Source organism: Pezoporus flaviventris, unplaced genomic scaffold (genome assembly GCF_033815535.1).
Source record: "Pezoporus flaviventris isolate CSIRO_AGI_PZ_B2104156 unplaced genomic scaffold, CSIRO_AGI_Pfla_v1 ptg000013l, whole genome shotgun sequence".
NCBI classification, from domain to species: Eukaryota; Metazoa; Chordata; class Aves; order Psittaciformes; family Psittacidae; genus Pezoporus; species Pezoporus flaviventris.
The window spans coordinates 37303856-37448034 of record NW_026892561.1 but is presented as its reverse complement, the minus strand read 5'-3'; the positions used below and the strand labels follow the sequence as shown (position 1 = coordinate 37448034).

The following is a 144179-nucleotide window of genomic DNA, read 5'->3' as shown; positions in this document are numbered from 1 at the left end:
AAGAGTCAGAGAGTAAATTAAATAAATAGTGTGTGATCCAAGTGCTTTTGTCAATAGTGCATTGATTATAATGCCACATACTGTACTAAAAATCTAATAAATACAAAATATCAGCTGGATAGCTAGAACGTAAGTATGTTAATTTCTGACACTTGAGGCAAATATAAACAACCTTATTTGTGTTCTAGAAGTAAAGGATTTTCCCCTCAGGAAAAAAACATACACTATCACATATCCTACGTTTCAAAACAGGAAATAGGTGCTCAGAAAAGAAATGGAGAGATCTGCTACTTTAATTATGGACCGACAGACTAATATGGGGAAAAATAAATTCTGGTAGTAGAAGAGACAGATGATCAGAAATATGAACCAGAAATTATTTGTTCAGCCAAGACATATTATATACTTGAACCTGTTACATACTCAGACATATTATACACTTTGTGTCTCAAGAAGTATCTCTGCAAATGTGTGACATGCAGTTGTGATTACAACATTGCATGGGAAGCACTGAAGTAGCTCCCTGACTTAATGTGGCATGTCGCTGGGTTGCTAACAGACTATGGCTCTAGTTCCTTGCTTTGTGCTAAAATTAAGAATATTGTACACAGTTGTGTAAATACCAATGCACAGGCTTGCTTTCCTGGGACAGCAGCACCTTCTTGTCCATGAAATGCTTGCAGAGGTTTTCTGAGACTAATGGTGCAACCTGGAGGCTGATGTAACCTCTACAGCTCGTACCTGACCACAGAAGAACTCAGGCTCGGTAGACCTGGTGACACCAGCAGATAAGGATTTTTCCCTGCCTATGCAAATCAAAACTGCATAATTTTCTCAAAGTACTAATAGCTGGCACAGAGCTGTGAGCTAGCAAAGACAAAACAAGGTAAAAATATTAAGGGTGGCGGCTGGCAAATTTCAGTGCTGTAGGTCAGCTAGCTGACTTATTCTTGAAGAGACTGTAACTTTACACAGAAATTCCCCTAGCTGTTAGGCAGTGCCACCAGGTATATTAGAAGCTGCTGACATGTTTGTTTTTTTATTGGGCCTCCAAAATAACCTTCATAATATATATTTTCAAACTATGTCAGGATTTTAGGGCTCAGTTGATAATCATTTGTGACTAATATGATTTAGGAAAGGATGACATGCAATTAGGCTGATGATCAGCTTGCAGTTTGTGACAGCTAAGTCTCTACAAAGGTTGCATTCTCATTTTCATGACCTAATCACCCCCCAAAAGTCCAAGAAGCTGTGGGCCAAATTACTCACAAGAGCCTGATCCAGAAAAGTAAGCTTTTGAGAAAGTGTGAAATTTGAGTAGGTCTACAAACTTCAACCTACTCCTACGTTATGCTGGATCAGTCTCAGGCTAGAGCGAGATATCTGTGAGAATTTAATTGACAAGTACCCTGCATACACGCCTCCAGCTAGGCTGTGCATTGGTTTCTCTTCACCTGAATGCAATGAGTTGAGCATCTGTTTGGAAACTCGTGTATTAATGTAGAAGACTGGAATTTTCTCTTAATTAGATATATGTTGTAAATGTATGTTGGATGTTTCTAAAGATAAAGCATTATTCATTTACAGTATGTATGTTTACCCAGAAAAGATGCATTCCTGACATCTAGAATGAGAAATATTGCAGAGTTTGATGAATATGTCTCTTTGCACACCCAGACATGAATGTGTTTTATGTTTAAACTAAGTACATGTAAAGCACAGACCAAAAGCTGATTACTTGCAAGGATGGATAACACAGTATGTGGCTAAAGTTTAGGCAAGCACGTAATTTTGTAATGAAATCACTTAAACGCGCTGGGAAATTCATTTTCCTTTCACCCTCAGAAAAACTGATCCACAAAGGAAGAAGTGGAATTTTATAGTGAGGTTTTAACTCCTTTTCTCCCAGCCTTCTTGCATACTCTCCTGCCCTTTCTGCTGGATCTACAGCTTTTACATGTCTCTCTGTGACTCTCTTCCTTTTGTCTGCGTCCTCAATGGCTCCAGAGTCCTAAAGAAATGTTCAGCTTTGAAGACTGGCCTAAAAAAATGGTAATTTTCCAGACAAAGGACAGGTGTTGCTTCCAATTTATTCAGTATCTATCCCTATTATCCTGCAGGTCAGCTCCTGCCGAGCACGCTCCATGGGTGTTCTGGCTGTGGAAGGCCTATGAGATTTGCCCCGTGTGACTGAACTGCAGATGGCACTTCCATATCTCTTATTTTAGCAGCAGTCAATTTGCTAAATGTTCTTAATAGCAAGGTAGAAGGTGATTTCTGTGTCACAGCACCACAGCTTTCTCATGCCAACCAGTGAAAGAAATGTAGTGTCCATTGTGAGAAAACAGGGTTGGACATGTAAAGTCCAGATCCATGGACAGGGTGAACATTGGCATAGCTCTCAGCTGCCCAGGAAAAGAGCTGAAGTAGGCTGCGCCACTACAGAGGCATGGATTTTGTTTCATTATGCCTTTCCCTACTCACTTTGGAGAGAAAGAATATCGGTTCCCCTCAGAAGAACTTCAATAGGAGGAGACGTGGGCTAGACTTTGCAGAGTAGACTTCCCCAGGCACTCTACCTGCCTACCAGTGCTGCACAGCTTCTGGATCAGAGCACAGACAAAGAGCTTTGCAAGTGCTCACACAGGTCCTTTGTCACTTGCCAATATTCCTTAACTACTTTTGGAGGCACGATCATCTGTGTGGATACATCTTCCTAGGAAGGTCACCCATTTCAAGCAAACAATGAGTTTGGATCATTGTTCACTCTAAGGTCAGGTTATTTTTTCTCTACCTCCACAACCAGGTTTAGATAAAAAGGAAGAACAACTCACCCTTTACCAATGCACTGTATTCAAACCAAACTAACACATTTGGCTTCTGCAAGAAAACAAAGTCGAGTTTCAGTTTAAAAAATTACCACTTTTGGAGTCATCCAAACTGGAATTCTGCTTCTTTCCTGCATCATAATGGCTCCTCTCAGATGGAGAAAGGAATCATCTCAGATAACTATCTGCTAATCTCCAGTTAAATTCAAGTTTCTTTTACAGAACTGCTGAATGCTGCTGAAATTCCCAGAAGTTAGAAGTTGAGATGCCATTCAAAACCCTCCTTTTGAATTCTCCTTGCCCCAGATTCAGCCATTCATTTTTATGTGCATGGTGATAACTAGGAATTGATCCCCTTTACGTTTTATTGCTAGAAAACTTTGCATCAGCTTCAGTGATGGCTAGATGAGGCCCAGGATACTTTATGACAATTTCTCAATCAAATTAAATGTTGTCTTACACAGCAGATGAACTTAAACAACTATGTGATTATGTGACCAATAGAATACTTGAATTTGATGGCTTCATACTTCTTACCTGAAATTTCTAGAACAGGGTTAAAATACTGTGCTAGTAATTTCTTAATTTTAATGAGTTGATCTATTACCTCTTTTATATATTTTATATATTTTTTTTATGCACTGTTATGAAATAAACACAGTGAAACATGTATCATACTGTCTAAAAGCTGTGTAAAAGAAGAAGGAAAAAGAGAAAAAAAGACTTTTTTCCCAACAAGATTGGAAATCAGAAATAAATAATGCATTGTTCCAAGGCACACTAAACTGGCTATGTTATGGAAAGGATCAAGGCAATGCAGCAAAGGTGATGAAGTAAAATCAGTGGTAACGAGGACTCCGGTTACACAAACTCAGCAGACAGGGTGACTGTCACATTTGTGAGAGCAACTATGTATTCAGAGATTAAAGGAAGGGTAATGATTATGATTTAGCATAAGCCCCAATAAACCCACGCTCTGAATGTGAGACAGATGATTGCTATGCACTGCTTTGAATGCAGCTACTCACTGGTTTTGCTGAAGAGGGTGAGGATAGATGAGCAGCTGAGCCTAGGATGGCAAACCCACGTTCATCTCAGTTCAATGCAACACTTGGACTTTTGGACCTTTCAGCCTCTGTTCAGATTTCATTGCAGTCAGGGAAGCTAGCAGGTGCCTTTGCATGAAAGTGTTGAGCAGAACAGAAATGGACTTAAACATGGGCTTGGATGCTCTTCTGTGTTTCAGGCTGATAGCTCAAAATGATAGTGCTGAAAATGAAGGTGATGCAAGGCCTGTAGTTACAAGGTTTTGAACATCTAAACACTATTTCACTGTCCAGAGTGAGTTTTTATAGTTCAGCCATAAATCTTGTGGAGCAGGAATTTAACATGTCAGTGTTGACAGACTGTTAACTATAGCAGCAATGATAAAGCTTCTATAATATTAACCTTTCAAAAAATAAAACTGGAACAATGATATTGTTTCCATTAGACCTTTCAGATCACTTACAAATTATCTGGAACTCCTACTGTTTATTTGTTTTTACTTTAGATTGTTGCCCCAAGCACTTAAATAATTGTAATAAAATAATAATAGAATTAAGATTAGATAAATTAAGTGGAAATGAAACTGAATACATTTTCCATGACAGCTGGCAAGTCCCATTCTGTGACTGCTCAGAAACAAAACTGGAATTTTTATGACAGTAGACAATAAGGCGATCGTGTACAGGATGTAACCCAATGCTCAAGAGGAGCAGTGTGGAAGTGACACATCAACAAAAACAAACTTGTTTCATTTATGTGCTGTTAATTACCATAACTTACATAATCATGGACATCTGTTCTCCCTTTCTCATGCATGTACCTATACACAGATGATTACTATCTATTAGTCAGAAGAGCAAACAGCATTTCATAGAGATAGATGGGTTATAGCATATAATTGTATATATGTATATATATACAGATATGCCCAATTCTATCTTATTCATCCCTGTGTCACTCTTCAAGTAATTTTTTGATTTCTTAAGCTTCACATCCAAACCATAAGTAGCGGTCCTTGCATAGGTGGAGGGGCATTATACAGAAGAAAGAGCAAATTTTTTTAACTTATTGAAAATGAAGTCTGACAATATCAATGTAATATATTTTGTCATGATGGTTCTGAAACACTGTTTCTTTCTTTTTTCAGCCAGACTATAAAGGATCATCACCTTTAAAACAGCTGCATTGTTCCAAGAGAAATAGCTATTGTTTTTCTGCATTATTCATTTAGAAGAGAAAAGAAGCTGATGATAGGCAAATTATGACCCTTAGCAAATAGATTTTTATTTCTGTTGAGTCTTGAGTATTTAAGGGTGATATTTGTTCCGAGAAGTATTTTCTGATTGTCCATTCTCAATTACTGTATTCTTGGAACTTTATAAAAGAAGCCAAGAAAGTTAACTGATTTGCTTGAAATTCATGTCATTTTTGTACCTAAGGACTTACAGTCACATATCTTGTAAGTACAAATTAAGGGTTATTCAAGAGCATAGCTCTGTTTGAAGTAACATTTTTATCAGAAAAAAATGGAAATACTCATATACGTAAGGTTAATAACCACCCTTTATATTGACAGATATGTATTACTGTCAGATTGGTAAAAAGCAAAAAGTGCCGTTAAAATATATTTTTAAAAGCTTTGAGATCTTTGAAGTCTACTGATATTTCATTTTTTTCACTTACACCTACTGTTATAAACTTTGAAATGAATGTGAAGTTTAAATTTCATCTTACTTAATCAATAGGCCTAACTTTGTTTGCATTTCTGTTAATTACTGTTGGATAACAAATTAAAAAAAAAAAATCATCTTTTTATTTCTGTATGTGTCCTGGATAACATGTCCTGGGTTAAATAACCCTAAATTACAGGTACTGAACTACTGCTCCCACTTTTGAGAAGGATAATTCATTAGATCATTCTGCATGTGTCCTTGGTTAGACAAATTCCTGCATGTGACAGAAAACTGGTGTTCCATGTTCAGTCATTTCTGAAAGACTATCAATGATATGTTATTGAGATTTGGATATTTAGTTACTTACTCTATTCTCCCAGTCTCTACTCTTATGGTCAGTGTGCTAGGATTGTCCCACCAGCTGGGAGGAGCTGGGGAGACCAAAATGGTGAGCAAATCTTGCCTTACCAAAAGTAAAAGAAACTGTTTACATGCTGCCAAATGCTTACTGGGGAAAATGAGTATTATTTTCATGCTGTCATTCTTCCTTGTTATCATGATTCTGCTTTTTCCATTCCATGTGTTTGTATTTCCCTTTCATTCACAGGATCTTAACAGAAACATCAGGGGAGAATATGCTGCATTAAATTGCTAGATGAAATAGTGCATAAATGAGCTGTCCCACACAGAAGAAAACAAAAGTTTAACAACCATTCTGTTTGTATAAATAAGTCTGTATTCCGAGGCCTGAGGATTTAGATCATGCCCACTCTCTTTTGTGTTTTTCTTTTTTTATTTCTAATCTGTATCTGGTTTCAATCTCTAGTGGAATAATTCAGTTATATATTCATTAGAATACTGTGAAAATATTTACATACTGTACTTCTGTTGTATTTCTTTAAAGAGAAGAAAACTCAAAGGATCACCACTCAGAAAGTTATCAGTCCGTGATCCCACTGCACCCATGGAATTAAGGGAAAAATTCTCTGCTGTTGTACACTGGTCTGTGAGGAGGCTGATGAAATAAGGGAAGAAAGGAATTATTGGGAAATAATGACATACTATACCAGTTTAAGTTTCCTGAGGAAATGGTCCACTGATTTAAAACCGTAAATTGCTGCTCTGCTTTCACACCTTCACACCAGGAGTTTGATATACACTAGAAACAGATAGAAGACAATATTCAAGGTGATCTTGTGGTCTCTAAAAGCCAAAGGAGATCTAAACACATAGATATCTTAGATATATCTATATTTATGAATGAAATAGATATAGATATGCATGTACATATAAATTTTTTATTTGATGTTTCTGCTGAGTCAAGCAAAGACTGAACTTGATTCATGTCTCACAACTTGGAGGGGAGCAGAAGACTTCTTTGATTTTATTTCTCACTTGTCTTGCTCACTACTGTAAAGGAAAAAGAAAATTGAAGCTAATTTACCTAGCCATGAAGCCTCCCTTTTCCTTCCTCCTTTCTCTAACTAAAAGTGTGCTAAACCAAGGGCTGGTTGAACAAGGAAGAAAGATATGACTGGGTATGACTGGTATCTGTGAACTGGTTAAAATTAATGCTCTGATACATCCTGCATATTGCACACTTTACATCTATTAAAACCCAGATTTACTCCGTGGAAATCAATGTTCCTTTAAGGTGACTGAAGAAGAATTTTTTTTCCTAATAAAACTTGTGCCAAGTGATATTGGTACTAGATACTGTGTAAGCTCATTCCTTTTAAAATATAATGCCTCCTATGAACATTTTCCTGAATATAAATGTTTTATCTTTTCCTTAAAAATTTCTGTATCTGAAAGAATTATTTTTTTCCTAGCACCTGCTTAATCTTTTGTTCCATAGATAATTTCTCATTACCCAGGTGTCCTCTTATGGACCCACAGAAAGATTGGGCCTAGTTTAAGTGTGAAATAATCCTGTTGCTTCTATCTGTAAATGAATGAGCCCAGGATTAGATCAGATAAAACACACTTGAGATAAAGTGCACAAGGTGGATTATATGGGAAAAGAGGATTTAGTGAAGAACATATCCACAACTTTTTGTTAACATAGAGAATGGTAGCTTTTGTAAGCAACATTTATGGAAACTCAACTGGAGGTTTAAAAGCTATGTCTTTTGTTGTACATTTCTCTGCATACATTTGCTTTGTAGTTGGTAGCTTTAACTTTGGAAGCCATGCTGGGCTTTGACTCATGCTCATTTTGCTTAATGAAAAGCTAAGGATGTACTTTTACTCATAGATTCTTGTTTTGTTTTCTTTGAAGTTTATTAAGCTATCCAGTAAGATGGGAGGTTCATTAGGTTGTTATTATCACAGCCACAAATTAAGCATCAGTTCCCTGGGGAGTTATAAGCTTCAAGTGGATGTCAGAGCCATACTTATTACAATATTTACTTAATTACCAAGTTAAAACTTCTTGTCATATAAAATACAAACATGGAGTCTGCTGTCCATGTTAGAGACATACTCTCCACCTGCTGAATGTTTAAGATCCACTCATTCCATTTAAGCATTGTTTAAAATATGCACCAAATTTTTTGCTAAACAATCATTTAGAAAGGTAAACCAAGAGCAATCAAGCACACCAGTGAATTTAAGATATCATCAAGAATATTCAAAAATCATATTCTATCTGACATTTCCATTGATTTTGGTTTCACATCCCGGGACGCTGGTATCTCCCAATACCAACAAATGCATCAAAAAATTAACTAATCATGATTTGCCAAAGCACCTCAAAAGTCATCATGTAAAGGTGTTTTGTCAAGTCGTTGGTTGGAGATCACTGGAGTTGAGAGCTCTTCTCTGTAATAAAATCAGGCTTTTCTAGACTGGAGCACATATCTTTTATAAAAGCTCAGGGAATTTCTCATAAGAGGAAAATACGCCATCCCAAATTCTGAAAGTCACTCTTATCGCCATTTTGCTTTGTCTTTTTTCCTCCTCTTCAGTGCTTCAATTACCTAATGTTGTAAATTACAGAATTACTAGATCTTCCCCTGTCTAGTCTTCTAAAAATGTCAAGCTGTATAAAACTGAAAATGTTATTCGCTCTTCTCAGCCATGACTTGTGTGAACAGATATGACTGTTGGGAGGATGCCAACACCACAGAACAATGTTGCTATTTTTTGAAACTCACTGTTCATTTTTACTTCAGGCGTTGCATTTGAACTTTATAGGTTGTTATCTGTCAAACTCACCATTGGCATGTTATCTACTGTGTAACCAATACCTCACTGCAAAACTTTCTACTCTTTTGACCTTATACATATAACTCTCACTCTGATAGTAATACACTGTTTGACACGGTCCATTTTGGCAGCCTTTTTCCCTGTAAAGAAATCTTACAGCTATTTAATATTTGAGAAACCCTTCCATTGGATATGCTTTGGAGGTGCTTGTGTCTTCCCCAACTGTAGAAGGAACACAGGCTTCTAAATCCAGGTCCTCCATAATTTATAAAACTTCAAGTTAATAGAAGTATGCTACTTTAAAATACAGGTTTATGAAACCCCCAATTTTCAAAAAGTAATGGCTATATCTGCACCTTGAGCCTTTTCTGCTTCTTCCATCAGAATGAAAGGCCAGCTTAATGAAGTAGTCACCTATCAATGAACTTGCCTGCTGAAATAAAAAAATATTACTGGCTTGTAATGAAATAGTCAACATGAATCATTTTAGCTTAATAGGCCATTTTCTAGCTTGAAATCTTAAAGAAAACTCTCAGTTCTTTTGGGAGCTCTATATAAACCATTTTTATGTAAAATTCTGAGGTTTTGAAATCCAATACAAAAGAAGGATGTAAAACCTCTAGTGTCTCTCTTTCATAGGAAATATCATAGAAATAAGACTTCCTAGGAAACTATATATACTAAATACAAAATCTAATGCTGAAGTACTTGCTGTGCATTTGATAAGTTTAGATTAATTGGCAAATAAGTTTGATAACTTAAAAAGAGTGAAAAGTAATATAAATGTCTGAAAATATGAAGGTATTAATATTTTGGTGATCACTGAATCCCATCTATTATAGGTCAGTGGAAAATTCTAGCCGTTATTCAAAAAACCCTCAACAACCTAGCCTTTGATTTCTTAGTCTTGCTTGTGTGGGGTTTTTTTCACTTGAGCTTTTTAAAAACATACTCTTTATGAAAAGCACTTTTAGCCTGTTTATTCAGTTCTGCAAAACCAAGATTACAAAAGATTTACAAAATTACCTTATGAAGCATTAAAAATTCGTTAATAATTTCATTCTTTCTGCAAGGGTGAAATATTTAGAAAAGTTTAAATAAACTGATTAGATTTTGTGTTGTCATCTAACAATAATTAAAATGAGAAAAACCGACATCAGTCGTTTTAGCTATGAGGGACTCCACTATAATGTGGCATATGCCCAGGCATCAGTGACATTATTTACATTTATATAAATGACATCAGAATACGACTTTTACTCTGAAGTATCAATGCTTTCTCAAATTCACTCAAATACTGGGAAACAAAACATTTTACATAATCTATTTGTAATTATAGTAAATTATTCTCTAGTGAATTTTATTCTTCTACATTTTCTTAAAAAGAGGTTTGTGATTAAAAATAATACTCTGTAATTATAGCCACAGAGCTATTTAAGGTTTTTTATCACTGCTAATGAAAATATGGTCATGCCTTCTATGAAAAGTATATTTCTCAATATGATGTGCTGTAAACAACATGTCTTTAGGCTATTTTTGACCTTTAACCAATGGGAAAGGTCTGTCTAGTTGATCTTATCTAACTACGCAGCAGGTACAAGGAATTAAACCAATTTAGGTTGAGTCCTGGTACAATATCAAGTATCAGACAATGTTTTCCAGAAGGAAATACTTAACAAATTTGTAATCCACTGTTACATTTATCTAGTGAAAGAGGCTAATATAAAAAAATATAAATTGCAAGCTGTGTTCAACAGAGTGGAATCCCAAGTGAAAATCTATGATATCACATTGTTTGTAAAAATTGGCAAGAAATGTTCTCATGAACAAATGAAAATTAAACAAACTACCCTGGACCTACACTGTGATAGACTGCTTATAAAATCACACAAGAAAAGTAAAACATTAAATTGCTGGCTCCAGCAGGATTAAGATACTTGCCTGACTTTCAAACTGAACTGTGTTTTTCACTGGGAGAGCAGAGAACATAAAAGCTTAAGAATAATGAGTTTTTTTTTGTTAATAAAGTTGTTTTTTTACAGTAGTTAGGTCCTTAACAACACAAGCATAATCTAAGGGGACAACTTTATTTTTTTAATAACAGCACAGGCCCCTAACACAATTTGGGCTCTACCTCCTTGCTGAGATGGAGCCTGATGCCTTTCAGGGTGCTGCATCAAGAGCTGAGCTGCTTCATTGAGGGACTGGGAACATGGAGTACACAGTGCTTCCTTAGCAAGCAGCAAAACCAGCAAAATCTACTAGTAATATACTGGCTGATATGGTGCCATTACATGAGGAACTGGTGTTCAGAGATTTTGTGTGATTAAGCTGGTTATTTGCCCTAAATCCCTGCAAAGCCTATCCTGCTAAAAATTGTCAGACGCAAGGGGATAGTTCAGAGGGAATGGGATCAAAAGGGATCATTAACTTTCAGTGACCAAATCTAATCCACATATATTACTACTCATTAAAAAGATACAGGGCCAAATTTTCTAAAACGTGCAATTCAGGATGCAGTTTTGGCCTCCAAGATGGAAGTCTGCGGACACCTTAGATCTTCTGCTTGGTGTGATGTTGGATAACCGCTGACCCCCATACATACCCAGGTCTCGCCAAGCAGAGGCAAGATGATGCTGGTACAACATCTTTGGTGGTTACCTTTGGCTGTACATCTGGAATGGGGTGTGGACTGCAGTAATTCTGCTTTTGTTATAGTGATGTCCAAAGGACTAGAAATGAAATAGATCTTGAACTTTGCATACTTTCGGACAATTTTGCTCATCAAAAACGACTTCTGAAAATTTTCCCTCCTGTCTCTATTTCCTGCTTCTGAGATTTTTCTTGGATTGAAATGGCCTTAGGTGTCCTAAACATTTGTTTAAAACTTTTTTTTTCAAGGAGGCACTTAATAGTGTCATTATTTATTGTTGTACATCTTAAGAGAATATTCAGATGTTTAAAACTGGAAATCGAGCATAATGCAAGCCACTATAGAGCAGATGCTAAGCTTGAAGTACTCTTAGGAATACATATACCACATTTTAATTTCAGCTCCTATTATTATACTAACTAGTCACAAAATGGCTTCGTATTTATGCAATATGTTATCTGTAATGTCACTTAAATTGAATAGACGAGTGCCTTCTAATAATGTATGTTTACTTCATGAACTTGTGGGCAATTACATTGTAATTATGTCTTTTGTAGGTCTTTTTTGCTGACACATAGTGCACCAGTGCATTTTAAGTGTAATTGCAGTTCTCCCTACCATTTAGGAAAGCTGAACATTGTTAAAGGTTTGTAAATTACCTACACTTAGACCATAGGCAACTAGGCAAATTAAATGGCAGTGTCAGTACTATTACAATGTAAATTGGTGTCAAGCATAATCCAAGGTAGAAGCATTTTTACAGAAGAATAATCTTTACATAGCACCTTAAAAAATGCAACAGAAACACAGATACTCCCAAACTTGCAAAACTGCATATTTTTGATAACTGAAAAAACACATACAACATGTAGTGTATGGAAATATCAACTATTCGATGAAGCAAATATTTATACTTACACACCAGGCTGCACAATCTTCTTATAGAAAAGAAAGGCATGCCCAAATGCCAGTCTATCAGAATGTCATCCTTCCTGTTCCTCAGGAATAGTGCTTCATCAGAGAAGCAAGAAAATATATTCCCAGCAGCCTGTAATGTCTCAGGGGGAGGGAGATATACAGACCAACCTTGCAGCGAAAACTGGGTATTGCTTATTCCATCCTTGCAAGACCTTGTACTCACCATCATGAAGGAAGGAAGCAACTAACTCATTGATGATGCTTGTTCCTCCCTCTTTCCTTAGGATGAAGGTATAGCACTATGGTGACTTGCAGGACTATGATGCAGGAGGATAACTGTGTGTCATCATCATGATTTTAGCTTCGCAACATATCCATGGGGTATATCCCCAGGTAAAATCAAGTTTGAGTCTACAGTGATATTTGACCTGATCCATGCAGCAGGATGAACTTTTAAGCCTAGTGAAGAGAAAGAAATTCTTTATCCCTGCCCTTATTCCTGCTGAGCAGTGAGTTAAATCCCCCAGGTGATGTGAAAAGCACAGGAAGAATGAAGCCATCTCTTGTCACTAGCACAAGGCCTTATCTTCTACAGCTGGGATGCTGGGACTGTTGGATTAGGGCACAGAATACTAAAATTAGGTTAACATGTTTTCAGCGTGATGGTTTAAACCTATCCTCTGTGGGCTGCATCATTATCCACCTCAACATCTGGATCACAAGATTGCATTTCACTTTCATTTATTATCTACTTTGATGGTAAACCAAAAATTTCAAAGCAGATAATATTTTTATTTGCCCAACATTTGCAATGATTCATGAAGCACAGTCACAAAAATACAACTTTACTACAGACTTGATATATTTGTGCTTTCAAGAACCAAAACTCGGAGAGTTGATTGTGTTTTCACTATAGGAACTTGAACTATCATGTGCATGGACATGTCACTACAGAATTTTTTTAAAGTAGATTTATGTCTCCCTATGGGGCTTAGAGTATAGTGATTATTATACACTGAGAAATGTGCATTTAGCTTACAAAACCAATGTCCCACAGAGGTGACCACTCTAGAAAGACCAGAAACATCACTTAAGTAAATTAATTTTGAAGTACTGTCCCGTCACTTCATGCCTCTAGGCCAATCACTCACTGGTAGAGACATCCTAGTTTTGGATTAAACCAGCTCAACCATGCAAACTGTAGCACTGCATGGGAATGAGCATCTGGGATTGACAGCTCACAGATCTTGGCAATAGAGGCCACAAGCCCAATGACATAATTTTTATTTAAAGCAAAATCCTAATGGCATTTTGGTAGAATTCAATCTTCAGTAAATATTTACCAGAATAACATCCAGGAGGACGGATGCTGATTTCACTTGCCTTCCTTGCAACTTGGAAGTAGCAATGGAATTATACTGGTGCAAATCAGAATTCAATCCTACGGTTAAATGCAAAAATCAGTAAGATAAAATGGAAACAATCACATTTCCAGGCCCAGCAAGCACATGCACAGTAAGTTGTTGCTTGTTTTGTCCATTCTGAGTTGCCAGGGATTTTGAATTCCTCTTTCTATTGGTGTTTCTAACTAAAAGTGAGAAATGCAAAATATACAGGATGAAACCAAACCACTGAGTGGCTGGTAGCTGTTTCCCCATGATTAGCTTGGTCAGAAAAAGGCTTGCAGACCAGTGGCACAAAATGGAACACAAAGATTTTAATTGTGCCTGACTTTACAAGGGGCAGCATGGAAAAGACACAACACCCAGTCACCTTTAGCTATTCTTTTTGTTTTCAATCAGCATACAGGACATACTGCTTAAATTAAAAGCTCCTTACTACTGCTACTAGAGCCTTACTTGAAGCTTTTTGTGTAACTTGCTCAGATAGCTCATCCAGCTCCAGCACCATCTCTAGTAACTTCTGTTTGACTGGAATGCACCTATTCGGGCTATAATTTAAAGAAGTCAATTGAAGGTTGAAGTCTGATGATTTTCACAGGCACAACAATAGTCTCATGTTCACAGGCCTCCTCATACCTCTCACTACACCGCTTTGTTTTCACCTTTTTACACTAAACATGAAAAGGTTTTCAGTAAACATCAGTGTTAAGTGCTAGTCCATTTAAAAGGCCATAAATTATTCAACTACTGCAATTATTGCAAAAATGTAACTTTTAATTTGGGGAGAAAAAAACCTTAATTGCTACATTCAGTAACTATTCTTCCATACTCACAATGGACTTAGAAGAGAACAGCAAATAAGTGAGGAATCCCATTGCCAAACACATCCCCTAAATTACCAGTTTTTCTACAGAGCTTTCTACTTTAATGCACTTAAGAGGAATAGCTCATTACTAATGATCTGGAAATACAGATCACATATATCCTCAACTCAAAGTTGAACAGTAACCCAAGTTTTAAAAGCCATGTTGTATCTTCTTCCTCTAATATATATACAGATTCTTTAAAAAATAATATTAATAACACAAAAATACCATGCCAAGCGCAATGGTTTCCCTACAAACTCTATCACCTGTTTATCTCTCACCCTTAGTACTAACACTAAATTGGGCTTCATGAATTATTTATGAGGGACCCTTTAATGGGATCATTTTTCCTAGCTAGCACTGACACTAATGCTAAGAAAAATCTCTTGACATTAATCTTGGGTTGAGGAAAGCTCCAAATACCTAGTTTCCTTCTCAATGTTCCCTTTCTTCCTATTTAACACATTGCAAAAACCAGTCATTCTGCAGCTCTGTTATGCATGAGTGTGGGCATGGGAGGGGAGAAGGGAAGATATGAGGTCAGAGAGGGAATTTGTAGCATCAGGATGTTCACACTGGGAACTCTGAGGTCTGGTCCAGCTCACATTAAATTTAAATGAAAGTTTCCCATTGCCAGTCCTGGATAGCTGAATCAAGTCCCAAGCCCTGCTCTGTTTTTCACATATGTACAATCTCTCTGAAAGAAATGAGGATATCTGTTTGAAAAGACAAGCAAGCTATGAATTTCTAACAACATTATTTTAGTTAAACTGTCTAGAATTGATTAAATCTCCCTTTTTTCCCCATTAATTTGTAGCTATTCTGATGAAGTGGTTCAGGACGTTTTCCAGGGCTGATTAGAAGAGTAATGGGCTCTGGCCTTGTAATTGCAAATATGACCATTGATAGAGCATAAGGAGCCAAAAGTAGGTTTTGGCATAGCCAAACGACAGAGTTGTTTTTAATTTATGCACAAAGATGACTCCTGCAAAATATTATCCAAATTAAAATCCCTTCCCTAAAGAAAAATCTCTTTAAGATGTCCTGCTATAAAAAAGATGGCATCTTAGAGAACAGTAAATTTCAGTCTAAAACGTAGCTTGTTTGCTACTGCTGTGACAGCACCACCCCCCCCCCCCCCCCCCAACATACACACTTTTTTGGTCATAGTGATGAAACTACTGACTTTCCCCATTTTTCTAAAATAAAATACCTAAAAAGCAATGCATTTATTTTTTCAGTTGTAGCTTTTTGACATCTATAATGGTTTTGTGTCTAAATCTGACAACATTTGTAAAAAACTGAAGTGACTGTACCATTGGAATGTGTCCTGGAGGCTTTTTCTGTCAGAGGAGATGACAGTAACTTTTCCCATGCAGATTAAGCTGGTGTTTACAGATTTGCCCTGGGTGTGCATTTTTATCCAGCTGTGATCAAGTAACACTGCCTGATGAGTGCCAGACAGATCTCCTGATACGAAGGGCTTACGTGCCCATCACTTCTGCACAGAATATGGTTCCAATCTGGACACCACAGCAAAGATCAGTTAGTATTTTATTTTATTATACTAAGGCAGAGTACTCACATTAGAATACAAAAAACTTAATAATTTAAAAATCTCCTTGCCATTTTACAGAAAATTGAAGCACTGTGGATTTTAAAATATTTTTGTTCAGGCTTTCAGTTCCCTACACTGAGCCCTAAGGATTTTAAAGCAATAAGCAGTAGGATGGATAGTTTCACAATTTAGAATTTAAGATTTCTTTAATTCTTTTTTTCCCCTGCTGAATATCTTTACCTTGCATGCTGTAATAATCTGTGATATGGCAAAACATAGCTTCAGTAACATAAGCATTTCTTCCATCAATGAAAGTGTATAAGGTCAAGAGATTGTTAGCCTTTGTGGGACCTGAAGCTATAGGCATTATAGAGATATTCTAAAAGTAGCAGTGGTTGAATATTGCTTTCCCCGAACTCCTGGCTGTTCAAGCTGGGATGGAAAAAGTCTTGTTTCCTAATATCTGATTTCATGTTTGGAGCCTCTAATTCATGAAATCATACCATCCTTTGAATTTGAACATATAACATATTTCTAAGTACTAGCAATATGAACATTGCCTAAAGTACTAGTGACTTATTTCATATCTGCTGTGTGGCTTGAAGATGTTACTAAAAACACAGAGATGACCCGGGGAATTACAGACCAGTCAGTCTCACCTCTGTGCCTGGCAAAATCTTGGAGCAGATTCTCCTGGAAGGCATGCTAAGGCACATGAAAAACAATAAGGTGCTTGGTGACAGCCAGCATGGCTTCACTTAGGGGAAATCCTGCCTGACCAATTTGGTGGCCTTCTATGATGGGGCTACAGAACTGATGGACAGGGGTAGAGCAGTTGATGTCATCTGCCTGGACCTATGCAAAGCATTTGACACTGTCCCACATGACATCCTTGTCTCTAAACTGAAGAGACATCAATTTGATGGATGGACCACTCGGTGGGTAAAGAACTGGCTGGATGGCCGCACACAAAAAGTTGTGGTCAATGGCTCAGTGTCCAGCTGGAGACCAGTAACGAGTGGTGTCCCTCAGGGATCGGTGTTGGGATCGGTCTTGTTCAACATCTTTGTTGGTGACATGGACAGTGGGATTGAGTGCACCCTCAGCAAGGTTGCTGATGACACCAAGCTGTGTGGTTCGGTTGATATGCTGGAGGGAAGGAATGCCATCCAGAGGGACCTTGACACGCTTGTGAGGTGGGCTGATGCCAACCTCATGAAGTTTAACCATAACAAGTGCAAGGTCCTACACCTGGGTGGGAGCAATCCTAGGCACAGCTACAGGTTGGGCAAAGAAGAGATTCAGAGCAGCCCTGTGGAGAAGGACTTGGGGGTGTTGGTTGATGAGAAAATGAACATGAGCAGGCAGGGTGTGCTCGCAGCCCAGAAAGCCAACCGTATCCTGGGCTGCATCAAAAGGAGCATGACCAGCAGGTCGAAGGAGGTGATCCTGCCCCTCTACTCCGCTCTCGTGAGACCTCACCTGGAGTATTGTGTGCAGTTCTGGGGTCCTCAACATAAAAAGGACCTGGAACTATTGGAACAAGTCCAGAGGAGGGCCACGAGGATGTTCAGGGGACTGGAGCACCTCCCGTATGAAGACAGGCTGAGAAAGTTGGGGCTGTTCAGCCTGGAGAAGAGAAGGTTGCATGGAGACCTCATAGCAGCCTTCAAGTATCTGAAGGGGGCCAATAGGGATGCTGGGGAGGGACTCTTCGTTAGGGACTGTAGTGACAGAACAAGGGGTAACAGGTTAAAACTTAAAGAGGGGAAGTTTAGATTGGATATAAGGAGGAAATTCTTTACTGTGAGGGTGGTGAGGCACTGGAATGGGTTGCCCAGGGAGGTTGTGAATGCTCCATCCCTGGCAGTGTTCAAGGCCAGGTTGGACGAAGCCTTGGGTGAGATGGTTTAGTGTGAGGTGTCTCTGCCCATGGCAGGGGGTTTGGAACTCGGTGATCTTAAGGTCCTTTCCAACCCTATTCTATAATTCTATATGATTCTATATGCCAAAGTAATGTCTGTAAAAGGAGTGCTTAAACTAATGGCTTAGATTCTGCTTTTTATCAGCATTTTAATTGGTGTTGGAAACCAATTGATCAATATTTATACCAGTATTGTGAAAACAATACTTACAAACAGTTTCCTGTTTGCTTTAAAATGCCACAATTTGTAGACCTTTCCATCTCTCATTCCAGTTCCACTATAGGCAAGTATGAAGAAAGTGACCCTCTACCTTTTGCAACAGGCAGCTCTGTGTCACCTAATTATCCTAACAAGCAATAGCACAAGAGGTAATGGCCTCAAGCTGCACCAGGAGAGGTTTAGTTCAGATATCAGGAAAAATTTCTTCACAGAGAAGGTAATCAGGTATTGGAAAAGGCTTCCCAGGGCAGTGGTGGAATCACCATCCCTGGAAGTGTTCAAAAACCATGTAGATGAGGCCCTCAGTGATACGGTTTAGTGGTGGACTTGGCAGTGCTGGGGTAATGGTTAGACTTCATGATCTTACAGGGTTTTTCTAACCTAGGTGATCCTATGATTCCACCCCTACAAATTACAAGGCAGCTTTTTCCAAAAGCTAGCAGTGAGGAAGTACACGTTACAAAATATTAATATTATTAATAACAATCATCATAACAAAATCAATGTTTTCTATCAGTAGCTGGTGTAGTTCATTTCTATTGGCTATACAACTTATATTTGTGCTGACAGCATTTAGTTTGCAGAAAACAGAGTGGAAGAAATTATTGCAGAATCGCGGGCATGTAATCAGCATTGTCTGCAGAGGGTTTTTATTCTTTTCTGACTATATTCATCAAAGTGTGAACTGGTGAGGTACTGTTTTTTACAAAATCCTTGGAAGCATGTTAGCTCAGGGGACCAGTGAATTATAGAAAGCCTTTCACCTCTGTCTCAGTTGTTTAAATCTGGATAGGACTTTGGTGGCTGAAAGTCATAACCATGTGATGGTTGTCTGGTGACTTACTTACACAGAACGCGTTGGTGGGTTTATCCAGATTCAGCTGGCAGATGTCCACATCACAAAAGACACCACTACAATTCACTCTCTTGTTAGAAAAGCCAAGGAATAAATAGGCATGCCTCCCCTTCCCTCCAACCATTACTTTCATTCAACTGGCAGGCTATTAGAGAGGAACCTGCACTTGGAATCTGCAAGAATAGAGAATACAAAACAATTTTAATCACTGCTGAATTCACACATTACAACATATGCAGTAGGCCATTCAAGTTGTAAGTTGCTTTTTGAAAGGTACGGTTTGAAGCCAAACCATCCCAAGGAGTTGAGAAGAAGCTTGTAGCCTCCCAAATGATTTCCCTACCTGTACAGAAGAAAAGTGCTACTAGTAATCCTATATATATAAGCAGTCAGCTCTGAAGGCCACCGTCTAAAAATGAAGTCCATGGCTCTTCTCCCATCACTAACCCACTTCTGGGGTCCCTCCTCTTCTTTGAAGGGTGCAGAACAAACAGAGCACAGGAATGGGAGAGGTTCTCTGTAGTGCATCTGCACCCATTTGGATCCCCATTCATGTTAAAATGTAGATGAATATTTTGGACCCATTTTCTCCACTGATGTAATACACTGAACTCAATTCATGACAGATTTAGGTCTGAAAAATAGTTATGCAGTTATGTGTTACAACCTGATTTACCTCAAAATCCACCAATTAGAGCTAATCAGGCATGTCATTCACCTAAGGATCTGGTCCAGAAGAATTTTATTTTTTTAAAGTGTCAGGAGAAGCACAGAACATATATTTAATACATTTATTTCTTCATCCATGTCAATGAACATTGGATTTTATCCTTTTGTGCACAAAAACAAGTCTCCAAAGAGCTTTTTATAGTACTTACTGATTTAGAAGAATTTTCTGTACTATTTAATTTTTATTTGCTAGGGAAGTGTTTTTTTCAGCAGTCACCTGTCTGTTATTCATTTAGCCAGGGGCTTGTATGAGCTTTACACTTCTTAAAATCCTTTTCACCTGCATACACACTAGTTGGCAGCTCTCTGTTCTTCACTGCACTGACAAATAAACCAGGAACCCCTATACTCATTTCATTATAAACATTTTATAAGCATCCCATAAAGATTACTTCTGAACACAACAGTCAAGGCTACATATGAGCTGCTTTTCCCTGTGATGAAAGGCCAGTGTCTGATCACATGAGCCATCCAGGCCCTAAAATAGCTTAAAAAAATTAGTTTTAATCTCTTTATTGTCTGACTTCACTGCATGGTAGTGCTGCCCTTAAATAAAACTTGCATAAAAATGGTTAGTACAGCTGGTCCAAAAATGTGCTTGAAGTTTAGAATCACATATCATTGTTTATACAGATGATTATTTGGGATAGACTTCAATAGAATCTGACTTTACTAGCAAAGGAGAAGGCTTTGGCAATAGCATAGGGTGATCAGCAAGAGCAACTCATATTTTCCAACTGAGATCAATGTGGACTTTAATCCATTAGTGCAAACCTAAATATCACCAGACAGATATGAATAGATGACAGTGAAAATGTGAGGAAGAAAAGTCTGGAGTAGTCAGATTTAAGAGAATTGTTTCATTTCCCACTCATTTTAGTACTCTACAGGAAAACAACCTGTTTCTAGATTTTCAATTAGCATACCCTAGATATGAACTGAAAACACTTCTGCTAGCACAGATGCTTTTTGTTCACCCATTTTGAGCCTGTGTTCACAGAATTGGAGTTTTACAAAGTCCTTGCAAGCATGTTAGCAATACATCTGTTTGAAATGTCAAGGAATGGGTTTGTTTGGAATAGAAAGTTACCGACAATCACACCAAGTCATTCAGATGCCAATTTAGATATTTAAATACTATTGCCAGGCTGTGGAAGGGGAGAGGAAAACCCCAAAACAACGAAAACACCACCCAGACTGAAAAAGCTCCCAGGTCTGTGCCTATTAAATTAAACTAAAAATAAAGATGACGGCAGTATCTGCAAGCAATTTGGGTGGTCAAAAAACAATAGTGCCCTCTGGTTTGAAAACAATGTTTAGTGTTTGCACTCTTCTTACTTGTCACAATAAATTTGGACAGAGTTCCTATTTCCTGAATTGACTGAAGCTTTTCATTCTTTAAATTTCTAATGTGTTATGTCACATCTTATTGTATTTCACGGTGTCACATTGCATTATTTTGCATCATTGTCTCAGAAGCTGATGAAACATAACACAACAGCACATGACAAAAAGGAATAAGCTGTTGATTACACAGACTAAATGTTGTAATTCAATATTTGTCAGAGGCAGTAATCATTGCAAATAATCTCAGTCTTTTAATAGTTGTAACTTCTCAATCAGATAGTGAGAAACCTGCCCAATTTACTCATTTACCATAAAGAAAGGACCCTCTCCTGGGAAACACAGGGTTGTCGTTATTTACTCAGTATCAGAGTAGGCTGCCGCTTCTTTTCAACCTCTGCATAGCTAATTTATAATGATTAGAATGAGATTTGAGACATACTACGGTAAAGGATTTCTCAGAATGCAATAATTAGAGTATCCATTTGAGACAGCATTAAAGACATAATATGACTGTTTTGATTTTAGAATACAAATACAGTACATATCCTTGGGACTATTTCCATTCATTATTATTAAGCCATGTCACTCAACAGAGAAAGAACTGAGGACTTCTCTGCTCTCTCCACCCCCAGTTACTCTTGTTGTTAGCAATGCCAGAAAACTGAGGAATTATAACCTAACAATTGTGTCTGGTTAAGAAAAGAGAATGTTTAAATTCTGAGAAATGAACCAACTTACTGTTATAAAATATGAGAGTCTGTAGTCCTCACAAAAAGAAAAACAACCGAACAACAACCCTATCAATATTGCAAATGTAATTCTTGCCTGAAAAGTAACTGCATGAATGTAAGAACTTAATAGCAATGGGTCACCATGAAAATTGCTTGGTCTATGTACTGAGAAAACTTCAAATTTGGAAAGTACTCAAGGAACTTCCAAAAATGTATACCAATATACAAAATGGAAAAAAAAGGGACAAAAAGCAAAGACTTTTTCAATGAAGTTGTTCTTAATTCTGAACGCCTCTTTTTTTTTTTGCATGGATGTGACTCATATTGTTTATTTTCTGAACTACTTTATTCTGATTTTTTTTTTTCTGCAATACAACAAATTTGTTGTAAAGAAACAGCAGTTTTATTTCTGTTTCATTCAATTGTTCTGGTCATTGCAAGACATGGGCTGTGTTGTTGTTTGCCTCTCAGGAAAGAGAATAGGTAAAGTAAAGATATGTAATATTTGTGTTATATCAAGAAAGTTATATCATAAAATATATACAGCAGTAAAACCAAAAACGTGCCACAGGGCTATGTAGCTGCCTGAAAAACAGGGCATAGGGCTGACCATGAGTCATCAAGTTTAAGCATGTGCCAGCACATGAATCACATCACGTAAGCCCAGTTAATAAGTCTGTCTGGCTCTGTACTTCCACACTCATGTACTTACGGTTCTGGTGTCTAGAAAACTTTTCTCTTTTTCTTGTCCAAATATATTCATAGCCACTTTATGTGCATTTGTTCTCATGTCAAAATCATCATGTGAATTCAAGAGCTTTTCTTTCTTTCTGGTATTTACCTCATCATATACTCATAGACAGCAATTGCTTCCTCTCTGAACCTCTGTTTTGCTGGGCATAACTTCTTTTCAGACAGGCCATCCTTTCCTCTGATCACCATAGTAGTCACTTTTTGTACCTGTTTGAAAAAACAAAACACATTTGCACCCCAAACACAGGGATTCAGAATTTCAGGTGATGTCTAAAGGCACCTTGGTCAATGGTATGATTACTCTCCTTGCTTCATTAAAAATATTTTCCTCAACATATCTCTAAATTGCATTTTCCTTTTTTGTGGTCTGAGTACACTAGTAATTCATGGTAATTCTGTAATTGATTGTTACAACTAGGTGTTTTTTCTCTCTGTTATTCTCCACTGATGATCCTATAGTTCATAGCAGATACTTTTCATTAGTCCATAAGTGCATGACCTTAAATTCCATTCCATTTCTATTACCCCAGTCTTCAAGGTCATTTAATTTTTCCTGTATAGTATTTCAATCCTCCTCTGTATTCACAACATCTCCCAGTTTTGTATCATCAGTAAATTAATTAGTACACTCCTACTTTTTCTGCCTAGGTCATTAAGGAAGATATTAAATAAAATTAATCCCCAGACCAATCCTAAAGGAACTTCACTAGTAACTTTTCTCCAGGGAGAGAGAGAAATCCTTTTAACGTAACTCACTCTTGTCTCCTGTTCAGTCACTTCTTTACTTATAGTCCTGATACTTGTCCTTATCTTTTCCAATTTAACTAAGAATTCCCCATGTAGTAATGTATAAAACTCTTTAGTGAAGAGCAGAAAGGTTGAACCTACTGCATTTGCTTTATCTCAAAAATCAAGTTGTCATTAAAACAAAGGGGGTGAGATAAGTTTATCTGCATGATCTTTTAAAAAAATATATTCATGTTTCACTTAATCCCATTTTTCTTTTTTGATTTTTTTTTTTTTAGTCCCACAGTCTTAATTTAGTTTTTGGGTCACACCTAGATTATCTTTAATTTCTATCCTATCCTCAGTGCACAGTGATTCTCTTGGTTATTTTCCCCTTATACAACTAAGAAAGCTTTTGCCATCTGTTTAATTTGGTTTGCAAGATCTGACTCTGCTCAACTTTTGCTAATTCTGTATATTACTACGCTTATGAAGTGCCAAGAGGTACTTTTGCTAAACTATCTTTCCCCCACCCCAATTCCTTGTCAGGCTTTTATTATTTCTTGTATACTGTCTGATGTTGCAATTAATTTATCTGTTAAGGCATGTTAACCTGCTTTGAGGCACATCACCTTATTGGTCCAGTAATTACCTAGCATCACAGTATCACAGTATCACAGTGTGCTAGAGATTGGAAGGGACCTCAAGAGATCATCTAGTCCAATCTCCCTGCTGGAGCAGGAACACCTAGATAAGGTTACCCAGGAATGTGTCCAGGTGGGTTTTGAATGTCTCCAGGGAAGGAGACTCCACAACCTCCCTGGGCAGCCTGTTCCAGTGTTCTGTCACCCTCACTGAGAAGAAGTTTCTTCTCAAGTTTAAGTGGAACCTCTTGTGTTCCAGTTTGTACCCATTACCCCTTGTCCTATCATTGTTTGCCACTGAGTAGAGCCTGGCTCCATCCTCGTGACACTCCCCCTTTATATATTTATATACACTAATAAGGTCACCCCTCAGTCTCCTCTTCTCCAAACTATAGAGACCCAGCTCCCTCAGTCTTTCCTCATAAGGGAGATGCTCCACTCCCTTGATCATCTTCGTTGCCCTGCGCTGGACTCTCTCCAGCAGGTCCCTGTCCTTCTTAAACTGAGGGGCCCAGAACTGGACACAATATTCCAGATGCATAAAGAAATAACATGAATGAAAAATAACTGGACCTTCACATTAGTGTAATTCATTTGCTTGTCAAGGATGGGCAAAAAAGTCTTTAACAAAAATAAAATAAAACATAGACTTTATCATATATTTAAGGGACTTCCCTGCCTATTTAAGGGCATCCTTGGTGCTCCTTAGTAGTTGTCCCAGTACAGCATCTGTGCTTCTTTATAGTACCAAACTGTTCAGTTTTACCTGTTATAACTAATTCATAGTTCACAGTAACCTTGCTGTATCTTGCTACCACATTGTGCTTTCATTGCTCCTAGGTTTTCACAGATTGAAAACCAGCAACCCAGCAACCCAGCAAACCCGATTGCCAAACATGGCAAAGGCCTCGTCAGCAGGCAATGCTGCTGCATCACTGGCAGCAGTTATGGTGGCAGCTGTCCCAGTGTGAACCCAAAACTCTACGGAGGGAGATCCAGATTCACTGCTGTGGGGATCTAAGCACAATCACTAGATCATTGGTTATGAGTTTGACTCATCTTTCTCTTCCTGAGGAAATTTACTTTATATCCGTATCAATCTATATTAAATGTGTATATATATGCGTGTGTATACATATACACAAATGCACAGTTATTTGCAAATTTAAAGCATGTTAACTGACATTTATTAGTAAAGACATCAACAGGTATTACAGTAAAAATGAATCTTGATTATCCTAGGAAATAGTCATATAAAATATTAGGAGCTTACTTTATTGATTTTGTTGTTTATGATTCAGATTAGGATTTTGGATGTAACATTACCTTGAACAGCAACAAATTCTAAGCTGAACACTGTTCATGTATACTCTGTGGTTAAAGGTTGTCAGTTGTTGTTGCTTGTCCTTGCAATGAGCAACACATTTACCTGAACAGGCAAAAGCTCAGACCAGTCCCAGATGGCAGAAAACACCTAGAAGGCATGTCAGAGAACGATGACTTCTCATAGCTTTCCTAGCAGCATTTGATTTAACATGAACCCTGCAGAACTCACTCAGTGAGCCAGATTGCAGCGATGCTTCTTCCAATGCATTCTGGAATACACCAGAATTGCTTCACGTGAGTATGAAAAGGCTGTGGAATACCTGAAGAGTATCAAGCACAAAACTTCAGAGCAGTGTGGAAGTGTTTTTGCATGAGAGTTTGGGGTAGCCAACCAGAAGTAGAAGTTATGGAAACAACCACTCGTAGGTCTGGTCATTAAAATCCATGAAGATTTTCATCTTTGAAATTGTTTTTCCTGTGTTTCTATTTCACTCCATAGTGGTGTTATCCCTACTCTCTTAATTAACGCCTGCGTGATTGAGCTCAGGATGTGCACCTACCACTCCCCAGAATTTCCCTGACTCAACTGCTGCCCTGAAAGGTTGTGCAAAATTTCTGTAGCTGCTCAAAATCTGTTCTCTTCCAGGAGTGTCTCTATCTCAGTGATGATTTCAGGCTTTTTCTGCAGTGTAAGATGCATTACATATGTTCTGTAATTCAAAGTTAATATAGCCAAATATGAGACAATTTTTTTGGGGGAGCTCCTGAAGGGTTTGTTTATTTATCTCAGCTTATTCTGATTTTTAAAAATTTATTTTTGGCTTTCAATGGAATATATATGGAAGAAGAGACACTGAATATTTACTCCATGTTCTTAAGTTACAGAGAAGCCAGTGGTTAAGGCGAGTGATCTCAATAGTAAAAGTGCAGAATCAGTCATGCTGGCTAGACCAAATTTTCCATAACTATGTTTTTGATGCCAGCATTGGTGAATGGCTACAGAAAAGCAGAGACACACTCATAAAGTGATTTTTTTTCTGCAGTTTCTCCTCCTGCACTCTGGATTACTGATTTACATATTTACTAAGGTTGGTGTTGCCTTCAGATCTTCTTATTGAAGAACTACTGAAGAAAAAAAACTACATGACTGGCCTTACTGCTTTTTCAGCCCACCTGTACTTTTTCTGTAAAAGTGAAGTCCAAAACTGACAGCATTTTCTCCATTTAAAACCTAAAAAGCTCATTTGCGGTGGGAGCCTTGCATCTCATATTATGAGAAATAGCTCATGATGATTCTCTGTGCACATTCTGACATAATTAATATTTTTTTCATAGTTTTCTGTCTTGTCCCTCTTCTGACAATGTTTTTGCAAGATGAAGAGTCATAATCTACTCAAGCTCATATGAAAGCAGTTACACTCTTCCCGTCTCCCTTGTAATCCTTTCCCAGTTCTCCTTTACCTTTTTGGAGGTGCGAGGATCAATACTGAAAACAGTATTCAGGATGTGATTTTATAGCAGGTTTATGCAGGAACACACTTTTTTTTTTTGTTTGTTTTGGTTTTGGTTTTGGTTTGGTTTCTGTTTTGTTTTGGTTTCTGTTTTGTTTTGTTTTTTGCTAATAATTCTTAACAATCGATTATCAGTTTTGACCATTACTGATGTTTTCAGAGAATCGTACACATTGACTCCAAGACCTCTTACCTGAATGTTTTGCAAGTCATTTTTGCATAGGCCTGAGGTAATTTTTCTCCATAAGTATTATGATACATTAACAGGCACCAAGGATGGGATACAGTTTCCTGAACATAGGCGTCTAATGTCACAGCCAAGGACAGGCTGTGTGTCTGACTGCTGCTACCATCACATGGATATTTCAAGTATCATCTCAGATGACTCTAGATGTCTACTTTCAAGCAACTGGAACACACGCGGAATGTCTTATACCATTTTGTCCCCACTTAGCTAGGAAATATCATTCCAAACCTTCACAGCTTAAATGATTTTGTATGATTTGTATGATTTGAATACAGAAACAGTGGCACCTTCTGAATCACATACCCCCCTGTTGTAAAAGTTATTTATGAATATACAGACTCCACAAATGTTTTGTGCTTCTTTCCACCATCAACCTCTCTTTGTTGTGAAAATAGTAATTTTATTCCTGCCCATTGTCTCCTATTTTTATCCAGTTATTAAACCAAGCAGTTTTCTCCCATTTCTTAAGAACTTAGTTTCTTACAGATAATTGTGGGCTAGGGGTCCTTTATAAGGCTTTTTGAAAACTCAAATATAGTATCTTGATCACACAATCTCATCTCACATTGTTCATTGCGCTGATATCAAAGTTAACTTCAAGTTAAATTTCAGCAATTTTCCAATTGAATTTAATTTCTATTTTGTTCCAAAATATCTTTTATTGACTTTTCAGTTCAAAATAGCTTCTTATATTCACATCCTGTAAGAGTGAACCTGGAAGAGAAAAGTCTCCTGTGCTTAGTGCTAAATGCTGATCCCAGAGTTTAACTTTTCTTTCCTGCTGTGACCTGATGTTACTTAAATGCTCCATTTATACTTTCAACATTGAGCTCCAGGAACTCCTTTCAGGACTTTCTTCAGACTCTTCTGCACCCCTTTTATTGATTTTGAAGATGAACAGATTATAAACCAGGCTTAATGCACCTGCCCTATAGCACGCTCAGGTCACAACCTCCCAGAGAGATCTTTCTTCTTTACAAACCACTCCCAGCACACACCTATTATTGGTACTAAAGTTAATTCAAGAAAAATGAAATAAACAGATCAGTGGATAAGAAGGGAACTTTTTTTTATTGATAGAGAAGCCTACACAGTCCTATTATAACACAGAAGTAGATACTAATTTTCAGTATGTCACCAACCTTATTGTCTTTGATCTACCCTTCTGCAAAAAATTTTTTTCTTACTCTCATAGCACTATAATTTTTTTATATATTCAGTGCAAGTCATCCAGTGCCTGTATCACAAATTAAAAACACAAGTGTACACATTTCTACTCTTCAGAAGGATGCAAAAATGCTCCTTAATTATATATCAACCACGCGTATGCAACCGTAGTCATAGAGGTAAAAAGGAGTTCATGATAGACATACCATTTACTGAACTGAATGGATATTTAAATCCCAGTTGTCTGAAGAAGGGGGAATTGAATGTCTAGTGTCGGTCTGTAATATCTCATTGAAATGAACAATACTGTGCACTTACAGAAGGAGAAAGAAAATTGCTTGGACAGGTAATATGAATTCCAGACATGTTAGTGATTGCTCTGCTTTGCCATTTCTGGAGTGCCAAGTTTTCAAATCAGCATTATTCACCTCTAATTAATATCGATACCCTGAACCCAAATTTTTCTGTAATTGCTTTTTCATATGTCTTTTCTATATGTTCTCACCCTAAGACAGTATGTAGGCTTGAGAGGACTAAACCATTTATAGTTCAGCAAAGACCTTAAGCTGTGCTTTTCAATTTTTATTAACAACAACTTCCAGTTCCATACTGAATTTCCTGCTGTGCATACAAAAATGCCAAGAGCATTTTTGGTGGATATTAACAAATGTCAACAGTACAAAACCAATCCTACATTTTGGAGATAATTAGACCATCTGAAATAATTTTAAAAAGGTGGTTTCTTTTGTGATCTGTGAGTAATTCACTTTCATGGATACATATCCCTTCTTAGAACTGGCTAGGGTAATTTACACATTACAAGGCTTCTAGACATAGCTGGCCACTTATCCAGTGCTAATAAATTGAAAATGTGTGTGCATGATTTAACAGAAAAAGGAAGATGTGAATGTAATGCAGGTAATTGCTGAACTACAGTTCTGCTTCTGACGGCTAAAAAAATACATGAATCAAATATCTGCAGAACAGAAGTTACTTTGCATCAACTTTCAAAATGTTGATTTTTCTTCTAGCTATTTGAAAACAACGATATGACTATTTTTAAGAAAATGCTTTGTGTCAAAATGTCTGATGCCAGACAAAATGATTCTAGATGTTTGTGTGAGTCTGCATGTGGGGAGAGGATACAGTACCACATTTCTTCTCCTTCAGCGTCCATATTGGACTTTAGAGAAAAAACAAGCCTTCCTATAAAAAAACAGAAAGATTTTGTTGCAAAATGTTTCCAACAAAAAAATGGTTTCTTTTTAAAGTCATTTCTGCTATAGCTACAGCAATAGCCTTTAGCCAGGCCTTTCATGTCACCAGCCATTGGCTAAATCGGTGTTTCATTTCCAATCCCCATGTTACAAAATGTGTCTTCCAGATTTCATTCCCAGTTACTGGGAATGAACCTCTGCAGGTTCACAAAGAGCTTCAGTTTTGGAGAGCTCTCTTCTTCAAAGAATAAACCTTTCTTTTCTTTATCAAAGTCTCATTCCTGCTTCTTCCAACAGCAGTTATTTTGCAAGGTTTTTTACAAAGTCTATAGAGAAAACAAGAAACCTGAGGCTCTTAACAGAGGTGGAATTTTGGGAGAAAAGAAGAAAACATGGTTGAAGATTATAGAAGTGCTGTACCCTGGCACATTGGTGATACAGCAGTTTCCTCTTTTCTTCTATCTGCATTTTTTCCTTGCTCTAACAACCTCTGTTTGTTGTTTGTTTGTTTGTTTTCTTTTACTCTTTGATGTTGGAATTCTCCCATCCCAATCATTTTTTAAACAGACGTGTGAAAAAATAGAAACCTAGAATTAAAAGTCTCAAGCAGTAAAACAGAGAAAGAAATTGAGCCATGAGGGGCAAATGTCACAATTAAAGTAGTAAAATCCTGCACATTCTGTAACACTGAAATCAGCTAGAAACTGTCATAGCTACCAGCACGGAAATTGAGTTGCAATTACTGAAAGACTCAGCAAATACAAGTATTGCAGCTCTTATTAAAACAAGCAATGTTAGCCACAGTAAAGAGAAATAGGGAAAAAAAAAAAAAGCCAAAACGTATAGACATTCTTATCTGTAGTGGTTTAAAATAAGAAATTTCTTTAAGTATGAGCCCAGTATTCATTCAACTGAAATGATGGAATTTAGGAGAAATGTCTATGAGGTTGAGTCCTGTTACAAAGACATGAAACAGATGTGAAGAGTTGGAGACTTAAGTCAGCAGTTTATATATTCCCATTTAAAGGAAAATACCATAAGAAACACGTTTGTTTGTTTGTTTGCTGTTTGCTGTCTAAAACCACTCTTGTTAAGAATTGCAGAACTAAAATTTTCAGCTGCTCTTTTCCAAGGCACTAGTAGCTGAAACAATCTACAATCACTTGGTACCTGGCTGACAGATTATTTCACACCCAGCTCAGCCTCTCCTCCCTTCCTTCTTAATTCATACATTCTGGAAATGGTGTCAGTCTTACCACTCCTCCTATTATTTCTGCTGCACATCTCTGGTGGCTTCAGATCTTCCTGTCCCCCATCCAACATGGTTTTTGAATATCCCTCAACAACTCACACCAGCCACTAGCATCAGAATCAGCCCTCAGTAGCCCAGCACTACCTTGGAAAGTGGATGTCATTATTAACATTGATCACCAATGGAGCAGGGGATCTGTGTCAGCTGAAAAGATGCTTAACTCTTCAGTATTGCCTCAGTTCATGGTGGTTCCTTTTCTGTCTCCTGATATTTTATTACAGCAGAATAATTTTAATTGGCACATGCTGGTGGAAACAAAACTGCATCTGTTGAGGGCCAGATTCTAGCACTCCTGCTCAGGTGGCACAAGTCCCTTGTTCTGGAGTGTGTCCTTTGAAATCAAGGGATCTGCCCAATTGTTAGAGGTTCATAGGAACACATTGTTCTGATAGGTATTCACTTTTATTCCATAATATGCTTTAAAAATACACACTGTACAAACCATTAAAAAAACTCCTATTAAAGTAAGTTTGGCCATAATAGAGCAGGGAAGCAGCAGGAAGGGAACAAAGGGCTACCCAGCAGGACACTTATGCTAGCAAACACCAATTCACACCTGTTAACTACTGTGAATAAAATCTTTGGAATCAGTTCCTCAAAAAAGTCAAAGAAAGAAAGAAAAACTGTTCACCATGAAAGAAAATGGGAACCTCAGGTGTGCTGCTGAAAGCTTACAGAGTCAGATCAGCATTTACAATCAGTCACTTCTGAGACTACCTGAAGGAATGGAAGGAGAGGACTTGGCAGGTATACAAAGTATACACAAGCACAGAATAACTGGTCCTCATAATTTTGAAGTGAAATAGGGGATAACCCCACTAGGTCCCAGCAAAGACACAATGTTCTGAACTAAAAGTTCAGCCAGAGCTTTGGTCCTGGGAGATAATTATAAGGCTGCCTGACCTAACTGACCCAACTTAATGAAACGAGTATGGCTGAACTGAGGAAAAAGAAAAATATACACTGAGTATCAAAATGGGGTTCCTGATCTGTCACTGCTATTCAGATTCTTGTGAAAAGAGATGTGTCATTGTCAAAGGCTTTTCCATTAATAGATGTCAGCCTTCTCGGCTATAGACACCCAAGCAGAGCATAGAAACATAAATGGACAAATTCTGATCTCATTTATATGTCCACAAATCTGGTAATAATTGCCTGGAAACTGTCATTAAAGCATGAAGCGATTGTATTCAGGACATGTGCTCAAGAGGAGCGTTTAATCGTTAGTGTTACTTACCAATCTAAAGTCAATTACACATCCTTACCTTTGTGAGAATTGTGTACTTGAGCAGTATTTCATCAACAGGAACAAGCAGTACAAATCTATCCCCTCATTATTAATAACCATATTTCACTATTTGGAACAGAATGTTTATGCAGAGAGACCTAAGATTATTGAAGAACCTATGGGCTTATATCTTACATATGTTAAATCTGCTTTACATTAGCCCTGGTCCCAAAGTAAATTTAAACTAGAAAAATCCGTCTGGGGGAAGTTTGGCTTGGTGAATTTCCCACTGGTATGGGGCTGCCTTCTCAGTCACTGTTGCAGGAGCGTACCACTGAGAAGGGACGATATGGCTTGCACATCCACAACCCAGAAATTCTTGGCTCTCCAGCAGCCCAAAAGGCCTGTTCACAGATGACACCGTATAAATCCTGAGGCTGTATCCCATTTTCCTTTATTTACACACACATGTAATCTTAAACAAGGGAAGCTTTAGCAGGCAAGAGCAAGACCCAGTACTTAATGTGCAAATTCAGTTCAGTAGAACTCCAACTACAGCACATCAGCCTCAAGGACTTTTCTCTCAAATACTGCTGCTAAGTGTTCCATAGAAGGAAACTTGCTGAACTACATCTTTCTGAACTTAAAAGAAGTAAAGTCCTGATTCTAAACTGAGTGAGGGAGTAAATGAAGGCAAGAAGTGCCCTGATCTATTTCTAGGAGAGCTACAGGGAATCCATAAGACAGAGTCATGACAAGAAAACGCTCTATTTTTTTTTTTTTTTTTTTTTTCAAGAATGTTATCCATCTCAGTAGCTTTATTCTCAGCATCAAATTTTAGGCTGGTCTTTGAGGACTCTTAAATAACCTCTGGTATGGATGTAAAAAGGAAGCAAACCAGAACAATCAAACCTCAGGTTTACTTTCTAACACATTTCTAAGCTATCCTTTTTATTCTCAGACCTCCTCTTCACCCTTTTCCCAAGTCAGTTCCATTCCAATCTTTTTCTCCCTGGATGATTCCCTCACAGCGGGCAGAGAGGCACCACTTCCAGGCAACTCCTGCTGTGCATTAGTTGTTCCCCTGTAGTCTTTTTCTTGAGGCTTCTTTGCATGGCTCAGCCTCCCCAGAACTAAAGAACATTTACTCCTGCCATAGCTACTTTGGCCTCACTTTCTGTGCTTCTGTGTCATTTAGTTGGTTGGCCACAGTGAAAGCTCATTTGGTTGGAAGCTGACCTCCTGTCTATTCTGAATAATTTTAGATTCAGTCCTGGGATCTTGTGTTCTAAGATTCCTTACTTTCTTTCCTTGGGGATTAATGAACCTTTTCAAATTGCCTCATGTGGTGTAACATCATAAGGTGACTTAATTTTCCCGAAACAAACAAAAAAATCCAAAGGAATTTGTGTTTAGCTGTTAAATATCTTCTGTTCTCCTTAATACTTCTTTGGAACTATGAGCATCTGGGAAATTATGCTGTTCCCATTCTGATTTAGCAGACCCTTGATGGACTGACTCATGTAATTTCATAAATTTAGATTCAGATTTACCTTCGAATTAAAAGCTCATATTTTTTTGTAAGTAACTAAACAAACAAAAAGCAGCTTTGGAAAACTCCTGGTCTTTTTTTGGACTTCAATTGTCACTACATACCTCTGCAGATAACTTGGGGAACTGCAGCTGAGGAAAATAATGGAATTCAGTGGATGCTTGTCAGGTACATGGCTGTTGTTGTTTACTGGATACTCTAGAAGACTAGTCACGGACTAGTTACAAGCCAGTTCCTTTAAGGCAACATAATTTTTAATCTCTGCCTTATTCTGCTCTGCATCCATCCAGGCTTTACTGACATGCTTTCCTCTTGTGCAACTTTTGCCGAGGAAGAAATAAACTGATTTTTTATGAATTCTTGGAAGAAAATCTGGGACAGTGGTGAGATTGGAGTAGAAATCCCAGTCTGAATGGGGACAAAAGGATTATTAGTCACATATCTGTCACTTGATCATGAAGCAGAGGAGTGTACAGCAGTACTAGAGCTGGAAACTGGAGAGGGCTTTCTCAGGTAGTGCCTAGATTAGGTTCCCTAAGGCATGGGCCATCGACAGCACACTTCCTTGGCAATTCTGCAAGACCAAATTGCATGGTTGTCTTTGACCTTGGTAGAATCAGGATTTCCTCTCTTAGGTGAGATTTATCAACATTGCCTGGCTTCTTTCATTTGGCAGGCCAAAATGCCTCCTAATATCCACAGAGATTTTTTCTTATTTCCCCCAGTCTCTTTACATGACTCTGCTTAGTTATGTCCTTAGTTAACATTTTTCTTGACTGCTTGTAAGGGCAGTATCATAAACTGTTTCCAGGTAGACTGCTCTTTCTTTGGTCTTCACAACACTTCTTTCACGGGTGTTAACATTTTTTTCTCAGGAAATATTAAAAAACAAGGACTGCAAAAAATGAGCTTTAAGATTATTTTCAAAAAAGTTCCTTTCCTGACTAAATGTTTAAGAAAACCACCAATACTTTCTTTCTGTACTGGAAGATTCTAAAGGCAAATATAACCATAGTAAACTTTAATAGTATACACAGTAAAGCTGAATACCCTGCATTGTCACTATATTAATGATATCTTGTGATATTAATTTTAAAAAGTCTAAGAAAATAAACATTATGTATTTATTAGCAGATTACTCAAATGATTTATAATCTCAGAGGTCCCTGTAGTACTGCTGAAAATTTTTCTATTCGTTTCACTGGTCACAACGTCATAAACCAACACAGAGTGCTTCTCTTGTTTACTTACACTTCTTGGGAGGCTGTGTAATCCTTTCATTTTGCCACCAGACAGATCTCCCTTCTTTTTGCCCTTAGGACTCTTCCACACAATTCCTTGAATTGGGTGCAGAAAAGGGGAAAGAGCATTAATATCTTCAGATGAAATTCTGAAAATACCTTACACTTGCAACTCTTCCTTTCAACATCAAAAAGAATTTTTGGGGAATTTTGTTTTGTTTTTTTTTTTGGTTTTGCTTATTTTTAAAGTCTCAAAATTAAGACCTTCCAGGCTGAAAGTCTAAAGACAAGACATTCTCACAGTGCAAAGTTCCTCCTGAAAATTTTTAACAGGACCGGAAGTGGAGTTGGCAAATTGATTTAAATTATTCAGGTCTGGCTATATACTGGGGAGTCTATGCTTGCATATCCTTTTTTGTTTTTTTTTTTACGCCAGTGGTTCTTTTGGATTCTTAGATAAAAGAGTATAAAGTGGGCATTCTCCACTTGATGCAATTTCACTATACAGTGATTCCCATCAATGTATAATTAAAAGTGGATTTCCTTTTCCCTGTTTGGCTGAGGTGGGGGAGGGTCTGCATAAACCTGGTTGATGTGAAGTGAACAAAGAGAACTTTCATGAGTTCTCCTGCAAACAGTCTATCAGTTACAATTCCTAGTGTTCACACTGCTGCACTGTTCAAAAGGAGCTCTAAAAAAAAGTCAAGCAGGGGGTCCAGGAAAAATTCAACCCGCATGCCAACTAAAGGAAAGAAAGAGAAGGCAGGAAAAAAACCCTAGCTTTTGTTGTAAAAAGAACTAATGAAGCTGCTCTTAGAACTGTCCATGGTGACACAACAAGCCTGTGCACCCACACACATTGTGAGAATGCCAGTCACCCACAGTAATGAGAAAAGGAAACACTGTGGGCAAAGGAAATATATGAATACATTGCTTTTATGGTTTAACTGTAGGGAATCGCAACACTGGCCCACAATATCTTGTGCCAACAGCCAAAAGTGGTAAAGTAATACATAAGGTTGTCTACTTATATTTTTCTTACAGACAAGCTGGACTGGTGGGGGGTAAAATCCCATTATCATTATAAATTGCTAATTAAATAATTATCAATTAGATGGGCAGACAGAACTCATTCCAATGAATTCCTTAGAGGGATTTCAGTAAAGAAAAACAGTAATTTTGATTATTTTTTTTTTCCATACTTCCTGCCTAGGGGCTCTAAATAGAGATGATATATGGTGTATCCCATGTCAGACTTTCACACAGTATATCCCATGTTAGAGCTCAGGGACAAACACTGAACTTTGGAGTGTATATAGATCTTTTTTTTTTCAGTTTTTCAAATAAATGGCCTTAATTTCGAGATATTAATTAGAAACCCAGGGTTATTTCCTAAGGAATAAAAAGAATAGTTTCCAGACTTTTATGTGGCTTTGAGAAATCACTTTCTTCCAAGTAACTGATAATATTTTCTAATACATCACTGCATTTTCTTTTCCTTTTTTTTCCTATAATGCATTAAAATATGTAATATAGATAAATATACAGAGCGTTAGGCATGACTGAACACAGAACAAGGAGCACTTTTAATGAACTTTGGTCTATTCATTAACACTAAAATGAAAAATTAAACTCTACGCCTGTAGGTTTTAGCAGTCAAGTTTTAAGATCAGACCTTTGGAAAAATAATGTTGTCACAGTACTGAGCAACAGAAATGATCCTGTCCCTTTCTGTACCCCTTACTCCTGTGACTAATGTTCCCTGATGAAAGGGGTCTCATTGGCTTTAATAAAGCTTACTCAGCTATAACCAGTCATTGCTCACATGTGTACAGAGTGGCTGTACTCACACTTTTCTTGTCCTAAATAAGTTTTCCAAGACATTTAAAAGCTATAACAATGTCAACTGTTCTTTAAGAAAGCCTCTGTCATCTGTGACAAGGAATATTTTCAGGAACAGAAGTTCTGCAAGTTGAACTTCAGACTCACACTAATGTTTGGGACATAGTTTTCACTGCTGGCAAACACCAACAGAAAAGTAAGGAATGGAAATGGTAACATGAAAGATGGACTTTTAATTCCAAAGCCAGGAACATTTAAATATGAATGGGACTTACTTCAGTCCTCTATCTTTTGTCAAGAAATATGAAGCTCTGGAACTCCTTTTGTTGCCCTCTTTGTTAACTGTATGAGGCTGACAGGAGTTAGATGGCTTGTTTCATTTTCAAACCCCATCACAAAGAGGCTCTCAAAAATAAATGCTGATAGATACATGAAAATGCTGAAGGGTTCATAAAGGAGAGAAAACTTTCTTTTTCAAAATCATCTGTCACTGGATGATTTACCAGCCACAATCATCATTAAAAACAAAGAGCAAGTTAGATTTTTAAGGTTTAGAAAGGGGAACGGAGCTGCAGTAAAAAATTAAAATATCATTATGGGAAGTATCTGATAATAAAATCAAGTGATATAAAGTACCTTTAGCAATATGCACATCCTTTCCTTTTGCTATTTTTCGATGTTAGTTTCTGGGAGATCACAGAATCCCAAGGGAAGCTCCTCATGGTGATGTTCTCTAATGTGATTTACTTTGAGGAATACTTAATGGAGAAAGGTGCCTCCTACATTTTGTTATCGAGTTTTTGTTTGTGGTTCAGGATTGATCCACTTGAGTCTTTCAGCAGGGAGTAGTTTTCCAGTGTGGCACAGCATGACTCCAAATCAATAAGGTTAATAGATGTGGTGGCCACACAGTCAGAGGTGATGTGCCTGGCATTTTCCGTGCCAATGAAGAAAATTTCTGATGACGAGATGTCATTTTTGTGCCGGCAGTAATGTCACCCTGATTACCTAGAGCACATACCCAGTTAGCAAGTTAGCAAGACTGTAAATGGCCCATTAATCTGAATTATCTTTAAGGGAACTGTTTCAAAAAATTTTGCTTGCACCCAAATTACTGCCCTCTCTGTGATTCTTGAATGCCAACAGCATACTTGCTATATAAAAATAACATTGCTGTGTAAATTGATTAAATGGGAATGGCTAGCCTGGAACTTCACGGTATGTTTTTAAACTCTCAACAACATCCTATAAAACCTGCAAAATGGCAGTCTTTAAAAAAAAAAAAAAAAAGCAAGAAAAGCTGCAAGTAGTTTTAAAAAATAAGTATACGGGCAGAGGGAAAAAATACAATACAAAATACCACTGGAGAAACAGTAATAATGTGGATGTCAAATCTACTGATGTAATGAGAGTGAAATGCGTTGGTCTTCCTGCCGTTCTAATTTTCTCTGACTTTTTAAAATATGCAAACTCTTAACAGTGCCTCCCAGAGCATTAATGGGTAAACATTCCCAGATGGCCTCCATTGTGAACAAAGTGTTGGACTGGACTGGAAAGAGAAATCTGTTTAATATTCCAATATCTAAATGTCAGGAAGGTGTAATTCAGAGGGCCACTGAAAGATGAGCTGAACAGAACATAGTTTATGGTAACTTTAGTTAACAAATGACATTAAGGGAAGGATTTCCATAATTAAACCATTAACTAATATGAAATATTGATTTCCTCTCTGATATTACTGTATTACCACTTGTCAGATTTGCAGATACCCGAAGAGCACTCAGCACTGTCGCTACCAGCAACAACAATAATTTGCATTATGATAACACAGTTGAGCACTATCAAGCATAGAAAACAGAGCAAGGTACTGTGTGTACCAAGCCATGCCTGCCCAAAAAATTTTGCAGATAAAATTTTGCAGAAATATAATAGGATGGCTGCAAGGGAAGTCTGTGCAAACAGACTGCATAAAGTGATGATTTGTATTAGGAGACTCCTTCCACACTGGCTTTCTTCCTCTCTCTCTACTGCTTGGTAACTGATTTGAAGCATTTCCTAGCCATCTTTCCAGTGCTTCTAGATAGCTGCTTATCTGAAGAGCTAAATTCTATAGCAATTTACATCAAGAACTCTCATTTTCTAACAGCAAGAGTTTGGATTTTTTGGGCTGCTCTTTGTATATTAGTGTTGTCCAAGGGAAGTTGAGTATGCACCATGGAAGCAATAAAGAACATTAAATGACAATTTTACTTATATTCCAGTATGCTCATTAAACATGTTAAATAGTGGAATGTATTAAGTTAACTTGAAAATGCAGAAGAACTGGAAGAGGCAAGATTAAAAAAAATTTACACTGAAAAGATCCTCCTTAATTGAGTTGTAATCAGTTAGTATTGATCATTAGTCCTTTCTTTTATCAGCATGATGAAGATAATGATGATAATGATGACGATGATGCAATGTGCAGCATACAGATCATTAAGAAAGGATGACAAATTGTTTAAATATTTGATGATAATTGTTTCTTGAAGGTGATATAGGCTGTACAACATCATATATTATTCTCAAATCCATGGCAGAACTTGAAAATAAGTTGAACAAGCAAAATTTCCTTTTTTTTTTTTTTTATTTTCCAGATCTACTTCTAAAGAATTGGTCCACTCCGTGCTAAAATGGAAAGGGGCTGTATTTTGGAGAAATGCTTTAAAAAAAAATAATGTTATTTTCCACCTCAGTCTTTCAGAAAGCAAGCATTTCTTTTGCCAGTTAAACATTCAAAAATCATGTCTCATTTGAATAAATTAACATATTTTGTGGCAAAAATTAATTCCAAGGAAGGAACAATAAATAGGAAAGCAATTTAAATTGTGTATTTTACAGGGGAGGGGAAAAAAAGGAAGAAAACCCAACATTGTCATGCACATGACAGCTCAGCTAATTTGATGGGCTTTGATGTTAATTTAGGGTTTACTTTAATTTCAAAACATATTTTTTCACTTAATAAGGGAAACAAAAGAAACTTTCAACCAGTTTGTTATCTGGGAATGTTTTGGCTTCTCAAATGTGAGAACATGATTGTTTTTATTTCCAGGAGGAGATAATAACACTGAAGCAATAAAAAAGAGTCAAGGCAGCTTGCACAGCACAGGAAGTTCACAGCCAGAGACTTAATTTCCCACACAATGTACTGTGCAATGGGCCCATTAACATAGATGAATAGGCTCTTTAAAGGTTTTTTTTTTTTTTTCAGATATGCAGCTGCCGCTGAATGGTGCTATGTTAATAAGGTACTCACATGCCTATTCTTCAGGTACTCTGGCATTCTCTACCTAGGTAATCTCCATATAGGAAAAGCTATTAGGGGTTGTATCTTCTACCACACCTTCAATTATTTTAACACCTGCACTGATAATCCAGGCAAGGTAAACTGGTAGGGGGCCGAAGGTCTAAGTCCATCCTCCTCCCCGCCAAAGTCACATCTCGGGGGGAGGGGCTGACGGAGAGGGGGAAAGAAAAAAAAGTCAAGTCACTTTTATTACACATCAGTGGGAACATTCTGAAAAAGCTTTCATGCCTAGGAAATTGTTATTTCTTCAAACAACTGACAGCCTGCAGAGGAAACTCTAATGGAAATCCAGCTCATGCATTGTTATGCACGGCCCTTATGTAGATACATGGGGGTGGATTAAGTTTGCTTCCAAAGGGTCTATTGTGTGCAGCATTAATTTGCAGCGCTCTTGATATTTGAGTTTGAAGGTTTTACAACCTTTGTGTTTACTTAGATGCACTATACTTAGATGCACTATACCCTACGTTTGTTTATTTCCTTCCACAATCTCTTACTCAGTAAATGTTACATTTATCTTTATTAACTTTCAATATGTTGCTGTAAATCACAGAGAAGGAAATAATTACAACCTCCTTGAGATGTATTAGTTTTAGAGAAGTTTGGTTTGTTGTTTTTTTTTTTTTTCCTTGCTGGTCAGTTCTGACTTACTTACCCATCTGCTAAAACACTGGATATTTTTATAAAGCCAGTGGAGTAAAAGCATTATAACTGTGTAGTTTATTATTATATTATAAACATAACATTAAATTATAAAGAAATATGTTGTATTTCCCTTATCATATATGCACAAACAAATAAACCAATCAATAGCCTTCCAACAGAACCTGACACTGATGCAATTGTCTCTTACTACACAGGAATATAAGAAGAAAAATTGCACATATCACTCTTCCTGATAAGCACAATCTTTTCACTGTTTCCTCAGTTTCCATTACAAATTTGTTTGCTATAACATACAGCTCTTCTTCAACCAATATTAAGAATCAAAATATAAATAGGACTTTTCCCATGCTGCCATAATGTGTTTTCTTGTTTTCCTGTAAAGATTCATATACACTGTAGACATGAATTTTTGTAAATTTAAGTTTCCAGTGAGATTTAAATTCAGAAGATCCTAATGGATTTTATTTGAACTTGTCAGGGATGTCTAGAAGTGTCAGTTTTTCAACACTGAACTAAGAACTCAAAGTAACTGGTACATTCAAAGGAAGCTATGATCCTAATCTGAACTAAAGGGCTCAATTGAATAAAAATACCTTATGCTCGAGTAACCCAAGATATTTGTGGCTCCTTCCCCTCCACCTTTATATGGAAGTCAGATGATAGATATTTTTGCATTTCATGTAGAAATAATTAAGTACCTGACTTACAGTAATTAGGGTCTGAGTAGTATCAGGTGCACAGTTTATTCCAAAACCCCAGAACTAAGGGAAGACCTTTTAAAACTACAGAAAGTTTTGAATTCAGGTTTTGATACTACATAACGGATAAGAGAAAAGAAATTACCTTCTTTAAGGCTTACTCATTAGGGGCACAACAGCAGAAACAGCTGCCTCCAAGACCTGTTTGCTTTTTGGGTTGGGGGTGTCTATTTCTATCCTGTCTCAAACTGAGTAAGAAGCGCAAACCAAATGTCAGGAGCCACTGACCTCAGCTGTTGAAGAAGTGAACTTAATCCAACCTTTTGGGTCAGGATCTTCTCTAATGTCCTAGGAAATTATAATAGTGGGAATAAAGAAATGCATTTCACAAAACTGTTTGAAGTACTGTGGTACTACTAGCATTGTATAAAACAATAGCACAGCTTTCTCTGGAACATGATAAAAAGTATGTGAAACTGTGGCTGGTTTAGAGAATAGAGATCTAGCACTTCTGTTCTTGTTTTGTAACACAAGGACAAGAAGTGACAGTAAAGAGATGCAAATTCAAAACCAATAAAAGGAAACCCCTTTTTTTGTTATTGTGGATATTTAGGCTCTCAATATGCAATACCACGATATTTCATCAAAGTCAGATTAAATCCCACAGAACAGTTACAGAAATCTAATGTTTGTATAATACAAGGATCTCCAGTATTACAACAGGTAACGAGTTTCTGGAAAACAAGAGGAGACTTGGGTCTGGAACACTGTCGTCCTCATTTGCTATTACAGAATTCTGTGTCTTCAACTGAATAGTCAGACCCTGGCTCCTGCTAGAGATTTGGTGCTGCAATATATAGACCACTTCCCTGATACAGTATAACAATTCTCACCTTGCAGTGTTCCTAATAATATCCCTCCCCTAATGATATCCCCCATCTTTAATCATTTTGGGGTTATATTTACAGATTTTTTTTTTTTTTTAAGCTACAAGAACTAGAGAAGAGGAAGTGTGGTGTTTTTTTTTTTGTTTGTTTTGCTTTAGCTTTTTGTTTTGTTTTTAAACAATAGATAACTCCAAAGATTTACCAAAAAAAGAGCAAAGAACTGAATAAATATCACAAAGACCATTTTGCTCTCATAAAAGATGGTGAAACTCTTCTGGTTACAATGCCCGTGGAAGACTTCCACCCAAGACCTCCCACAAATTATCAAAGACTATATTATCAAGACAAGAAAATACTCCTACCAAACCAGCAACACACTTCTCAATTAAAATACAGAGTGAAGGCCAGGAGTTACTGCTGCAATCAGGCAAAGATTGCAGACTTTTCCTTATGACTTCTGCAACTATGAAAACATTTTTGATCTTTTATCCCATTTCTGGAATGACAGATATTATTCTGCGGGTCTTTTGACAACAAACTCACATGAAACCTCCTATCTGTATATTTTTTGAACATTAACATATATTTGTGTATATGTACTTCTCTAGCACAGCAGCTATTTATTTAATATGAGATATGAACTTACTGTGTGTTAATTCTGTGTTTTTTACAACCTCTCCATATTCCACAAGAGGAATTATATACAAAGAGTACATTATACACCAGAAACTGGGCACCTCTTTTTATCTGTGCCTTCTTTAAGCAATCATTCCAAGAAACATCAGATCTGAAATGTGGGGATGAATGTTCAGCACATTAAAAAAGGAGTCTGACTTGTTTTTGCTTTCAAAGTGTGTGCTGTTTGACTAGAAGGCATCCACCAAGCCCTTGACAAGCAAGGGAAGGATAACCTACTCCAGCGCTCTCAGTAATCTGCACTATGCTATACCCACTGCACTCATAGCATCATGGGGAAATAACAGAACGGACCAGACCAATCTTCTCTCACTACTGAAATCTTCCAAGAAGGTATGGAGGTGTCCATATCTCCACTTTCCCACCTCTCTGGAGCCAATCAGGAATAGGCAAAATTTAATTTACCATTTTGTGCACCCCTTGAAGAAAAATAATCTATCATCTCATATCTCCCCCTGACTCATTGAATATTGAATGAATGCCTGGAGTTAACTGTGGCAGGGAGGAGATGAAACTCAGCAGTCTCCCGTTCAGCAAATGAGCAGATGGCATGAACCTTTAGAGCTGGTTACCTTTCCAGGGTCTCTGAATATGACCAGTTGACCTGTGGAAACCATGAAGAGTGGTTATAAGAATTGTATGTCAGATGATAAAGGTAAGTTAAGGTACTCAATCTGCATAGCTGAGATGGTAAAAGACACTCTTCAAAGATGAGAAGTGGTCAACCAGAGGTTAGTTACTAGTCCAGGAAAAGTACTGGCACTCTCTGGAGAGTAAAATTAAAATAATTGGAAAGCAGGTAGACAAGTGAAAGAAAAAGTTCAATGAGAAGCATTGTAAGGAAAAAAGTATACGTAAAGAGAGGAAAGCACAGAAAATAAGGTCCCAAAGTAGAGGAAACAAGTAGGGAAAATATCTGTGCAAGGTAGAGCACAAATTGTGGGAACAGGGTGACAATAAAGAGAAAATGGTGTGTAGTAAAAGGATACTACTCTGTCAAGAGAAAGGAAAACCTCTTTCCTTTAGAAAATACAAATTTCCTTTAGAAATACAAAAAAGCAAATAATCCTCTGTCTCCAATCATTGCCTTCTGTGTTCATATGACTATTGCTTAGGGTCATAAGCACCTTGTTAAAGCAGGATACATGGAAGCCTGTCAGGCACTGATCTGTTAAACACAAGCCTCTTTTGGGTGTACTGTGTTGCAGTCACACCATCCTGCATGCTGGGACTATTTCATCAAACAAAAATGTTGGTGAATATGACAGTGAGAAGAGCCAAGCAAGGGCAGAACTAGCAAGGACTCCCTGCTCACCAAGCACATTGAGGTTGTCTCGTGTTTGACTTTGCTTGGAGTCTGGATATTACAACACATACAAATAAAGGAGTGGGCTCTTTGTCAGCTAGTGAAGGTCAGAACTACTTTGCTCTGAAGGTCTGAGCATTGCTGGCATGTACAACTATAGGTTTAACTACAGTCCTGCCTTCTCCAGTCTTCATAACAGCATGATCTGAAGCACATCTTATTAGTCAGATGGTAAGGAGATGGGATCACGATTCCCTAATTATTTCTAATAGCTAAAGAATGAATAGCATATCTGCTGCCTTTCCTGGTGCATCACAGAGCCTAGCTCCCCTCCATAAAGGCTGGGGTGCCATTAGGCTCCTGTTGTATAGCATGGGACTGATAAATCATCCCAATTTTAGATTATTTATTGGTTGTTTAATGGGAAGTTACTTTTACTATGTAATGTTGAATCTAATTACCTATTAAAAAATGTGTTTTCTGGTGTTTTAACAGGCAATCAATGCAGCTTCAGATTTGGAGCACTAGTAGTTTTGGGGATGTATTCTGGTAAGTAAACTCAATAGGTCACTGATTAACTTTTCATCCTGAAAATTTAGTGTCTGTATGCACAAAATGGGCCTATGTTTCTTTCCAAAGTCAGGATTGCTTCCACATGCAGGCCAGTACCTCAAAATAAAGCATGTTTCCCTATCACTGTACTACATATAATGGACTATTGGCTCAAATTAGCCTTGGTTTCTAATTGTACCTTACACAATAAAGGCCCTTGGTGGGAGAAAGTCCCAGTTCCATGCACTTTAGAATGCAGTTTGGGCAAAATTCATAAAAAATCCTTGCATAAGAAGAAAAAGCCTAGACAATTTTCTTCCCTACTGAGGAATATTTCAATAACTTGATTTCTTGGGGACTAATGAAAATTACAGGACCATGGCTGTTTTTTTACATGATTTCCCTGTAATACAGACCGATTCATTAAAAGGAGAAGGAACAGTGATCCCAGCAGTCTGTATCTTTAACACTAGAGTCTGTATCTATCTCTCTGCTGCTCCTGGAGGCAGCTCTTAACTGTAAACTTCAGCTAGATGCTGCTCAGAGAAGCCATCCTCGTTGCTGAGCACACTGATTTTTTTGCAGCAACCAGGCAGCTTGTTTAAACCACCATAGAGCAGGGGCAGAGCCTGCTAGAAGCCGAGGTAATCATTTGTATGTTAAATATCTGGCAAAGATGCGGGCTACGGACAGAGAAAAGCAACATGGAAGGAGGGAGGAGCTGAGAAAAAGGACAGTGTTTTAAAGTAAATCCACTTTCTCTGGAAGGTGTGACATTATAGTAAGACTAGAAACAGAGCTGGGAAGGCAGGAAGACTGTGCATCTGTATTCTACATATTTTGTTCTAATGTGCTCTTTTTCCTTTATCTTTTTTGTTTTTGTTGTTTTTCATACTGGCTGCAAAGTTTTATAAAAGGCTCTCACTGATGAAGCCAACCAAAAAGACAGGGTACTGTGATGGTGCTTCTTATCTATGGACATTTTTTTTCTAGTTTGTTTTTCTGAGATGGGCTGCTAAGGAAATAAAGCCCCATGTAATTTCCAGCAATGACAAGTGAATCAGTTCTCTTGCTTAAAAAAAAAAATACCCCCCCCTCATTTTCATATTTCCATATTTAATTTTTGCACTTGTATGTACATTTCTGTTATCTTCCAGCCACATGTTGCTATTTGTCTCTGTAGTAGAGGATTTTTTCTTTCCTTTTTTTTTTTTGACTGTGGGCTATGTGAAGCCTGACTTGCATGTAAAAGATCCACAGGGAAAAAACCCTCCAGTCCTCACTGAACTAGAGATAACTGGCATGCTGCATACTTTGTGAGAGCACTCCACACTCACCACCATCTTGGGTAGCACATGGAGCGTATGTGCAACACCACACACCTACAGACCAACATCATGTGGACGGTGCAAAGTCCCAGAGAAGATCAACAGGCATGAGCAAGTAGGGGTGACGGGTGGCTGAAAAAAACTATCAGATACTGGCTCTTTCAAAAACCAGCCATATTTGGCCAACTAAGCACTGTTTAACACTCAACCAGTCACTATGCAACTTCCACAGAGTACAACAGCCAAATCTTGGGTAGAAGGAGAGCCCTGATGTTTATGAGACCATTGTAGGCACCCCACTGCATTTAGACTGTTGCTTATGTTAGTCACCCTTCAGCTGTCTGACTTTCAATGATGCTCAGGCTCCTAAGATATATGCGTGCTTTGAAAAGGTTACATATAGTCACAAGCAGCAAGCTAAGACTCTCGTGTTCAGTTAGAATTAGTGAGGCAGCTCATTGTTATGATACATCTTAACTCAGCGTCAGCAGCACTTGTACAGACATAATTTCTGTTGTGCTTGCTGGCAGACAAGATTTCAGACAGACTGGTTATGATTTAGTTTTGGTCTACATGTTCAGGGCTCAGCCAAACTCCATCTACAGCCAACAGAGCCTGCGTTCAACAGGAGAGAGAGTAAATGCATTCAGTTTTCTGTTTGAGTATTTTGGTTGTTGCTCCATCAGTGGTCAACAGACACCCCCAGTCTGCTCCAATCTGCTCCCAGGCTGCAGACAGCTCTGGTTTGTCCACATAGAGTGCATTCAATTAATTTGTCCTGTGAGTTTCTCTTCCACAGATGGGACATACCTCCAGCTCCAGTGTCTCACTGCTGCTTCTAGTGCCATTGTGCGGCTGCCAAACCCACCGGTGTCCTGCTCTCTGACAGACATGCTCTGCCCCTGCAGCAGGAAAGAATGTTTAGGATAACCTTTTTTCCCCCCTGATGACAGAGTAGGAGAGTGGTATTCAAGAAATAGAACAGTGCATGGTGTCTAGTCACCTGGTACCGATCTCCCTCCCATCTCAGTTTTCTGTATCTTCATATTCACGTCTTCACACCCACACGCCAGCCAAGTCACCCAACTGTGGTTCCCAATGTCTGTGAAGTCACTGTTGATAATTTATGAAGACTATTCTATCTTGTATGGGAACTGTCAGGTTTTGAACTTAAATACAAGTAAAACAAGTGTTAAAGTGAGACTCTGGAAAAGTACTTGAAAGTTTGGGAGAAATTAATAGGCTTTCATGTAGTTTCTTCAACCTGTAAATGTGAATCTACCTGCAATTAATACTGAATTCGCTATAAACAGTAACTATGATAAATTCACTAGATGACTAGTTCTATTGTTTTAACAGTTTTTTTTTTTTCCTTTTTTTTTTTCCTTTTTTGGAGGGGGCTGTGTTTGTATAATTTGGGAGTTTAAATGCTGAACTAGCCCATCCCCGTGAAAATCCCCAAATTCAGCCAAAATCATGGTATTACACATTTTTCCACTGCACCTCTATTCATGTCTAATGGCAAATGTAGCATTTTCCTTCTGGAGCAGTTAAGATAAAAGGTCTTGGTTAAGAGAAGCTTTTCTCCTGGAAAAGATAATCTGCCCTCAAAGTTATAAGTTAAACAATTGAGTGGTCTAATTGGTTGAACATTTACAACTTACTTATACTTGAACTTGTGCCAAACTATGTGAAAAAGATTTTTATTCCACTCCCCCAAACTGTTTCTCCCCTTTTTTTTTGATTTTTTTTTTTTGGGGGGGTGTGTGTGTATGCATGTATGAGCTGAACCTTTGGGAGCTCCTTTCAGCTGATGCATCACTGAGGTGGTTAAACACATTACATTATGGCAGTCGGTCACATCAGTATTTCACACTGGAATACCGGACTTGACACATCAGTGGAAAAGGAAGTGAAATGATCCACAATCTGAAGTTTCTTGAAACTTGAGATTCTGAAGACAGGATTTTCACCTATGTAACTCAGCCTGCGGGGGGCAGGGGGGATAGTGCCATGAGGGTCCTGCTTGTGAGTGGAAAACAGTCAATACTCTGTAAATACCCCTACTTATTCTGGTGAACCTCTCTAAAGCAGTTACGGAAGGGCAATATGTGACAGAATATGACTCTCCAGCAGACAAAATGCAATACATTGCCATATTTTTATACAATAATGCCATGAATATAAGGCATCCTAAAGCTTTCACTAGCACATGAACTCTTACCTGAATCCTTGACATTGATGGAAATTTAGCCTATGAACAGTCTTGAGATTTCCTATTTCTTTCAACAGCCATGTGATCTAATACTCAGATGAGGGAAGACCTGCAGTAGTTTTAGGGGTGTATCTTGTATTTTCAAAGGAAGAACTGCAAGTCCATTGAAATACAAAGCTTAACTTCTAGAGTTGTGCAGAATATGAACCTTACCTACCTCTTTTCACCTAGTAACCTGCCACATAAACCAAACAAGTCCACTGAACATACACAACACTGAACATAATCACCTTCAACTCTAACCAGAGTATATCTTTCTGGTGATTTCATCATAAAAAAAAAAAAAAAAAGAAGTCTTGATTATGAATAAACATCTTTCAATATTTTAGTGCAAAAGGGTTAGGAATAGGACCTGGAAATTCTAGTTTTCTAGCTTTAATCAGCATACAATAATGTGGATGAGTAATTAATATGGAAATAAGAGTAAAGACAGATTGCCACAGTTTGGAGGAAAAAGACTGCCTAGACAATATCTACTGCTTGACTGTATATGTAAGCCTCAGTTATTTGGTGTTTGTCTGTAGCAATGGAGGATATGCAATATATTAAGTCCATCAGTAAAAAGACAACATTTGTAACCCTTAATAATATCAGAGAATGCTTGCAAATGTGACACATTAGCTTTTATTATATGCATTACATGTATGCAGGCCAGGTTGTATGGGGCTCTTAGCAACCTGGTCTAGTCAAAAGTGTCGCTGCCCATGGCAGGGGTTGTAGAACCAGATGAACTTTAAGGTCCCTTCCAACCAAAACCATTCTATGATTTTATTATTCTATTTTCATTTACAGCTCTTTTCTTTTTTTTTTTTTTTTTTACTGAACTAATGATTTTTAAGCACTTTGGGGTTAACCGTAGCTTTTGTTGAAATTTCTAGATTTATTTAAATCTTAAATATTCAGTGGATTATAGAGAATATCTGTTTCTTGAATACCCCATGGCATCCTAGATACAAAGCTCATGCAAGTTCATTCTCTCCTTCCTTCCTTCCATCTCAGAATCATCTGCAAATGACTTTCCCTTGCCATTGATAGTTTTATTGTGCAATAGTCCTGCTTCTTACAATGTCCCCCTCAGATCTCCCAAGTTTGTACTTCGCATTCAAGGTCTCACAGGGTTCTCTAAGATTTACACAGCTGTGGCAAACAATTTCAAAATTAGACACCTGACCTTCCCCAAAATGCTCAAAGAGCTCAAATTCCTTATTGCAGACATAAGAATCAAACACAGTTGAAGGCCCTAGGGCCACATTTTTTCTTTTAGCTACCAGGCATAAAACCTCCTCCCTCTACTCTTTCAGAGGACTCCATTTCACCAGTGCCTTTTTATCTGCTCTCTGAATTCTACCCCATCTTCCATCTCCACAAAGAACTTACCTCTACCAGAGGGGCAATAAATGACCACTGAGGAAAGAGTGGCCCCATTTATCCAGCAGCAAAGGAGGTGCTAAATTAAAACCAAGTTCACAGCTGAGAGTTAGTCTCAGACTTCGCTATGGGCAGAATACCAACTACAATCTTTTACGAACTCCCATGAAGTTGCAGATACCTCTTGAATCCTAACTTCAGTCTAATTTCTAAGCCACAATAGGATAAGGCCTGAACTTCTATTAGGCTTTCTGTTTTAATTTATAATTAATTACTACAGTGAATAACTTCATTACAGGACTTGATGATCTTGAGGGTTTTTTTCAATCTAACTGATTCTATGATTATATCCTACCTCATCTCAGGATTCATTCTGCACAAATGAAATTCCTGGGGGAAAAATAATTTTTTCCACAGAAATTTACGTTCAAGATAGATGTTGAGCTGAAGAGCAGAAAGACAAACACTCTTGGAGTGCACCAGGGAGCAGCTCTAGGGGTGTTCTGAGTACATACCTCTCCCTAGAAGAGGAGAGACCGGCAGGTGCTTGGTACAAATCCTTGTAGCTTAGACATGTTCCACATAAGCTAAAATACAGAAAATTCATACACTGGGGCTTCATCCCTTAATGGGGATTCAGTCTTTGTCCAACTCTCATTGGCTCAGTAAAATAGCACTGGTTTCTTTGCCAAATTGCCTTATAAGGCCACAGCAGGGTCTGGATTTACCCATTACCACAGGGTTTAATGACCTTAAGCACAACACTGAATTACACCTCCAGTTGCTATTTCCATCTGATTAAGCACTGAAAAATGTAGAAGGCTGGGTACATATATACAACACTGGTGAATGTACTAGCACGTTGAGCCATAGCATGCAGTATTTAATCCTCATTCAATACAACTCATGATTATTTACTAAGGCATTCAGAAAGGGATGTGTTACTACAAAACTACAGAACTAAAAAAGCTGTTCTGCTTAAAAACAGAAAAATTGAAGTACTTAGCAATAAACTTTTAGGAAACCTAGCACTGAAGTACTCTCATGAAGCCACTACTCCTACTAACCATGCCAAAGGCTCACTAGGGTCATGATTGTGCAAATGACTACTCAGGAATGGGAGAAATGGGTTCAAAGCTTCACTCTTTGCCATAACCTAAAGCAAAATATATGCAAACTTCACAGAGTTCAATTTGCAAAATAATTGGCCGTTTTACCATCATGGCATAACTGGCTGCAGTTCATCCAGATGTTCATCAGCTACTCTAGAAGTTAATCTAAACTGGGCATCACAGTCATTAAGAAATTCAGTCAAAGTGAAAGGTAGGTTATGGATCTAGAACAATACTACCATTTTTAAATTACTATAATAGAGCTTTGAGTTGTAATAAGAACCAGAGCTAAAAGCTGAATGCCAGCTTTTCTTTGTTTTGTTTTAAGCTTTCATGTTGACCTCTGCTCTACACAAACTTAAATCTGTTTTACATCAGAAGCTGCAGGGACAGGAGAGTACATGGGAAAAGAACATGTCTGGGAGTTTACAGAGGACCAGCTAAAGTTTTTGAGCTCCAGTGGGATTGGTGACATAACTAAAAAGCAACAAACAGCAGGTGAGAGGAAGGACTTAAATATAAATAAGGACACTTTGAAGGCATAGGTTTTTATTGATCACTTTCACATTTATAAATCAAAGTCCTCATTTTTAGAAAAATATGTAACTAAGAAAGAATCCAAAAGCCATAAAATACCAAGCAGCAAAAGAAAAGATATTAGAGAAGAGTTAATGCATGGAATCATGTTGATAAATATTCCCCAGCCTAAAAAAATCAACTAAATACCCTATTTTCTTTAATTAAAAATCACTGAATTATTCAAGGATATCTGACTGAATTAAATATTGAAGACACATCAAGATCTGCCTAGTGGTGTGATTAGGGGTTTATACAGTTATTAAGCTCTGCCCAGTTGAACCTGAATTTAGCCTCCAATTAAAAAAGTTATTAGAAATTCAGTCCCAACAACTCTGCAGATACAAACTCCATGCTTTAAATGGTTAAATATTCTAATTCACACAATTCATCCATTAGCAAAAGACCAAAGCTTATTTTCTTTTCTCAGCTGTCAGTGGATATAAAGAAACTATGAGCATTTAAATGGTACCGTTTAACAGACAGCATCTGCCATCCTACTAAAGGTGCTGTTCATGCTCTATCCACAGGATCAGAGTTCAAATAGCAGCACATTCAATCTGGAAAAAAGTGGTGGTTACAATAGGATAGTAATAACAGTTACAGATAACAGTCTGAAAAGCTGAAACCAGTGAAACATGATGGTTTGCAGTTAGCAAATATTTGTGTGCTTTACCAGAATGTAACCCATTACACTGCCGACTGGGAGAAATAAAAATCCAGTGGGAAGACATGAAATAAGATCAGGGCTCTCTCAAATGAAAAGAAATCCAGTCTTGCTGAACTGAAATGTGATCATTTGGATGACATTTCTATCAGCTCATTTGTTTAAAACTCAATTTAATGCTGTGTTAGAAACTTTACCTTAGCAAATGCTAATGCATAACATGCAACTCGGCTCACAGGAGCAGGCCCATTAGCAGGACTGAACAAACCTTCCTGTATGGACAAACCACAATTAGGCATTGAGAATGGAGGCACAGATTCACTTCATCAGCTTTAGGCAGATAGCTAAGGCTATAAGGGCTGTAAAAAACCCTTTAAAAAAAAAATAACAAAAAAAAAAAACCAAACTTTTTTTTTTTTAAAGAAAAGATTAAAAGAGAAATCTTACGAGTTTGTGCAAGACATGCATTCAAGCCCAGTTGTCCTTGACAGTTACCAAGAGTGGATGCTTAGGAAATAATGCAAGAAAGGAGCAAACATTTAGTGATTTTTACCCAGAAAACCCTGCCAGCCTCCAAAAATTTGCACTTCACAGGCTTCCTATTAGCAGTCCTTGCTGGATTTCTTTTCTGTGGACTTCTCCAGATGCTCACTGAGCCCCCATAAAGGATAAATGCCCACAGCACACAGGCTCATGGCAGGTAATCCTCAGTTACACGCTGTGGGCAGAACCACCATGGTCTCCTCTGAGGCTGTGAATGTTGCCTTCATTTAATGTCCACACTTCTGGTATCTGAAAAAATAGTGGGCACTTCTTTATCTCCATGGCAGTCATGATCTTCTAATCCTTTTTCATATCTTCTCTGCATTACCATTTTGACAGGCTGAAGAATATGGCCTGTGTAGATGTTCCTTCTGTAAAGGGCACCAAGTCAGGACTCCAGATGTCCATGGCTGTTTTTTCACCATGGAGGGTGTTCACATATCTTCACCTGTTTAAGGTGTTTTAAGATCCATCTTGTATGAGCTGAATCATTCTGCAAATATTTCTGTTTTTTTCCTAGAAGAAAGAGAGTCCTGATGACTGTTCTAATCTAAAACCTAATTTGGATTCCAAGCTGGTGTTTTGAAGGAGACAGAGTTAGATCAAATTTTACTAAATTTATCAGGTGCAGATCTGAGTGTTTCTGTTTAGTGAGGAGAAATTCATGCTATTAATAGTTGCTATTTGACAGTGGGTTTCTTTCCATTACATGCAATGAGAAAACAGAGCCAGTTCATTATGAAGATAGTGAAAGTTATAATAAGGTCAATACAGTCTGAATTGTACAAGTGCATGTGGGGAATATAATGTATGAAAATGCAACATCAAAGAAAGGTGAGCAGGGAATGGAGAGCAGAGAAACATGTAATGAGAAGTCAGACTGAAGTCTAATTGGTTGAGCACTTGGGAAATGCTATCCTACAGCAGAAGTAGAAAACGGATTGAAAGGAATGGGACCCAGTCAATCTGTAACCACATTATAAGGACCAGAATAATTCCCCCCATTTCTCAGGTGAAGAAGCTGAGGCTCTGAACAGAGCTAGCAGTGACTGCCTCACCTGGAACAGCTTGCTGTGATCTGGACCAGACCTGACCAGTTCTTTGCCCAGAAGCCTCTTCTAAATATTTTTCATATTAACTCCGGGGCTAGAGAGAATTTAATAATCTGTCAGTGGGAAATTATTAGCTCTCTTAATGGCAAAGGCATAGAGTGGGGTTTGCGGCCCAGTATAAGTTCTTGCTGGTTTTGCACTGTTAAGGAAATCAGTTAATCAATGGTGCTCTGATGATTTATTAACATCATGCTGCCAATGAGAACTCAGAGAACTCATGCTGAAATTTAAGATGGATCAAACTTAATTTTAAAATACTGAAGTGAATATCACACCTTTCAAGGACTTATAGAACTGATGCATAGCTATCCTATATTAACACAGAAAGGAAATACATCTGAATAGTAAGGAATGTATCTCTTTCACCAGTTCAAAGTTCTGCCAACAGCACTAATAGCAAACTTTGTTTTCTCATGTTTTCTTGCAATTCCACAAAAATGGCTTGATATCCCAATGTCATAAGTAAATCCTATGTTGTGTACTAAGTACATTTGATTTTCAAAAAGAGGAAAAAAACCCTAAATACAATTTCACTTGCATGCGAATACATCTCTTTCACATTTCAATGGAAACAATCCAAATAGCATGAAGTCCTCTTTAAAAAAAATAAGTATTGTTAAAACAGCTGAAACAAAACAATACAAAATTTATTTTTCTTTTCTCATGCCACACTCCCCTAGTTAGTATCATTATTTCTAAAATTTGATTAATGATTTATGCCTAATTTAGGGTGAATATCTATCTAGTACAGTGTTACTTAGCCATTGTCTGCTACACCAAGAGAGGCTGCTGTTCTCCTTTCCCTTTATATATACATATATAAGCAACACTGCAGGGGAAACTGGTCCACAGACAATTACCAGGCACTAAAAACCATATGGGAGACCAAGCAGAGCTTATATTAAGAGGATCTGATTACTTGCACTGCTATCAACCTTAGCACATTTTTACATGCTAGATCTGCACCTCCTCAGGGTCGCTCTCAAACCATTCTCTGCTTAACCTGTAGCTGTGCTTTGGAATTTCCCAAACCAGGTGCAGGTCCTTGCACTTGGCCTTGTTGAGCTTCATGAAGTTTGTAGTGGCCCACCTCTCAAAGTCCCCTCTGGATGGCAGCCCTTCCCTCCAGCATGTTGATAGTCCCACACAGCGGCTGTTGCTGGCAAACTTGCTGAGGGTGCACTCAATCCCACTGTCGCAGACAAAGATGTTAAACAGTGCCAGTCCTAATACTGACTCCTGAGGAGCACCACTCATCACTGATCTCTATTTGGACATCAAGCTGCTGACCACAACAATTTCAGAGTGACCACCCAGCCAATCCCTTATCTGCAGAGTGGCCCATCAATCAAGCCCATGCCCCTCCAGTTTAGACACAAGAATGTTGTGTGGCACAGTGTCAAATGCTTTGCACTAGTCCAGGCAGATGATATCAGTCACTCTTCCCTTTCCCACCAACACTGTAACCTCAGCACAGAAGGCCATCAAATTTGTCAAGCACAATTTACCATTAGTGAGCAACAGCAATCACCCCCTTATTTTCTATGTGCCTTTGCATAATTTTCAAGAGGATCTGCTACATGATCTTGCTGGGCACTAAGGTGAGACTGACAGGTCTATAGTTTCCCAGCTCTTCCATTTTATCCTTTTTAAAAATGGGGTTTATGTTTCCCCTTTTACAGTCATTGGGAACTTCACCATAGAGACATGACTTCTCAAGTATCATGAATAGTGGCTTGGCCACTTCATCTGCCAGTTCCCTCAGACCTGTAGATGTATTTCATCAGGTCCCATGGACTTGTGCACCTTCAGGTTCCTTAGGTGGTTCCTTGGATTTTGAGTTTTTTTCTTTTTGCCTTTGGACTCTCTGCTGTTTAACCCCACAGACTGAGTTCTATTTCTAGCTGGAGTGTGTCAGAGGTAGTCTTAGAGCACATGTTCTGTTTCACTTTTATCCAAAATGAATTCCAGTTCATGTACTCAAGGCAGTTCCTCAACATGAACAAAAGCGTAAACAGAGAAGATGGTCACAAGATTTGCTTTAGAAATCCGCTCCTGATCCAAGCTAAAATGCAAAGGCAGACTCAGGGTTCTCAATGTCAGCTGGGCAGTGCCTGATTTAAAGCCCTGTGGAGCCAGCAGTAAAGTGAGGAGATGGGACATTTTCAAAAGCTCCAGCAGAGCCAGGTTTTGCACCACCAGGAGCTATTGTTGGGTTGCCAGGTCTCCTTGGCTGTTTCTGCACAGGTATGCTCTGCAGCTCTTTGGTTTGTATTCTGGCTGAAAAAATACAAAAGTTGTTTCATACCATACATCATATTGTGCACTAAAACTATCCACATGACAGGCAGTCTTCCAGATATAACAATAATTATTGGGTGATGCCAACAATTTGTACTTACTGGGTGTGCGCTGAGCCTAGACACAACACGGTCTGCTAAACAAAAAGAAAAGTCTCCAGCTCTGCTATGCTCCATCAGCTTTCCTAACTGCTTGAAGAACTTAGTTCTGGGTGCTTTGCTAATACCTTTACATGAAAAGACAATGTACTCTTCAGCTCCCTGATGCACATATTAGCTGCTATTCACATATCACACAATGTGAAACTGCATGCACACCTCAGACATCAGGGAGATTTCCTTGTTTTCATGATACAGAATTCTATGAAGGCAGTAACATTCAGACTTCCCAAGTCAGCTTCGACAGATTTTCACGCCTGCATAATGAAAATAAACATTGAGCTACTGTTTGTCATCAGACTTACTCTAAATGTGGTGAAACCAGGATAATTCCTTCACTGTTGCTTTGAACGAATAGACAAGGAGAAAAGAAATTCAAAGATAGAGAAAAAGAGAGGTCAAATCACGCCAAGAAAACTCTAGAAAAATTTCAGGAAGAATCTGGGGTTTATAGAAAGGTTTTGAGGCAGTAGATTACTTTGTTTAGATTGTTTTGGTTTAAGGGATTGTCGATTGTGCTCCTGCTGAGGATTTTGGGCCCAGCTAATTTTTAAGTCTAATGTAGACCACAAGAACTCTGACCCTGAGCACTGCTGAAATATCCCAGAATTCCCAAGGTCTGTAACTTGGTTTTGAGTGAACTGTAGAGGTCTGCATGTAGATTCAAGTCTTTTAATGTGGAGATCCATTCCAAAGCAGGTTAAGGTACCTACTTGCTATGTAGACATAGCTGTTAAGGCTTTTTAGAAAAAAAAATCAAAGAATACAGAGTGTCATTTAAAAGTTGAAGAGGATTTAGTGCCAAATCTCTAGCCCCTTATGCAACCAATTGCTACTTTGTACATCATAAAATATAGCAGACCAGTTCAAGCTGATCTTGCAGGCACTATAACTTGTACTTCAAATCTACCTAAATATAAAAGGTAATAAATTTTGGTGTGTGATCCTAGCTTTTTAACTGGCATTCCAAGTCCACTTGCTTTTCTAATGCATTTTGGAAAAGATAAATCCTCAACACTTAAGCTGTACCTAAGCTTCTTGCTCCTTTATATTATTTCCTATAAATAAAAATATAAATGCTTGTGGTCATGCAATTTGATCTTTGAGTACATGGTACTATAAATCTAGTCATGATCCATTTCCCTTGAAAATAAATATAACCCTTTCTTTTAAGATGCAGGACAAAAAGATTCTTTATTAAGGACATAAATTCCTAATAATCTGAATAGCCACTTAGCACCAAAAGACATGGCTCCTGGGCATAGGTACTCACTAGATATATATTCTCTACGCCAAGCAGAAAGCAAGCTCTTAGAAAGTAAATTTTTCATGGAAACATAGAATTATAGAATGTTTTGGGTTGGAAAGAACCTTTAAATATCACCTAGCTCCAAACCCCCCTGCCATGGGCAGGGACACCTTCCACTATACCAGGTTGCTCAAAGCCCCATCCAACCCGGCCTTAAACACTTCCAGGAATGGGGCATCCACAACTTCTCTGGGCAACCTGTTCCAGTGTCTCACCACCCTCACAATAAAGACCTTCTTCCTAATGTCTAATCTAAATCTGTTTTCTTTCAATGAAAATGATTCCCCCTTGTCCTATCAAACTACATGCCCTTATAAAAAGTCCCTCACCAGCTTCCTTGTAGGCTCTCCTTAGGTCCTGGAAAGCTGCAGTCTCCCCTGAGCTTTCTCCTCTCCAGGCTGAACAAGACCAACTCTCTCAGCGTGTCTTCATAGGAGAAGTGCTCCATCCCCCTAATCGTCTTTGTGGCCCTCCTCTGGACTCGCTCCAACAGGTCCATGTCCTTCTTTTGTTGGGGCCCCCAAAGCTGAATGCAGTAATCCAGGTGGGATCTCACCAGAGTAGAATAGAGGGGGAGAATCCCCTCCCTCGTCTTGCTGAATATACTCCTTTTGATACCATCCAGGACAGGGTTGGCTTTCTGGTCTGCAAGAGCACATAGCTGGGTCATGTTAAGCTTCTTGTCAAGCAACACCCCCAAGTCCTCCTCCTCAGGATTGCTCTCAATCCATTCTCTGCTTAACCTGTAGCTGTGCTTGAGATTGCCCTAGCCCAGGTGCAGGTCCTTGCACCTGGCTTTGTTGAACTTCATGAGGTTTTTAGTGGCTCACCTCTCAAGCATGTCAAGGTCCCCTCTGGATGGCATCCCTTCCCTTCAGCGTATCAACCAAGCCACACAGTTTGGTGTTATCTGCAAACTAGCTGAGGGTGCGCTCAATCCCACTGTCCATGCTAACGACAAAGATATTAAACAGTGCCAGTCCTAATACTGACTCCTGAGGGGCACCACTCATCACTGATCTCTATTTGGACATCAAGCTGTTGACCACAACAATTTCAGAGTGACCACCCAGCCAGTTCCTTATCCACTGAGTGGCCCATCGATCCAGTCCGTGCCGTTCCAGCTTAGACACAAGGATGTTGCGTGGGACAGTGTCAAATGTTTTGCACTGGTCCAGGTAGATGACACCAGTTACTTTTCACTTATACACCAATGTCTTGGCCCCTTATTTTAGAAGGACACCAAATTTGTCAGGCACGATTTGCCATTAGTGAAGCCATGATGGCTGTCACAAATCACCCCCTTATTTTCTATGTGCCTTCACGTAGCTTTCAAGAGGATCTGCTCCATGATCTTGCTCGGCATCAAGGTGAGAATGACTGCTCTGTAGTTCCCTGGCTCTTCCACTTTTCCCTTTTTAAAAATATTTTCCCTTTTCCAGTCAGCAAGAACTGCACCATATTGCTACTTCTCAAATATGATAGATAATGGCTTGGCCACTACATCTGCCAATTCCCTCATGACCCACAGATGCATCTTGGTAGAACAGACAAGACAGAATTTCTGCGGACAGAACTGTACTATTGTCAGCCAAGAGCACCACAGCAGCATCAGCTTTTGCCTTGTGTTTATTTCAGGCAAATTTGCCTTCTGTACATCTTTCCTCATATTTCATGAAATTTCTCTTCTTCTTCCTGTAGCTCTTCTTGTCCTCTGCATTTTCCTTTTCTATCATGCTGACATCAAATCTCCAGTTATCACCTGCCAATGTCTCTGCTACCTTGTAAATCACTCCCCCTTTAGTTCACTTTCTTACTCTCTTCATAGTGCAGTCTTCTCACTCAGGATGCCCAAGGCTTTATCCAAGGCTGTCTATTTCCAAGGCTGCAGATTTCCTAGATATGCCTCAGGAAAGGTCTCTGGTCCCTTAGCACTTCTTATTTATTTATTTATTTATTTATTTATTTATTTATGTACCATAGAACATGGCTGTGACGATATCAGTATATATACTATAGAGTCACCACATCACAGGAAATTCCTGAAGGTGAACCAGAACCTACATTAAAACGAATAAGCTCTTTGACTTCAGACATTGACACTTGCCTGCCACTGTAGACATGATGTTCAGAGTGTTTAATATGTCAAACATATTGCTGCCTAAGCACTCTTACACAGAGATATTTACTTGCCAAGCACAGAGATGTTTAATGTGAAAGTAAGTAAAAGAAAAATTATGAATGAAAAAGATAAGAATTTTTTTTATGAACAGGATCAAATAGATCCTACATAAAGGAATGTCTGTATTCTGTGTCAATTACTTGCTCTAGTTTGAATTTACACCCTCTGCTTTGCAACTGAAACTATTCTTTCCCTTTAACTGAAGTTGCCAAAATATAGTCTTCATCAACATTGATTCAACACATCACCATCTAAACCAAAGTGATAAAGCTGGTATTTATATCTATCAAGAGACTGATTACAGATGATGGCAATGACCATCTCAAAAGGTATAATTCTCTGTCACAGTGTATATCAGTATTTTTCTTAATTATTTCTGACATTTTATCTATTACTCCAAGGACTTTCTCTGAGGGCGGAAATAAAGGGGAAAAATGGGTTTTGTGCCACAGATGAAGAAATACATCTTCTGTAAGTAATTCCCAGAAGAAATCTTGAAAATCTTATGGGGTCAGGAAAGAGGTAAGAAAGTAACATTTGTCACCCTTGCTGAATTGGTCATCTAAACTTACAGCAGCACTAAAGCCGAGTGACTTATCTGCCGTCCCTTAGGGAGGAAGAAAAGTGAGGATGAAGTACAGGGGTGGAAGGAGCATTGGGAAAGTGTGATCTAGAAAGCTGCCTAAAGATTTTGATCTTCGAGCTACTTATCTCCCATTTCCCCACAGCTGATGTCATAGAATCATAGAATAGTTAGGGTTGGAAAGGACCTTAAGATCATCTAGTTCCACCCCCCCTGCCATGGCCATACACTTCTGTTATTAGAAATCATACATAGCAGAAATGAAGAACCATACAGCTGATGTTATGTCAAGAATAATAGTTCACCAAGTTTAGGACCAGTAAATACCATCTGAGAGTGGCTGGGAGAAAAATTTTCCAACTGAAGAACTATACAGATTTAATAAGAGTGGCCACTGATCAACATCTATGGAGAATACTAAGGCAGAATGAGTGACAGGCAGTCCACAAAACCAAAAGATGCCTTGAAAAAGCACATAAAAAAGCTTGTTACAAGTCACCGCTTTTGACATGAGTTTGATGCAGAGTGGACAACTGGGTAATGAAGAGCAGCTCGTCATATAGCCCTAGAGAAATTTCAAGCACAGTTGGCTGCTCAGCTTAATGACACCATTATTAAAATCAAGATAAGTAAAACAGGCTACAGCAGACATGAGTTTCCTGTTCTTATCTTAAAAACCTGCAAACACTGCAGCTGCCCCAGAGCAATATACAAAGAACTCATCATCTGGTTTCCAGCCTTGGAGCTAGTTTCTGTACAAATAGTCTTCTCTCACCTTCTGAATCCTCCAGCAACCTGTGCAATGACCTACCAGCATGAATATGGTGAGCAAAATGAGTTTCGCATCAATATTAGACCTGTTTGATCTTGCATTACGCAGATACAAATCATGCTAACAGCACTCCATGGAAGCTCATATGTACAGAAATCCATTGGTAGGTATAACAGCATTTATAACATGGGTTACTTAGGACATAGCAAGAGCATGCAAAGTCTGTATTTAACAGAATGAAATGTGCCTTTCAGATATTCACCAGTCAGGTGGTTTGTCCTTAATCTATGCTCAATCAGAAATGAAAATGCCCTTTTTCCTCTGCTTCTGGTGTTGGCTACATGGTGGCCTGCCTTTAAGAAGGCATTTACTGCCTACCTCTGAGAGATAGAAGAGGAAGGGTGAGTGATTTTCATGCTCTGGCACTCATTGTAGGCTGCTTAATTTGTCAGGACTACTAGGCCATGGTTTTGTGCTTTGACAGGTTTTTGTTATTCCTGCTAATCCCATTTCTGTTGTGTAATGTGCGTGGCAGCATCTGGTGACAACAGAATAGAACACCTAATTGTGAATGAATACAGAGCGCCCTGTTCTGCCACATTGCCTGTTGCACTATTTTTGCATTTTTATGGCTGAGGGTGGGCTTCCAGGAGCTGCAAAGCAGACAGCCCATCGTTGTAATCAAATTTGCCATTTGCATGTGTGTGTTCTCAGCAGCCTTCGCATTTCTATGGCCCCCAGGATTCCCCGAGTTTGGCTTTCTGGCTCCTTCTTCTGAGTGGAGATGCTGATCTGTATTTATTAAACAACCTCCCTTTACTTTAGCTATTATGTTACAATGTGAAACTGATGAGTTTAAGTGCATTTGGTGTCATTAAAAGGAGCAGAATATGAAGAGGGCCAACACAGTACCTGCACAACTGTTGCTGCCCTTGCCCATAGCATGGCTTCATTAACTTGCTGGACACAATGACTAGCAGCTGCTTGGAGACCTCCTCTCCTTCTGAGCATCTTTTTTCTGTTGCACTCCATTATGACTCAGACAGTGGGCCACTGACTCCAGATCTTTTTCTACTTTGCCACTTGCCATGTACTAGGCACAGCGAGCAACCCTGTGAGGTGTGTGCTATGCTAAGTATTGCTCATGTAGACAAGCTTAACATCTCACATGAAAATGGGACAATGACCATGAAAGATCCAAACATGCAAGATTAGGATATTTATTTTTAAATAGTGGTCTTGTGGATTTTGAGGGGAAGGTGTTCATTTCATTGTCTTAAAAGTTCCTGAGAATAGATTACTGGTTTAATCAAGATTTATACAAATACTCTCCTGGTAGAATATGGATCAGATGGCTTCATGTGTGAATAACTTAAACTGGTTCCAGCGAATGTCAGTGTTACAATGCCTTCACTTATTATGAGAAGTGTTGGAAAACACTCTTTTGCAAGAATCTTCTTTCATTGCTGACAAGTGGTGTAACAATAGCTACCCAAAACACTGATGCATCAGAGCAGTATTGAATTTGACAAAGGGACCAAGGCTATTTTATCTATAAACTATATTATTTTATAGAATGAAGATATTTTGAATAGACTCATAAGCCTTTCTGACAAGAGGACTTCACATATTTTCAGCTTGGATTCTTGTCTGCCACAAGCACTAGAGCACTGCAAAACAAGACCGACTAAATTCATTGCCCACATCAATCTTGTAGAAACTTTCAAAAGATTAATTAAAACAAAGCTCTAAAGGCCCAGAGATCTGAAGTATATGAATCAACATCAAAACCAAAAACTTTAAGGAGGGTGTCCAGAATTTTCAACTAAAATGTAAGCTTCAGTTTTCTCCTGGTAACACTTGGTGCAATTTTCCTCCCAGCAAACAGCACAACTCTTCTGTATTTACCACAACAATATGCAATCAAAGCACAAAACCTGTTGGATGTAGTAACCAAAAAAAGATCTAAGACTGGTATAAAATTGAACAGATGACTCATACATTTTTCTAACTTCCCTATATTATAGGATCTTGAATACACTAAGTTTAAAAAAGGTGGTCAAATAATACAGTAAATATGAAAGCAGCTTCAGGACTGAAGCATGAAGCAGCATACAATCCACATATGAAACTAAGATCTTATGCTTTCTCTTATCTGCTACAGTTCAATTCTAAACTGAGTTCTAAGGAAAAACAAGATAGTGTGAAAGCAAAAATATTTGTGTACTCTATGCATATAAAATAGACAACCAAGGGAGAAATTTTCCTCCTTATCAAAGACTTGTATTAGATGTATCCCTTTTCTAAGCATCTGTGGACAAGTTCCCCAGAAAAGATGCCTTTCATCAACTATGGGAGCTGTTATTCGTTATCATCATCTGTTTATAATCAATGAGAACAGTTGGATGCTCAGCACTCTTGAAAATTGAACCAATTATTTAGGTCAGTAGTTTTTAACCTTTTTCTATTTGTGGACTCTTAAGCATTTTCCAGTGGATGTGAGGTGCTGTTAGAAATTTTGCTCATGTAGATAGATGTCACTTTCTCTGGCACTTACAACAAACTGTCTAGAATTTATCCCTTCCCTTTCATCCCCTTATGAAAATGTCCTCAGACTCCAAGCTGAAACAACTCCAAACCACATTAGTCAAACATATACACTTTTGGCTAAATTAAAAAAAAAGAAGGCTACCCGAATCCAAGTGGTTTTAGGCACCTTGATAAACTATGCAGGTACAAGTTTCTCAATTTGAGTCTAAAAGTCTATGTTATTTTGATTACAATCCAGGAAAGGTGCAGTTCTGCTGACATCACTCTCTGCTGGAACAAGTGGTTGCTGCTCTGCCTTAGCCCAATTGTTTCTTCCTTGTCCCTGTCTGTCTTACACTGGCCTCCTCCATATGTCAGCATAAGTTTCTTTTTTGATAAATGACCTGTGTGCTGTGGGACTGAGAGATCAGGTAAGGACAAGCATCTTTAACTCAAAATTGCTACAAAAAAACACTTGAGTGGCACTGTACTCCAACAGCATTTTTTGTGCTTTCAATCCTCAAGAAAAATTTGAACACAGTTTTGAACAGAGAGGGAGGGAAACGAGCAATGAAAAGCAAGGGATGGGATGAACTTGCTAATCTGGTCATTACAGCACAAATTAAAATGTCTCAATTCCATCAATTCACAAGTGTGCCTTACAACCATCATAGGATGGACTGGGGCTGCCTTGGGAAGGGGGTCTGACTGAGGTCTGACCACAGCTATCTTCTGGAGTCCCACCTGAAGGTATCATTGGTGATCAGCAGCAGAGGCTGCTCCAGGCACTTGTGCCACTTGTGAAGATTGCTCTGCTCACATACAGCACTGCATCAAAGGACAGCTACTACAGCAAATCCAACAACTTATGATGGTAGGATTTGTTTCTAAGACCTTAAAATATTTCTAATGTCATTTTACTATTTATTATAATTATTATAGTTACTGGGTTATACAGCAATTACATATATTGGATTGTATCTCCATTAGATTACTGTACTGCAGATATATTTTCATAGTCAGTGTGTGAAACACAACGGTTGCATTTAACAGAGCATGCTCATAAATTTCCAAAGCTCAACCTCTGTTCTCAGTTTAGGCAACCAAGCAGACTACCTAGGTCAGCCCTGTGGAGGCTTTGGCAATGCTTAACACAAACTTTCAGGGAAATGCTCTGAACCAACAAACTGATTTCACATGTTGGAAGTCACCAAACAACTGACAAAATACTTAAAGTAACTGCTGAAAAGTTGCCTAAAATAAAAGGAGGGTGAGGAGGAAGAAAAACCCTTCCTGGTTTTAATGCAAGAAACCTTTAGGCCTGACTACTGTATTTAAATTACATCTATTTGCTTTTTACGTAGTTCGAATAGATGCTTTTTAATTATTGCTAATTGTTTAAGATATTGTTGTATGCCCCTGAAGATTTAAACTGAAAAAATTTAATTCCTTTAAAATCTCCTTCAGCTACAGGCAGTACAGTAAGAAGCCCCATAGGTATGGCAGTAAAAATAACCATAAAGGCATAAGCATTTAAATGAGGAGAGCATGGAATACTTCCCACTAGACTGAAAAAAAAAAAAAAAAAAAAAAAAAGGAGAGAGAGAGAAAGAAAAGAAAAGAAAGAAAAAAAAGCTATGTGTTTTGGAGACACAAGAACCAAACCATGAAACACACAGTTGAAACATTTAGGATGACTATGAAAAAGGTCTATGTTCACTTGTTAAGGAATGCGCTAAGGCAGACTAAAGCATATGAATGGCCCTTTCACAGGTCACAGATTCTATTCAGTTCTTGGACATTGTTATTATCCGACAGAAATAGATGGGCCTAATTAATATTCTGAACATACCTGAGAAAACATTCTTAAGGAAATCATCCTCTGGTGGTTTAGGTTTGTTGTGTTTTGGGGGGGTTGTTTTTTTTGGGGTTTCTTGGATGCTATGTGCTTTTTGGTTTTGTTTTTAACAAAGAGCAGACACTATAAATAGTGTCTGGTTAATACACTATAAACATAAGTTTGGTGTTAAAAGTTTAATAAAGAGTCTACTTCTGAATATATTTGTTTATGCAAAGACTTGGATTTTTTTTTATTTTTTAATTTTAGTAAACAGTTTTGCCATGTAGATTAAAGCTGAAATGCACAGTCATTTTGCAAGCAATTATATTCTTGGCACTTTTCTGAACATAATATAACAATTACCACAGCAACTGCATTTTTATCAGAGCAGTCCAAGCATGCAGCAGGTTAATATCAGCGTTCAGCAACTTCAGATAATATTTCTAAGATGCTAATGTTTAGCCAATTTCAAATGAGTAAACAGCTTCTGATATGAACTGAGTTCTGGTCTTTAAAGATAATGTGGTTACATAGACCCCAATCTTATATGTAGTGGGACTATTGCCCCCTTAAAAAGCTTAAAATTGATGGTAGTCTTTGCAAGCAAATCCAAACGCAGGGCCAGCTTCATGGCAAGAAAGATGAACTCTGATTACAAAGTTAACTTTCCAAGGAGCGTAATGCATTGCATAACTGGGTTAGGGTCTCAACTCTGCCACTGCCTGGTACGGTGCGAGCCTTCCCCTTATACAGCTTGTCCATTTACACTGAAACCTTTAGAAAGCCTGAGCTATTCACTGAGTGTCTGCTTGGTATTAACCATCACCCAAAACTGATGCTGCTATTAATCTAATCTACACTGGATTTTAAAGATATGCGGTTTCATATCAGTTATTTGACTCCCACTGCGCAATCTCAAAAGAAATAACCTCCTTTTTTGAGGCTTGGCTCTCCTCACTGCTGACCCTTGCAGGAGTTTTGCTGTTGACTTCACAGGGAGCAGAAGAAGCAGGCCCAGAAAATGGATAATCTCCCAAAGTCATGTGAGCTGTATCATTGCATTTCGAATTCAGGACACCACTTCAATCCAGCGACTTGTTCCCATCTTAAATGTCTGGAAGGCATACAAATATAGATAAAAGTAGATGACTAATTATCACATCTATTCTCAAGGCATGCATGGAGGGAGGCAGTAAAGAGGAGGGGAAGTTTGTGGGTTACTCCCACACATAAATCCTCTAAGTGTCAATGGGTGAATAGACACTACTTTAATCTATTGTGCAAAGCTGCTTTATAACAACAATAAGCTGAAACAGAGAAGAAACTATATTAGAAAGGCAAATATCAAAATATATCACTCCTAAAATGCCTGCAGGTAATCAAGTAATTGAGTCCTGTGGTACACCCAGAAACAGGAGTCAAGTGTTTTTGTACTCAAACCTTAACATGGTGTATGTGGGAAAAAGAAAAAAAAATCCCATTGAAATAAATAGGCCTATTCATTTCAGAGACAGTGAAAAAGAGACGAACTTTCTTTGTCTTGCCACTTTAGAGCCCCTTGATAGCATTTTCTTTTTTTATTGTCTTTTAGATATAGATGCCCCTCTGCTTAAGTATCACCAAAGCTACTAGTAACAAATACCTAAATATATAACAGATGCGTAAGTGCATCTTGGGATAAATACATTATGGACAATTAACTGTCATCATACCCCTCAATTACATTTTCACCCGCTCCTGTAGTGTACACCTGTGGCTTGTTAGTAATGCAATAAGTGTTGTAAAGCAACTCTAAGGTTCAAAGGTAGATCTGCAAAAATCTGTTTTCCTCTTTTCTTAAATGTGCATTACATGAATGTGAAAACCGAGAAACAAACACAAGAAACAAAGAACCATTTCTTTTACTGGCTGACATTGTTGATCAAGTGATTTTTTTTTCTTTTTTGGCCTGATTCTGATTTCACCAAAGTAGAAATTAACCCAGAGAAGCAGAACCAAAACTCACTTTAGCACGATTTGTAACATTATTTTAAATGCCACATTTCTCATCTGTGTGTGGATAATATAATAATCACATCCACTATTTGAGAAAATTGTAATGCACATCATTTTTAGTCAAAAGTAAAAGAACTTGTTAGAAGCACAACTGAAACCAATACATATCTAGGCTACAGTATAATTAAGTCTGCAGCTTTGCAAAATGGATATTTGTATAAGTTAAAGTAGCTATTGGATATCCTTACTATAATCACACTTAAATCCATAATAGTTCCTGGAAGGATTATTTGTTATTAAATATGTGAGTGGCATAATTCAGTAAGCTCTGTATATGACATTGATGGAGTGCCTGTGAAGAAAAATATTAAACAAAAATATACTGTACAAATGGTCTTATAATTGTAGCTAGAGGCAAATCCAGCACAGAAATACCCCTCTTAGTTAATATCCCAGTGGCACTAACACATTTGTGTTACTGCTATGTTTGTTTATGTATTAGTCTTATACTGTCAACATTAAGGTTTTTTTATTCCTATCATGCATTTTTACAACGTGAGTTACTACCTCCCCCTGCTAATACCTCTGGACTACTGCACTACTTGTTCAGGGAGGGAATCATGGACAGTCAGAGACACCATGAGCTTCAGGATGAACAATGGGGTGATCTTTGTAAAGGTGACTTTGACTGCTGTACTCACTTCCAGGCACACAAGAAATCCTCCCAGAATCTCAGATGCTGGAGTCCAGATAACTCACTCCACCATGAGACTGGCTGAAGCACACAGGCTGTGACAGGCTGTGATACCCATCCCTGCCGGCTCCCCATGCTGCAGACTCCACCTTACACCCACTGCTGCCATCCCTCTGTATAGGGCATCCAGCAAGTCCTGTACCCAGCCATGGTCCACTGAGCAAAACTACTCTTACAGAATTACCCCATTGACCAGGAGAAGGAAATACCATAATTCTTTCTGGTTCAAAACTTTCTGCATAGACAGGACATAGCTGGTTATATACTTGTCCTGGGTTCAGCAGTAGCAGTCATTTTTCTCCTTCTTGGTAGCTGGTGCAGTGCAGTGTTTTGACTTTCGGCTCGGGAACAGAGCTGATAACAAGGATGTTTTGGTTTGGCCAAGGACTTTGTGAGCCTCATGCTCTGCTAGGGAGGAGGGAAAATCAGGAGGAAGCAGAGACAGGACACCTGACCCAAACTGACCAAAGAGGTATTCCATACCACAGCACGTCATGCCCAGGATGTAACTGGGAGTGAGCCGGAAGGGCTGGGAGACTGAGGGGTTGGAGGAGGTATTGGTCAGTGCTTGGTCGGGCTGGGGGGGTGAGTTATCGGTTGGCTGGTGGTGAGGTGATGTATTCTCTTCCCTTGTTATTTCCTTTATCATTATTATCACTGGTGGTAGCAGTAGTGATCTGTGTTATACCTTAGTTACTAAACTGTTCTTATCTCAACCCAGGGGAGTTGCATTCTTTTTGATTCTCCTCTCCATCCCTCCAGGAGTAGGGGGAGGGAAAGAAGTGGGGGGGGGGAGTGACTGAACAAGTTACCTGACTGGGTTTAAACCACGACAATACTGATCCTAGACAAACCAGGCTATTAGGACTTGATAGCTATGTTGTCACTGCTTTCTGTCTGGCCTTGTTACTGATGGGTTCAATTAGACAAATTAAGCTAATCTCACTCCTAGAGTGGGATTTCTTGTTGGCCTAGGCACAGTGAGATATTTACCTATTCACCAATAAATTTTAGAAGAAGCTCTGAGTACTTTTTTTTTTCCCTTTTCCCTTTTGCCAAAAGAGAGTCTTCAATACTTCACACAGCTTTTCTCAGATCACTTACATATGTGAAAGTCAACAACTTAATCTGCATAATGAGTAGTGGTGCCAGCAGACACTTCCACAGGTTAGGGCAGCTTGGTTTAATTGTGGTTGTTCTTTGCTTGTCTTTTAAAAGCTCTGTGAAGCAAAGTTGAAGGACAAGACATAGAGATATTCACAGTTAACATTCAAGAGTGCCATTTTGTTCTATGACCCAAGTGACTTACCTGAGAGACACTGAGAGGCTGGAAGTTGGCCTGCACAATTAATGAAAAATATTACAGGTAAGAATCAAATATGCATAATTTGACTAACAGTAGCTCAGGGATTGCCAAATGGCAATATTTCAATGTGTTCAAACAGTCTGCTGAAGAACTGGGTTAGCTGACCAAATGATAACAGCAACTGGCCAGTCAGCATAAACTGTGATGAGTTGTATCATTTTATTTTGCTAAATCCATGGTCTCCAAAGAGTTTAATCACAGTTGGATGACACAAAACCAAATACAAATTGCTTTGCTCAGAAATAACTCTCAGCTAACTTGCCTTTTTATCATCCAAGTATCACAAAGAAGAACCTTAGTGGGTGGAAGAAAGAGCAAGAGAAGAAACCTAAACACAAATATTTGAAAACTGTTTAGCACTAAGTATGGGGAAAGTACTTAGCAGAAATAAGAAATGAAATAATTGTTAAATTCATGAAAACCTTTCTGTTTCATGAATAGATTCATGAAAACCTTTATGTTTACAACATATGTGCTGTATGCAAATCCTCTGATATTTGTTGTTGCATGTCTAAAAAAATAGAGAGGACCAAAGAGCGGAAAAATGCATTACAAGAAATAGTACTACAGGATCCAGAAGCTGGACTGGATAATCTAATAGGATGCTCTCATTTCTAGGAATTTTTCCTTGAAAGTGTTACCACTTTTGCTAAAAAGCTGGCTCCATTAAAAAGAAAAAAAAAAAAAAAGGTATCTTTCCTGCCTCATCTATTTTAAAAATTATTATTAGAAAAATTATCAAAAAGCTTCTAAAAGAAAAAAAAAATTATCTCTGCCTTCAGACATTGAACTGCAGTATGTGAATTGCAGTTCTCTAGGATTCTAACTTCTTTAATGAAGAAAGAAACACCCTAATGTCTATTGTCTAAGCACTTGTATAGACTAGCTAGGGCAAAATTAGTATGAGTAGCATTTACATTGTTCTATAAATGGCCTGAGCAAAATCTCATAACAAATTTGCAGTGTAGTTGGAACTCATCTGTTGTTTGCATTTCCTACTTTGCAGATGAGACAGTCTCAGAAGACAAGGTAGACTGAAGACTGGTTGGACAACTCTATAAGTGAAGTCTCAAGACTCTTGTCATTCTAGCTGTCTAAATTACTTAAACGGGACTCAGAGGGATTTAAAGGGGAGAAACGACATGACAAACAATTATATTCTAACACACTATTTATAACAATGCCCTTTCAGATTATTGTTCCACTCAGACTGACACATTACTGTAATCCCAGGGATGAATCTAGGGATTTAGAGTTAGATCGTGCACAGCTTGTAGGCATAAAAAAAATACGAATAAAGAACTGACATTCAGGAAATATAGAGCGACTCAAGGATAAATTCTGCTGGGATGAGCTTAATTTATCAATGTCAATAACAACGGTGAACACATCGCAAGAATACATGCATATTAATTGAAAATAACTCAGATTAAATCACTGCAGTTTGACATTTTGAGATAGGCACTTTATCTTTTCAAGAAAGAGAGCACTATAAAATCTTTAATCTGAAAACACATCTTAATTGCATGTTATCACCTCCTAATTGCTTCTATATTATATTAAACATTTTGCTAATTACTAGCCTGATCATGGTGTAAATAGCTTGAGGCTAGAGCTCATAACCAGCTGAAGACAACTGGGCACAAAGAGGGCCACAAAGAAGTTTATCACTTCGGTGTATTATCGCGGACTTCCATCATTATCAGTGTCTATCACTCTTTATCTCTGCTTCCCTTGTGAGATAAAGAAGAGAGGCAATAATGTAGATCAGAGGTTGGGTTGCATTTCAGTTAATCCATCTATTTCTAGCTCTAGATTTCTAATATTCCCTGGGGACAAAAGTTGTCTGCCTACTGCTGTCACTAATCTACTGCTTGAAGACTGAGGCCAGAATGCTATTTGCTCTACCACAAGGCTGGGTAATGGAGGTGCTCCTGGACAGCTGGAAGTGAATGCTGCCTCTGAAACCAAAGGATGTGGATGAAATGCGTTGCTGTGAGCAATCTACCCACTTACCTTCAGACCCTGAGTTATACACAGATGATACATAGGGAGAGTCTGAGGCAGCAGCTTATGAATTCATCAGGAAAGAAAATTATTTACGTATAGGCAAATATATATGCTTGTAAAAAACTGTCAGATGACCAAGCAATGCAGGCAGTCATTCGGGTAGCAACTAATAATATAGGTACAGTAATCATTTAGACAATTACAGTTACCAGAAATGAGCAAACCAAACCAGCATTTTTAGGGTTTGTTTTTTCTTTTTTTTAAAAGAAAAACAATTTTATGCAACATCACATCCAGGAATTAATTGTGGGTTCTAAACTGCAATGTAAAACACAGCTTTATAAAACATGACTTGCATTTCCTGAAGAAAGGAAATAAAGGAATAAATCACAACACAGGTAAACCAGCTTTTCTCACTGTCCCATTGGCAGAACGTAAGTTTAGCCAGGGCAAAGAGGAGGTGGCAATATCTTGTTTATGATATTTGCTTTCTGTGTTTAATATTAGACTTTGACTACAGCTGCTTTGTCAGGGCTTGCTGTAAGATGCCAGAGGCCCAAGATTGTCTCTGTTAATAAAAGCTTACTTTTTCATCTGTCTTTGCACTGTGGCAGCAGCAAAGGGCCTATGCCTGGAGATTCATTTGCTATATGGAAAAACCTCACAACTTTTACTGAGTAGAAAGTTTACAAGTCAGGCAGAAAGAAAGCAGACTGAAAGTGAGGAAATATGAATGTGGATGAGTTCAAGTTCGAGTCATGAGATGCAAAAGCAAAGCATTCTCAGCTTCAAGCTGTTTTTGTATTGGAAGACAATGTTTAATTAAATTATACAAAATTAATGCTCAAATCTGAAGAAATTTTTTACCCTCCTCACCGACTCACTCCTCTGTGATGGGATAAGTGACATTTTCCCCAGTGAGACTAGACGTATCATCCCTGCTTTGACCTTCCCCTTCCAGATTTCCCTTCTCAGACCTCTCAGACTTAGTTGGGGTTTGTTTCTTTTTTTGTTTAGCACTCCAAGGGCTATATCACTCTCCCTTTACCTAAATTTCTGTTTTTCAGGAGCATCATAAAATAAGTTAGAGAAGTACAGTAAAATAAGAAGTGCTAACATTGGCCTTTGCCCTATATATGTCCCAATTTTGCTTGCTGCCACACATACTGCCCACCTCTCAGGATCCATCTCTTCCTCCCCTGTGGCCGCTGTGACTCTTTTGGCCATCCTGTTTCTGTGGCAGCATGATAGATGGCTTCATGACATGAGCTTCAGCATGACATTGACAGGAATCTGGGTCTGTCTGAAGTCTTTCTGAAGAAAGACTTTGTATCAAAGCTTCTGCAACTGGGCTCATTGTCAAAATTTCTCTGCTGCGAGCATGCAGAGAAATAAAACACAGCACAGCTAACCCGAAGGAAGCAATGATGCACAGCTGTTTTATTGCCTGGTACAGGTAAGACATTTTTAGGGAATATATTCTGCCTTTTAATGAGCCCACAGCAGAAGGTCCTGGATTTATCTCAGCTGCCAGGATCCTCTCACTTATTCTCTTTCTCCATTTCCTTCTCTCTTTGTTTCTAGGCTGTGTCTGTTTAAAGTGTTTCAGCCCCTTTCTTCAGTTCCTAAGCAGTCTTTAGAGATGCCTGTGTTCTCCCCAAGAATTCCTTAATTTGCCATCTCTGCTTCCTCTTATGGCTATGGGAAAGTTGTGCTGTATTCTCATCTTCTTTTGTACCTAAGGTGAGGAGAGGGAGGCATTTCCCAGTGGAATAAATATTGCCATGATAGGTTGGCGCAAGGATTGGCTTCCTATGGGGTGGTAAGTGATTTCAAGAATACCTTGTATTTAAGCACAGGAGTGCACAGAGCTGAAAGGAAAGCCAAAGCCTGTACCACAAAACACACAGCTCTTCCAAGGACTCATTTCTGTGGTTGTATTTTAAGCCCGTGCTACAGATTAGTTTTATGATATTTGCTTGTTTGTGTTTTCTCCTCTGTGTTCACATCTATTATCTCCACAGCCACTAATTCTTGATATAAATGATGCTAAGCAGTAAAGTATGGTCCATTAACTTGATTTTAAAAAGTATCTAAAATTTACGCAGTGATTTAAATAATAATATAAATTATAGTAAGTATGTGCAGCAGCAGAGGGTATGGACTCCTAAACAGAATGAATTTCTCCTTGGAGAGCACTGATTAGTTCATTTTTCCTAATGAATCTTTCGTTGTAGTCAGAAGTTTCTTTTTTTCCCCCTCACTGTCTCACTTATGAAGCATGCATGTATATATGTATGTTCCATTTATGTATTTGTTAGCTAGATTAAGTAATTTCCTACTTCATGTCCAGAAAGGGCACAACACTTCTCAAGGAGGCAGCTGCATTTCTTAGGAGAGGAAACTGAGGCCAAAACAGCCCATTCATGGGTCCTCCACCTATTCAGTCTATGGGCCAGACACCTCCAAGTGTAATCCATTGGAAAAATATAGTCTGCAGAAAAATGGATGAATACTACTGCTTCTCTCAGTGAAAATTATTGTTGTGGCCAATTAGAAAGTCTTACCTGTTAAGAATGATGTAGCTATTATTGCTTCCACTCTGTCAAAAATTGCAGCAGATGGTTTTGCAGCGCCTTCTCCAGGGTCTAGCGGTGCCCCTCTGCTTCAGCTTTCCCCTCAGCCCATGTATTCACACTGTACTTCCCCAGGGCAGAGTGAAGGAGAGAGACGTCCCCCCCATTCCCTCGCATGTGCTTTATGTGCTCCTAGAAGACAGGCTGCCATCTGGCCTAATGAGCTTCGAAACAAACTGCCTTTAAGACAACTTTCCTTTACCTGCAGTGATGCTTCTTTGGTGGTTGTTTACCAGCACCCTGGTCATTTAAGCTGTAGTTTAAGATGCATCACGGTTGTTGTTTTTTTCCCCTAGAAATATCAATGTAGGTAGCGCTTTCCAATAAGTGGACATTAATTCATGCTAAATTACAGTGGGATTCCCAAGAAATTACATATTACATCCACATGAATACTGAAAGAAATCATTATGATTAATGGTATAATTTATATGTGCATGTTGATGAAAGAATCATAATCTACAGTAAATTAGTAGAGATTTATGTACTAATAATTTTGTTGTGCTCTAAGGTCCACACAAAAACCAACTAAGTGATGTTGTATTGACAGCCAGTTCATATTAGCATATCTTAAAGGGATAGTATAACAGTATCAAATAAACAACTTCTAATGCATATTAACTTCATTTCACCTTTTTTTCCTCCAGAATCCATATCTATGCCATTGCTAGGAACAAGGCTTCATCCCTTTAATCTTCACATATGCGCCAAAGAGTAAACGTGGATGAGAGAAATGAAAATATTTAAACATAAAATAACTGACTTCTAAGAGAGGAAAATAAATGAACTGACCTGCTCCATCGATGTGCTTCTGAGTGCATGAAGGCCATGTGATTGCAGCCAGGGCAGAGGAATTTCATGCCTTTCAAGACAGCTGGTGCAGCTCTCCCTGAAGCCCAGGGTGCCCCAGGTCACTGCTTGGGATAGCCGTGACAGCACCCAACGCACACCCTGGCCACCCAAGTGCACTGCACTGCTGCTCTGCACCCAAGTAGCTATCATAAATGCACAATGCGTTATTATCTTAAAAGCAGACATTATTGCTTACTGCAGATAATGAAACTGTGGTGCTTGGGGAACACAGAATTCATGTACTGAATTCATGTTTTATTTTCCATATAGGAAAGCACAAGCAGAAGCACCTTTCCTACTGGCAATGTTTTTGAAGTGCTTATGGCTGAGTGTATTTGGGCCTTTTCAAAACAGTTTGTGTTTCAGAGACCATGTACCAGTATCACACAGTCACCTTGTGGGGTTTGAAATGCCAGCTGATGGTAAACATGTGAAGTGCATTACTTAATATTCTAAAGAGATGGTTGTGACCTGTTTTATATTAATCACTGAAGCAAATGTTTATAAAATGCATCTCTGTATAATCACTAACTGATCTTACCTCTGAAATTCTTATGGGAAATAGTGGAAGGTAGTTTAAATTATCTATTAAAATTTATTTTTAACAACAAGGATGCATCGCTGACCTAGCAAAATTTGCAGTATGTTTTCCTATGTTCTTAGTACATCACCCTTTCCAAACATTTTTTAAAGAAATAGCACAATCTAATCAAAATAGTCTTATTTTTTTGTAATAAGCTGCTTTATCAACCTATAGCAACTCAGATAGGACTCTTCCCCAAGGAGTTTAGAGCCTAAAATGTTCGCAATTTCTAAGAAAACATCCCCTGAGCTATGTGTGTGAGACTATAATGATGTGAGCCAACAGCAGCACTGCTACTGTACATTAGTAAAGATCCAGAATGCTTTCACCTTTTAAGTTAGATATTTTCACTTTTTGCTGCTGGGGACACACTTTTTTTGTAGCACAAAACTGAATATTAGAGGCAGTGTTAAAAATTTTATACAAACTTGGATGTATTTGTTTGTAACAAAGCCTGTTGGAGGACTAACTCTTTTCTACAGGGAACCCAATGTCAACTTTTGCCAAGGAGAAATCAGTAATAAAAACATATCTAATGACAACTCAGCCTGTCTCTATGCATTTTACCTAGCTACTACTTAAGGAACCTGTAGCCTGCACTGTATGTTATGCAGAATACCTAATTTTCAAAATCCTCACTTAAAACTTAATTCAAGGGAAAGACCTCTTGATCTTACAAAAGGTATTATTGCTGGAGACTAAACTGCTTGATGTTACGTATTGTTCTAGCTGTAGTCAAGAGGGAATATTAATTGAGATGTTCCATTGATTACAGTGTGTATTCCACAGTGGTTCACATGTTTCCTGGTGGTCTTTCCAACAGGAATAGCACAAATGAGGGGAATAAGATGGATCATTTTGAACCTTAGTTGTTAAGCCATTGTTCTATTGTGCACAAAAGGTAATGCTTGGTTGATTTGCTTTATTTCTGAGCTGTTCTGATTTTTTCCCTGTGCACCTAATCTCTGGCACTTCCTCTGTGAGTCATCAGCAGCTGGACCCAGTGAAACCACAGGAACTAGCTCCTGGTAAAGAGCTCTAATGGTGCTATTACTCAAGTTCAATTCTCTTTAAGCCTAGTAAAGAAGCATCATGAGTCATATGGTACAGACAAGAGTTCTTTTGCATTTGCTTCTTTAGGAAAATCAAAACCCATGCTTCGCTTTCTCAGAGTGATTACAATGGGTGTCTCCTATACCTATCTCAGTCTGCCTTTCCTTTGCAGCAAGGCTGAAATGTCATTTTCCTTTCAATTCATCATTATTTTTCTTACCTTTCCCAGTTGTACTGCCTATAATTTAAAGCAAGTTCTTACAAATAAAACAAAACAAAATTTCACAACTATTTAGCTCTCTTCTTTCTGCTCGTTTTCATTGCACAGAAGTGCAATGTGATTCACACCTCCGATTCAGCTGATTTGATTAGTTGTTGCTGCCATACACCTGCTGCTGTCACGGCAGTAGTCTGTATTTGTGGCACATTCCTGCTGTCTGACAGAACAGGTGGATATTGTATAGTAGATTGAAAAGAATGGTTTGAATGGTAATTGTTCTGCATCCCTGCTTACACAAACCCAGCAAAAGTTGCGTCTGTAAAATGAGTCTTATGATTTGCCTTCAGTAAATAGGATGGTCAGGTGTCTTATTTTAAACTAAAGCCAAATTTTTAACTGCAGAAGAGAATAACCTCATCAGATGAACTTTACAGTAAGATGGTTGGAAATTTTTCATAACCTTTGTTCATTTCTGATTCTCAGGCATTTCTGTACAAGACAATTTGAAGACTTTGGAGAGTTCTGGGGGATATCTTTAACTCCTGGTAGGAGTTCCTTTCCTCTCCTTCAATTAAAACGAGTCATTCTTAACATTTAAAAATGGTCCTTATTAAAAGAACGTCTCATAGTTATTATCCTCTCAGACTAGCATTTTGCCTTCTGATGAAGTCTTGCATGCTGGTTGTAGGAGCTTTATTAAATTGTAATGCAGTGCTGCTCAGGGACTGATAGTTTCTGACAGTCTGTAACACTGGGCAGCAGAAAAAGAAACAGTTTATTGTTCAGCTCATTGAACGGAAAGAACTACATGGCAGTTGACAAAGATCCTCTTGCAAAGTGGAGGGGTACATCTGACCATAGAGGTCTTTGAATTATCTTTAAAACATGAAATGGGGGGACCCTGAAATCCCACATGCTTCCTGAGTCAGAAGTATTTCAGCAAAAACCTGAGGAATAGTACAAGTAGCATTTAATTGTTAGAAAGAACTGGAGAAACTAAATACAGAAAATGTGAAACCTCCTAAAAAGAGGTAAAGTGAAACTAGTCTCTAAATCAGACCCTTTATTTATTTGCACAGTTGTATTTAAATGGATTAAGAGCTCCAATACAGTCATTCCCAAATTGCAATCCACATACCACAAGTTGTACGCAAATGTCTGTGCTGTGACATGTGAGCCTGTGCAGGCTGAAGCTGCTGTCACCACTGCTGCGGATGGCAATACTTGGCAAGACAAAGACTGAAAATCATAGTCCTAAGAGACAGATGAACAGTTTTCCCTTTCATACAAGATATTAATTTTTAGGGAAGTAGTGTGTCTCATCTAAAGTTCATACATTATTCCTCCAGTTTGAGCAAAACTAAGTGTTTTGATGTTCTCATACAATAAATGCAATCTAAATACCTATTTACCAGTAGTGCCAAGATTTAAATTGATTACTTCTGCCTAAACAAAGATAGCACTATTTCTCTTCATGTATTTCTTCAGCTATCTATTAAGTTTGTGGCAGATTGCAAATCATGGTTCTGTAGAAGACAAATACAACAAATATTTGAAGCCAATACTGCACACATTTTTAATGTACACTTTTTCAAATATACATATATGTATCTGGAAGAACATTTTTTTTAAAGCAGGGAAAAAGCATAAGGAGGTGAAATTTTTGGCAGACTGTAATTCTACATTTGGAATATAGAACCTTCCTATAAAAGGTTTTATGACATATATTTCAAATTAGTATTTCATTCAAATTAATATTTCATGTGCAGTGTTTAGAATTATTATTTTGATATTTTTGTTCAAGTTTTGCCTTTTATCTATACAGCACACGTTAGTGTTTTAAAATTGTGCTACTGATAATTTTTCAATTTTCAGGTACATAAGGGGATAGGATAGGTAACCAAAGAGTTTCAATTTTCATCCAGTTCTGACAGAGGTATTTGATGTACAGTAGAAGTTGGTTTCATATTCTTAAAAGTGTTGTAAACAATTTGCAGCTGCTTGATTTTTGATGCCATCATAAATATTCATGTTAATTTTCCAAGATCTACAAATATAAGGTGACCTTAGACAAAAAATCAGGCTTTGGGTAGTACAGAGTGTTAAGCCATTGCTTTTCCACCTTTCTAAGAATACGGAGACAGCTGAAAAGTCTGTGCTCAACATCACATGCAGGGCTTCTGGCAAATGTTTTCCCATGTATTTTAAACAGAACCGATGAAAAGCCATTGCATTAAAGCTGTGCTAGCAGAGAGTCTGATAACACAGTTTGGCATAGATATAGCAGCCCTGTAAGAAGTCACTGGGTTTGTAATCAGTAGCTCTGAACATGACTTTTAATCATGCAGTACACATTTGCCACTGTGTAGTAGCACAGTTTTTTCTGGACATAGGAAAGGGAATGTCAGCTTGAAAACTGATGGAAGAATAATAGAAAAAAAAAAAAAGAAAAGCAAAACTAGCAATGCTAATTATTCTGTTTCCATACCTGCTAATTGTTCTAAAGCATACCACCAATGACACTAAAGCATACCAAAGATATATTATGTTGTGTGATATTTTATTACTTGATAGGATACTGCATTATTATAACCACATGAAACAAACAGATACATTTTGCTGACCTTTAAGTAAAGTTCTCTCTTTTTGTTTTTCCCCCTGAGATTTTCTCCTTTCCACACACTATCTATAACAGGTATGTTTGTGTTTCAGGTGAAATTTTTATGGTTTCAGGACTAATAACATAGCATATATGGAGACAGCAATTGCATCAGCGCCACAAGCCAGTCAGATAAGCCAAGAATGGGAAGGTAAGGGGTCCTGACTAATATAAGAAGATGTGAGAAAAGGTCTGAGAAGGTGAAGTAATTCTGCTCAGGAAGATGTAGGACTTTTATGGGGTTGAACTTCAGTGGCATGAATTGCTTAAAGTGATGCTGAATTATACCTGCTTGCCTTAAACATTTGGGTCATCTCATATGTAATTTAAGCATGGCCTGTGTTGACCCAAATTTCTAATGGTACAGCTCAGCAAGTAATGACTAAAATGACACATTAGTGATAAAACCAGGATTTATCCAAAAATTCATAGAATGCATTTTCTGCTACAGCACTACATCCACAACACACCATTTTCCTGTGGTATTCACAAGGTTTAAATAAATTACAGGTAATATTTTCATAACTACACATAGGATTTAGAAATCCATGCCCCATTTTTTAAATTGAAGGAAAATGTTTAAAGCAGTTTCAAAGGGATTGAGGTGATGAAACACTATAAAAAAATCCTCCTAGGTTCCTCTTACATTCAGTATCTGACCATAGATGCTTAGATGTCCCTTTGAAGGTCAGTATCCACAGTTCTGAAGAGCATCCAAGCTGTTTTCAGAACTGTGAATTAGACCCCTAAATAACATAAGTGCTTTTGAAAATGAGATCTAGCGAAATCCTGTACACATGTTGGTTTTAGTAAGGGTATCTGAAAGACTTACCTGTAAGTTTTAACAGCTTTAGGAGCCCTTGACAAACCATCATATTCTTCATGTATCAACATCAGAATATAAACTGAGTCCTATAAACAGAAAGAACAATATAAGCTTGTATTTTAATATTTATTCCCAAATTAGTATGCAGCCTGAAAGAAAAGGCAAGAGAAATTCACATAACTTCAAACTAAATTCCACATACTCAGCAACGTCACTGTGGTCTGGCTGGCTTGAAACTGAGCAGCCTAGTGAAAATTGCACCACCACCCAACCCCACAGACCTCATCACTACCTCTTCTTTGAGGTTTTAGAAAACATTCATTGACACTAATGCCAAGTACTGCCAAAACCTTCACTCCAAGTAAGCAGATGAAGAATAATCTACTAAGAAGAACTGAAGAAAGGTTAAATTTTGGTGTATTTCTATATTTTCTTCTGATGTGAAGTCTTAAGACAGTGATATATGCATTATACACCTGATTATTAATCTTTATAGGATACAATACTCCAGTATAAAAAGTCTAAATTTCATTTTTCTCCCTGTAGCTTTAATACAATTTTTCTTATGCCTATAAAGCCTAGAGAATGACTGCAGTAAATTAAGAAAACAAATTTGACAACTAGGTAAGCATTTTGCAGGTCAGTTTTTGAACTGTGGATATGGGAATTCTTCATGACAGTGAACAGTATCTAGACGACAGAAAGATCTCAAGAAAGTATTTGTTGTTGGTATGCAAGTAAGGGAGCACCTATGCCTGACTATCTGTGACTATCTGTGACTATCTTATGTAGTGCTGAGGATGCTCTAGATAGATGTACGTATTATTTGTAAATGCTTTCTTTACCTTAGGTAGGCAATATGAAATGCTTGGGTAGATACGCAGTTAATATGAAACCATGTCTGTGTACGTTATGATTCTTTCCAGTTAAAATACCTAACCCAGACTTTTGTGAAAACTACTTTTGCAGATGGAAAAAATGCACAGAGAATGATTTTATTTTAAAATTAAAAAAAACCAAACAACAAACAACAGCCCCACAACATTTCCAGGTCTGACTCTCAGCAAGTCCCATCCTTTTTACATTTCACAGACATGACATGTCATTAGAAAATGGTGCTACTCTTGGTTACACTGGCATGTCATATTACAGTACATTAGAAAATATGATGTGCTGACATAACCATGCATGACCATTTTCCAAATGACACGTTAAATCCTTGTAGTTCATTCAGAAAGAGGCACATTTGGTTCTCAATACACATATTCTGCATATATTGTAATCTACACATGTGAAATGTAAAAGATTGGAAAAAGCACAAAGGAAATAGTGCAATCATGAAGTTAAATCACCCTTTATTCAGTGTTCATCCAAAGTCACATCTCAGACTCCCCTTACATTGCACATGCAGAGTGTTCAGCACAATTCCCGATCATTTATGCAAAACAAACCTCAAACAAATACAAATAATTATCTTTGAATACTAGAAGAAAACAGGATCACTTTTTATTACCTCCATAGCTGTTACAGTTGATCTTTATATTTTATTCTTTTTTAGCTTTCGGTGAGTAACATCTGGGACTCATCACGCTGTCCGGCATTTCAACAAAGATGATGTCACTGGTGCCAAATACTCTGACAAACATGTCTACTGCATAAATCTAAAGAACTGCAACACCAGACAAATTATGTTTACGATTAGAGACAAAATGAATCATTTGTACTGTGAGTTTAAGTACGCTAAACACAGACTTTCTTTCCAGAGGGAAGACATTGACTGGAAACTGTAAAAGCAAGCAGTTTTTATTTTTTTTTTTTTTTTTTCTCTGAGAGTTTGGAGGAGCTTTTGATCTTCCAGTGTCCATTACAACCTTGGGGAAGGTTAAGTTAACCCTTTGAAAAACATTCCTAGCAGCCTCCAACTCACTTGAACAAAGTAACTTAATTACCAGCTAAATTGAATTCGAACTGCTCTAGAGAACATGAACTGACATAACTTAGCTCTGATGACAAGGAAATGAAAAAGAGTGAATTTGTTTCTGACATGCGCTGAGGGGCCCAAACTCCCAATTTCAATTTTGGAGGCACCAGGCAGTGTGATTTTGTTGCACAGAAGTGTTGGTGCGCAGTTGGCCAAGATGCAAGTTGTGTGCCAGTGGTGCAGAGACCCACGACACTGACTCCTCTTGCCATGCTGCTCAGAGGGCAGCATGGGGCAAGACAGCAAGAGGACAACTCTGTGCAAGTCTGAATTTTCCCACTTGACTAAGGGAGCCGAGCCTGCAACTGCGGAAAGCACTTCAGGTACCATCTCTTCTCCAGCCATGCACTGGAGGAGGAATTTCTTTCTTACCCTTTTCTTCCTGTGCACCCATCCATAACCTAGAAGACCTTTTCAAGGATTGCTTTGTTAAAGATACAATTCAAAAGGGAATTATGCAATTCAGTATTGACCACTCCCACCAAGAATTCGTAAAAGCAGCATGACTTTTCCAGTCTGACAGGCAGGACACTTCAAGGACACAGGTTTATCAAGCAGAATAGCACTACAAGCTCTGCATTTCTCTGCTGCTAGTGTGTACCTACTATTACAGGAATTGTGATCAGTGGTTTCTCCAATAAGAGTATAAGCGAAAAAGGCCTAAGCCTGGAACTGCAGCAATTTCAAGGGGCAATAATTGCACAGGGAATTTCTGTGACATAGACACTAATTCACGTTACAGTCAGCTTAATAATGTAACCAACAAACAATTGTAAGCAATATAGGATGTACTCACCAAGATATGCCTGCTGCTTAAAAAGATAATGATCTTAGCTAAGACTCTTCAATTTCTACTTAGAAAGTAAAATATTCAAGAGAAAGATGTATTTCAACTAGCACACAAAAGTGAAATTCTAGATTACATTAAAATGGCAAATAAGCAAATAAATCACAACACTGCCAAGGTGTCAGATAAAGATCTGAGTCCTTTAATCACACTGCTAATAAAGTTTGAATAAAATTAAGTCACCCATCATTTATAATACCAGAGTACAAGTTCAAATATTAAGTTAAAATATGATTAACTCAGCTTTCAGCTGGCTCCAGAAGTGTTCATCTGCACTTGATATTGTGAATACTTTCACACCAGCAACTATTACTTACAGCCCTCGGGTATAACATCTTGCACCCAGAAGTAGCAGGAACACATTGGTATTTTTTCCCACATACATGAATATTAGCCTTGATACAACTACAATATCTCTTTATGCTCAGCTGTGCCAATATTTCCCTTTTGCTTTCTACCACATGCCCTATTGTAAAATCTCTCTGGTAAAACTAAAAGGACAGGGAGTTTTATAAAACAGGATAATCCTACTGAACATGCAATCAATTAACTGAAACAGGGAGATGGATATTTTCTGAAACTCCTTACAGGCTCTAGACAAACACAGTGAGATAACAATGGCAAATTGTTTGGCTTACTAATTGTAACCAAATGTATGCCATTCTATCAAAACATTCTCAGGAGGATGTCAAAGACTCTTTTTTAAGTAAACATCTTGTGTCATCCTTTGACTGAAGTGGAATGAGGGTCTCCAATAAAAATAGTACGTATCAAGGACCCTTAAAGAGGTTTTTATATATATATATCTTATATATATTTATATATATAACTGATCTTTGAAAATGCAGCTTGAGAGGTACATTAATAATTTCACCCAGCTGGGCAATAAACAGTCCTGCCAAAAGAATTATGTAAAATTACATAAATCCTTTTAAAGGGAATATGCTTTAAGGAGACAAAGTATAGACTGAGCTACTTCACCTTTTTTTTTTTCTTTTTCTTTTCACAGCTGTGTTCTACGGAAAGCATTTTAGTGTGTAAAATCTCTCTCCTTGTAAAGTACTCCAAAGAGAAGCCAAAATTCAAACCTGACTGTAATGCATAATACTAAAGTGGCATATGGTGCAAACTACAGAAAAGTTGAGCACTGAGAAATAAACAAACCTCAACCAAATAAAAAAAGCTTTTCATGTTTGAAGCAATTGATAAAATAACAATGAATGGCTAAAGGCAAATATTTTTTTCATCAAGGCATAACTTAACCTTTAAATACAATACATATCCAAGGGGAACTACCAAATACTTAAAGCATTTGATCATACTTAACATGTGGATTGCTAAAATAGGAAAAAGAGTTAAAACTTCACATTTTTAAAAAGAACCCATACATTATAGCAGTGGATCCAATCTTGTAATTTACACTAGCAAAGTGCTTAAGCATGTTGCTATCCAAACTTCACAGGAAAGCACAGTGCTTAAACAAGACAGCTAAAATTAAAAAAATAAATAATTAAGGATAAATCCAAGTATTTTGGTGTCCTCAAGATAAGAAGGATATAGAGTTGTTGGAGCAAGTCTAGAGGAGGGCCACAAGGATGATAAGGGGGCTGGAGCACATCCTTTATGAAGACAGGCTGAGAAAGTTGGGGCTGTTCAGCCTGGAGAAGAAAAGGCTGCGTGGAGACCTCATAGCAGCCTTCCAGTATCTGAAGGGGGCCTACAAGGATGCTGGAAAGGGACTCTTCATCAAGGACTGTAACAACAGGACAAGGGGTAATGAGTTTAAACTTCAATAAGGAAAGTTCAGGTTAGATATAAGGAAGAAGTTCTTTACTGTAAAGGTGGTGAGGCACTTGAACAGGTTGCCCAAAGAAGTGGTAACTGCTCCATTCCTGGCAGTGTTCAAGGCCGGGTTACACAGAGCCTTGGGCAACATGGTCTAGCTGGCATTCCTGCCCATGGCACTGGGGTTGGAACTAGGTGATCTTAAGGTCCTTTCCAACCCTAACCATTCTATGGGCCTATTATTTTGCCCGATATGTCCTCAATAATAAATATATAAGTCCTTTAAGTTTGCCTACGATGCTCAAAGATGTTAATTTCATTCAAACAAATAGTAAACTTTGCATTAATTTCAGTCACACAGAAGAAATATGTGAATTGAAAAGCATATGCTGCCATAGGGATTGCTAGTTACCAACTCACTTCCCATAGTTCTCTATCAGCTCTGATATCTGAGAGCCAAGGCTGCAGAAAATGCTTCTAAAACTACTGCGAAAACTGAGCTATGAGAGGCTGAGACTGTGACTGGCTGGATTAGCAGCCTCAGGATGTCAGGGATACCATATTTGCTCTCTACTTCATTTTCTGTCTTCATTATAGGCAGTGAAGAGACTGTAAACCGAGAAGTACAGAAGCATGAAAAGAAATAGAAAACTTTTTTCTAGTCCTTTTATCCTTTAGAAATCTAACTATCTGCAGAAAACAGAAGAAAAATCAAAGCACAGCATAAAAGTTTTAGCATAAGAACAACCAGACTGGAGGAGACCAAAGGCCTCAAGCAGAGTTCTGCCTCCAGCAGTGGCCAGTGGCAGAAGCATGGGGATGAGGAGACCAACCAGGTTTGGACATCCCTCTGCTTGGCTGTACCTCTCCACCTGGTTGGCAGCATGCTTGGGACTTCCTGCAGTGGAAGCTTGCTGTAAACCAGAATATGTGGTAGCTTTCTCATGGACCTCTCTTTACAGTCACTAGCCTGTTACTGTTGTCAAAGGATAGCATGGGACAAACCAGAGATAATTATCAATGAATAAAGCATAGGAGACAACTCTCTACAAGAGCAGTCATTGTACTGCGCTGGTTCAAGGACCAAACCAGGGGAGGCAGATTCTTAATCCGCATAAGGAATTGCAAAGCCCTGTGCAATTGTTTGGTCATTGAAGGCTGACCTATAGGCTACGTTAAATTTAGTTAAGGGATACCAAAGCATAACTAGTTGTAATGCAGTTCAAATCATAACAATTTTAGTTGTGATTTTTTTTACTTTTTTTTTTTTTGTATTCAGAAGGCTAGTCAGTTGTTGATCTTGTGGAAGCATAGACAGATGCAATGGCTATAGCAAACTGAGTGGTATGTACAATGGGTAGTTCAAAACATGGCACTAAAACATACTGTTGAGGAATTAAACCACAGTTAAGGGCACAGCATTCTTAGATGAAAGATAACAAACAGCATTCTTTAATAATTTAAAATGTCATTAAAGAAAATCAACAGCAAATGCAAGTCAGCCCTAGAGTTGCTTTAGACTCAGTGGAGCTGTGGTATTAGTGTTTTGACCAAAACAATGGAATAATATGAAAAGGGTAGCTCAAATATCAGAGGGAAGAGAAAAAATTTTTTAAAACTTCTGCTAGCAGTATCCAGCAATAAGTGTAATAACTGACTGACTGAAATAGCCTTTTGTTTCCTCACAGATATTTTTTTCAAGCTCTGCTGTTTACTATTACTTCTTACAGGCTTGGTGTTTCCTTTCAGACTTTCCATCTAGATCAGAACTATAAAAGACTCATAGGTTCAGAGAGACTATACAAACACTGATTTAAGTTCCACTCTAAGTGATTTTACAACCTGAGACTTCACTATGCATTTCAGCTTTGTAACCAACAGCAAATGTCTAAGCAAAACTTTATCAGAAAACATAAAATTACTTAAGTTTCTGAAACAAAACAAAACATCCACCCAATCTTGTGAAATAACAGATTACTTCTGCTGTATTTAAAGAGTGAAGCAGAAGCATTTTTTCCCACTATTTTTAGTGAATTTTTCTTGTCGACATGGCAAACCTGTTTATAAACATAAAATCAATGTACAGTTTTGTAGAAAATCAACCCCCTCTACTATGATATACAGCACTAGAGAGGTAAACCAGAATTGTCTACAGAAAACAAGTATTTCAGAGCACACAGATGCATATACAGACATACACTCACACATTTCTATTCCCTAATGCCTTCAAACTTTATTATGTTGCAGTGGAATTACTGCAACAATTCTGCTATCAGACAGGACTTGATTACCAAGGAAGAGCAGAATTTATAGCCTCCTGATTTTATATTCCTACAATCTGAGCACATATGTCAACTTTAGCTTAAGAAAAGAATTACTGGTTATCATTACATTATTGTTTCTGTTAGCTAATCTTAGCAGGACATAAGGGAGAAAGCATAGTAGAAAAAAACTCCACATGTATTTCAGCTAAAGCGGGTATCATAATAATAAAATCCATGTAGTTTTGTATAACAGTTTATTTATTCTATTATTTTAAAGGAATCCAGAACATGTAAATGCACAAAAACATGCATGTATATACCCACATTATCAGTAAAACACAGGCATATTACAATTAGGACTTGCAGCTATTGAGAACCAATACCAAAAAATACAAACTTTCAAAAGAGAATTAAGATTAGTTTGCACAGAAGCTGAAGTAAATACTTCATGCAAAGTTGTTCTGGGCTGCTCCATGACCAAGAGCATTCATGGACTTTGTCTCATACTCTATGGGAGCCGTATCAACTTTCCAACATTTCACAGGCTTCCACCAAGGCTTTGTGTTTCCCAGCTTTTCATAGCTGAAGTAAGGCATGATACAATGCAACAGCAAAAATATTACAGAAGCAGGTAACAATATTATCTAACCTGATATGGGAAGATGCTTCAGTGTAATCTTTCACCACAACATTTTACATAAAACTATTCAAAACATTGTTTGGAAATTCGAGCATTTGGTGCCAGATTCAAGCTGCTCTTCGGACAATCAAAACCTTGGGAACTACCATGTGATAAAATGAAAATTTTTGTAAGGGGAGCTGGTTAGTTAAGAAGAAATGTATTTGCATTATATACGATAGAAATCTAACTGCCAATAAGAAAATCTACCTTTTCTAAGGTGGGAGTCTTCCCTGCCTCCACATTGCCATAATGACTGTATTAGAATTGTTCAGGTAGATAACAAACAATTAGAAATTATTCATTAAGACAACTGACTTATAGTTAGTTCTTCTGTCTAAAATTAATTCAATGAATCCTTACTACATATATTATTCCACTGCTTTCACTGCAATTAATCAGAGTCAGTTATTGGCCAGTGTGACTGAAAATGGCACAATCAAGCCCAATGCAGCATACAGGAGATAGATAATTTTAACAGCTGCCCCTAGCATACTCTTGTCCTCTTCGGCAAAGTTTAGCAGCAATCTTTCAGTGTATTCTTTGAGATATTTTATATGAATGAGGTATAGAATTTTCTGGCTCACAGTCTGGAATCTCCTCCACTGTATCTTGGAAGGAATTAACACAATGATCAATGAATGCTTTCCAGTTTATGTTGCTGAAACAGCCTGGTAAAATGAACCAGTCTGTAGGTTAATTTTTTGTTTTATCTGCATGACAAAGTACATTCTGACTTCAGCGTTTCAGACTATGCTTGCAAAGTATAAAGCTCAAGATATAGACATTATTTTCTGCCTTTTCTGTCCTCCCCTCCTCTGCCTCCTCTGCTATATTTTGTTGTTCTTCTCAAAAGATATTTTCTCCTTCAATTTGTTATTTTCTCTTGATGTGCAGTCTATTATTCAGCCTGAAGTTCAGAATATAGTCCTCTCTTCATACCGAAATTAAAACGCAATTGAATAAATTAAGCAAGAATGGAAATGCCTTAACAATGTCTTCAGATGTTTCTTTATTAAGTATAAAAAATATTAGTAAGAATTCTAGCCAGAAACTTTACACTCCTGTCACTGTGAACAACTTCATCCTCTTTCTCTGATTTGCTAGTATGTGTGTGAGTGACTGCTCCCTATTGTATTTTGGAACAGGTGAAACATTTCAGTTACACTGTATGGTCGGATTGGAGTCACCTGCCAAGACACGAAGGAGTCCTTCAAACCTGTCCCCAGGGGAAAACTTGGGGGCAGATTTCCCAAGGAATGTAATGGGGTACCCAATGCAGTTCTAAGTAGCCACTCTCTCTTAATAAACCAGTTGCATATTACATATAGGATTCTGGATCTATTTTGCAGAGACTTCAGAAATGGCAAAAAGAAATGGTTTCAGCAGGAGATAATAGGCTTTATGACTTTTCCCAAATTATTCCCCATTTTAGTAGCCATCATCTTGTCGGTGACATCTGGAATGATTAGAGGATGATATTTTAGACTGACAACTGGGCTGTCATTCACACTGTCAGTCAGCAAACATCCAGGTTGCCCAGGGTTACAAAGCTAGTTTATGCCTTTATCCTGTAGTATACAGCATTGCTGATTCTTTACCTGGATTTCAGATGAAGCAGTTCTGACAGCTAGCACCAGAGGCAGGCAGAGAGCTCATGTTGATGGTGGGAGTCCTGTGGTGCTTTTGTGTGTGACAGTTTTAGTGCTTCTGTGGCAACCCATCGGGCAGGACGTAACCCTGGAGTATTAGGTGGGTCTAGAAAGTTCATCTGCTTTCAAAAAACAGAAGGCAAATGTTTACCTAGAGCTTTAGGAACACATCTAATTATTTTAGGCTTATGTACCTGAATGGGAGCCTTCTTACACAACCCAGGTGTCTGCAGAATTATTATCCCAAATACCCTCATCATTATCCTAGACCAGAAAAAAACCCACCCAAAGCAGCCTTGAGCTCCAAGGATGAGCAGTCCCTGTGTTTTTCCTCAGTATGCAAGAGCACCCTCACAAAACCATCAGCAAGAATAAATGTGCTTCACAGCAACAACTTCACATGGTTCAACCATTCTTTGATATGCAGTCTAAATTCCTTCTCACTCACTCACTCCTCACTCACTGTCTATGTGCACCCAAAGAACTCTGCTTTTAAATGTTTCAGTTTTGGAACCCAGATTTGGGCACCAAAAGTCTGATTTTCCAAAGGGAAAAATTAACCTGCAGTTCTCAGAAAACAAAAAGCAATGCTGTGAGTATGTACCAGCTGTGACACTTAAGACCTAGAACACAGTAATGAAGAAATGAAGAACCAAAGCACCAAAGACAATTTTGCTGCAGCTTCCCTTCATTTCTCTTTGCCTCAATGTATTCTTCTAACACAAAAATAACATTTCTTACAGCTATACTGAGCGAATGGGATACTCACAAAGCCTAATAATTTTTAAGTAATAAATAGCTCATAAATTAAGGTTAGAAATCACTATACAGTTTGTTATCAGTGAGCAGCTAAGTAACTTGTTATTGCTTTGGTTCCAGAGAGGTAACAGTACAAGCCATCCTAATGCACTGTGTTTCACAGACCAGTTTAAAACTCACACCATGTGTCTGTGCTTCTGCAAACAGCCTTGCAGCCTTGTCCTCAGAAAATGTAAAATGAAACAGCTCAAAGCAAATTTGCTTAAAAATCCAATAAAAATGCCTTAAAACACCAACAGAAGTTGCATAGCCTGAAGGCAAGGAACTCCTTCAGTAATGTTTCTAGCTAATGTTTCTGAAGCATGAGAAAAAGTAATAAAATTTCATAAACAAGTTGTATAAAAAGGACAACTATTTTTTGCCTGTTGTATGAATCTGAGACCGTAATGCCTCTATGCAGGGCTGTATTCTGCCTCCTGTGTACCTTGATCCTAGTACCAGAAGATGCTTACCAATTACAGCAGCAGAGAAGCTGAAACTGGAATGAAAGGGGCATGTAGATACATGCAGGCATGGTATTAAAACAAAAGGAGGAAAAAAGCATGTTTGAAGCATACTTGGGTAGCATTGTTCTGGAGCTCAAACCAACACCCTTCTAAAGGGCAAATAAATCACTATAATTTATTTATAATAACTTTCTAAATATCTTGCTCTAATTCTTTTCAAGTAGCATCTCACAAACCTGGTTGTTAAGTATAAATTAAAACTATTCAAGAGGTAATATTTATAAAGCACTTTTGCATCCACAGATGAATGCTGCTGTATATTATGAACATTGACATATTTGACAAGGCAACAGAGTTAAATGTGATACAGAGTCAGACTAAAGATTTTTTTCTTGTCTGAAAAGCCCTTGTTTTGTTACTAATATTAGAGCTACAGCAACCTATTTGACAAAAAGCACCTCCTAATTTGAGAGCTGTAGCTCTTAAGCTCCATAGTAGCAGCTATTTACCTGGTTGGTTCACTCTTCACAAAATGTGCCCATTAAGCTCAGGGTATAAAGCCAAAAAAAAAAAAAGCCAACAGCCACTCTACTGATCATGACTGAACAAGTGACTGTGCTGCTATGTGCTGGATAAGAGACAGTAGAGGAAAAGGAGATAAACCTTGGGGTGTAAGACAGTAGTTTACATATTGCATTTAGAACAATAGGCAAAGCTATTATTGACTTCATCGGGAATAATTCATAGTAGCACAAATTCTCTGCTTGCAGGTGTTTGGAGGATTTTCCCTGAGGGAAGCTTTATGATATATATACATACATACATACACACACACCACCAGTTTATGTCAAGGGAATTTATGCATGCATTCTCAACTGAGAGTAAATTTTAGCCCTTTTCTTGTTCACTAACATTATACAAACATTTTCCCAGCTTGGCAGGGCTAAATTAAATTGGGCAACGTTCTGTGTGTGTTTGATGTCTGCTAAATGAAGTGAGCTTCCAATTCGTCATATTTACTCAAGCTCACTCAACTCTAGTAAAAATTAAAATGTTCCAGTTAATTTAACAAGATAATTTAGCGCTCTCAAATCTTTCTTGCTCAACATTTGTTGCTGTTTAGAAGTCGGGGCTATGTGCTGCCATGTAATTCTTTGGACAGCTCTGAGGACTTAATAGTGAGCAATAGACATTTTAGACACTGGACTGACATTGTGTTTAATCTCAAGCAAGTCCCTGAGCTGCCACTGGAGAGAGGAAATCTAGGATCAGGCCCTTTGGATTCATTATTTAAAGAAAAGAGATCACACAAAAAGCCACAGAATATTTAGGAAAGAATCAGGGTGACTAAGGTAGTAGTTGGAAGATGAGAAGTAAAACATTGCCACATTGAGTAACTTGGTTACAAATAGAAAGTAGGCAAAGGCACGAAGATCCAAAATAATAAAAGTATCCACACATGAAGCTCTTTCATGTTTGGTACTTGGAAATAACAAATCTATTTTATGGCAATACAGACAAGGAAACCAAAGCATCATGCAATTTTAGTGGTGCATATGTGATAAAGGCCACTAAAATGAACACTTAATGAAATGAACTAAGATTGAGAATTTAAGATTGGCCATACCTGTAACACTGAGATTTACTCATAGGAATATGTTATATTGTTTCTCTGTAAACTGCTTATTAAATGTTATTTGTAGGCTTAAGCACTAAAAGACAAAAAAGCAAAGTAGCCTCCACATCCAGAAATCCTCTCATTACCAAAGGACAAGTCACTGTCTGAGGGATGGCAGCACTGAAACATCTGCTATATAATAGGTCGCCAAAGATCTAGTGTATCACATTGAAGACAATAGTGAAAATTCTCTTCTCCCATTTATTTGGTGCTACTCTAAGAATCGGGGTAGAACGAAGATTACTGGCTGGTTGTATTGAATCAGAGTCAGATGCTGGTGATCCCGTTCTACAAATCACATGAAACTCTACTAAGATCTCAAAGGCCTTTGGAAGGATTTGTAGGGACTGAACGGATAGAGCAGTGGATTGTGCATAGCCTTTCTTCTCCCCAGAGGAGATAGGCTTTTTATAACCTGGATCACATCTCCCTTTGCAGAAGCTGGAAGACCAAAGATGCCACAGACACAAGAGTTTGGTGCATTTGCTACTGCTTACTGCTTTGGTGCACTTGGAATACTAGTCCTTCACAGAAGATATAGGAAACTAGAAAAGATCAGCCTCCTAACAGAGTTGGAGGTATTAAGCTAAGCAAAACTATTCTAAGTCTCACACACAGGTGCCTTCAAACACTCTTGTTTTCAGTCTTTCTGCAATTTCCTATGAGACTGTGGAAGACAGTCACATTTTAATAAGAATTCATTAAGCATCTTAGCAGCTTGGCAATATTCAGTATACCCTGAAGAACACGCAGACACGTGAACTGCAAAAAGCTAGCATACAAATGCAGAGCAATTTAAGCAAAATGGTGCTGGGGACTTGAGTAAAATAATAGCTATGTGCTACTTGCAGAATCAAAAGCAATGCAGATGCACCTGGTTTCATTACACAAACCTTGCATAGGTTTGTCAAAAGGTTTGCAGACCTGTCAAAAAAACTGAGAAGAGTTTAGGAGCTTAGGATTTTAAAATGAAACCATGAGCCGCTAAATACCTTCAAAAGCCAAGGATGGCTATGGTTCACCCTAGGAGAGATGTAAGCTAGAGGAGTGAAGAGGTACCATGCTAATAAATGTATTTTACTGTGCAAATATATTTTCCAGCGTTTTGTGTTGTTTTTTTTTGTTGTTTTTTTTAATTTTTATTTTCCAGTGAACTTTAAAATATTTTCACTTAAACATCCATTCAGAAAGACAGATGACATAAACATCAAGAATGGTAGTATTGAATTCCAGTGAAAAAACAGCAAATGTGATGCAAGAATATGATAGCAGAAATAAAAATATCATTAAATGACTTTATCAGTGATAAAGCCATTTAAAATAATCCAGCATTATTTCTGATCGCTTCTGAGAAAACGGGATAATGCAGAGATAAATGGGGAGCTGATAAAAAAAAAAAAGATAATTAAGGAAAGAATTGCCAAGAACCTAAAAAAACCCAACCCCAAACACCCCAAACCAAACCCCCTCACCTGAAGAGAAGTTGAAAGCAAAAGGTTATTTACATTAGAAAGGAGACACATAAGAAGGCCATGATCCATGTATGAAAACTGAATAGCTGGAAAAGATTTCCAAACTGAAGAGCTGGAAAAGTTTCACCCAAGGAAAAGGGATTTACTGAAATGAAAAGCTGGCAAACACAACAGTGATAAAAAGAAACTTATTTTTGTTTCATAATTAAACTATAATAGACAGCTGAATACATTTTTTTTTTCAGTTTTCCATTGTAAAGTGTAATGTAGTGCTTCTGAAAATGGAAGCATCATAAAGTATCTTTAACATATATATATACCTATAAATATAAATCTAACAAACATTTTTTAGAGAAATATTTCATTTCATCTTTAATGTGTTGATTCAACTTCTTTTATTGTATCACATATTAGATAAAATAATAAACACTCAAATGCTTTCAAAGTATTTCAGTGATCAGGAATTAACATTTTCCACCAAGAAATAGCAACTGGGAATTCTTGAAAATTTATTTTAATTTTTGTATTTCATTTCTTGCAGTTAGAAATTCTCATTTCCTGCAGCTCTGGAGCTCACCAACACTGATTTTTTGAGAGCAAGAATTTACCACAACTTCCTACGAAGTAAAGAATATGCATAGTGACTAGAAAGAATGGGAATTAATATTTTGTAAGGAATGTTGATTCACCGGGATATTCCTTAGTTTCAGACATTCTGAATTGGTTCCTTGGGCAGTGCATTGTGTTTAGCTATTAAAAGTTTTTCATACTCTGTTCTATAGCACCTGTAGGAGGAAGGATATGAGGCTGAAAGGACCTCCAGGTGGTGGGGCTTCTACAACAAGAGTGCAATGGCATCAAGGCTCACTCCCTGCACTGCTGATGGGAGTTCATGAGGTCAGGATTTCAACCTGTCCTTTCAATCAAGAACAGCGAAACAGCTTCCTAGAATGCTGCTAGAGCCTTGCAGCTCTCTTGTGAATGGAGGAGAGAACTGATAAAGGAATTTGGCAAACTGCTATCCTTTTGTACCTGAGAATTCAAATCTGGTGACAAAAATGAGAGCATGAAAATGGAGCCAGAAGTGGAGATATCAGAATAAAATACATTTTTCAGTCCCTTTCAGTTTGAAAAATCCTATTGTTCGGCCCCTGTACTGAAGATGGAAAAAGCACACACGTGCACCGAGTTCATAGACTGAGCATTACTTGCAGCTCTTTCAGATGATGAAAAATGCAGATGAGGTTGATAAGGAGACTCAGGGGTTTCTACTGGGTGCTGCAGCATGAAGAGGTTGCCTTTCATACAGGACAGAAAGTCAAATTAGGTCCATGTAACTGTTCAAAATTCATTAGAATGACCTTAGTTAAGCTTTCCTTCCATGCACACTATGGTATATGATAATATAGCCTGGAGCAACAGCAGTAGTGGTGGTAGCACTTTCTGAAATATTTCCACTACTTGAAAGCCATTGGATTTGTTAAAATTTCTAAAAGGATTATAGCAGGATGACTGGGTTTTTTGCTTTTACTTTCTCCAAGCCAGTATAATAATATTACATAGGGCTTTTCATCTTCAAATATCTTTACAAATCTTAGCAATTCATAGTAACTGAACACTTATAAAAATATAATAAAACTCATTTTTGCTGTCTTGCTAATTTTTTCTCTTATTTTTAAGAATTAACTTTAAATAGCAGTAACTTCTTTAAGTGGGCTGGTTCTGTAAATGTAACATTAAACTTAGTAATAAGGAAGTTTGAACAGCCACATCCCCTATACAATCATTAGTCATAATAATAATGAAAATAAAATATTTTATGACTCCTGCTATTTCAATAGAAGATGGCAGCACTTTTCTCCTTCCAGTTTAGACAGTTAATTCATTGCTCTTTTATTATTTAAACCACAAGCAAGAATAACACTGAAACAAGTATTACCAAAGAAATCATCTTGCCATATATAACCACATCTAATATCTGTGGCAGATAAGAATAGGAAGAAGTAATTTTATTATTCCCCTTTTAATTTCTGAGCAGTTGCTCTAAAAACACATAAAATGTTCCCACAACTTTCAAGTCTCTGGTGCACAACCAGGTAATTTCTCTACTTAACACTAAGTTTGCCAATTGGGGGCAAAGGCCCTTTGCTCTTGCTCACTTCAGCGGATGCTGAAGGCACTCACCAACCAGCAAGGCTGACTTCTGGGCTTTACTTCACACCATTAAAAATACACTGCACAAGGGGAGGTGCTTCTCAGTGCAAGGCAGGGTGTCTGCATCCAGGCCCTGATGAAGCAGTTCTATGCACATGAAAATTCACCCTGCATCTTTGCCCACTTATTCCCAACAGCACACAGGAAGCTCAAAGGCTGCTAGCTTGCTCCTGGAGACCTTACCAATACAAAACACCTATTGAAGATGGAGCACTTTCTGCTCCCAGCACTATTACGAGTGTCCCAGTTTGAACAGTCTAATAATACTTAGCAATAACTTCTGTGAAGTCAAGAGAAGGGGTCAGGCTTTTCATGGCCCTAAAACATTTCCTAACTGAGGCCTAATTCTGCAGCCCTTCTCTCACACTGAGTAGCACTTAGCTGTCCCATAGACACCAAGGTGACAGCTTGCACAGAATTGTCATTGCAGAGGCAGAGAGAAAAAATGTAAAAATTAAATTCACGCATAAAAATAAACAGGCAGGGATCAAATACCTGAGTCTTAAAAATCACTCACTCATTCTTCTGTCTTAGCTTGCTCCACAGTCAGAAGACATTTCACGTCATTGAACTGTTTTTTTGCACAAGAGTCCAACAAAGTCCCATGAACTTTTCATAAATGCTAGAATTGCTGCTCTAGGGAGAAGAAAACTGAGGCAACTCTCCTCCAAAGCAAATGGAGTTAGAGCAAGGAGGAGGGAGGCATATCACCTGGTTTTTGGACCAAGACTGGCCTCATAGTGCAGTGGGGAATAGCTGAATGATAGCAGACTACATGCCTAAAATAATAGAAAACAGGAGAGTGGCAGTTTATAAAGAATCTTGCAAAGAAAAAAAACGCTATTTTTTTTTCTTACAACGTCCTTGCAGTATAGGTTTTTTCCTCCCAAAAGATTCCAATACTGAACACTAAAGCCTGGGTTCTGGCCTCTTGGTAATAAGTAATTTGCAAGAGACTGGTCACAGAAAGGTCAGAAAACCATGTAAATTGCTTGGATGGGAAAGCTTCTTTCACAGGAGGAAGCTGTAGGTGGTAGAGAGGCTCCCTGCCACAATTTTGCATTCCCCGGACATAGTGATATAGAGAGACAAGAGAGCAGTGCTGATCTCCCATCGGGCACCCTTCAGCTGCCCTCTGTGGAAGGGAAGGATGCCAGGCCTTCAGTAAATACTGAGGGTGGTTTCCATCCTTTATAGCAACAATCTCAACACCACCTTTTAGCTATTAGGCAAGCAATTTTTATTTTATTTTTTTTTAAACAGGGTCCACAGGCTGAAAATGTTCTAGTGGGTTTTACTATACACCCAGTTGCACGTTTGATTTTTACTGTGACACACCCAGAGAGGGGATGAGAAGATATACCTCCCAATACCTGACAAGGTTTCCTTCTGGGGGATTTTACCATGGTGTTTGCATTTAATTTCATCATAAATGCAGCCTTGTGATATAGGGAATACAGAAGCTAACAGAACATGCTTTGGGAGCTCTTACTTCTTCAGTCGGAGTTACTCTCATCCACATGCAGAACCAAGCTGATGGATTGATCTGGGGTAGCTCATTACAGAGGTCTAATTCACTGAGAAGCAGCATTCTTTCATGTTTTTCACTTCTAGTCATCCAGGAGGACAAAGACTCGCTTCCCATGGGTCACCTCTCCTGTGCTGTACTGTATGCCTCCACCATTCACTCTGCAGACCCTTGGGGAAAATGGCTGGGTCAAAATAATGGGAAATACTTCACTAAGGAGCTGATATTGCCATGATTCCTGCAACCGACCACCAAGTAAGTTATGCAGCTTCCTTCCACATGTCAAACAAATATTTCACATTGAGTATATTGCAAAATGAGCACTCAGCTTTGCCAATTCCATTGTTCAGCTGCATCTCAAATCCTGCTTGTTTGGTGTTGGACCTACATCAATCTTATCGAATGAGATTAAAATATTTTTACCAGTTAAGATACACATTCTGAATATACTACTGTAGATCTCAGTAAATCCACAAGCCACAAAAGATTTCACTCAGCATTATGCATTGTGTTACTATCCAAACATAAATGTTAGAATTAAATGTAGCTGTAGTGCAATAAACACCATCACATCTCCCTTCTAGGAATATTTTTCAACAAACCTTTGTGCTAAAATGAACATGGTTGTTTTGTCTTATTTAATTAATATCTAGGCTCAAAGATCACCCTTTGCTTTTCTTTACTTTGAAAAAAAAACCCTTTTTTTCTGGATTAACACAAATATTAAACGGAAAGACTGTGGAACATAAAGGGCATGGGTTGCATTTTGCACAGGATAGGTTCTGGTTGAATGAGATCTGGGATGTGTGCCAAATTAATAGAAAAAATCCTGTTCTTCCTCTCCAATAGCCACAATGCTCATTATTAAGAAAAGCATATGAACCACAGGATTTGATTTTAATAACACCAATGTCTTCATTAATCTGTACTTTCCATTTAGCCTCATTATTGAGTAAATGCTGAGTTAATGCAGCACCTATTGTTGTTGGATTTTTCATGAAAAACCTTCTTTCCCTCTCCTTTTTTTATTCATTCAAGGACTATCAGGTGTGTGTGTCATGTTTTTAAACAGGCTGTCCGTTGTCAATGGCTGTTTTCTTACCTCAGGTCTATGCAGCTACTCCAGTAACGCAGTCTACAATGCAGATAGTAACAAAAAAAAACCCCACAACTCCCCAAGAGAACAAAACCCCAATAAAAACACTCCCAACTCAAAACCATATTTGTTTTGGTGTTGTTTTAAATGCTGTCATGTCAAGGAGCCTCTTACTATCACCTGCAACTGAGCTGATCTTTCCTGGATGCTCCATGCGGCCTCCTTCTAAATCAAGATTGCTGATGGCCAACATCGCTTTGTATCACAGAACAAATAGTGGCCTTTTGTCCAGCACAAGTTCCTAAACAAACTTAATCTCTCTAACACTGTGACAGATGACATTTAGATGTCCTTGTTACCCTTAAAATGAGTTTTATTGACAATCGGAGAACAAAAAGAAGGCCCAGATAAAGCCCAATGTTTTATAGGCCTGCTAACAACATCTTAGTTCTTAGTGCAGAGGGTGTAGAGAAAGCCCAGAGTTGCCCCCATTTTCCCCTGCTTTGCTATATCACCATGACAACAGATATAGAAATCACTTAGTGACTCCTAGAAAGAAAACACAGTGACACAGTACCCCTTGTATGGCGAATCAAACTAAAGCCTTCATTCAAATGGCTATTCAGCTTGGGCATTCATGTAGAGGATGGGGTGGATTTTACACAGGTAACAACAACAGAAAGGCCAGCAAGCACTCCAGCCACAGCATATGGTAAAGTCTCTGTTTAATTAATGCATCCTCAATAGAATTTATCCATTTAAAATTTGTTTTCTTTTACTTGAAACATCATTAATGTAAAGGGCAACATTAATCAACATCTTGCAAGTTAAAAGGGCATTAAAAAGTGATCTTTCCCCCCCACGCAACAGAATCTTTTCAAGTACTTTCACTTGCTGCGACTGATTCCAGGCAGGCAGAGTCCTTAATCATAAGGCAAATCTAGAGAGGCCTCTACTGGCCAGCATCTCCATCTACAATTTTTCCGTTTTTAAGTGACTTGGGAAAGCAAGCAGTGGAATAACTACAAGCTTTTATCTTAAAGTTGCACACAGAACGGATTACTGATAAATATATGGCAAAAAAACATAGGATAATTGTGCTTTTTTGAAGCGATCATGTACAGTATAACTTTGCTTCTTTAAAAAAGTAAGAAGACTAGAAAGATTTATCCTGGCTGTGATGTATTTGCCTCTATGACATTTTGAGACATTTTAAGATTATAGGTCTAAAAATTAATGGGCAATCACTTTTCTTTGTGCACAGGGCTCCCCTTAAAGTTGGGGCTTAAATCCATTTAAATTTGAAACTCTTGTGTGGATGTGGCATTTTATATATGCATTTCTCACGACTACAGTAAAACACATCAAAGCTCAGAGAAATTAAATCACACGCACAAGAAAAGGAAGTTATTGAATGATAGAGGAACCCTGCTTCTCTGGGCTTTCCACAGTAACAACATAAAGACAAAGAACTTTAAAATCCCCCATTTAGGTAAAATTTAACGTATTGGGTTATGGCCAGTATGCTTTGTGTTAGTATCAGCAGTTCTAGCTGGGAAAAAACGATTTTCTGATGTATCCTTTAAACAAGAATATAAAGGGTGAGTTTGAAGATACTTAAAACTAAATTGACTGACTTTATTTAATTCTTGTTATTCTAGTTATCAACCGCAAGCCAGGGGAATAAGAAATATCTACTAGGCAGAAAATGAAACTTGCTAGATTTTAACTTAATGCTGAGCAGATAGGAAACTTCTTAACAACAAAACTCATGGAAAATGGGAAAAATAACAGATCCGGTGAAAGTTGGAGGCTGAAAGAAGACATTAATACTAAAGCGCAAAATATTAATGGTGAATATAATTCACCAGGGAAGCAACTTACCTTGAGAGTAGTAGGCTGCTTCAAAACCTTAGACTAATTTATTAAGATTTTTTTTTTTCTGTGTAGAATACACATCATGGTAACTCCTAATCTTAATACTTTTTTTCTTTAAAGTCCGCAGTCTCTAATAAGTCCATAGGAATGCACACATTATTTGCATTATACTTACAGTTAGAATACTTTCAACCCTTGGATGACCTAAAAGTATTCTTTTTTTTTTTTTTTTTACTAGAAAAGGATTTAGTATATATCAAATAGCTTAAGAGACTACTATTTAGTGAAACCTTAACATTTATACAAGAAACTTTGCATCACAAATCCATCTGTCCTTCACCAGTATTCACGACAAGTTATTCCTGACTCAGTATAATATACAAGCACTGCAAGAATAGGAAAACCCCCATTTTAACAAGCCTGGATTAGCTTTTATTTCTTAAGGTACCCAGCTTTCACTGTCTTTTTGTAAAATTTTTATTTGCCTACATCTCCATATAAGCCACCAGCTAATTTTACCTCTGATTATCTTTCTCCAGAAGGGCGGGGGGCAGGGAAGGAGATGTAATACAGGTCAATTCCTACCTCATGGTCAATGTAGCCTTTAAAAAATAAACAGCAGAGCTGAGCTCACCCTTCAAGTCCCAACAGTGACACCTCCTGGGACAAGCGGGCTCCAGACAGCTGAAGATTTTCTCTGCTTTGAAGTACAGTGAGAGCTTCACTCTGCAAAGCTGCACCAGTTCCAGTTTGAGAGCTTCTTTGAAGAAACTTTTCAGGACTGATGCACTGCAGGGAGGAAAATGAACAATCCTGTTTAATTACATCAGTTTAGTGAGGAAAGCACAGGAGCTACTGCATATGGGGATGGACAATATGACGCACTAATACTGTCCTTTAATATTTCATTAAAAAAAGGGGATTCAGTTTTGGAAGTGGTGCTCCAGCAATGGTTTAGGGGTACGTCCAACAACTGTGCCCACGGAGCATGGCTAACACTAGACACTATGCCTTTCTTGCTTTTAGTAGGGTTTGGTTTGGTTTTGCTTTGGTGGGATTTGTCTGTTTGGGGGTTTTGTGTGTACTACAAGCTCACCTATGCAGAAAAGCTGGAAACACTTAAAATTACAATTTCCACCGGACTCACACCATTTCATACTAGATTTTTAAATCCATGGGCCAAAAAGCTCATGATCTACAGGTCCAGTCCTGGAAACACTAGTTAATGAACACAGATTTTCAAACAGCAGAAACCCAGTAAGGATAGGTCATCTGAATTAGATTTTATAACAAGCCACGGTGTTCTGAAAGTAAATTAATAAAAATGGATTAGAGGAAAAACATATCTTAAATATGCCTTGATTTAGAATAGCTTTTACTGGTCATTCATACTGTGTTTGGCTTAAAACATTAAAAAAAAAAAAATAGTTGCAAATTAAAAACAAGACCACCTCTTTGCAAGAGGAAAATTTCTTCCTTTAGATTCTTTCAGATCTAATAGTAAATAAAAATATTGCCAATTAGTTCACAACAGCCAAGAAATCCAAAGTGGTCTTTGATATCAGCCTAATAAAAATAAATTTAAAGAATCGTACTTTTTTAGGAATATGGACTCTAAGCATTTCATAGAGGAATCTCTGGTATGTGGTTATTTCCTGATGGAGATAGAATTACACAGATTTGGTGACATCAAAGTGTAAAAGAGCTCACACAAATTGGTTGAGTGTTTTTGTTTTATTCTTTCTAGTGAGTTCATTATTTCTATGTAAAAATCCAAACAAATAGCGTATGAACAGTCAATTAATAAATATTTTTAGTATAAGAATTTCCAGGAAATGATTCCATGGAAAAAATAATTTTAAAATGATACACAGTGTGCAAATCTAACAAGTGATCTCACAGCTTTCTGTAACTAGCACACTAGAAAGTGCATAGAGCACTCAGAGGGAGCAGGGGGAGAACCTCCTACAGATCTGGTTTTGCAGGTGAAGCTAGAATAGAATTTCTGAATTTTTATCGTAATCATTTGACAAATATGCAATTCAATGATTATAATGAGAAATCCAGAATTAATAAACTTGAAGTTAGAAAGCCACAAAGGAGAAGTTAATAACTACTCAAGAAATGTATTTTTTTCAATTCAGCTGCAGATGAAGTAGAACATTATGGGCAAAAAGGGAAACAGTACAAACTCATGTATAATATTATTCCCTGATTTATTAAAAAGCCCAAGGGTCTTACTTATAGATCTCTTTTATAAATGTAATTCTTCCAATTTGGTTCAAGAAAATAATACATATGTAAAAGAAATATTGTATATTGGCTGCATAGCAACATACGTATCTAACAGAAGGAATAATGTTTAAAAACATTTTAAGATAGTTGTATCAACATGTTCCAGAGAGAATATACAGAATGACTTAGAAATAACTTATTTTATATACTTTTAAAAATTTTTAAAGCATGATTGAGTTACAGGTAATCTGAGGGAAAATATCTGCCATTTCTGCCTGAAGTAAAGCACTCGTCTTTTTTTCTCTTATGGTCATATTTGAGATACCGCATTTATTTTCTGATGTGGTGCTGTTAGTATAACATAAATAGGGTACAATTAAAAAAAAAAAAGAATTTGTAAAAAAACACAGATGCAGTAGGAAAGATAAAACACACGCTAAATAAAGAGGGGAAGCTAGGACTAACACTTGGGCTTGTACCTAGCTGTGCGTTTTTGACTGATACTACAGCTTAGGGAAACTAAAAATTGCAAAAGGGACAAAGCTTCTCTGAGTACCTGAAGTAGTAATTCACCTAATGTCTACAACAGCCAGGAAACAGATTCCCTTTCTGCCTCAGAAGAGCCCATTTATCCATTTCACATGGGATTTGTGCAGTATAAAGCTCCAGAAAGCCCATGGGCTGACAGAGGGAAATGGCATCCAGCAGCCCAGGGCAGCCCAGGCAGCCCATCAAGAGCAAAGCCACAAAACAGAGCCAGAGGCAGCTCCAAGGCTGCCAGCACAACTGCCTACAAAAGCTGCCAACGAGCCAGAAACTGCTTGTGGGAAAATATCACTTACCCTTAGCATCTGGGTCCCGTGATTACTGTCCAAAGAAACACAGACTGGTAAGATAACAGAGGATAAATGACACTTCATTTCTCTGATTTCTTCCCCTTTACTCCCACAGATTTTTTTTTATACCCCCCACTTGTGTATGATTTAAAAAAAAAATAAATTTGTTTTAATCTTTGTGTTATTCACTAAATAAAACAAGTCTTCCTGCTTCATCTCTAAAAATAGCATTCACGCACTTCCCCTGGCTCTCTATGTATGAGACATAGCAGGGCTATTTGTTACTGTTATTGACATGTTTGTGGTGAACTGCAAGCGTGTTTACAGTAGAAATGAAGTCCTTGCTCTCTTGGAGGTAATCCTGGGGTGTCTAAAAGACTCATGGGAGTCCTTGACATGGATTCTCTAAAATGAATTTCTGTTCCCATATAAATAAATTATCTCAGGGCCAAATATTTATATTTTCCTTCTATTTCAGGAAGGGAGCACATGCAAAAACTCCTAATGGTTCTAGCAATAATGCCCTGTGCAAGCTCTCTGCTACTGGGGATAAAGAAGAACAGGAGGGAAAAATGGAAGAGAAGGGCTTTGCCTTTGCCACTTGCAGTGTAATAGAATGAGAAATGTTTTTTTTTGCGACAAGTAAATAGGGCAAAGTGAGAATTGGCTTCCTGAGGTGATGGGTGTCGAAAATGCTAGGAAACCTAAAGGCCAGAGATGCCTTATAGCCAGTGAATTGGTCCTAACTTCCCCAAATTATGCCAAAGCTTGCCCAGAAAATTTTACAGTCATTACCTTTTGGTTGGATATGATAGTTTTACATTTTCGTGCAGGATGTATTCACTGAGGGAGGAATATGGTTTCTATTAAAAATACAGTATTATCATCTACCAGCACTTGCTTTTCTGGCAGAAATTCACTAAAAGAAGTAAACTTTAACCAGAATTGCAGTTTGTACATTTGCACCACAGTGAAAGAGACCCAGACAGTTGCTTGTTAAAACTATCCAGTTATGTGTAACATATATGGGATTTTGCAACATGCCAGGTGTTAAACAAAACATGACGTGACATCATTCCGTGGGCTGTGTTATAGAAAACACAAACTCCTGGGAGTTTACAGGAAAAAAAAAACCCACTGCTTTTTGGTGAACTGCATCCAAGATAACGGAAGTGTACAAGTTGTTATTCTCTATATATCTGTGTATTTTGAAATTAAGCAAATCTCTGTCTCTGCACACACAAATTCAGGTTTATAAGCAGAAGACCTAGAGTACATCTTTCATTAAAAATATTTGTAGTAAGGAAGAAGGAGCTTTGAGTAAAATAAATGAAATTTATAGGAATATCTGAGCTGCAGATATATTTAAGTGTACAAAGAGCAAAAGAAAATATCCAAGGGAGACCAACAAAATAAGAGGAAACTGTAACCTGGAGTTCCTGTACAATAAACAGAGCAATATGGATTCAGTGCCACAATCTGTTTTGGTTTTTGTTTTTTGTTTTCTGTTCTTTAATATATTCTCAGACAGAAAGGTGTTTGGTTCTAGCAACTGACTCTTTTGATTGATGGATTATTTGATTGAATGTTGCAGAGAGATCGTTATTTCTATTCCTTTGTAAACTAATGAATTCCAAACCCCGTTCAAATTCATACCATTATTTATACCTTCATTAAACAAATGGCAAACATTATTGCTGAACAGTTCCGGCTCCTCCTTATTCATTGGGTGAGTTCTATATTCAAAACCAAATGTATCTCCAGTGTGAGGCTCAGCTTTTAGAGGAAGGTAGTGTGCACATAATTAGTATTAGGCAGCCTTGTACTTGGAAACAAGAGAAAAAGTAGATGTGGAAATGCAGTGCTTTCAGTGATGAAAAGTACAGAAAACTAACCAAGGTACCCATGCTCTGCTTTTAATACTGTGGGAAGATGAAGACAGAAAACTGCATTTGGTAGCTTTGAGTATGGTCAAAAGGAAACTTACCTTGGGCAACAACAAATGTACACCACGGCATGCTAGGCTGTTTTACATTAAGCAGAAAAGGAAGTTAATAGTTGAATAAAGACATATTACAATGTTCTAGCTGAAGCTGGACCTTATATGCAGACTTTCTACGCGTTATCTTGCAATATCACGGTGCTGCTTTTAAAATAATTCAAAAAAGCAGAGGAGGCTATTTGTTCCTTTTAATATGAAGTTGGTATGCATAACATTTTGCTTGCTTTCTCTGTTCATATCCAGTTTTTGGTTTGTTTTTTTTTTTGTTATTTTAGTGTCTTGAATATTTAGTGGCATACAGATCTTGCTTACATTCAACATTTTCGTATTTCATTGCAATTTAATTACTACAAAACCTTATGCACAAGCTGCATCATAATATTATTTGCTTCCACTCCACTGAAAATTATGTACATTTTCATGAACATGGGAATATTTTTAATTTTTAATATGGAATTGTTTGAGAAGGCACACAGTTTGAGCAGTAAGGCCCAATGTTCCAAATAAAACACGTCACCTTAATTTCAGAACAAAAAGAGTCACTGTAGCTTACTTATTTTGAAAGAATGCCAGTGCTACTTCATTCTTCACAATCTTATAGTTCCTACATGGTCAACACAAAAATGTTGAAACTGTCATTATGTTTTCCAAAATACATGTGTTTGGTTTTTTGGTGTGGTTTTTTTTTTTTCTTTTTCCTATGGAAGTATGTTTTTATACAGGTTTCTCCTAAGACAGCAACTGAAACTACAGAGAACTAGTTAGCTGCACATACACACACTCCATGTTCATCCTGTCCAAATTTTATTAGGATTTTCTTATAATGATGTTATATGATGTCCTTTTTGTCCTACTTGCATATGTAGAGATCTTAATATTGATTTACTGTGCATTTTGCCCATCCTTGAGCAGTGTAGAAAGCAATTACAGCTGTTGGTAGTATCTATTTTGTCTTTTCATAATTGTCATTTCTAGTTCTACTCAAGATTAAAATAAGAAAATTGCATCACGTGCACATGAACAGAGCATCAGCTAAGTTATCAGCAATATCATGGCAGTGTCATAATTTTAACCACCATCCTCTCCAACTTGTTTATGAGAACTGCATGCCGCAACATAAACTTTTAGAAGGAAGGTATCACCCCATGAGCTGCCCTGACAAGAAGACCTCACTGAGATCATTAATATCTCCCTCCCCAGCTCCAAATCATCAGGGACAGGGAAACACCTGTACCACTGCACCAGATGTTTCTGAATAGTTTTGCTTGGGCTGCTGTCTGAGATTGATCAGTTCAACACTGATTCCTTAGCTAGGTCTAAAATAACTTACAAGCTCCTTATTGTCAGGTTTTTGCTCAGCTGAAGTTGCAAAGAGGCAGTGGCACATGCACTATCTTAATTGCACAACGGCTTTTTACAAAGCATTAAAAGTAAATATGAGGATGAATAGTAAACAACTGTTCATGCTCTGCAGTAATCAAAATAAAACACATTGCAACCATACACTCAGAAGAGAGATAGGTAATTTATGCAAAGAAACATCAGAAAATATTATTAACTGTCCAAGTTTCTGGTTTTAAAGCAGGGATTTTTTTAGCACTAGAAAAATAAATCCTTGTGCAGGGTTGATCTGGTGTTGGTTTCTTTACAATCTGTTCATGTACAACACACAGCTGAGATAACGGAGAGCAAACATTACATGCAACATTCTCGTGACCAACAACACTATCTACCAGTCCTTCCAAACAGGGCAGTCTATCACTTGTCAATGGACTGAATCATCTATTAAAAATGAAATTGAACAAAGGTAAACAGTAAGAGAAGGTATTAGGGTTTGTGGCTTTTTTTTTTTAACACACTCTGGCTGGTATTTTAACAGATCTTTTGCACACATTTGGATACAGATGAGAACAATTAAATACCCTCTAATAATTAATGTATATGCAATCTATAGCATGCATTCTCTTCTTATTAGAGGCTGTGGGTTTTTTTGTTGCAATCTAGCTAATAAAGGCTTTCTTTTCCACAAGAGAATTTTGACAGGGTTGACTCCAGACGGCTTTCCAGCTGAGGTCTGGGGCCTTGCTGAACCTTCAAAATTTTCCCATTTGAGCTGCATCAAAGTGAAGGAAATTCAAGGATCACTAACGTCTCAGATGGTAGCACTTGCCCTAACAACCAAGGTTCAGGAATTCTTTGGAGCAGGCTGAGGTCATTTTTCTCCCCTTTTCTCCTAATGCTTTTCTCTATTAATCAGAGCTCACAGCTCAGATTGGTCTTCAACTTCCTCCCAATCCTTGCTAAGCCTGTCATTTCTAGCTATTATTTACTTTAATGGACTTTGGCTGATCCCTTATGAAGCTTTGGATCTGAGAATAATAAGGCTGGAGAGTAACGGGCACAGACATGGGTGTGGGTTTGCCTGCAGATTAACCGTGGCAGATGGGCTTTATTGCGGTTTCCTGTGTGCCGAGTGTTGATTGAGAGGGTATAATGAGAGAGGTGGTGTCTGCACAATGGCTGCAGCCACTTCATTGCACCTCGCGTCTAAACAACCCCATTTTTCTAAATCTTTGGGTTGTGAAATTTTAGGAAGTCAGAGCACAAGAACAAGTACAAAAACAACTGTAAATAACCATGAATGTTAATCCAACCCTAATTGGTCCCTTCTTTCATTATGGGTACATTTTACTGAGCTCCCCCCCCTCCCTTTTCTTTTAACAAATGAATGATATGGACAGCTATGCATACATTTGACTTTTGTAACAGTTTAACACAAATATTACTTCATATAAACTTATCTGATTATTAATTTTAAAGTCCCATTAGTTTTTGCATTAACATCAGCAGCAGAAGTTTACCTCGCAATCATCCTGTTACGCTTTAGGTTTTTGTCATCTCAGGAAAATTTGTTTGAATTAAGTTATCTATTGTCTAGAGAATATCAAAAATAACAGCAGGAAAATTGCTTAGTATCTGGCGAAATGTGTCAAAAATATGCTTTGCTAAGTCCAAATGCCATTAACTTTAACAGTGATCAGATGATAAATTATTTTCAGCTCTAGGTACTATCAAAAGATCTTTTACAAATTCCCCATTTTAAGGATTTTACTTAATTCCTCCCTTTCACTGATGGATTAAATCACAACTATTGATTCTTTTCTTCCTTTGGGGCTTTACCCATCTGTCCTAATGCTTTCATCCCAGCACCCCTTGTGCTGAGAGAAGTGTTCTACAAATGAACCAGTGAAAACCTGGAGAAGATTCCAGGTCAAGTTTGTGTACAAGAGTTTAAATTTTTAGTGACAGTCTTCTCTTACTGCAGACGAAAGTTTCCACACAGAGCCGCACAAGCTAGCCCCACCAATTATCCTTCTCCTTTGAAAACCATTATCAAGTTTTTCAAAACTTCTTTCATTTCACTGTTGTCACTCGATGAAAAGGAAACTAACCACCATGTCAAGACAACTCGGCTGCCTGGCAACCAAGGGCCACATTTTAATTCTGACTTGCTTCTGGTCTTGACTAATGGAAAGTGACTATGTTAAGCCAGTCAGAAGAGTTGTTTGTCACTTCTGAAATGCAAACAAAACTATATTGTTTCAAAAGTCCTGGGCATGATTGATGTAAAGATTTACAGTAACATCATTCATTTGCCCTTGTGTTTTAGTGGGATTGATGTCATATCTTTTCATGCTTTATTAAATGCTTTCGGAGAACTCAAATACATGATGCTTTTTGTCCTAAAGAATCTAAAGAGATTTTTCTTACTGAAGTGAACTGTACTCCAACTTGTGAGATTTAATGATTCAAATGACTGAATTCAACACGTGTCTGTAATTTAATAAGAAACATCAGCTGAGAAATGTGAATATATGAAACTGAACAGAAAAAAAAAAAAAAAAAAAAGCCAAGATAGAAAGAAACCTCAAACCCAGAAATCAACCGTTTGGGGGAGGGGAAAGAAAGATACACTGCTAGCTTGACAGCAATAGAGCTTGCTTGGACAAACTTTCCTATAACTGAGTTGATTTTTTTTTTACTTGTATTACCAAGAAAAGAATTTCAAATTCTGCTCCTGACCTCTTTAACTGTAAATCTATGAGGTCACAAATATAAAACATATGTCCATTTCTCTAAACTGTAGCTGAAAACATTGTAAGTAATATCAACATCAATTATCCTAACTGTGACAGATTCAAATAGGTTTAAACAGTCTGTTTCCAAAATCATCTAAGAAATCCCTTCTTAAAACAATCATATTGAAAATTATTTTTGTAAAGGCTGACTTTTATATTAAATTAACAAACAGGACAGGATGAATGAACCTACAGCAGTTTCCTCCTCTGGAACAGGGAGACAGATTCACATACTCTCCATGTATAGATATAATTTTTGTCATTACACATGTAAAAAATCTGTAGGTGTATATATATAAAATGAGAAGGATAACATAGGTGTTGCAGTAATTTCTATTCTATTTCAATAATATAAATCACTCTTCCCATATATAGTATTCAAGGCAATAATTTAATGAATATTCAGGTTAGTGGGCTTAGGTTTTTGCATGTATATTTATGTCAGCATTAATGGTAACCTGGAACTCTTTTCCAAAATCAATGCATCTCCGTTTTGCTGTCCAGGAAATACCTGCTAATAAGCAGACCCTTAACTTTATTTTTTTATTTTATTTTTTTTAAACAGATACTAAAATCTAAGCACAGTAATAATGGTGTAATTGCAGTTGCCATCTGGGATTCTTAAGGATGGTTCATGAGACACCCACATTAGTTCTCTGGATAGAAATTTAGAAGTTCTGATGGATGGAAGGTGTATGTGAAGAAAAGAGAAGCAATTCAGTCTGCTTTGAGTGCTGGTCCTTCTTGGTCCATGGTGGATGATGATCCTATTCCAAGCCTTCCTACAGATCAAGCTGTCCAGTACTGAGCTCATGTAATATAAAACCCCTGCCTACTATCCTGAGCTAATGAGAACGTGGGACATTAACCCCCCAAGTTATCTAACCTTACCAACCAAATGGTCCCAAATATGAGTGGTCAGCTCAGCACCAGCACTGTACCCTATAAGGTAAGAGGATAATGGATATTGATTGCAGGTGGCTGCAAGGAGTTATCACGTGGATCCAGTCCCCAGAGTATGACAGTATTGATATCAGTAGTGTAAGCAGCTGTCAGAGCCATATAAGCAGGCTTTCAGCTGAGGGCCATGCTGCAAGAGGTCAGAGTACCCAACGGAGGACAAGCAGAGGTAGCCCAGTGTCAATAATGCTGTTGCTCCTCCCATATAAGCAAGCTTAGCAGGAGAGGGTGCAGTGAGGCTTTGGTGCTTTGCTAACTGTGGGAATTTCACTTTGTGCTGATAGTATGGAAAAAGGTTTAGATGTATAGCTTTGTTACATACATACATCTGCCAGACAGATGAAGCAGAGAAATAAGGATGTGTGTCTGTCCACCTTCCAGAAAATAATTAAGATTTCTGCCAAGGCCTGCTACTTCAGGATCTTTCAATGCATGATTAAGTTGAAGCACTAGTGACCTCAAGGAAGGAGAAGGAGGAGGAGAAGGAAGGGACGCAGCTGCCCCATCTGTCCACTGAGTGGAAGTCAGGACTGGCTCAAACACAATAACTCCATAGACTCAGGAAAATAAATATGCATTCATTCAGGAGATTATCTGATCAGTCTAGGTCTAGATATTAGGTCAGTGGATTACCTCAGCCTACCACCAGTCTCAGCAAGTCCTGCATCTTCAAGAAGAAATGATTTAAGAATAGGCACATTCCAGGATCACAGAATTTTTACAGTCCTCATCATAGCCAAAAAGCAAAAGCTGGGTGTAAAACTGTCTCTTTATAGCCAAATTACACACAAAGCGTATCGTAAATCAGCTTCACCGCAGGGAAGGCAAGCTATAAACTACCTATCGTTTTACACAGCTACATATAAACCATCATGGCGGAGGAAGCCTGAAAAGGTCAAGAGATTTTTCTAAACTACCTACATCTCCGGAGCAGCTCAAGAAGCCACAGAATCTCAAGTCCTCAGATTGTATCACTGCCTGCTGTTTATTTCCTTATGGAAATGAATGTGTAGCTTTCTAACTGCCTTCAGCTTCTGCTGAATTAAACACATTCCAGCGTCTCTAGAGCAGCACTTAGGCAGTTGCACTCCCCCTTGCACTCTCCTGGGTAATCCTTCTGGGGAAAAGAATACATAACGAAGCCTTCAGCTGACAATCTGGGAGGCCTGCCACTGGTTATTGCCATCAGTTATTTTTCAACTGATTCAAAGATAACACAGGGCTGAAAGCTTGTAGCTACTTCTTTTGAGAAAATGGAGTCCAAGCAGCTCCTCTTAATCCTGAGGATTACCCAAGAGTTTCCAGTAACCTACCTTAGACCAGTTCAAACTTAAAAAGAAAAAAAATAAGAAAAAAATGTTCCTTTTTGCAGTATTTGAAGGCCTGTGTTCCTTCCCCAAAATAAATATGTAAATGAAATTGCAGTGCAACTGACTGAAACTTTATACAATTGTTCCAGGTTCATAAACATTTCATGAACTCAGATTAAATTTCAATTACAATACAAGTACTTCCAGAAGCGGCAGAATGAAAGATGCCTGTTCTCCCCTGGCTTTGTGCCCATAGTTAGATTCCCTGGCACCTCAGGAGGTGCAAAGCTCCAATGGAACGTGCTGCCCCAGGTGGGACATTCTCTGTCCTGCAAGGACTGCCGGTATTGAAGAAGCCTTTGCTGCAGTGGGAATGATAGCACATCTTCCCTTTCTAGCAATTTCCACAAAGCTTATAGTAAGTGGCCACCAGATTCACTACCTATAGTGAATCTGACACACATAAAATATATGCAGAGATGTATGATCATATAAAACATATTTACAAATAGGATAAAAACTACATTCTCCTGATTCTAGACAGAACTGACAAAAAGGAAAGGCTAAGGCTACATGAGCAAGAATTAACATAAGAGCCCTGAACCATTACTGTCCCTCTTTGTTGCAGAAAAGAATTTTTGCTCCAGCTCCTGGATAAACTGCTCTCTAAAACACTTGCCTGCCTTTCCATTTGGTTTAGCCAAAACTCTTTCATCTTTTACCTTGTATACTGCTGCTTTCTCTCTTTCAGCCCTGCCTTTCAGCTGCTACTGAGTTCACCTTCTCCCTGCACTGTGGGCACATTGCCTGTTCTGATGCCCTTGCTAATTCTCATCCATGACCAGATTCAAAGCCCATGCCACCACTCCCAGCAGGAGGGTAGGCAGATACTCCCCAGCCTCTGGTTTCAATTCCCTGGGCTGCTGGCAAACCCGTCACCTCACTTGTGGCAAAGAAGAGTTGTTTGGCTGTGCTCGCACTGCCCCCTGTCCCAGGACATCTCTCTTGCCCTTTGAATCTTTTAAAATCCTCATCTGGAAGAAGTGGATCACGACTTGTTACTCCAGATGAGACACCAGTGCCTCACATTGTGCTTTTTTGTCATCTTTTCACTGTATGTTGCTTTCAGCAGTGAATACAGCTTATCTGTGTTGCACACAGTGCCATGCAAATTTAGGGCACTATTTTAATGCATGATAAATAATTACTATAATTAACAGAAAAACAAAATGCCTTCTGGCAATTTGTCAGGACTAGACACCTCTTTCCCTGCCATATATTTTCATATGTATGACATGTACATATAAGATCCCTCTTGCCTCTGTGTAGGGACACGCATTTCCCATTAGCAGTAATGGGAATTATGTGTGTTCACTGAGGGGAAACTGTAGTCTGCCCTGGCTGGTGTGCTGTGTTAGTTGTGCTTTATTGGATCATATGAGGCATGCCAAATAAAAAAAAAACAAAAAAGAAAATCAACTCCACAACACCCCCCCCCCAAAAAAAAAAAAAAAAAAATCCCAAGAAAACCCCCAATATAACATTTTTCCATCTTCATTGTTCAGAGAGAAATAGGTGGGAAGCCCCTGTATACAATCATGCTTTTAATTAAGTGCTATTTGCAGGTGCTATTTCTCTCCAATTTCCTATAGCCATTTCTGAAAGAGCAATAACAAAAATAATCTGCAAAATAAAGTGATTAGGGATAAAAATTAGCTAGAGTTACTAGACTGATAAGAAATTTAAAAAAATGAGCAATTTTAATAAACCACATTTTGAAACTATAAACATCCTTGTATTGGTAGATGCTGCACTGCAAAATACTAAACTTCATTTCACTATCAATTTTCTGATTCATCTGAAGAAGTTCATTATCTGTTAAATTGAAGGCAAGCCTCCCACAGAGGAGTGCTATCTAAAGATGGATGTGTTTGTGTGTGAAAGGATAGCCTTTCTTAGCTGTTTATCAAAAAAGACATTCATGGACTAGTTACTATACTTCACTACTTTGTAAATATAAAGTACAATACATACATATAATCATATTACAGTGGTTCATTTTTGTCATCTGGTTGTGGCACATTAATACAAATTTAGTCCAAATATCCAAAGTTATGCTGCTAGGAATGTTGCCATCTGTTTTTAATGAATATCTGGGGTCCATTTTTCAGTTAAGCTTTTCTTATTGTATTTGTGTGTTGCTTTTTCCAAGCTATCTGCATAATTGCTTAAAGATTTTACTGCAAAATTAATATCCTCTCTGTGAATGAGGGAGAAGGGCAAAAACCAGGATGACAAAGGCTGAAATGAGGTGAAAGGCAAATTCAATTTTTCCTTGCACCATAGAAACCTCGTCAGGACTAGCTTTATCTGGTAATCCACATTTAAACTTTAACCTGTAGGGGGGCTCTTTGTGTTAGTTAATGTAAGCATAAAAAGAGTCTGAACCACTAATCAGATTAATCATATTTTGTGAGACTCAAAAGCTTCATTAAAAGGACCTCGTTTCTAAGCTACACATTTCAGAAAGGGAAAAAAAGTTGACTATGAAAAGGAAAGACTAACACCGAAATTCAAAAAGACACAGACTGTGTGTCTCCTGGAATTAAACCAGAGTTAAGAACTGGAACAATATCCACCTTCATAAAATACACCTTGACGATGCCAAAACAATTAGGACGTTTTACTATTGAAATTATGCATTCCCTACATTTACAAAGCTTTATCTTATGCATGAGGGAGAACTATTTATTAGACAAACACAATAAATGTCTTCTCTTTCCTCACATTTATGGAAGTCCCCTTTCCACTGAAGCAATCATATTTCCTAAGTACTTCAGGTGACCCCTCAGAGACAAGAAAAAGTGAACTTCAGAATAATAAGAACTGGAATCTTATAATCTGTAGTCAGGTTATTTAAATTCATACAAGAAACACCCTAGTTCCCTAAAGAGCATGAAAGTGAAAGAGCAAGCTACTCTTCCAAGTTGGTGCAGCATTGTGCTCTCTTTCAGAAACAACAGAATAACTCTATTTTCAACAAACAAATAGCTTTCCACAAATGAAGCTTCAGTGAGCTTTAGTTCATGCCTATGGAACAAAACATGGTTTATGATCAGAATCCCAACCTCAAGGTTTTCAACACTAAGTTCAACAGAAATCATCTACACTTAGGATGGTGGGAAAGGCATTCAGATCCCAGTTTACCCTGTTTGGTTCTGGAATTAGTGGGTCACTGAAATTGGGAGGTGCTTTGAGAAAACAATAAAATGCTAGTGGATAACAAAGCTGAAAGTCTTATATTCAGAAGATTATTTAATACTGATCAAATTAAACATTTCAAAGCAATTATACAGAAATCAAGACATGACATCACTGGGATGATCACTTGAAATACAGACATACCATTTTGCAACCATGGGACTGCAGAAGACTTAACCTCACCTTTGTTTTCCAAGTAAAAAGAACCATCCTCATGCTGCATCACAACCAAAGTTTTTGCTCATATTTCATCATTATGTTTCCATTTTTCTTTCCCCATAACTTGCCAAGATCTTTTGTTCCCACAAGCTGCATGAGCCTCTGTGTGACCTGTATTCAACAGGTAAGTTTACTCCTGTACCATTCAGGTAACCTAAAATACATTTTTATACACACATTGAATTCTCCACTCTATGTGAGGTTATACACAAATGAATAACTTTCTAAATGTCGGTTCACAAGTTTTCTCCATAATTGCACTGAGGTTGTGCTGCTTGGCAAAGTCAGTTATACCTAAAGGCACTGCTTGTACCCTGGGTAAGGTGACAGCAGGTGAGGATATTCTGCAGTAAACGACTGCTCACCAAGGAGTTGTCACAATTCAAAGCTCATAAGGGAAGGACAGGTCTTGGGGGGGCTAATTCCGTTTCCCACCCTCACTCTTTCTTAGAGCCAGTGTCTAGTTGCTGCATGTGCTTAACCAAGGCTTCAAAGAAAACACAACAGCCAAGTTTTCTACATTTCATAGACCTTACACTTCACAGAAAGTTTTACCACAAGCTGTCATTGTAGGGCTGCATTTCTGAGTATGTGCCACTGTGTGCCATCCTGTGCCCTGAGGTCTTCACTGTTTCTTCATCAAACCAAGCAGCTGTCAAAATGTGCCTCAGCTCCATCCAGCACACATTCCCCAGCTTTCCCTTCCAAGGAAAAGGAGGGGAGAAAGGCCAGTGAATGCCAAGGTCTTGCTCCAGTGAAGAGCTGGGATGTAGCCAAGAACAGGCTTCCAGGTTCCTAGTGTAGATGTAGACTATGATACCATTGAATTCTTCAGAAAGTAACACACAAATCTAAGTTATTTATGAGCTGACTTCAGTACATGCTTGCATCAGTATAAATCTGGAGCAACTGCACTGGGTTCGGCAGAATCCTTAGAAGTCTAAACCAATGCAATTGAAAGCAGAATCTAGCCCTTTAGTTCAGATAATAAAAAATGCTGCCCTAAAAATACAGACACAAAGAATTACGCCTGAACACAGAGAATGATTCACAGGTTTGACCCAAAGCTATGAATTTAGATGATCCAAATCTAACCCCCAAAAATTAGATCTTTGAATTAGGAAAACTAAAACAAGTGCTAAAATGGGATTAGCACTATTTACCACCATTTTGTATTAGGTCAGATTTTTTCACCCTTCCTCATACTGTCTCACCTTGTTTTATCACAAGTTCAGGTGGCATCCATATAAACACTTCCAGAGTGTATTTCTGTGCAGCACAGACAGCTACAATCAGAATTATTCCCTATCAGCTTGTCATCAAACTGTGTTACTTCCCAGCCTGTAGCAGGGCAGAGTCAAAGGGATTAGCTTTCAGCACTGCTGTCAGCCTGCTGAAATTGCTGGAGGTGGTTGCCTTCACTCTAGCTGGCCTGCTTGCCTTCACTCTAGCTGAATTGAGGCGGCTCTCTTGTCAGATGCAAGTTTTAGCTGAGGTTAATGAATAGTTGACAGAAAGAGAACTACTGAACCTGTTCTAAATACACACTGGGCATGTTTCTCATTTTATAGATTGGAAAACTGAGTCTCAGAGACACCTGTCCCCACAGAAGTTTAAGGTGGTGACCCTTACAGAACAAGAATCTTTGACCTCCATGTTTACAGTCCTTCCTCTTACCTGTACATTGTGTGCACTCTGGCCATGGTGGCATAGAACAGGAAGTGCCAGTTACCCCTACGAGCAGCGCTGCTGGGGTGGCAGCATGTTAGTCTTGCTTGCTCCTTGCCCAGCATGCAGACAACTCAAGAGGGTACATTCATTTCCCAGGAGATGGAACTACAGTGGCACAGCAGCAAATGAGTTCATCAATGGAGTTCAAAGGCTGGGAGGATTCAAATTATACTCACCAGCTCACAAAAAACATATTCAATAATTTTCCCTCATTTTAACTGTAAGCTCAGGTAATGGTATCTCTATTGAAACCATGTAAAAAAAACAGCTGACTCCATGAAAAGGCAAAACATCAGCATTTGTTCAGCCAGAATGAGGATGAGTATCTAGTGAATGCACATTTCATGGTAAGCCTTTCACAAAGATACTGAAAATTTCTGTGAAAATATGATAATCATTTATGAATGGCTGACCTTGCCTTGCTTTTGTGGATCTGTCAAAACGCAAGCAACTGTTGAAATGGTTGCCTAAGTTGGACGAGGCCCGCATTCCCTGAGCCACATAATGTCATGTGTTCCTGCTCATTCCAGACTAGATTTTATCTTTTCCTTTTTAAAAAGACACCAAAACCCACACCAACCTCCACCCAAACACCCCCCACCCCCCCCCCCCCCCCCATGTTTTAGCTCCGTAACTGATAAATTATTTTAAAAAGTAGTACAAACATTATAAGTTCCAAAGACAAGCTATACTGGAATGCCCACCAGTGATGCCCATAGGAAAATAGCAGATCCAGAACTTTTAACCACATCAAATAAAAGTTTCTGTTCTGAAATGAGAAAATTCTCTCTCTTTTGTAATTCTAGATTCTGCAGGTAATTAGGTAGGTAAAGCAAACTACTGATCTTTTAATCATTCAGAACTCTTTACAAAGAGGTTTCCCACAAGGCCCATGATGTTCTAAGTCACTTTTGTTTCTGTTCTGCAGCCTCCCTCTCTCCAAGTTAAAACTCATGCAGAAAAAAGCAGCATTGCCAAGCTCAGCAGCATTGCAAAGGAGGAATCTGTGGCACCCTAAGGCCTGATTATATAAAAATGTGTAATGTTACCAAGAGGATGGAGTGGAAAAACATTTCCATGACTGCTTGGTAGGGCTTCACGCCTATGAGGCATGTGTGAAGATAGCTTCACACCTATGAATATCGTGCAGAGTCTGACCCTCATCTCTTCTCTGAGGTCTTAAATAATGTTCCAGCTGGGGATCTAACTATAAACATTTTTGCACTTAGCAATACAAAGAGAACACATGTGATAGGAAACACTTGGTTAAATTTGCAGCTTTCTCTGTGTTATAAATAACAAGGATGCATTTTGCCCTTCCTCCTCCCTGTCAGCCACCTTCTGTTCCCTTGTCCCTGCTGCAGTATCATCTAAACACTCCTGGGCTTTTAAGTACCTGGATTAAGTTATAGCATCTAGGGACATGAAATCTCATATGGTAAACTCCTAAGGAGAAGAGTAAAATTATCTCCCTTTTATCTCTGGGCCTCCCCAAACACAGAGAGTATCTTTTAAAATTCCTGACAATGTGTGACTCTGCAAAGGTCTGGACAGGGAACTGCAAATTATTCTGTAGCACTCAGTGAGGTCTTACAGAGAAAGTTTGAACCTACATAGTTGCCTAGATTGGGTTTGAGTGCATGTAATGGACAAAATACAGAAAGTGATTGTTCCTTAAGCATCATAAAAGATTTAGAAGGAAAGAGTGAGTACAAAAGATTGGGACAGGTCCCTAAATTGTCTGGATGTAATATGAGCCAACCTCCAGTTATTTACATTTCTGTTTACCTTTGCAAATCAGAGAGGTATTTCACAAGAGAATCTGTTGGTTTGCTATATTTCAGAATGTTATTTCAGCTGAACAAACTATGAGCAGTTTTCCAGCTGCAAATAAGTATAGTGTCTTAAGTTTTCAGGGACAAAGTGTCATGGTATACTTAAGACATTATGTTGCTATGGTATAATGTTTTATTCAGATGATCAGAATAAGAATAGTTTTCTATTGCCTGTATTACTATTGAACAAAACAGCTCATTTTTCTACCTCTAAATGAAGAGAAATTTAGAGAAAAACAAAGAGAAATTTTTCCAATGTTTGGCATCAAAAGAATATTTTTAGAATGTTTCCAATTATGGACCCATCTGCATCCTGCTCCATTGGTACTGCACAAAAGCAAGAGAAGCAGAACTGCACAGTAACAGAGGAGAGACAAAGAAATTACTCATATTTCCCCCCCTCTTTTAACATGAATACAGATTTCTAAATATTATCACCGACCATCTCACTTGAGAGGCTGCACTTCACCAGTGATGAGAGAATTTGCTCTATTGAAATCATAACATGGGCACATTGCTAACTCTTGTTTGTGAGCTAGCATCACCTAAATTACAGTTTTATGACACAGTATCAGAAAAAGGTTATGTCGAGTGAAACCTGATTTTAACTGGGAACGTAGTAGTCAATTTAGTAGGAGAAATTTAGTCACCGAGTAAAACATGCTTTTAAAGGCCATACTGTCTTAGAGGAACAGATACAGTGCTATCTTTCAGGCTATCTTCTCATGTACCTTAATAATAGTCTTTTACAAACAACTTTTTGTAATGCAATAAGCATTAATCTGTGCGTATAGACTGCACGCAGGCCTCAGTCGCTATAGCACAATCCCACTATGCTTCTCAACCATAGTGTTGCAACTCACCTGCCTTCAAATGGTTAAACTGCCCCATAACAGACTTGCTTGTAAGTATATTAAACCATGCTTCACCTACAGGTTGTATTTTCAACCCACTGTACCCATGCAGAACTGAGACCTCAAAAGGCTGAGTTGCTGAAGTTCATACAGGAAGTTAGTGTGCCAAGTGGAAAATGAGTTTTATTCCTTTCAGTTTTACATTCAGGCCACAGTTTCTACAATAACATAAACAGAAACTACATACAGCTTAGACAAACAGTCTGCTGTGTTTGCCTGGCAATTGCTTTTTAAACGGACAGCAACTATTTGCATCTCCCTTCCTAAGGATACAGTTTCAGATCACCTTCAGAAGGCTCAAACTAGGTGCTTAAGATCCATTTTGAAAACTTTCCCTAAAAGAGTCCTCATTTTCAGTTTGAAAGTAAATACTGGCTTCTCTGTGTAACTGATGAGGTCAACGTGCTGTGATACCTGGTGTTAGTGGGTGAGGTCCCTCTCCTCCCTGCACCACCAGTGCATTTCTCCGCCCTTCAGAGAGAACCGGTGAAAGCTGTTCTCTGTCATTCACATGCCAGAAGAGGAACAATTTTTCTTCTAGGAAAACGTGCATGTCTAAACTTCACAGGGCCCATGTAGAGTAATCCAAAGACATTAGTATTGATACTGATGGTTATGTGACCTGGGTGATAACATGCTTAGAACTAAAGCTATGAAGTGCTGCCTGAATACTGAGTGTTACTTTAGTACAAGACAGAAATATAGCGCAGGATGTAACAGACCCTTCTCTTACCCTTCCACCAGTAACTCCCTCAGCTTTCCATACAGATGGATCTTCTGTCTTCTTGAAACAATAATCACGTGGGTGAATTTTTCAGTAGCTTTTCAGATGATTGCAAAACTATTTTTCAAAGTAATCCTGGGGAAAATGTATAAATGGTCTTCCACATAACATAGCCTTTAACACCTAGCAGAAAAACAAAAACATTCTAGTGAAAACCAGCAATTTTACAGTCAGACATGAACATTGATTTTCTCAGCTGGTTGGTGGTAGATCACCCACAAAAGAGTTTGGAGGGTCTCTATATATAAAGAACTGGGAAGTTAGGATTAGGAATGTGTCTGATTTAAGAGGGAGTTTTAAGCAATTAACTCTGCAAGCACACAAAAGTGAAGCACAAAGAAACACTAATGGGAAGAGATCATTAATGCAATCCATCCACATTCTCCATCTATACGCTCATTACCTGCTGACAACACCAATAGGATTTGCCTATATGAGGAAATAGACCAAAATAGCTGTTGCAGAATAAGCCATTATTCAATAGCTTTCTGTTTGTCCCTGTGTGGACACTGTAGGAATAATTAGTGCGCTTATTCTGTTCTAGAATAATCAGTGCACTAATTATTCCAGACTAAAGTATCTTTTATTCCAAATCACTTTGTCCACAAGGGGAGCTATTGTGAAGTAGTTTGTGCTCCTCTGCTCAATTTCCATGTGTAAAAAGGACGTAATCCGTGCTGTTGGAATAGCTGTACCCCCAGACTCCAGGAACAAATCAAATTACAGACAAGTTCCGATTCTCCCATCATTCAGGCTGGTTTGTTAAAGTAAGTGAATACACAGAGTTGTGAAAACAGGATTCAGCTGTAGGGCAATGAATAAGCTCTTCCATCAGAAGCTTTTTCTTTACAAAATTTAGTCACATTTGCATCCAAGCTTATTACTGGATTTAATTATTGTAGCGTATAGAGGCTGATATGGTAGATGAGACCTTGCCCACTCTTCTGTAAAGTGTGTAATGCAGAAATTGGATGAGCATATAGTGTAACTAGCCAATTTGATGGGGTAGCTTTAGCCAGTCTGTGTTTAAAAACAACACTATCTAGGAGGTTTTTGTGATGCAATGCAATCAAACTGAAGACCAATATGCCAAGACAGTGACCCTACAACACTGTTAAAAAACTTTTAAGATGAAGGATGGAAATGGTAATGTCAGATTTTATTAACCTGGGAGGAGAGTCCCAATACTCTAGCCTGGCTTACCCACTACTCTCCCTTCAGTGGCTCAGCATATCAATTTTGCAGAGTAAATTGGAGAGGCAGAATCAAATCACTATTTCTTTGTGGGGGTTTTTTTGTTTGTTTTTGTTTTTTTTTTAAATCTATTTTATGAAGGAAGGTGTGATCATATCTGAAGAAACAGTTCCCTCTTTTCTACTCAGATAGTGGCAGAATAACACACCGGAGCAAGTGGATAAAACCCTTTTTTTCTCACACCACACATGATCTGGCCCAATATTTGAGAGCTATAATGCTCAGATAGCAAGGCTGTGTAATATCCTACTCTGTGAAATTGGATGCAAGATACTTATACGCAATAAATAATACTCTTTTACACTTCTATGTTTCATACAATTTACATCATCTCATCATCCATTCTCTGCCTTTGTCTCACTAGAGGGAAATCAAATGCAGTTTGGGATATATTTCAAAATAAGTGGCATCATTGTTTACCATGTATTTTCAACAACATTTGCAATGGTCACATCATATGATTTTCTAAGGTTTTACCAATCTCTTCTGTCTAGGAAGTCATCTAGTATTTCTCAAAAGATGTTCATCATGTTGAATCATTCAGCCCCTTCTCACTATTATTTTGCTATCAATTCCTCAGCCTTTCATCTTCAAATTTTTTAACCCAAGATTTACTGTTAATTAATAACTGCTCTAAATATACTAATAAAATTTTCTGTAATTTGTTGAATATGGCCTAAATTACATTAATTTTATTATAGCATAACCCAAAATTCTGTATAGAAAAAATGTTATTAAATATCTCCTTAGCAGAAGAAAACACTGACTTATACAAAACATCTGTAGCTCCAAGAAGCTCAACTGATGGATTTATTTTCACTTTAACAAACTAATAGAAAAAATTTGATTTATGACAAATAATATTTGTCTATTTAAGGCTCATAAGACAGCTCTTTGTTGCTAGTGATTCCCACAATAAGTTTTTTCTCAGTTAAAGTTTCTGTTCATTGACAAGATGGATGCAATTAGAAATACAAGGTGTTCAGTATTCTCATCTCAGACTCTGTTCAATTATCTTGTGTTTCTCATGTGCAACTGTAGTTGTTCTACCCTGAATTGAACTAGATTGTGATTACTAGTTAAGAACTGAAAACACTGCCACTTTTACTTCTTTCTGTGAGTTACTTTATAAATAAATACTTTCAATTACAAAATTGTTCCCAAAGAAATAGGAATTATGTTGAAAGTACCCCACTGCTGCTGTAACAGTTTCAGATTTATTGAATCCTTCTCACTGTATTACAATAGCTCCTGCTGTTTTACCTGGACTGCAGCAATGCCAGACTCCAGCTTTGTATTTTGTAATGTTTCAATCCATATGGGACAACACTCTCCTTCCCTCCCTCCCCTCTCCATTCTTTTATCTTCAAGCTTTTGGTTGGAACCAGAATAGAAATACTAAGAAGAAATTATAAAATGACCCTTTCTCATTTCCAATAGGTTGGGTAAGAGCCACGCAGTTACATCCCAGTTTTACAGTTATCTCAGATTTTACAAGCAAGGGTCTAATTTTATTTTATTTGTATTTATTAAGGCCAACTCTTAACACAGTGGCACAGATGATACAGCTGAGTGAGGCAGATGAGAGAAGAAACATGTTTAGCATTAAAACAATGCTGAACTTGGAAAGACATACTTCCCCATCTGCAGCTATCCTACAGCTAGTGCTGTGCTCTTAAAGTCATTCTTATGAGGAAGTTTCATATCAAATTTCTTGATCTTGTCATAATCATTAAAGTGAGAATACAGGCTCCAGATATGGGCTTTACCACTGTATGAAGGCGTGCTGAAAATTCAAATGTTTAGATAATTTCACCATCCTGTTGCTTTAGTATCGGATCATTCTCATTTCTTTTCCTTCAAAACAATAATTTAAAAGTGAAAGCTATGTGATGATACTCTTCCTTCCCTGTATCTATACAGACCTTTGTACCAAAACTTTACCTCAGTATTTTAAATTGCTGCTTCCTTCTTTTCTGTATACACTTATGTACATTTACTCATTTTATGTGTATAACAGAACATTTAGGTCATAGAAATTACAAGATATAGCCGGTTTACTGACCATTGCATCACAAACAGCAAAGACAAAAATATCAAGTAGTAAAAGGTTCCAGGGTTCCAGAGTGAAGAAAAGCATTGACTTTGGTTTTAGACTATAAATAACTCCAATGGACACTTCTGGGGCACCAAGAGTAAGCCATGGCATTTTTTATTTTTAATTTTTAATTTTTTTTTTCTGTGTTAAGCACTCCATGTTTGTATGAATGCAAAAGACGGAAAACCTACTACTGCTTAGTTCTTAGCCATTCCAGCACCTAGTAATCTAAAGCGAAGTACTACCCACCCACTTTAGTTGTCTAACTGAGGTCAAAGTGATTATTTACTTGCGTAAGCTGGTCATAAATAATAAATAAGAGAACTAAATGATACTTAGAGATTGTTCCAAAACTGCATAAACAAAACCAGATCAGCTATCTCGCCAGCTGCTTACATGGAGATTCCTGAAAAGCTACCCATAACACATCAAATTCTTTATTTTCATTCTTGATAAACTATTCTTTCATGAACACAAGGGCAGAACTGCCAGATGGTGAGGTAGGGTACCAGCTATTGGATCAAACAGTACACCTAAAGCAGTCAGCATTTTCAAGGAAATGCATTTAATGGCATCTGAAAGAAACAAAATAGAATCAGTGAAATTGACGACTGCAAATTGTATCCACAAAGAGGATCACTGTGTAAGCTGAGATCAGAAGAAAGTGAAATAGATCCAGAAGGGCCATTTAGATAGTGACTTTTGTTATAAATTGCATATACAGAGCAAGTCCTTCAAATAACTATCTTTGCATGCCAGGAGAACAGTCTGTATATAAGTTTATGTGGAATTTGTTAGAGGTAGATGACATCTTTGGCTTTTCTGACATTCTTGTTCCCATTCTTCACTGGCATTCCCTTCCCAAAGTATTACAGAGTGCTTTCGCTGTTCCGTCCCTTGCCATCTTTGCAGATGCATTTGGAGTGTTACACATTACTGAAATTAGCCCTCCAAGAGATACTGGCAGTTTAGAACAGCCTCAAGCAGAGAAAGAGATAAACACACATTTGTATAACTATGAAATGCCTCAGTTGAAGGTAAGCAAAGAAATTAGACTTGAAGAGTTCATAAGGGGAATGCAGATCATAAAATCAACAGACTCCCTGAGATAAAAATAATGACCAAGCACTTCAAGCCTGAAACACACTGAAGATCATTTAAAATGAACTTGGCAAAGCAGAATACACAGAACAGTCATTTGCAAACACCATACCACGCTCAGATCACAGAACCATTCCATATAACCTCACTGATTTCAGGATTTGTTTTATGGTAGGATATGTAACGAATTTCCAACTGCACGCTCAAATCAGACCCTAATACAATCTCTGTTTACAAGCTGGAATCCTTTATTTTTTTTTGAGTTTCTTACCAAAACCTAGCTCCCTGCTTAAGACATTATTGCAATTAGGGTCTTTTTAATTCTTTCTTTTCCCACCACTCAAGAGTAAGCAGTGCCTTTGGACACTAGTTTTCCTCCATAATATCACTTTCAAAAAAGAGCAACTCAAGTCACTGCAGTAGCATGACTGCAGACTGCACTAGTTTAATGAAAACAAACATCTGACCTTTAGAAAATCAGGTGGTCCAGGTCATCCTCTCCCAAACTATTTTGAAATGTTTGTTGAACATGCTAGATGCAACATGAAGATACTGCTGGACTATGACAATAATAACTTTGAGAGATATAAACTTCATACATGAATTTCAGTTTTGTCTCTTGAATGTTAGAGAAAAACATTCTGAGGACACATTATCCTGTAACTATTGATGGTAGAGATATTTTACTTCCTTCAGAAGCAAGTGCTTCTCGTTCCTCCCAATCTTTGGACTAAATGGACCACATGTGAAAAGGAAATAAAATGGACGTTTGTATGCACCACCATTTTCATTTATGAATCTAACAAGAAAATGACCCTGTAAAATTACATTCTTCCAATTGACATCTAATACTTTTCACTATTCTTTGCACAGTCCAAACTGAAGACCAGCTGATGTCCAGATGTCCCACAGATTTATTACCACCAGACAAGAGAAGGAACAAGGTCCATTTTTATGCCTTCTACTTCTGCACACAAATGTGGGACAGAAGCAGCAAGAAAAAAGCAGGACCATGACAAAAATTTGCCCATGCTTTGGCTACCAAAACTGGCTGATTATATTAGCAGGAAGATTTTTCTTCCCCTGAAGTGGAGCAGCAAAGCGACACCTTCTTCAGTCTGCCAGGACACCTAGTAGGGTTTCTGTGTTTTGAGACATGATTCCTTGAGGCAATATGACTGAAGGGATGCAGCTCCCTCCAGTGCAGGATTCTGCTTAAATGCAACACTGAGCCCTGGAAAAAGATATTAACTCATTCCTCATTTGAGCTGCCAAACGTACCAGGAATACCTGGCAGCAGCTCCCTGCCATGCTGCCAGCCATTCTAGGTACACAGCTGGCTATTTCAGTGATTTTAGAAGAACTCGGAGGATTTGCAGCACAGCAGCAACAGCAGCAGAGGAATGAAAGCAACATTTGATTTCTTTTCACAAATGTCTATCCCAGAGTGGAGTTAAACCCATTCAGGCACAAACCTCTAGAATTAACTAATGTCCTGCATGGCCCAAATCCAGGCTCAACTTCCTCTCTATAAATCAGACAATTCAACAGCCGATTCCAAGCAATTTCCTCTCCTATTCTCAGAATGTTTTATGTTCATGTCACAAGCAATCCTGCAAAACCTTGATAGGTATATTCATTATTTATGATGTGCCATAATTATTTTGTGTACTTATAGACTAGCCTGCAGGAGGCAGTGTCATGTGTGGAAAGCAGAACTTATCAATGCTAATGATTTTTTGCAGAGGATTTTGAAAAACTATGATTTTCTCAAAAGAAATGCAAAATGGCAAGAAGTCTAGTAAAAACACCTGGTCTAGGATAAAACTGGGAAAGGGTGCCATTAGTTTTGAAACATGAGCTTTTACCCTCAAATTTTTTCCCTTCAAATAAGATCTGCAGTCCTTCTTTTAGCTTATATGTATATGGTGTTCAAGCTCTCAGTTTTTTGCACAAACTTGCACAGACTGCACTGGCATTTCTTAATAGCAAGATATTTAAGTAGAAGCAAGTGCCCACCTTCAGGCTGGAGCTAGCTGCCACCCACTGGTAGCATATAAACAGCCTGCTTTTTAACGTTAAAAAAAAAAGTGATAAATCCGGATGGAGACATCCCTTTGAATTTTTATTACTGCAATTTAGGTGAGTGAAAAATCAGGAAAGTGGCTGGTATTTATACAAACAGCATCATTCTTACTGGTGTATATAAGCCCAGTGATCCAGTAACAAATATTATGATTCATCAGTGTAAAGAAGGAAGAGGGCTTCAGACAACATTGCACCCTACGGTTACAAGTAGAAATGGTGCACATCAGGAAACTGGTAATACCAGTAAGGTTATAAATATAAACACTCAGCTCTGAACTGACTTTGTGAAGAGAGAGATGATAAAACAGATATTCAGCAAAGGCTCTTCACAGAATGCCAAAGTTTCATTTGACTTTTTTTTTTAAGTCTGTTAATTTCTGTTTATCAGCACAATGAAAGGTTGGGCATGGGAGGATACTCACAACTTAAAAGCTAAAACTGGACTGTCGGCATTTCATTCTCTTTTTATTAACCATTAGCAAGTATTCTGCACAGACACAGCCCATGAAAGTAATAATAGAAAGAAATTAATCAGAATACTGTATTTCAATCATGGGATTTTCTTGACATTTTATACCAAAGGAATGCGCTCAAGCAGTTTGTAACTGACAGCAATGCCATGAAATTGCACTACAGCCTTGATAATTATCCTCTTCATTATTTTTATAATATATAAAGAGATAAAGTACTACATTCTCCTCTCATTTTATAATAGTATGCAGGATAATGGAAGCAGCTGAAGGAGGATGTTTGTCTTACAATGCTACAGTTTAAATCTAGTGACAAGGAAAGAAGTATCACATTAATGATGCACAGAGAAGAGCACTACAAGCATCCATCCTTTATATAATTATTCTACGCAAACTGTAAACATATGGGATAAATAATATACCCCAAACTTTTTCACTTCCTCTCTTTCCTTAATATTCAAGAAATGTCAACGACAACTCATCAGAAGGAAAAAATAATTTAATCTCATTTACATTAATTTCCTTCTTCATAAAATACTAGTGTCATCAAAGCTTATAAAAAGATTTATGATACAGAAAGAATTGGTCATTTCTTTTATACAACAGTATGAAGCACTTCTGTGTTACATAAGCCCAGAAAATTAATAGAAGTGAAGAGTCCTTTTGGCACCAGATGGAGACACCAAAGAAGTAAAGGTCCTACCAAATGTTAAGGATAACTTTTACTAGGAAGAGTAGCAGTAAAGCAGTACAATTCCATAATTTTAGATTTAGGCAAACTATTTTAGACAATATTCAGAAAATTTAGGTAGGGAAGACACAGTTACATGACAAACCTGTACAAGAAGATAAGAAGTTACTGTTTCCCTGTCTACCACAGTGTCTGCTCAATGTGGTATATGAACAACAGAAGTCAGCTCCAGATGGCTACAAAAGAAGTCAATCTGTTACCTTAGTAAAGCAAACTGTGAAATCAGGATAACTTCAGGAACCGCACCTTTGCGGGTAGTTTCAGCAGAACCTTCCAAATTAAGACTGTAGAGATATGAAGCACTTAAAGCATCTGTGGAGAACCATAACCTCCTGTCTCTGAGCATGAAGTCAGGAAATTCTCTTGGTGCAACCCCTACAAAAAGCAAAATTTATTTAGTCTAGGCAACATCAGCTCCTCAGTTTGAATTATTTTATCGTAATAACATGATGATACATGCTTCCTTCTGTAGATTGCCTGGCTCCAGCAGAGGAGCTGGATTTTTAATTTGGCAACATACCTGTAGAATGTCTTTCTTTAGTCATTATAAGTAACACCCAAAAAAGGAAGATGGCTTGTGCATAAACTGAAAATCCATGAGTAACTTTATAATTTATTTTTATATCACAAGAGGAATGTGAGAGCATGATATCACAAGTCTTAATAGAAGTGTTGCAGCAACAAATTGCAGACTTGGATCACAATTTGCCACAGTGTAATGACATTAACTTCAGGGTGTCTTATTGAGGCTGATTTTTTTTTTATTTGCCTCATGACATGCATGTACGTGGGTACTCCATGCCACTTATATCAGTCAGTTTCCCAGAAGTTTTGCCGTACTTAAGCTTTACTTAATGGATCTTTTAAAACTTTGCGGGATAAAACAATAAACCCAGCCATAAATATCTGGCTGTTTGCCCAGGTATTGTATGAATGATAAAACATACCTTTCTGCATTTGAAAGCTGTGTATTCCTTTAAATATACCTGACAGCTCAAAGTGTTTCAGCAACACATATAATTTTGCAATGATTTTTTGCTAAATCTACAGCTTCAGTCATTCACTCACCAGTTCCTGTGTCACACAGCCAAGCTGACTCTGTAGTTTCCTAGAAACATGGACTTTTTGAGACAATGCCTGCTCTGCATTGCTTGCCTCTAGAGCACAGGAATACAAAACATGGGGTAGGCAGGATAGCTCTGCAAAACGTACCATGCATCTCAACCTGTGCATCCGCAGCACTGCCAGTGCATTCTCTGCATATATCCCCCCCACACAACAGATCTGATGCTTCCTTATTTTAAAAGATTCACTGTGTATGTGATGTAGGGCCAATCCACATGTGCTGTGACTACAGAATTGTCAGATCTCTTGTGCACACAGGGATCAGCTCCATGTTAACAGCATGTTTCTGAGACACAATGAACTTTGCAGTCTTTGCCAGTGACACTCAAAGACAGACTTAAACATATCTAAAGTCAACCTTACCACTAGGGGAAAATACTTCTCTGTTCTAAAACACACTATGGTTATTTAAGAATGTTCAATTCAATCACATATGTACCCCAGGCAGTTATTTTCATTGTTTCTCAATTAATCAGAGCAGACTATATTTTAGGGCATGCAAAGAATAAGGCAGTACTAGCTTTTCATCCTAAAAGCCAAAAGGCCTGCATTAACCTATGTGCAAAGACAGAAGACTTAACAAAATGGGGGGGGGGGAATGGGTAGGGAGAGAATCTGTCAGATCTTTGAAGTAATCCAAGGTCAAAAGTTTCCTCTTAAGAATATATGAGCAATGTGAACTTACCCTACCCAGGAAGCCACCTTACAAGGTAAACACTTTCAGAAGACAAGTCCTTGGAACTCTTCATAGTGTCAAAGGTTGAAATGAGCAAAGTGGCAGCTGGTTTGAGGCGTCTCTCCTTTGAAATGTCCAAACTTCCTTAATTTTCAAAGATATTTTGCAGATAATGCCAACAAAAGCCCTTGGTATATACAAAAAGAGCCTGCATCCTTGGAATAGATAAGGGGATTCAAGTCAAGCCTCTAGGAAAAGAAAAAACAACACAAACCACCACCTCTCCCCTTCTCCCCCTTCCCCCCCAAAAAAGTCAGATACTTGCAAAAAATTAATGTAACTTGAGTATCCAAAAATGTGAGCTATTAAAACTGCCCATTATACTCAAAATTGTCTATTAGAACAGAATCAGAGAAGATTAAGATTTAAGACCTTTCTGCCCATCAGGTGTTCATTATTTGCCTCAGCTGAATTGCCAGAGCAGCTTCCATGAACTTGCTAGTGCTATGCCTGCTCACATCACTCTCCAAGAGGTTTTTGCTGATGCTACGTTTTCACTGAAGCTGACAGTGGGTGCTCACACAAATCTTTTTATCAATTTAGGAAAAGAGTTAATGATGGTTACCTGAAAGTATCCAAGACATCCTCCTGTTAAAAACTGCAGAATTTTGTTGCCTTTATGCATACACTTTAGAAAATTCAGATTTGTGAGAACAGTATAACACCATTCCAAACAGTTGTCATGTAAATATGCATAAATTGTTTTAATTTGCTCCAAAGTTATTATTTTCACTTTTTTATCACTAATCCAATGGGATATTAAGCAATGAAAAGTTTAAGTACACTGATAGGACCTTTAAATTAGGCCTAGTCACATTGATAATACAGCTTCACACTGACTTAAATACCTAAAATAGTACCTACAATTAGAAAAGAAACAAAGAGGGGAAGTTTCTAAAAATGAGAGCTTCAAGGGACATAAAGAAACAGCAGACAGACTATCAGATTTCTTCATAGAGAGGCACTGCTGCAACAGCGTTGTTTCTTCAAAGAGGTAGCCCCTCAACAACATAAAAATATACAGTTTTTCAAAAACAGTGAAATATTTTCTAATATGAACATCCTAAAAAGAGGAAATCAATAAATGGCATGAAAAACTTCAAAGACAGGCCTCCTGTCAATGACAGAGGTTCTTCAGCAATGTAAAGTCTTTGAAGAAGGACTCCCAGTGCTGGGAAACCTTTGAAGTGACAGAAAGCAGACATTTATAATTACAGAAAGGTGTGGTGTCCAGCAGAGATAGTAAAAAGATATAACTGGGGTATGTGTGGGGGAGGTTGAGCGGTGACTTGGGCCCTGAGCGACCCTGTTCTCTTGAAGCCTAAGAGCCTGCAAGGTCAACTCTATATCCATATGAAAGAGACAATTTGTGAAATGGAGATGTGGGTAGAGCTTAGAAACCAAATTACGGCAGCTTTCACACTTCTAGCATATGTTTATTAAACAAGGCATCATCTCTCTCTTTCCTCACTACCCGAGATTCCAGCACACACATAATCACACAGCCCGTTTTCTCTTTGCAGCCTATAATTCCCCTGAGGGGATAGTTAGGCTTGTTATGTCCATTGGCTTCGAAGCTGGCTTGTACTATGAAGTACAGTAGTCCAGCTTTACAGATATTAATCTGTGTTTTTCATTCCTTCCTGAAATTCTTTCTTCCTTCTTCTCCCCTAGCCAGCTCCCTGGCTATTTTTTGGAAAGTGATACAGAAAGTCAGAGAAGTGAAAAATTATATTCTGGAAGAAAACTCAACTGTCTGGATGCTGGAGTTCTTTGACTTCTTGGCTACTTGAAAGGAAAAATGTGAAAGTTTAATTTACAGAAATAGATTTTTGGTTTCCTCTCAGACTACAAGGTAAGTCTCTGATGTGTTTTTGGAGCAAACAGGATCTGCCCATGCTCTGAGCAGTCTGAAAGCAGAAGTCATTTTAGCATGGTATTCAGCTCACACTTTGCCTTGCTAGTTAGGCAGAGTTAACAGCCCATGCTTGTCCCTGCCTTTCATATCTCTACAGTTCCGGGTTGTCCTAAAGCACAAGTCTCTTGCTTCTCCCCCAAAGATCCACCAGTTACATCCAGAATATTAATTTTTAACTTCTATCCTGTGACAGAAATAGTACGTTTACAGGAAAACATCAGCATCTGATACCAGCCAAGATTTTCTGGGAAGCTGAAATGAAAGACAAGCAAGCAAATCAGCAGATGCTGATCACCTCACCACTCACTTGGTCTTTCTTGTATGGATGGGCCAGGATCTGGAAGGAGGACTGCTCACAGTGGGCTGAAATGGGTCCTCCAGTCAAGAGGGTCTGTATTCTGCTTTGGTGTGAGAAGGACACTAGAGCATCATGTTTCTCAATGGCCTATAGCTCCACCTGTGAGCCTCAGATCTATACACGTCGTAGGCAGGAAGAAAATGAACTGTCAAAAAGCAAAAACCAGCTCTTTATCCCTTGTGTTTCTCTGCAGGCTTGCATAGCTAAATACTTCCAAGCGAAAGTTGGCAGAAGATGGCATCCTTTTAACAGTGAAATGAACGCATGAATGATAATGCTTGGTAAATTTTACATGGGATGTGGCGTCCACAGATCTTAAATCCAGACCCTAACCCAGGTTATGAAAAAAAAAAGAGGTCCTGGACAGAAATTCAGGCTGTCTCTGTAGACAACTTAGCAGAAACATAACAACATTTACTACTGCAGGAAATTCAGAGTAGACAGCATTGAGGCTATTTTTGCCTTTAGATAACCTTCAGTCCTAGGTTAAGGTCAGAACTAGAGAAAATAATACTAAAGTCCAATGCAGTCTTCAGAGAATTGCTGAAGCTTATTTTGTTGAACTCTTCTTTTGCTGGCCAGACAGCAACCATGTAATTAGGATAACTATGCAATAGTGTTTTTAAAGGAGTGCTACAGAGAAAAACTCAAACTACAGTACATATAAAATCACTGTATTTGTTTTCCCATGCATTAACAATTTAGTTTTTCTTCTGTTCAAGAGGCTGGCCTGAAGGCAGTAAGGGAAAGAAAATCACAAAGATTACTACCTTTTTATAACTATCTTTCTAAAAGTTATGGCACTGGCTACATGAGGTGTGTAGTAAAAAGGAAAAAAAAAATAATCCTAAATACTAATGGAGAGACCGTATGGAAACTCAAAAGCAATTAACATGCAGACGAAATTTTTAAGAGTAGTGATGAAATTAAGTATTGTTACTAGAAGATGTTTACTACTTAAAATATCTTTCAGGTCTTTCAAAATATTGCTTGAAGGATTTGGCATGACAAAGAAAGCAGATGTTGGATAACACATAACACATCAAGAAAACAATAATATATTCTGAGCTTGAGTCCTGCTGGTGATACAGGACAAAAATATGCCTGGGCAATCTGAGAAAGCTTTTAAATAAAACAAAGCCAAAACAAATTTAGAAGTTATTTTTGAAGTACCTACACATCATGTAAATTTGTGCTACAAAAAGTTAGGTGACAGGATGAACTCAGCAAAAACTGACATTACCTTATATACAACAGATAGTGGAAATTTTTTTTCTGATGTGTAGTATTTGCTAGCTGCATGATATGCACTGATGGGATTCAGAACATCTCTATGGTACACGGTGCTGTCTATACCATAGCTGTTTAACACCAATGCTTTCTTAAAATAAGCACCCTAAATCCACAACTGGACACCATTACGAAAAGGAGGGTGCAGATATAAATACCTTTCCAAATTTCCAACCAAACTGAGAAGCAAGGATACTTTCTTCATGGCTGCTGCATGATAAATCTTTTCAATGCTTAGCAATATCATGTTCATTGTGTTCTGGCAGGTGGTATGATACGTAGAGATCTGCACACATTAAGACTCCCACCTTTTCTCTTATTCATCCATGTTACTAGAATCCCTTAGGAGTCACATACCAGTTTTTCCTTACTCTCACATCCTGGATTATAGGCTATTTCTGTAGCCAGTTAAGCACAGCTCAGACTACTAAAAGCAGGGGCTGTACCCCTGGGTAGAATGAGGACGTGTTCTCTGCGGATGATTTGATTTGCAGCAGCAGTACACCTTGGACAACAGCACAAGATCAGAGGTTACTGTACCACCACCCCCATTTGGGTAATGCCTCACTTATACAAATGAGACCAGAGGAAAACAAAATTTTGTTTAGTGCACTAATTATATTACAGGGACATCCTCATGACTTAGCAAAAAATGGGTCTAAGTGACCCATCATCCAAGGAGGAACCAGTAGTGAGGCTTAAAAATGTGGTCCAAAACACCCTGAACTTACTAAAGTATTTCTGGCAATTGGAAAGTTTTCAGGACTCAATCTGGGGCAGACAACTGTTATCACTTGACTGACAGGTAACAGAATCTTGAACATCAGGCTCAGTTGGCCAATAGGATGTGCTACATTAGTCATGCATTTAGGAGAAAAAAAGGTCACATCTGGCCATAGTCTAAGGATCAGCAGAAACAGTAGTACAGAATGACCCAAACTTATATGCCTTGCTGATATTCCAGGTTTTTACTGTGTATGATAATAAGTTCAGTGAGTTTGCCAAGATGTCATCTCTGGCATATTCCTTTTTGCTGTTCTTTCTTAATATTTTGCCTGAGAACACAAGAATCAGATTTATGAAAAATGTATGCTGTTGTCAAGTACATACAAGTAATTTCTGTGAAGTGTTAACTAAGAAGGACTTATCTGCCAAAATTTAAGTATATGTTTGTTTATAAGCACTTTTTATTTTCATTCTTTTGTGGGAATCATCAAAACATGATAATGAATTGTTTAAAATTTAAACTTCAAATATAATAAACTAATCTGATACAGGAATAATGCTGAGAACTCAGTAATTTTTCTTACACCCATTGAATTTCAGGCACATCTCAAGTTTCCAAATGCCTTTCAGATTCAGGAGATGTCTCACAAAAAAGAAACCCTGAACAAACAACACAAAATAATAGACTTTTAATTTTTTTTTTTAGCTGTCAATCAAAATACATTGCTTACTTCATTAAGGAGCCTATTCCAAGCATTCAGGAGCTACACATAATGAAAACTTGATATGCTGTATTAGCAGCTGACAGTATAAATGTACAAAACCCAGACATTATGAAACTTCTCCAAAATACTCAAATATTGTATTCAGTTCTATTGAGTAGTCTATGTACAGTTTCCATAATACATTATTTTTTTCCAATATAGACAAAAAAGAAGGGCATGGATCAGACCTATAGGACTCTTTACGCAGCAAGCTGCAAACAAGAGAGAATCTCTTGCTCTGATGAGTTCAATATATTACAGCCTTATCCTACAAATGGTGATGCATGTGTGAAATCCAAAGTCAGTAATTGTGAAACTAATTTTGTCAATATCAGTAGGATTAAATCTACTTTTGAGTATTGACCTGATAGAGGAAATATAACAGAAAGGAGAGGATAAAAGTCACCACTAAACAGAAAACATTGATCAGTTTAGCTTCATCTTTCTTAGGACTGTTTCTGGCTACAGTTTGTGGGTCCTTTGTGAAAGAAGACTGAGTGCTTGAAATGAAAAGCAGTGGACGACAGTAAGGCTTCAAAGATCACAGCATTAAGATTTCTAGGTCTTTCCAGACACCAAGTATGAAATGGATATTCAGCTACTTAGCACTGAAAAGCAGCAAAGTAAAAGCCTCTCACTTGAACAAGAAACTCTGGGCAAGGAGCAAAACAACTTGGCTAGTGGTTGAGATATGGACTAAATTAGGCTTTAGAGAAAGTACATTTGAGGCTTGCCTCTAGCATGTTGATTTTTGCAGGTTATTTAGGACTCAGTTCCACTCCCTACAAATCACTCTGTCTCCAACACATGGAGATAGTGGATATGATATCCGACACGCAAATACCACAACTTCCTGGAATAGCCTCTTGAGGCCAGCAGAAAATAATAAGGCTCCTTAAATGGCCCTAGACTGCTATATGGAGGCAACTGAATGATCCTGCACCTCATGGTACGTAGGGCCTCAGCGTGAAGTGCAATCCAGAAAACCCCTCCCAGTCTCTGAAAGCCCTTATGTGTTTTATCTGCAAGTTTCCCAGACACACCTTAAAACAATCCTGGGCAGGTCAGTGCTTTGATTTAGGATCAATAGAGGCTCACTATCATTCCTTAAGACAGATCAGTAGCCACTGTTTTATGCAGAGGCTGGAGGTAAGTAACTTTTCCTTCTGAAGTAAAATGATGCCCAGTGAAATACCCTAGCCACCAGAATTGTTTAGAATTAAGCACCATCCACCCACAGATGTCAAAGTCCTCTTATGTGCTTTTATGGAAAGTACTGGTGCCTCGGACATCAGTCTCTGGTGATGCTCAACCTCCAGGTCACTTAAACTGTGCTGCTCCCTGAGCAACTAGTCCACTCATTAGCCAGACTTGCTCCACCCTGGCTCCAGGGTCACCTTTCCCTCCAAAACTAGAGTGCAGCCACCACATGGCAAAAGCTTGAATCCCTCTTCACACATGAGTCGGATCACAGACTGGGTGTACACTTACGTCCCGCAGTTCAGATAACTTCTGATGGTCATACTGTGTCTCAGTGATGTCAATGACTGCCCTTCCTCAGGCATGTTGGGATGGGTACAGACCCTAACAATTAGGAGGTTTTAGCTACTGTGATGAGAAGGGCTGTCTGTAACTCAAGGCAAAATGAATTCAATTCCCACAGCTGCTAAATAACAAAGAATTCAGAGATACCACTCCTTCACTTTGAAGGATAGCAGGATACAGAACAGGAAGGGGAAAAGGTGAGCCTCATCCTAAAGGAAGCATAGCTATTTAGAATCTCCCCTCTGTTATTTTTTTCTGAAGAGAAACTACATGGTCCAAAAAGCCACAGGGAAAAAGGAAAGCAACAAGGGAGCAGAAGATTGTTTTTACTTCAGTATGCTCTAGATTCCTTGCAAATACCAGATACGTTATGTTGCAGGAAAACTGAGCATCTAGCTGGAGCCCTCCTGCAGAAATCAAGACCTGAAGTGAGTAGGTCTTTGACCTTACCTTATTGTGAAGGGTATTTTTCTTCACTCTTTTGCAAACTCTGTAATCTCAATTTCAGTGGCAGTATCAGCCTAAATTCAAAGCACAAAATTCAGATATTTCCGAGCTGTTTGCTTTCTTTTGTATTTTTCTATCAATATTATAATATGCTGTGTACAGAGAGTAAATTTCAGAGGGTTTGGAATTAATCTGTTCAAATTGTTATTGTTTGGAGAGCATGCATTTTTCTAAGAATCACCTACCTCTTGTATCCATAAACTATGCATAGTATGGTGTGTTGGATAACATCAAAGGAAGCAGAACATTCTCAGTAATATATTGTATTCTGTAAATCAGCCTGAAAGGTATTTTTCAGCTCATTTTGACTTTTATTCTTTCTTTTCCCTGCTGCTTGATGTAAAACTGACAAAGTAAAGCTGACAATAAGCTGCAGAGAGATGCAAGCTTCCTAGTACAGAAGAGTAAACATTTCTCTTAACAGATGGAGTCATTTTCACTTTCATTACCATTAACAAACTTCAAAACTCTATGACAGTAGAGGAGCCAACAAGCTAGCATTGTACTCCTGGATGATGCTTTACAGCTATATTTTTACAGATACTTGTATATTATTTCTTGAAGATCACATGAATTAAGACAGTATCAGCCGCACAGATAGGGCATTCTTGAGGCCTGCAGTCCAAGACTTTGAGCAGGACTGCAGCAACTGGACTGTGAACTGTAAGACAGACTACTCAAGAGAATGACTAAGCATTTATTATTCAAAGGCCAGAATTTTCCACTCCACAGCAACACTGGACTGCAGTTATTGCCTCCTCTCTAGCACAAAACAGCTGCATTTTCTACATAGAATACAGGTGACATTAAGAAAGCAAACTTCAAGGTTCAAGATGGAGCAGTAATGCAAGGAAGGCCACTACTGGAGAGAAGTGAGGAAATGCTTGGGCGAGCAAATACTTGAGGAAGACCTGATACCCAAATTGGAAAAGCTGTACAGCTAAATATTTTTGCAATGAAGGACAAGCAGGATCCATTCTTTGTCCCAGTCTTCATGAGTCTTCCCCATATAAACCATCCCTGCCTTTTTCACAGCACAGTCAAAGAGAAAGCTGTAATTCTCAGCCCATAATCTACTGCTAGTAATGCGTATGTTATTGAAAGCAGCATCACAGAGTGATGAAATAATTCTTTCAATTTGAAAAATTAATGTAATTTTTTTTTTTTGGCTGTCCAGTCTTCTTCTGTCTTTAATATGCTTTTTTTTTTCTCTCCTGTATAAAGACATCTAGCATTTAGAGAATCTAGTATTACAAAAACTATTTTTGAGAAGAATACACATTATGAACCGCAAGGTTTTTAAATGCCAAATGCATTTCCAGCCTCACTGAAACTGGCCCAAATTTAGATATAAAAGCTCCTTGTACATTTTTTCCCTTTACATTTTCTCTCTATTATTTTATACAGTCAGGTAGCTGGTGGTAGATTGTAAACATGGGTAAAGCCTGCAGAGATCCTTTTATAGAGTTGAAAAAGCCATTTAAGATTTAAGCCCCTATATTATTAATTTACTTCAGCATTTGTGAGCTGCAAAACTGTATCTATAGCATTTTGTTTTCATGTTTAACTTGTAGATCCTACTTATCATAAAAAGATTTTTCTTTCTTTCCACAATAACTTTTTGCTCCACATATTTTAGCTACAGACTAATTTGTAAGAAGATTTTGTTTGCCTGAAATAGGCAGCTATTTAATTTTCCTTTTGTTTTTTCAATGTATCAGCAGAATCCGTTAGATGCTGCAAATGAGTCAGGAATAATACCCAGAGAAAATTAGAGAAATAAAGAGTAAATAACTCAGTGTTAAAAGAATTAATATAATGGGATCACTCAGAAACTATCAGGATCATTAATGAAATTAAAGTATAACCCATACTAATTTAAAAATTCAGTTAAAGGCTACATTTAAAATTACTAAATGTCAGGGGAAAACATTTAAATTATGAAAATTATTATAAAGCTCTGACTGGAACGTACCCATTTACACAAGCCTAAAGTCACCCATTGAGTTTATATGCATTGATACACTGTGTTATTGAGCAGAAAATTATTAATGGAAATGGCTTAGTTCCATTTACTTTAAAATATAGTTACAATACAAATAAAGATATAGATACGCTTTTACTGCATTTCTCGTATAGCTCCATCTGAACTTTATGATAATTACTTTTAAATTAGTTTGATTTTTAAAAATATATATACACTTGTACTTAATTGGTAGATTTACTGATAACATGTCAGGTGGTGAGGGGGAGAAAGCAGCATATCATGGACAAGGTTGAATTGCTGCTGGGTTCTTTGAGTGCTTGTCCACTGTGCATCATGCACTTACATCCACACCCCACCCCTCCCATGATATAAACACCTACAAAGCATGTGCAAACACAACTATCTCTGATTCACTGACCAAGTTTCTTGTGCAAATCCAGCAAAATTTTCAAACATAATGTTTACAACTAACAAAGATTTTGTGACCATACTCTAAAAGGAGGTTGGCAAATAGTTAAACTCTGAGAAGGGGGCCTGGAAAATCTGCCACCAGTGAGAGACTAAAGCAGCTGAAGATATGATTAATATATGTCAGGATCACAAGGTGGCATCTCAAAACCATGGATGTCTTGACTGATCTTTAGTGGTGACAGGATTTTACCCACAGTTTATGGGAGTTCAGGAAGAAAAGTGTGTAGGCAGAAGTAGCACTGGTTATTTGATATGAGTCATTGAATAGTCCAACCTACAGAATCTTTCTTTATCTAATAACTGAAGGATTTCCTAGCCACTTGAAGTCTATTGATCAAGTTTGGGTGTTTTCACTAAGCTCACACAGTTCAGTCGAAACCAGTGTATCTAGTGGAGAAAGTAGGCCATGTTCTAGGACATGGTTATGCAGAAACTAAGCAAATTTTTTCAATAATTTCTTTGAGAGTCCAATTCTGACAATTAATTCATATTGTAGGAAGTTACTGTGCTTCACTGACACTAAATCCTGGAAATGCTACTGGTAGATCCACTTTCTTCCCCACTGGCCCCATGTATTCCCTATCTATGTTTTTATTATTGCCCCATGTATTTCCTATTTGATCCTATTTGTCCTGAGCACAAGGGCAAGTGTGGGAGAACTGAAGTTGGCAGAAAAGGAGCTGAAAAGACAATATTCTTCAGTTTTTTTTTATAAAATCAGCCCAATGAGGGCAGTAGCTTAACTAACCCCTTTGTGTACTGTACACCAATAACAAACAGTAATTGCTGTCAATGACAACCTTCTGGCCATCTCCAGAGTCCTACAGCAATTGCTAAGATACCAAAAACCAGTTGATAAAATCAGAAAATATGTTAAATTTGAAGTAGCTTGTTGACCTTAATGGAGTTATTCTAAAGTTAGAAAAGCAAAACTACAGCTAGAATCCAGATATACACAAAAGATGACTCTAAATAGTATCTTTTAGATGTCTGCATAGACTCTCTAAAGCCTTTTCAAGTATAATCAACCACAGCACTATTAAAACATACAATCAGAATGGTCGTGGTGTCTCAAAATAGATTTTGTCCAGTTTGAGAAAAGAAACATTTTGGGAGTGAAACAAGAGTTAAGAGGGGCTTTGTTTGGGGGAGGGGGGGGAAGGTTTGTTTTTTCAGGTGACCTCATAATTTATTTCCAAATCTGGAACAGTCTGTTCTTTTATTTAAAAACAAACTGGAAGAAATTGTGGCTTTAAAACCAAAAACAAATCTGCAAAAAGACTTTGTTGAGTGTATTTCTCCTTCGTTCTCTTTGAGATGATCAAACTGTAGGTTTTCATTTCAAGTATTTATTGGTTCTCTTACAGCTACTATATTCAATTATACTTAATGTATTTTAAAGCTACATAAAAACTGCGGAACAGAGGAAAGAAAGAAACAGAAAGTACATTACCCCATTACAGGTCTTCCTGTCAAAAAATGGTTGTTGTCAAGGGAAGTCTAAAACTTAGATACTTTGATGGCAATTTAAAGAAAATAAAAGTAGTTATTGACACAAGCACACATAGAAACATATGAGAGAAATAATTTATATAAATACATAATCATATATATGTATGAGATGAATCAATAATTTCCCCTAGTAATTTAGTGATATCAATTACTGAGTTATTTTGACTGCATGTTAGTGAGGATGTGGCCTACCCCAGTTCCTTTAGAGTTTTACATATGCAACTTCCATTAGAAGCAGTGGAAGTAAAAATGGAGAGTGAAGTGAAAAGCAACAACATATTTTCTCTGCAATATGCAAACTTTGCCAGAAAAAAAAACCCCAGCATAACACCTTGCTTGAAGCTGTTTTTTCTAGATGCAAAACATCAAATACAACCCCAGGACTGTTAGGCAAATCACATCACCTCCAGTACCTGACGCTACCAGAGAGCAAGCAGAGCAGGAATCGAACTGCAAGTGGTTTCTTTGTTCACAGATCCAAGCTCTTCCTTGGCAGTGCTCAGCTTACATCATTATTGCTTCCTCACTCTCTGCTCTGTCCCAGAGCAACATTAGCAGTGCTTCTGTAGGTAACACTTCGGTTTTTCATCCTGATCACTCACTGCACATGGCCCAGCTATTCACAAGCATTTTCCTGTCAAAGGACTCAGCAAAACCTTTCCATGCATACAATTAAGATTCTCTCTGAGTGGCCACAAGGGTCATGTTTTGAACTGTCAGCTCCCAAATAATACTTATTTTTTTTTTTCTAAATATGAATTTTACTTTATCTTCTATTCACTTTTCACTATCAGGTAGTCATCTGAGGGTGTTCGCTTTGAAATCTCTGCCCTAACAATGATACATGAGAAGACTATAACCCCTGGCAGGTGTTTTTAGTAACAGACTGAAAGCAGATCTTAGAACAGAAAAATATGTAAAGGGACAAAGTTTATGAAACCTAATAACAAAACAGATATTGCATTTTAAAATATTTTATGTCATATGGGCCTCAGAATTGAGCCAACACTTTCAAAAGCTCCAGGTTAATTTTTAAAATATTATTGGAAGCATATATGATTTTGACCTCATTAACCAAAAAAGTATGAAGCAGTGGCAGCACTGCACTGAACTGCTCCTTTAGCTGAGATGCAGGAACTGATACTGAACTTGTCCTCAACTTCTTCTGAGCTCTCTGGTTACTTCACTAACTCCTATGTGAGTTTACTGGTGGACAAAAGGAGGGGATCATGTGGCTTTGTGTTGGACCTCACATAATACTTTGACTTCACAAAGGTCAAGGCAGCAAAAACTCCAGAAGAGTTGACCTATAAGTAGTTTACAAACATAAATACCTGATAGGAAGCTGTATAATTTCAGAATGGGATAAAATAAATCAGAACAATGGTACTAAATGAGGAGAAACAAAATTCAGTCAAAAAAGCACATGTAAACAAGTGTGGGTTTACTTCAAACCAAAACTAAATGAACCAGCAGACAAGTCATCTGAAGCAAAAACAGCCATTCGGGCACTTTCATACACAAAAAGTAAACACGCAAAGCATAAAATGGCAGCTGCAAAAACTACTAAAATGTGGGCTCCTTCATGAAAATGAATCTACCATAACACAGATATATAACACAAAGGAGCAATTTGTGCATTTGCAATAGAGCAACACAGACAAGAAATCTCTTTGCTGCTTTAGCAGCAACAAAATAATCAATTACAATAATCCTGTTTACCAATGTTAATGCATGCACAGTATACCAAATATTGCTCTGTCTCATTATAAAACTATTTTATTTTCTTCCTTGTCTGCATCTTATCCAGCCCAGACTTTCTTCCCTGCCCCAGCCCACAACTACTGCTGCTTTACTACCAGCAAGACTCCAGCACATCCTGATCCCAGGATTTTACTATGGAAATCTTTCATTCCTGTATGTCTGGCCATTTCTTGTCTCTTCGAGCTCATCTTTATCATAGTCCCACTGTGACAGTCCCCTATCTACAGGAAATCCTATTTCTACAACCACACCAACTTGTTAGTGATTACTGACCTGAACCCACGCTAGATTTGCCATTTGTGAAGTTTCCCCTCAATGTTTCTGCTCTGTCAGCAGCCATTTCCTCCACTGATTTCACCATTGATTTGGCTTCTGAATCACTGCCCTCATGCAAGGAACTCCTTGACAGCTTACAAAAAATCTTTTTTCCACACAACCATAACTTGCGGACTCTCCTACTGCCTCATTCCTCTAGGGAATCTGACTTTCCCTAATTGCCCTCTCATAGAAAAATAAGCACACTTCAGACTGCTGTAACATTACCATCCAAGGGAAATAGTCAAGTGCCTACTGTCTGAATGGTTTAAAACCAGACAGTACAAAGCATCACACAATACACACGGAGAAAACCCAATATTGACAAGGGACTGAACCTGG

The 144179-nt window shown here is 37.9% G+C and overlaps 2 long non-coding RNA genes across 5 annotated transcripts; one reads left to right on the top strand and one right to left on the bottom strand.

The window, feature by feature from the left end:
* The first annotated feature begins 60722 nt into the window (after window positions 1–60722).
* On the top strand, window positions 60723–71829 carry LOC133268220 (uncharacterized). The gene is made up of 4 exons (XR_009743007.1): window positions 60723–61221; window positions 68241–68562; window positions 69136–69653; window positions 70660–71829. It is a non-coding gene; the product is annotated as an uncharacterized LOC133268220 (long non-coding RNA).
* Window positions 71830–82010: 10181 nt separating this feature from the next.
* On the bottom strand, window positions 82011–134807 carry LOC133268969 (uncharacterized). Of its 4 annotated transcripts, XR_009743249.1 has the most exons (6): window positions 132894–134807; window positions 130652–130835; window positions 129888–130018; window positions 128905–129194; window positions 89650–89788; window positions 82011–82161 (listed from the first exon to the last, which is right to left on the bottom strand). It is a non-coding gene; the product is annotated as an uncharacterized LOC133268969 (long non-coding RNA). The 4 variants fall into 4 exon arrangements; XR_009743247.1 differs by lacking the exon at window positions 132894–134807 and having other exon boundaries at window positions 130652–130939; XR_009743248.1 differs by lacking the exon at window positions 132894–134807 and having other exon boundaries at window positions 128905–128995; window positions 130652–130939.
* Window positions 134808–144179: the final 9372 nt, after the last annotated feature.